Raw genomic sequence first — 106227 nt, 5'->3', positions numbered from 1 at the left:
CACACAGTAAGTTTGATTAGTTGATTAATTGAAGAGGATTACAGACAAAAGGGGGAAGACAGACATTAAAGTAAATTATAGATAGATATGTACATATATGCTGTGGGGCTGGGGTGACAATTGAAGAGTTTAAGGGTTACAGACTCAAATGCATAGGTGAAAGGAAAGGGAGGGTGAACAGGGGAAATGAGGGTTTACTTAGGGAAGGATTCCTGGAGGAAATGTGACTTAAGTAGGGCTTTGAAGGTGGGGAGAGTGGTGATCTGTTGGATATGAAATAGGAGGGGGCTATAGGCAAGAAGGAGGTCAAAGACAAGGGGTCAATGAGGAGGAAGATGAAAATGAGGTACGGTGAGCAGGTTGGCTTTAGAGGAGTCAAGTAACTTACTCTCTATCACCCCAGTAGGCTGTACATTCCCTGAGGTTAGGGATCAATTCTACTATCTCTATTGTATGTTCCCAAGTAGTCAGTATAATGTTGTACCCAGAGAAAGGACTCAGAAATACAATGATGGGGTGATTTATTACAAATCCCCTGGGGAGAGCTTTTCCCAGACTGCTGTTTGATGGGCTGCTTCAGAGTGGGCCCTTGGACAGAGAACAGGGCAAAGTGCTGACCTGTTGTTCTCCATTGAGAAAAATGGGTGGAGAGGGGCCTCTCACTTTCCCACAGTCACACTGGGGCCTGGGAACCCGGGGATCACTTTTTATTAGCACCCAGGGGCAGAGGGCCGGGTAACAGGCTCCAAGAATGGTCATAGCATCAGTCATCCTGAAGTCTTTATTTTCCACCAGTGTTGACGTCAGGCTAATGATGCAGTTTATGAAGTAAAAGGTAACAAAGCAGGTGACCAGGAGCAGGATGGTGTGGGTGGCTCTGGTCTCTGGAGAGGCTGTGGAGACGGTGCTGGTGCTGCGGATGTGCTGCACTTGTTTATGGTGTCGGTAGAGCATGATCACCATGTAGCCACTTGCCCAGCTCATGAGGATGACGAAGAAAACATCCATGAAAGTTATCACACCTACAAATGCTACACTTGTCAAAAATTTCTTCGAGAACATATCAGAGCAGTATTTCATATTCATCCTATTAACTGGAATAGTGACATTTTGGAAGACAACTGCTGTAGTTAGTATATTCAGGTACAGTGAGAGGTGGAGGATCCATAAGAAAACTATGATAGGGACAATGTAGCCAGAAATCTTGGATTTGAGCTGGGCCCAGTGGGAGGTGCTGGGACTGATGGTGATGGCCTGGAACACGCTCAGCAGACAAGTTGTACAGATGGATAGGCCACGTGTCACCCTCTTTATATAGCCTGTAATATGACAACCAACGTCTTCCAATCTATTCTCCATCCCGGTGGCAAATATCACTACGGTGACCCCCTGAGTGAACAGTGTCACTGTGTTGGCCATGGACAGGTTGGTGAGGATCACATCTCTGGGTTTCTTGTGATGGGTTTGAGAAATGAAGATTCTGACATATACCGTGAGCAATGCTGAGTTCCCCAGGAGCCCCATCCCAGTTTGTATGAAAATAACTATTACCAAGACCAACTCTTCCAGGGTCATATTCTTGTTTTCTGCAGCATCAAAGAAGTCAGAGCACCTTAAAGAGAGACAGACAGGGCTGGTCACTCACTAGGACTCTGTTCCACTAGTTGAAGCTTTGAGACCTCTTGGGAATGACTCACACCCATTTCCTCTGAGAATCCAAGCATTGTGCTTAACCACCCTACCAACTACCTGAATAATGTCTGTGTTTCCTCTGAAATCATTCTTCTGCCCTTTTTGGCAACTACTCCTTTTGATTTCCTTGCTTCTTCTTCTCTATACTCATATCGGTAGTAGGGGTAGTCATAAGATAGTCCAAAACACAAATCAGGAGAATATTCTTCCAAAAGTTGAGGAGGACTTAACAAGCCACTGGGCATATTTAACTCTGATGGAAAGGAATTTATAACTCTAGGAGAAAGGGCAAATTATGCAAATAATTTACTATAACACAAAGAAAACAAACATAAAACAAGGCAGTGGTATGGCAAGGAATGCTGTCCACAATAATATGGTGGATTGAAATGATTGGTCAGAAGCAGATCAACAATAAAGTATATTAATGCCAATAGAGAACCCAAAATGTCATCAGAGGTTACAAACCAGTATAGTTTCATTCGTCAGGCCAAAATATGATTGAGAGTGGTGGTCTATAGTAACTACAACTAGGGCTGTGGGGTAGATAGACATTAACCGCAAATATAGATGGAAACTTTAACATTTTTCTCTCTATATCTAAAAACAATCATTTGCATATAGAACGTCATTCTTCGCAGAAGCCAATCATAAACAAGTAGCGAGGAGCAGCATGGTCTAGTGGAAAGAGCCCTAGTCTAGAAGTCAGAGAATCTAGGTTCTAATCCCAGATCTACCAGGTACCACATGTGTGAGACCTTGGGTAAGTCACTTAAGTTATCTGTGCCTCAGTTTCCTCATCTGCAAAATGGGGATTCAATATCTGTTCTCCCTCTTATTTAGACTGTGAGTCCCATGTGAGATCTTTGAATCATGTATTAAAATTATTTATTTATATCAATGTCGAGACTGCATTAATACTAATGTCTAGACTGTAAGCTCATTGTGGGCAGAGAATGTGACTGATAATTCTGTTGTACTGTACTCTCTTTCCTCCTCTAGAAACTCTAATAGCTGTCCATTTCCCTCTACATCACATAAAGAACTAATTATTTTTGGCTTTCTACAAGTTTTCCCATCATACATATTGACTTTCTTTACCTGCTATTTTTCTACTCCAATCTTTGCTTCTCCCCAACACACCTTCTAACTCTATCATGCTGTCAAATATCCTGATTCCATTCCTTCAGATCACAAAATTCTCACTGCTTAGTCTATTAAGTACTCAAAAATGCCACTGATAAAAAATAGGAACCATTTCACAAGCACTGGGGTGGATACAGGGTAATCAGATTGTCCCATATGGGGCTCACATTTTTTAATCCCCATTTTTACAGATGAGGTAACTGAGGCACAGAGTAGTTAAATAACTTGCCCAAGGTCACACAGCACACAAGTGGTAGAGCCAGGATTTGAACCCATGACCTCTGAATCCCAAGCCCGTGCTCTTTCCACTAAGCCACGCTGGTAGTGAGCAGAACAAATGGAATTACTTCTGACTTTGCAAAATGTAAATGGGTTAAGATGATTGGCAATGGTCTATGATTTCCTACATTAAATTTCCATTTTAGAAAAGAGACATGAAAAACAGAATCAACCCAAGTGAAAGATTAGGAAGAGAGGGAATGTATAACCCATTATTGTTTCTTACTCTGGAGGAACCGGGGTTCAGGTCTTAAGGAAAAACTTTAGGCTTCCATGAACACAGCTTTGTGTTTTAGTGTTTTGTACCAACTGCTTGATTATTCAGCCATTTTGGGATGGGCAAAATGGAGGGCAACAAGTGTGTGGAACTCCTTTTTGCCAAATCCAATGGCCTCTATTCCATCCTAATCCTCCTCAACTGCTCAGCTGCCTTCAACACTGTTGACCACCCCCTTCTCCCGGAAATGTTATTCAATCTCAGCTTCACTTACACTGTCCTCTCCTGGCACCCCTCCTATCTCTTCCAGCTGCTCATTCTTAATTTCTTTTATAGACTTCTCCTCTGCTTACCACCCCCTAACTGTGGGATCCCCTCAAGGTTCAGTTCTGGGGCCCCTTCTATTCTCCATCTACAACAACTCACTTGCAGAACTCATTCACTTTCATGGATTCAACTACCACCTCTATGTGGATGATCCCAAATCTACATCTCCAGCCCTGATCTCTTTCCCTCTCTGTAGTCTCACATTTCCTCCTGCCTTCAGGACATTTCTACTTGGATGTCCTACCCACACCTCAAAATTAACATGTCCAAAACAGAACTCCTTATCTTCCCACCCAAATCCTGTCCTCCCCTTGATTTTCCCACCCCTGTAGACAGCACCACCATCCTGCCTGGCTCACAAGCCCATAACCTTGGCATTATCCTTGACTCATCTCTCTCATTCAATCCACGTATTCAGTCTATCCCTACATCTTGTTGGTTCAACCTTCACAACATCACTAAAATCTGCTCTTTCTTCTCCGTCCAAACTGTTACCACATTAACCCAAGCATTTATCCTATCCCGCCTTGATTATTATATCATCTTTAATGAGAAGCAGCGTGGCTCAGTGGAAAGAACCCAGGCTTGGGAGTCGGAGGTCATGGGTTCGAATCCTGGCTCTGCCACTTGCCAGCTGTGTGACTGTGGGCAAGTCACTTAACTTCTCTGTGCCTCAGTTACCTCATCTGTAAAATGGGGATTAACTGTGAGCCTCATGTGGGACAACCTGATTACCCTGTATCTACCCCAGCGCTTAGAACAGTGCTCTGCACATAGTAAGCGCTTAACAAATACCAACATTATTATTATTATTATCTTCTTTGCTGACCTCCCAGCCTCCTAAATCTCCCCACTCCAGTTCATACTTTATTCCTTTGCCCAGATCACTTTTCTACAACTACATTCAGTCCATGTTTCTCCTTTCCTCAAGAACCTCCAGTGGTTGCCCATCCACATCTGCATCAAACAGAAACTCCTTACCATCGACATTAAAGTCCTCAATCACCTTTCCCTCTCCTACCTCACCTCACTGCTCTCCTCCTACAACCCAGCATGCATACTTTGCTCTTCTAATGCCAAACTTCTCACTGTACCTCGGTCTTGTCTATCTCACCTCTGACCTCTCACCTGCATCCTGCTTCTGGCCTGGAAGGTCCTTCCTCTTCATAATGGAAAGACAATTAATCTCCCCACCTTTAAAGGCTTACTGAAGGCACATCTCCTCCAAGAGGTCTTTCCTAAATCCTCTTTTCTTCTTCTCCCGCTCCCTTCTGCATCTCCCTGATTTGCTCCCTTTATTCACCCCTCCCTCAGCCCCACAGTATGCTGTTCTTACTAGAATGCTGAAGGGTGAGAGGGGATTGGAAGCCTGTTGCTATTGCTGGCCACAAACGAGAATGTTTCTGCTCTAGGAAGTGATGCACAAAGCAACTGAGGGAGGTGGAAACATTAATGGAGGAAGACTCGTACACTAAAGTTAATGTATATTAATGAAGTGTACTATTTATCTCTCCTGGAATAATAATAATAACAAAAATAAAAAAAGGAGTTTGCTATGGCTCCAAGCCCCTCTCAGTGTCACCCCTGGAGAATTTCCAATATTCTACCAGTCTCAACTACAGGAGGGAGAGTCAAACAGAGGCACACCCATTCCATTCCTAGTTTGGGCAGTGGCTAGCAAGTGTAAGGTAATCTATTAAAGTCAAAACTCACCTGTGCTGAGCAGCAGCGGCACGGGAGAGAGTCGCAGGCCGAGGCTCAAGTTTACTGCGCAGAAGGAGGAAATGGTATTTTTAACCAAGAATACTCTATGGATACACTACCAAAACGATTGAAGATGGAGGTGGGGCATTCTGGGAGAGATGTGTTCATGGCATTGCTACGGGTCGGAGACAACTTGACAGCATAAGACAATGGGTCAAAGACTGTTCTAAGCACAGGTTGGATACAAGTTAATCAGGTTATACACAAACCTTCTACCTTATTGGGCTCTCTAAGTAGGAAGGAGAAAGGTTATTTACTCCCCATTTTACAGTTGAGGAAACTGAAGCACAGAGAAACCAAGTGATTTACTCAAGATCACAAATGAAACAATTCACAGAGCCAAAACTAGAACCCAGGTCCTTAGACTCCCAGGTGTTCTTTCCACTAGGCCATGCTGCATCTCTGGAATCTCTGATTTTAATAGCGTCAGCCAGTACATTCCATCTGGAGAAGACGAGAAGGAGATACAGGCTACAGAGTGGGATGAATTTGGAGTCCGTGATATTTACCATGATCTTAATCATTTTGGAGGGGATTGATTTGGCAAGAGTCAGTGAAGGAAGCTGCTAGAAAGATGGGTGCCAGGGCTGAAACTCTTGGAAATGGCATGAAATTGGGAATAGACCTGGAAAAACTTGAAGACTTCCAGTTTGGAGAACACCGTATCCCTCACTTCCCCACATTATTTACTTTCTTCAGTTAATCGTTAGTATTTATTGATCACGCATTGTGTGCAGTGCAATTCAATTTGTGTGCAGAGAATACAATATAATATATAATGTAGAGAGTGTTGGTAGACATGCTCACTGCCCTCAGCAAGCTCAGAATCTCAAGAGGAAGACAGACATTAAAATAAATTACGGATACTTACAGAAGTGCTGTGAGGCAAAGGGTAACATAAATATCAAGAGCTTAAAGAGTACAGATTCATGTACATAGGCAATGCAGAGAAGAGAGAGAGGAGAGGAAATGAGGGCTTAATCAGGGAAGGCCTCTTGGAGGAGATATGGTTTTAATAAGACTCCGAAGATGGGGAGAGTGCTAGTCTGTTGTATATGAAAGGGGAGGGAGTTCTGGGAAGGAGGGAGGACATGGGCAAGGGGTCAGTTGTGGGATAGAAAAATTCATTGTACAGTGGATATGTTAGCACTAGAGGAGAAAATTTTTTGGGCTGGTTGGAGTAGTAAATTAGTAAAATAAGGTAATAATAATTATTATTATTATACTTGTTAAGCACTTACTATGTGCTAAAGTTAATGGTAAGGAGTTTCTATTTGAAGCAGAAGTGGATGGGGAACCACTGAAGGTTCTTGAGGAGTGGTGAGATGTAAACTGAACTTTTTTTAGAAAAATGATCTGGGCAGCAAAGGCAAGTAAGGATTGAAATGGGGAAAGACAGGATTCAGGGAGGCCAGTGAGGAGGTTGATGGAGTTGTCAAGGCAGGGCATGATAAGTGCTTGTATCAGCATGGTAGCTATTTGAGTGGAGAGGAAAGGAAGGATTTCATTGATGTTGTGAAGATAGAACCATAGAATCTAGAGCCAAATTGAATATGTGGGTTGAATGAGAGAGATGAATTCAGGATAATGCCAAGCTTGTGAGAGGATATTGGTGCTGTTTATAGTGATGAGAAAGACCAGGGGAGGACAGGGTTTGGGTGGAAATGAGGATTTCTGTTTTGGACATGTGAAGTTTGAGGTGCTGGTAGACATCCAAGAAAAAGATGTCGTGAAGGCAAGGGGAAATGCACGAATGCAGAGAAGGAGAGTGGTCAGGGATGGCGAGGTACATTTGGGAATCCTATGTGGAAAGATGGTATTGGAAGCATGGAAGCAAATGAGTTTCTGAGGAAGTGGGTCTAGATGGAGAATAGCGAGGGACCCAGAACTGAGCTTTGAGGAATGTCCACTGCTAGAAACAGGGAGGCAGAAGAAAAGCCCACAAAAAGGATTAAGATGGCGTAGCCAGAAAAATAGGAAGATAACCAGGAGAGGACATTTTCAGTGAATTAATGTTAAATAACATATCAAGTAGAAGGGAGAGTCCACAGTAACGAAGGCAGTTGAGAGATTGAGGAGAAAAAGGATGAGGTAGAGGCCATCAAGAAGGAGGTCATTGACAACATTAGAGAGGGAAGTATCCATGAAGAAAAGGGGGTGGAAGCCAGATTGGAGTGGGTCAAGGAGATATTTGGAGGAGAGGAAATAGAGGCAGGAGGTGTAGACAGCTTGGTCAAGGTGTTCCAATGATAGGAGGGAGGTGGGATGATAACCGGAGGGAGTCAATGGGTCAAGAGAGGGCTTTTATGTCTGTTTGCTTTTTTAAGGATAAGGGATACATGAGTGAGTTTGAAAGCAGTGGGGAAGAAGACATTGGAAAGTAAATAGTTGAAGATGTTGGTCAAGGAGGGAAGAAAGCCATTACAACACCACACACCCAGTCTACCAAGTTTCTTGTCCTTTCCTCCACTCCTCCATTTCTACCTCCCCATCCAGCATCAGAACGGTACACATAAGAAGACTCTCACCTGGTCTTGTCAGTACTCCTGACACGCACAGTGCTTTTCAGATGAAGGACTCAGCTGACCTGTGTGTAGAGGTGGCCCAGACCAGCACCGTAGTTATGGGACCAGGTGTTCTATGATCATCCTCCCCCAGGGCAGCAATTATTGCATCACTTGCTGTTGCTGTGACTGTCTGCAAAGAGAGTATGAGGCAGTTGCAGAGAAGGCACAAATTTGTTTTCCCATTACAAACCCTTCTCCAAAGCACATTCGTGATGCAATAAATAAATTGATGAGGTAAGCAAGTGATTAATTGAATGCAACATGTCTCTTGTGTGACACGTATAAAAAAATGGAAATTGTAATTGCCATGGTTCCTTGAAGGTAGAAATTAATTGATATTTCTTCATCCAGGGAAATTTTCCACTTCTGCGGTCTTAGCACTGGGGTTTACAGATCATGCATTCCATATCCAGCCACAAATCTAATTATGGAGTGATACCACTCCGTTGTAATATGTCTACTCTTTTCATTGTAAAGTGAGTCAATAATGCTTAGCTTCTCAGGGACATGAGCACAAATTTGTAGACCAGTTTCCTTGGGTCCCTGTCTTTTCAAGATATTCTAGCAGCAAGACTGATGAGGGAGCAGGCAGGTGGAGAGACAGAGAGGAAGGGATTCGAGCAGCAGATGCTCAATGGCTTCCAGCTGTTTATCACCTCACTGTGCTACAGCGCGTTGACCATGTCTGAATCCAAACTTTACTAGCCCCTTGGATTCAGACCTGGCTAATGTGGCCAAAGCAGCCCATCCCATCCCCTATCCTTGACCCTCCAGAATTTCCAAAAAGAATCCTGGGGAGGCAAATGCCTAATTTCCTTTTAAGGTGCATTCTCGTTGGCATGTCGATCAGTTTTCTGCTTTTACCTAGCCTTCGAATCTACCTTTTAATCTAAGGAATATGCTTTTATATAATCATTTTCCTAGGGAATTCAATACATGAGATTTGTATAACCTGTACAATTAGGGCCAAGCTATCAAAGTCCTTCGGAAAGACAGTTGTTTTCCAGACACAAAAATGGGCAAGATAAGGGAACAATAACTGTTATTTATTGAGCATTTACTGTGTGCAATAGAACTGTACTAAGCACTTGGTAGAGTACAGTGGCAAGAGCACAGGCTTGGGAGTCAGAGGTCATGGGTTCTAAGCCCGGCTCCACCACTTGTCTGCTGTGTGACCTTGGGCAGGTCACTTAACTTCTCTATGCCTCAGCTACCTCATCTGTAAAATGGGCGTTGAGACTGTGAGCCCCACGTGGGACAACCTGATTACCTTGTATTTACCCCAGGTCTGAGAACAGTGCTTGGCATATAGTAAGCACTTTAGAAATATCATAATAATTATTATTATTACAATGCAACAGAGATGTTAAGCTCCTGCCCATGAAGCATTTAAGGTCTAGAGGAATGACACTAAATCACAATCATTGTCTCAATCTGCCCTCGTGTTGTCCTTGTGAGGTCAGAAGGGGAAGCAATTATTACTGTGATTTTTCATAGTGAAAAATTGGAGTCATAAGTGTTTCCTCAAATGTAGAAGGATAGTCAGGACTAGAACTCGGATCTCCTGACAGCATGACCTTTGCCTGCGACATTTCTCACAAGTCACCACCTTAGCTTGAGATTAGACTCTATCAGATAATAATGATAATAGTAACATAATCATAGTATTTGGTAAGTACTTATTTCATGCCAAGAACTATTCTAAGTACTGGGGTGTACACAAGGTAATCGGGTCGAACACAGTCCTTGTCCAATGTGGGGTTCACAGTATAAAGGGGAAGGAGAACAGGCAATGAATCCCCATTTTACAGATGAGGAAACTGAGGCCTAGAGAAGCCAAATTGCTTGCCAAAGGTCACATAGTAAGCAGATAGCACAGCCAGTATTAGAACCTAAGGAACCTGTCTCGCAGTCCCGTGCCCTTTCCACAATGCCACTCTGCTTCTCAGTTGCTGTGATCCTTCTCAGGCTCCATCTCTGTGGTATAGAGGAGAGTCCCCTGGTGCTTCCACCATGGAGTCCTGCGCATGGAATCTCTGTTGCCACAGAGCATCCTTGGGCAGCCTCAATGTTTTATTTCTCCTGCCCTGCTCTTTCTCTTCCCCCACTCCAAAATGTGGTCTGTGTTGAGCTCCAGTGTGGGAAGGGGGATCCTATCCACACTGTTATTCCCTTGGTCTAGATTGGGCCTCGCTGTGCTGAGAGGGGGCTCAATGCTGTCACCACCCTAGAGTAGATACCGCCCCTCCCCTCCCCCAGCTCCTCTTTCCTAAGTGCACCCCAGTGGTCTGAGGGTTACAGAAGGGGGTTACAGGTGCGTGATCTGGAGTGAGCTGTCATCTCTGTATTCTCCCTGGAAGTGATCATAGGGATCGGAATTCAATATCCAAGGATAGTATTGCAGCTTTGCCCCAGAGAACAGTTTATTGGCTTGCAGGCTAACAGAACTTGGTTGTATGAATTTGCACATCATTTTGATTTTTTTTCCATTAGCATTTTCTGGAGGCCTCAGCTTACCTCACTGGGCCCCAGCTTTTACTTATGACCTTTATAGTCTTTTGATGAGATTATGTTAAAGGATTGGGACACATTTTAATAATAATAATAATAATGATGGCATTTAAGCACTTATTATGTGCAAAGCACTGTTCTAAGTGCTGGAGAGGATACAAGGTGATTGGGTTGTCCCAAGTGGGGCTCACACTCTTCATCCCCATTTTACAGATGAGGTAACTGAGGCACAGAGAAGTTAAGTGACTTGCCCAAAGTCACACAGCTGACAAGTGGCTGAGTTGGCATTTGAACCCATGACCTCTGACTCCCAAGCCCAAGCTCTTTCCACTTAGCCACACTGCTTGTTATTTTGATGCTGCTGTTGCTTTGCTGCTGTTGTGAATGATTCACTTTCAAATCTGCTCCTGAGAATAGGTAGAGGGTATCCAGAGAATGCATGGCCATTCCACTGCCACTTCCCTTGCGTTCAGAATATGCTCATCTTCAATGAGTCAATGGAGTCGGGAAAACACAGGGCGTAGGGTAGGAATCAGTTGAGATGTTCCATTCCAGATGTGGGATGGATGTGAAATTAGAGAGAAGGAGGGTGATGTATCCCACTAGGTTCTCTAATCAAGTTTTTATAACCCATTGTTCTCTTGTTGCAGTGCTCTGCAGGCAGGAAATGTTTAATATACACTATTACTACTATTGCTGTGGCAATATAGAGTGTGGTTCTTCTGGGTTACATCTCCACGATGGGATACTTCTAAGTGGGGCCTGGGGCAAAAAGTAGGGCGGAGAGCTGACCTGACGTTTCCCACTGGGATCCAGGGGTGGAGAGGGACTTCTCACCTTCCCAAGGACACGCCGAGGTCTGGGGACCCTGGGATCACTTTGGATTAGCACCCAGGGAGAGAGGGCTGGGTAACAGGCTCCAAGAATGTTTATTGCACCTGTCATCCTGAAGTTTTTATCCTCTACTACTGTTGATGCCAGGCTAATGATGCAGCTCATACAGTAAATGCTAAAGAAGCAGGTGACTAGTAGAAGGATTGTGTGGGTGGCTCTGCTTTCTGGAGAGGATTGGGTGGAGAGACTCGCACTGTGAATGTGCTGGACTTGTTTGTGGTGTCGGTAGAGCACGACCACCATGTAGCCACTAGCCCAGCTCATGAGGAGCACAAAGAAACCATCCCTGAAAGTTATCACACCCACAAATGCTACATTGGTCAAGTATTTCTTTGAGAACATATCAGAACAATATTTCATATTCAGTCTGTTCACTGGAATAGTGACATTTTGGAAGGCAATTGTTGTGGTGAGGATGTTCATGTACATTGAGAGGTGGAGGACCCAGAAGAAAACTAAGGAAGGGACGATGTAACCAGAAGCCTTGGGTTTGAGCCGGGCCCAGCGAGAAGTACTGGGACTGATGGTGACAGCCTGGAACACACTCAGGAGACATGTGGTGCAGATGGACAGGCCTTGTGTCACTCTCCTTATGTAGGCTATAATATTACACCCAAAGTCTTCCAATCTATTCTCTATCCTAGTAGCAAATATCAATGTTGTGGCACTATGCGTTAGCAGTGTAACTATATTGACTGCAGTCAGGTGTGTGAGGATCAGGTCGGTGGGCTTCTTGAGATGGGGCTGAAATATGAGGATTCTGACATAACCCATGACCAATGCTGAGTTCCCCAGTAGGCCCATCCCAGTCTGCGTGAAAGCAACAAATACCATAACCAACTCTTCAATGAACATGTTCTCGTTTTCTTCAGCATTGAAGAGGAGGGAGCACCCTAAGGAGAAACAAGAAAGGGCCTGTTGCTCACATGGAGGTATCCCTACTGAAAGCTCACCTCCTCCAGGAGGCCTTCCCAGACTGAGCCCCCCTTTTCCTTTGCTCCTCCTCCCCTCTCCATCACCCCGACTCCCTTCCTCTGCTCTACCCGCCCCCCCCCCCACCCCACAAGACTTGTGTAACTATGTACATATCTATTATTTTATTTTATTAATGATGTGTATATATCTATAATTCTATTTATTTATATTGATGATATTGATGCTTATCTACTTGTTTTGGTTTGTTGTCTGTCTCCCCACTTCTAGACTGTGAGCCTATTGTTGGGTAGGGATTGTCTCTATTTGTTGCCGAATTGTACTTTCTAAGCACTTAGTACTGTACCCTGCACATAGTAAGTGCTCAATAAATACTATGGAAGGAAGGAAGGAAGGAAGGAAGGAAGGAAGGAAGGAAGGAAGGAAGGAAGGAAGGAAGGAAGGAAGGAAGGAAGGAAGGAAGGAAGGAAGGAAGGAAGGAAGGAAGGAAGGAAGGAAGGAAGGAAGGAAGGAAGGAAGGAAGGAAGGAATTTGGGGAACCGTGAAACTAGGCTCAGACATTCTCTGCTCACCCTTCCAGAACATTTCTTAGATGTCACTCCACTTGGTCGTAGGACAAACTAGAATGACGTCTGTCAGTTATTATTGTTGTAGGTTTTGTTTTAGTGGGTTGGTTCACAGACACCCAGTCATTCTTTCCCAGACAACAAGTGGTCCCCAGTTAACTATCTTGCACATGCCCTTCTATATCTGAAGAAACTCATCTATTCAAGAGGAAGACAAGAACTTTCAGGACTGTTGAGAATGACTGAAGACCTAGTATTTATTTAGATCTCTATAGGATCTTGAGAGCTCCAAGGAATGACCCCATTGGTGTCACTGGAAGAGTATTTGCCTGCTTCTCCTACCTCACTGTCTGCTCTTTCTCAGCTTCATTCATAGCTTCCAATTCTATCTGTGGGCATCCCGCAGGGCTCCATTCTTGGTCCTCTACTCTTCTTTATCTACTCTCATTCTCCCAGAGAGATCATCTACTCCTACTCAAACAGTCTCCACCTCTATGTGGCTGATTCCCTAATCTACCTCTCCCTTGCTATTGATCTTATAGTTCCCCTTGCATCCAGAAAACTTCCAGGAAACAGAAAGTTCCTCCTAACCTTCCCGTCTTTGTAGATAATACTGTTAACCAGGCAGATTGTCTCTGTCTAAGTGACACCCTGCCTGATACTGAGGAAAGTGGAGGTCATATACCTGAGCCACTGCTGGGCAGAGGCTGGATAGATAGATAAATATTTATATAAATGCATATAAAGAAGCATTAGTAGCAGTCATCTTAGAAATAGCAGGTGCAGTAACTGCAGTTAATGAGAACAGAGCACTGTCCTAAATCCTTGAGAAAGTACAAGAAAAGTCTACTCGAAACCTCATGGGGAATTAGACAAGAATGTTTATAAATAATTAGAGCAGTAGATAGACCAAGAATCAGGTAAGAAGACATTAGTGCATATACCCATCTGAGGAGCCAATGGGATGAAGCTGTGGGATGAAGATATAATGTTCCTAAATCTCCTCTGAGCATAAACATCAGTAGAACTTCAGAGCCTCATTTAGCTGGGCCTTTGCTTTTTCCCTTCCCTAGCCCCATCCCACCATAGTGGGAAGTAAAAATGCCTTGAGGGTCAATGGAAATGCAAGACTGAGTAGCAGAAGAATGTTTGTGGTTAAGGAAGTAGATCTGTGGAAGCTCCCTGTGAGGATGAGTGTAAAGTTAGAAAACCAGGGAACACGGAAGGGAAGCCCTGAGAACATCCATGATCTGAGGTTGAGAAACAAATGCAAATATAGAGAAAAAATCCGGGGAACCAAAGGTCAGAAAGGCAGGAAGAGAACCAGGGGAGCATCACTTCAGTAAAAAAGCAGTGCGGCTTAGTGGATAGAGCACAGGCCTGGGAGTCAGAAGGACCTGACTTGTTAAGCGCTTAACAAGTACAGTCATTATCATTATTAAAATCAAGATCTGATTATGATCCAAGGAAAAGTGGGTGGCTCACACTGTCAAAAGCAACAGAGAAATCAAAGAGAAGTTGTGTAGAGTGCAAAGGAGCAGCATGGCCTAGTGGATAGAGCATGGGTCTAAGAGTCAAAAGGGCCTGTGTTCTAATCGCTGTTCTTCCACAGGTCTGCTGTGTGACCTTAGGCAAGTCACTTCACTTTTGGGGGCTTCAGTTACCTCACTTGTAAAATGAGGATTAAGAGTGTGAGCCCCACGTGGGACAGGGACAGTGTCCAACCTGATTAACTTGAATTTACTCCAGTGCTTAGAAAAGGTGCTTGACACAGTAAGAGCTTAACAAGTACCATTATCATCGAGAAGCAGCATGATGCAGTGGATAGAGCATGGGCCTGGGAGTCAGAAGGTCATGGGTTCTAATCCCAGCTCTGCCACTTGTCTGCTGTGTGGCCTTGGGCAAGTCACTTCACTTCTCTGGGCCTCAGATACCTCATCTGAAAAATGGGGATTAAGACTGTGAGCCCCATGTGGGACAGGGACTCTGTCCAACCCACTTTGCTCGCAATCACCCCAGCGCTTAGAACAATGTCTGGAATATAGTAAGGACTTAATGAATACCATGATTATTCTTAATATTATTTTGAGGTTGCTTTAGAGAGTGTGTCACAGTGGGATGAAGTGGGGGGGAAACGTAACTGTAGTAGGTCAAAGAGCAAGATGGTCGAGAGAAAGTGAGGAGTTTAGATTGGAATGAGAGCAGGGAGATGAGGTATTAGCTAGAAGGAGCTGTAGGATTCAATAATAACAGCAATAATAATAATGGCATTTGTTAAGCACTTGCAATGTGCCAGAAACTGTTGTAAGCACTGGGATGGATACAAGGTTGGACACAGTCCCTGTCTCTCATAGGGCTCACAGTCTCAATCCTCATTTTACAAATGAGTTAATTGAGGCACATAGAACTCAAGTGACTTATCCAAGGTCACACAGCAGACAAGTAACAGAGCTATGATTAGAACCCAGGTTCTCTGACTACCAGGCCCATGCACCATCCACTAGGTGGCACTGATTCTCTGATTCAGAGAAGACTTTCCATCAGAGGAGAGGCTCGAAGGAAGAGGTGAAGAATAAATCGTCGAGGATAGCAGTACAGTGGAGTGAGGTCGAGGAGGAGAGTGGGTGTAATTGCTTTTAGGGGATAAGATGGGATGGGGAAAGCAGAGGGGAAAGCAGTCCAGAGAGAAACCATACTAGGCATTGTGGAATTACTGAACTACTCATTTGGCAGTGGGATGACTACAGAGTGATGATTCAAGAAGAAAGTCAGAATGGGAAATGTGACAGGTTTGGAAATGAATTCAAGGACAGAGAAGATATGAGAGAATGATTTGTGAGAATAACTAGAAATCCCAAGAAAAGTGTGGGAAGGTGAATGTTCTCATAATTTGTTAGATTAAAGGAAGGTAAAGTTGGTCATTTAAATAGGAAATAATGGGAGAATTAAAATACTGTTTTGTGGAAGTGGCACAGATATCATACTAGGTTAAAATTGGAAAGGCACAGTTTTACAGAAAGAATGGGAAATGTTTACAATTAATGTTGTTTATTGAGCACTTGCACTGTGCAGAGGACTTCATGAAACATTTGGAAAAGTATAATTGGGTTGTTAGACACGATTCCTGCTCTCGAGGACCTTATAGCCTTGTGAGATAGATGGACACTAAAATAAATTACTTAAAGGAGAAAGCAACACCGTTTAGATATGTATACATATCTGCTATAGGGATTGGAAATTTACAATTATCAGCAGTTTAGAAGAATAGAACAGCTGATTCAGATCATTAGTTCTGGAATAAACAGAATTCAAAGAAGATGAATATGGATGTTCAACCCTTGAGTATGGATAAAAATATAAGAAGCATAGCAATTTTGAAGAAGAAAATAGGGGAGGGCAAGCTAAAAAATTCAGACAACTGGAATGACAAGGCAGTCTGAAAGATTAACTGAAAATGTCAAAAGCATTGATGGTGTATCTGTACTAAATCATAGAATGGAATAGCAGTAATCACAGTTATTGTGCACCTACTTTGTTTTAGGGAAATGTACTAAGCACTCAGTGAGTACAGACTAAAGAAGTGACATATTTCCTGCCCACAAGAAGCATAAATACTAATGGGGGTGATAAACCTAAGAATATTTACAACTAGAGTGCTCAAAATAAAGATTAATTTCTTAATTGCAGACATACACACATACTTGGGTGTTGAGGAGAGTAGAACCAAGTAGGGTGCACTTTCAAGGGTGAGGAAAGTTTCAAAGAGCAATTGGGAATTTCTGAAACCAGAAGTATAGAAGAGGCTTCACATAGAAAAATAGGTGACAGGGAGAGGGTCACATGCAAAGGAACTAGAAGGAAGCTTCAGGTGATTTACAAATTCACTAGCTCTGAACAAATGCCTGATTTATTGGAAGCTACTCACTGGAACAAGAGGGCAGTGGCTAATAATAATTGATGTGGAAGAGGGGAAAGAAGTCCAGAAGCAAACCTGGGCCGGGTGAATCCGCTTTAGAAAGTTAGGGCTGTGGACTCTTCTGGTGGAGGTTCTGAGAAGAGACTGTCTCTGCTAATACTCTTGAACCCCGCCTCCTCCACTACATTCCTCACCCCTCTACAAAATGGTCCCCAGTGAAAGTGATCAAATGATTGACTGAAAGTGATATCACTGATTGATTGACCCAGAATTTTCACTTGCCTCATGGTGGCCGGTGTACCCCGCTGGTCTGAAGGGTCATGACAGAGTTTAGCAAGGTAATCTCTTCCAAGATAGGTGGGAAGAACTATAAAACACAGGAATAGATAAACTATGTCAAATTCAGATTAGGAAAATGCCGACTGGGGAAGGTGGAGGTTTGGCTTGGTGCAGGTCCACGTGAAATGTTTAAGAGAGGTGTAGCCTTGAGAACAGTGACACAGATTAACCTGAGAATCCTCAGTCAGTGCTAACGTCCGTGGGTGAGTCGTGCTCAGGGAGCATGACTGGAGTGGATTAGGACCTAGGTGCTACCTCAGACTCCATTAAAAAACTTCCCCATTACACCAGCCTTACTTCTGTCCTCCTCTGTTTCTACCTCCCCTCCCCACACCAGACACACAAGAAGACACTCACCTGGCTTGTCTAGGCTCCTGCCTCTCTGGGAATCAATGGATTCAGCCGTTCTGGGTGTGTGGAGGGTCCTGGCTGGGGCAAGACACTCACCTGGCTTGTCTAGGCTCCCATCTCTCTGGGAATCAATGGATTCAGCCTTTCTGGGTGTGTGGAGGGTCCTGGCTGGGGCAGCAGTTATAGGGACAAGGAGGAGTGAGCTCATTTCCCTCCAGCACAGCAATTACCCTGTCACTCACAGTGCTGTGACACTGTCTGCAGAAGGAGTCTCCAACATCTACACAGAAAGACCAAACTTCTCTCCCAACTGCCAAACCTCCAATTCTCATTAGTGATGCAATAAATAAATGGAGCATTTAATCAAGTAGCTAAATGAATAATACCAATCAATAGATCAGTCGTATTCTTTGTGCATTTACTGTGTGCAGAGCACTGTACTAAGCACTTGGGAGAGTACAATACAACATTCTCTGCCCACAGTAAGCTTAAAGTCTAGAGGGTTTTTCTGGGTGTCAAGAATTGAAATTTGTCATTGCCTGTTTATCCCAGTTCCAGAACATAGAGAAAATATCCCCTCACGCTCTGTCTCCAAGATGATGGTCATGTTTGTAATAGTGTTTAAGTGACTCCTGTGTGCAAAGACATCTAGGGGCCACTGGGAAGTCACCTTGGGCAGATCACTTCACTTCTCTGTGCTTCAGTTTCCTCATCTATAAAATAGGGATTAAGACTGTGAGCCCCATGTGGGATATGGATTGTGTCCAAATGGATTCGTTTGCATCTACTTCAATTCTTAATACAGTGCCTGGAACATAGTAAGCACTTAACAAATACTATTAAAAAACAATCATATTTTTTGAGTCTTTTTTGTGTGCAGAGCACTGTACTAAGCACTTGAGAGAGTACAATATGAACAGAGTTGATAGACAAAGTCTGAAAAGCCAGGGGGAGGAGAGGGTTTGGGTGGGAAGATGAGGAGTTCTGTTTTGGGTGTGTTAAGTTTTAGATGTGGTTGGGACATCAAAGTACAGAAGGCATGAGGAAATCAGAGGCTGAAAAGAAAGAGATCAGGGCAGGAGATGTAGGGCTGGACTTGGGGAAAGTCATATGACTTTTCTGAGCCTCAGTGTCTTTATCTGGAAACCACAGATGTGTGTGTGTCCCCTTTACCCCACTCAACCCCTCCTGCTCCTCTCTCTCTTCTCTCTGAACAAGTGTTCTTACCCCTTCACCCACACAGTGCCTCCACCTCCTCTCTGTTCCCTGGTTTGGGGTTAGAAACTGCTCAGTCCTGTCCCCCTTCACCCACACATTCTTCAGTTTTAAAGGAAACTACTTGTGTGTCAGCAGTCCACTCCCTGCAACTAAGTCCCTTCCTTTTACTTAAAACCGTGGAACCAAGACTGAATGGATTCCACATTTCTTACTGAGAAATCCCAGTAAAAATTAAGTGGAAGGAAGGGGAGGAAGAGAAGAGGGGATGTGATGAGCAGAAGCTCCATAGTAATCAGAATAACTGCCACACTTTTCGAACCAATTCCAAACAAAGAACTGTTCTATAAAAGATTATTGTCATTTCCAACTACCATGAGGTTATCTGATGAAGTTCTGTAAAATAAACAGATAAACTGCTACAATCTCTCACTGACTCATCCATTGTCTCCATTGCTTAAACTAGGCTGGTTAGTCACCAGCCCAGTGACAGTGGGGAGGAGGTCAAGTTGGGGAAAAGGGAGGTGGGACATTCCAATGAGTCTGGCTTCCACCCCTCTTGCAGTGGCCTCTCGTTCCCCCTCTATGACACCATCCCTCTCAAAGTTCCTACCCCCTCCTCTCTGTCCCGCTGAGAGGTGGAGCCTCAGTAGCAGGGAGTTATGCAAGGTGGACCCAGGAGGAGATGATAGTGGTGGGACAATGGGGCTGGGGATGGGGAAGGATTCTGAGTTTGATTTTTCAGAAGCAATCTCTCTGCCTCTCTCGGCCCAGTTCATGTGTATTGTGTACTTCATATACACACATAAAAACACACACATTTATCATCTTCAATTCCTTCTTCTCCATTTAGAACCACAAACAATCCATCAATCAACGGTATTTTGAGCACTTTGTGGCTTCAGAAGCTTGTACCAACTGCCTGGGAAAGTACAATATAATAGTTGTTAGAGACAATCTCTGCCCACAAGGAGTTTACAGACTACAAAGGGAGAAAGACAATAAAAAAAGATAAGGGAGATAGAGTATCAGGATATTTACATAAGTGCTCTGGGGGTGGGGTGAATGGCAATTTACTTAAGAAAGCCTCTCTTTATGTGGTCACCTCATTGTAAATCCGCCAGACTGTTAGAAGGAAGTAAGAAACTGCAGGAGTACGCAGACCTAGGAGGATCGAGTCGCTGATTCCCATGATAACCCAATAGTGGATCCATCTGAGAGCTGTATGGTTTTTTTTTTTTCCCACTGAGGCAGTGGAGAAAAGAAGGAAATGTACAGTGTTGAGGAGAGACTGGAGAAAGTGTTTATTACGGATGGGGTGTAAGAGAATCAGTGAAGCTTTCCATTTTGTTCTTTCACCAGAGGGACCAAGAGTCATTTTTTTCTGCCCACATGGATCACGAAGCTCTCCTGCGAAGAGCCTTTTCTCAGAATCCATTTCTTCTCTTTAGCTGGATTCTTCATAGAGAGATCTTGGGGAAAAATTAGGCGAAGAGCTGATGTGTTGTTTATCATCAAGGTCAAGGAGAGGAGAGGGGCCTTTCACCTTCTCCAGGACATACGGAAGCTTGGGGACACGTGGGTCACTGTTGATTAGCACCAACGGGCAGAGAGAAGGATAACAGGCCCCCAGAAATGTTACAATGTCATTCAGCTTGAAGTCTTTATCCTCTACAAAATTGGAGGCTAGGTTAAAACTGCAGTTGATCCAGTAAAAGCAAATGAAGGAGGTGACGAGGAGCAGGATGGTCTGGGTGGCTCTGGACCCGGGGGAGGATCTGGGGGAGAGACTGGAGCTGTGGATGTGCTGGACTTGCTTGCGGTGTCGGTGAAGCACCATCACCATGTAGCCACTGGACCAGCCCATGAGGAACACAAAGACGACATCTCGGAGAGTTATGATACTGAGAAACATCATATCATTCAAATATTTCATCCAGAATATATTAGAGCAGTATTTTATATTTAAACTACTAACTGTGATGGTGACATTTTTGATTACTATTGTGGTGGTTAGTAAATTCATGTATATTGAGAGGTTGAGGATCCAGAAGAAGAGGAAAGAAGGGAGGATGTACTTGGGGGCTCTGGATTTGAACTGTGCACAGCGGGAGGTGCTGGGACTGATGGTGATGGCCTGGAACACGCTCAGGAGACATGTGGTGCAGATGGAAAGGCCACGAGTCACTCTCCGGATGTAGGTCAAAAGCTGGCATCCAGCTTCTTCCCATATATTCTCTATCCCAGTGGCAAATATCAGTGAGGGAACACCTTGGGTGAGCAGCGTCACCACGTTGACTGCAGTCAGGTGGGTGAGGATCAGGTCTGTGGGCTTCTTGCGATGGGGCTGGGAAATGAAGACCCTGACATACACCACCAGCAATGCCGAGTTCCCCAGGAGCCCCATCCCAGTCTGAGCCAGGAAGACAATTGTCAAGACCAGCTCACCCCATGGCATGTTTCTGTTTTCCTCAGAACTGCAGAGGTCAGAGCAAGTTGGAGTAAAACCCAGAAAATGGATCACTGGTCAATCATTAAATAATCAAGTTTGAGAAATATAAGACAAGGGTCATACTTTCTTCAACCACCCTGCTACAAAGTCTTAGGCTAGGACTACACTGGTTGAAACTGGCACTGACACTCTCCTCTCCTGGTTCTCCTCCTATCACTTTGACTGCTCCTTCTCACTGTTTTTCTCTGGTTCCTCAGCTGCCTCCCACTCCACAAGTGTCTCTTCTCTGAGTCCCCTTCTATTTTCCATCTACGCCCACACCCTCAAAAAACATATTTGATCCATGTAAAGATGGTTCCCAAATCAACCTTTCTGGCCCTGACTTCTCTCTTTTTTTTTAATGGTATTTGTTAAGCACTTACTATGTGCCAGGCACTGTACTAAGCCCTGGGGTAAATAAAAGCTAATCAGTTCAGGCACAGTCCATGTCCAACATGGGACTCACAGTCTTAGTCACCATTTTACAGGTGAGGAAACCCTTACCCTTGATATTATCCCTAACTCACTACTTCCATTTAACCCATTTAATCAAACTATAACCAAACCCCATTGATGCTTCACAGCATCTTTAGATCTCCCCCCCCCCCCTTCCTCTCCATCCAAACTGCTACCTCTCTGATGCAAGCATTTATCATAACCATCCTTGACTACTGAATGAGCCTCCTCACTGATCTCCTTACACCTCAAAAACCTCCAGTGGTTGCTCATTCATCTTCACATCAAATAGAAACTCTTAACCAGTGGCTTAAAGCACTCAATCAGTTCTCCCCTTCCTATCTTGACTCACCCAACTCCTACTATAACCCAGTTGGCCCACACATTTTGCTTCTCTAGTGCCAAACTTCTCCCTGTACTGTGATCTCATCTTTCTCACTGTTAATCACTTACCATCTCCTTCCAGCCTGGAAATCCTTCCCCTTCATATCTGACAGACCACCACTTTCTCCATCTTCAAAAGCCTAATAAAATCATGTCTTCCATATATCTTCTGACTAAGCAGAAGACGCAGAGGAAGCAGTGTGGGTCAGTGGAAAGAGCGTGGGCTTCGGAGACAGAGGTCATGGGTTCGACTCCTGGTTCTGCCACTTGTCAGCTGTGTGACTGTGGGCAAATCACTAAACTTCTCTGTGCCTCAGTTACCTCATCTGTAAAATGGGGATTAACTGTGAGCCTCACGTGGGACAACCTGATTACCCTGTATCTACCCCAGCACTTAGAACAGCGCTCTGCACACAGTAAGCACTTAACAAATACCAACATCATTATTATTATTAGGCCCTCACTTCCCCTATTTGCCCTCTCTTCTGCATTTCCACTGCCCTTAGCACTGTACCCATTAATCACTTCTATACCCACCCCATCCTCAGACCCCAGCACTTTTGTAAATATCCTCCTATTTTGCCAAGCCGCCCCAATCTGTAATAGATTTCTATCTCCCCCTCCAGACTGTAAGCTCCTTGAGGGGAGGGATCACATCTACCAAGTCACTTCACTTCCAAGTCACTTCACTTCCAAGTCACTTCACTTCTCTGTGCCTCAGTTACCTCATCTGTAAAATGGGGATTAACTGTGAGCCTCACGTGGGACAACCTGATTACCCTGTATCTACCCCAGTGCTTAGAACAGTGCTCTGCACATAGTAAGTGCTTAACAAATACCAACATTATCTACCAATTCTGTTGTATTCTCTCTGCACACAAAAAGCCATGATTGATTGTTTGAATGAATGAAGGCATGGGGAGTTGTAATAATCCTCCACTACATGACCAGATTGTATCTGGTTAGAACACCATCATTTTAGTGAAGCAGAATGCTTTCCCCATCCTACATCCTGGCATCTTAGTCCACCAAAAGGTATAAATTGTGACTAACCCTTTTTTAACTGGGTTTTTTTCCTAAATGCTTATAGCCTGTCATTACCGATCTCTTACTTTATGGATGAGAAATTATTAGGTTAATGCTATATTCAGATATATTCAATCAAACAAACATGGTAATTATTGAGCAATGACTTTGTGCAGAGCACTATATTAATTGCTTGGGGGAGTACAATACAATAGATGCAGAGAGTTGGGGGCAGAGGAGGAGCACAAGAAAGACACTGAGGAGCCATCAGAGAGATAGAAGGAGAACCAGGAGAGGAGGGGGGCAGTGAAGCAAAGGTCAAATAATGTTTTGAGAAGGGCATGCTCTGCAGGGTCAAACACCGTTGAGCATTTGAGGAGGATGAAGATGAACTAGAGGCCGTTGGATTTGGCAAGAGCGTGGTCACTGATGATCCTAGAGAGGGCAGGGTCCATGGAGTGAAGGTGGTGGAAGCCAGATTGGAGGGGATCAAGGAGAAAATTGGAGAAGAGGAATTGGAGGCAGCAGGTATAGACAACTCACTCAAGGAGTTTAGAGAGTAGGAGGGAGATGAGGTGAAAACTGGAGGGAGCTGTGAGGTCAAGGTCAAGGGAGGGATTTTCCTTTCTTTTTTTTTAGGACAGGGGTTACATGAGCATGTTTCAAGGCAGTGGGAAGAAGCCAATTGAAAGAATGGTTGAAGATAGCTGTTAGGGAGGGAAGAAGGGAAGAGGCAGGTATTTAGAGGCACAGATGGAGTGGGTAGATTTTAGAGATGAAGTGTATAGAGACATAGCAGAAGATCCAGGAAAAAATAGAATCAGTGAGTCCAAAGCTGAGTAACATTTCCAGGAGAAGGGAATGATCGACAAAATCAGAGATGGTCGAGAGGAGAAGAAAGATGAGGATAGTGTACAGGTCTTTAGATTTTGCTCAGAGGAGGTCACTGGAGATTGTGAAGAATTTGGTCTCAGTGCAAAATTCAGATTGAGGGCCTTCAAAGAGGGAGCTGGAGTAAAGCTGGGCAAGGTAGGAGGTGTATGCAATCTGTTCAAGTTGTTTTTCAAAGAATGGGAGCAGATTGATGGGGTCATAGCTGGATGATGCAGTGGAACTGGAAGAGCTGTTCTTAGAATCCCCACTCAGCTCATGCTGACCACCTACTCAAATAGCAGAGCAGAGGGCAGGCGAGGGAGAGAGACAGAGACTCCTACAGAGTCTTCATTTAGGATATTTCCCCATTACAAGCAACAAACCCCCACTGCCCACTTTTCCTTAACCTTTCCTTCACTCCTCTGTTTCTATCTTTACCTCCTAGATCAGAGCCCGACACATAAGGAAATTCTTACCTGGACTTATAAATGGGTTGATGCCACACTGTGCCAAGAAGGACTTGTTGCTTCTGAGGGTACTCACCGAGTCAGCAGTTATAGGGATGAGGTGGAGTGAGCTCATCTCCCTTCAGGGCAGCAATTACTGTGTCACTTGCCACTGATATGATGCTATCTGCAAGGGGAATCTGAGATCTCTCCAAAGAAGGGACAAGTTTCTCTCCCTACTGAAGATCCTCACCCAAAGTGCACAGGTGGCTCAACTGATCGGTTTTCAAAAGCATTGACTAACTGAATACAAAATGTCAATCTGGATATATATAAAAAAAAAGAATGGCTTCTGTGATTGTCACTTGAAAAACAGCCTGGCCTAGTGGACAGAGGAAGGGCCTGGAGTCATAAGGACCTGGGTTGTAATCCCACCTTCACCCATAGTGTCCTGTGAAAAAACAGGGATCAGGGCTGATTGCTGCTGCTGCTGCTGATAATGTTGGTAATGATGAGACAGGTAGTTCTAAGAGTAATAGCATGTATTCAGCACTTACCATGTGCAGAGCACTGAACTAAGTACTGGGAGAATATACAGGTGGAAATTAGACATGGTCTAATTAGACATGGCTGAGAAGCAATAGTAGATAGTAGATAGACCTAGTAGATAGAGCATGGGCCTGGGAGTCAGGAGGATCTGGGTTCTAATACCGGCTCTGCCGCTTGTCGGCTGTGTGACCTAGGTCAAGTCACTTAACTTCTCTGTGCCTTAGTAACCTCACCTGTAAAATGGGGATTAGGACTGAGAGCCCCATGTGGACAGGGATTGTGTCCAAACTGCTTACCTAGTATCTATCCCAGCACTTAGTTGCTTGACACATAGTAAGTGCTTAACAAATACCATCATCATTATTATTGTTATTATTACATGGTCCTTGTCCCTCAAGGGTTTCACAATCTAAGGGTAAAAGTGGGCAGAAGGAACTGGAGATAGATATGTCAGGAATGATGAACCACTGAAACACAACTCAGAGAAATACACAAAATAAAAACAAAATCAACAGGTTGCTGTGACTAGAGGTGCAGAATTTCAGGCTCCTCGGGGCTCAGAGTTCAGGACCCACAAGCAGCCCCCAGTCTTCAAGGGGTTTTATGGTGGCCTCATTCTGTGGTAGTTTTCTCTGTTCTTGCTGTGATCGGGGAAGGCTGGATGAGATGGAGTCTTCTTAGTGGCAAGGAGGAGAGCCGGTGCTTGTTACTGGGGAAGCAATATGGCTGGCTGTCCAGGGTAAGGGGTGCTTAAAGCACACTGCGGTGACTTTTTCCCTGAAGCAGAAACCTGCAGTGGCAAGTGGGAAGGCAGCAGTTACCACAGATGCTCAGTTTTCTCTTCCAAACTGAGGAATGATTGTCTGCCCTGGTCCCTAGTTGGGCAAAGGAGCATGTGGTTGCCAAGTGAGTTGACTGTCTCCTTATGGAAGAAGCTCATAGTGGGCAGGGAATGTGTCTGTTACATGTATTCTTCCAAGTGCTTAGTAGAGTGCTCTGCACACAGTAAGTGCTTAATAAATATGAATGATGGACTAATCAAAAAGGACCCAGGCCCCAAAAGCACGGAGGTAAGACTGGGAGAGGAAAACCCATTCCATACAGAAGTGAAAATGAGAGAAAATTAAATCTCAACTCTCCTCCTGGTTGCTCCCTCTCTGAGATCAGAGATTCTAGGGCCCTAGGGGAGAATAGGATACTTCCCTTTGCTAATATCATTACAGAGGAGCCATAGGCAGAGAATAGATCAAGGAGCTGACCTGTTGATCAGCACCGAATCCCAAGGAAGGGGAAGGGTCCTTCACCTTCCTGAGTAGACAGTGGGGCATGGGGACCCGTGGGTCACTGTTGATCAATACCAAGGGGCAAATGGAGGGGTACCATGTAGCCAGAAATGTTTTAGTGTAATTCAACCTGAAATATTTCTCCTCTTCCTCCACATAATAGGATGCCAGGTTAATGATGCAGTTGATACAATATAAGGACACAGAGCTTGTGTCGGCTCCGCCACTTGTCAGCTGTGTGACTTCGGGCAAGTCACCTAACTTCTCTGTGCCTCAGTTACCTCATCTGTGAAATGGGGATTAAGACTGTGAGCCCCACATGGGACAACATGATCACCTTGTATCCCCCCCCCAGAGCTTAGAACAGTGCTTTGCACATAGTAAGCGCTTAACAGATACCATTATTATTATTATTATTATTATTAAGTGGTCATGATCCTTCTATCAAGGAGTTTACAGTCTCATGAAAGTGCCTTAAAAATAAACAAAGAATTCTAGGCACACCCATTATTGATTTTCTTTCAAAAAACAACAACTTGGACTTTCTCTTCAGGGAGCTTAGGTCTCTGTGGTTGAGTAGACGTTTTTAAAGATATTTTCTAGTGACCTGTTCTTTGGCATTTTCTTCCTCTCTCAGACAGTCACTGGTGTCATAGGCAACTCGATCACACTCATGATGTATGTCAGAATCTTCCTATGTCAACCCCATCAGAAGAAGCCCACAGACCTGATCCTTGTCCTATAGGCTTTATGTGACATTACTTTTATTATTGTTCCATCTCTGACCTAACCCAAGGCACTTGAGTCTCTTATTTGTCCTCCTCAATTAGCAGGATATGTCCCCAAACCAAACAGACCAATGATCCTTCCAGTTTTGCAGTGAGAGACTTAAAGTCACCTCAAGTTTTGGCTTCAAGTCTCTCTGCTAATTTTTTCTATTTTACCTATCCATTCTGAAACACCTCAGCTCATACTCTTGCTTTTACCAAGTTCACCTTCTAAATATGTAGGGAAAGCAGGGATTATATAGCAGAGAACGTTTGAGTGCATGAGAGATTTGCTTGCCTGTGGATCTGATTTTCTCACCACATCCCCTTTCCTAGATTGCAGTGTCTCCCTTGCCTCATGAGTTCAAGCCAAATGTCGGGGGGCAAATTCAGACTAAGGTGCGATAGAAAATAGTCTGGGTGATGTGGGTTGCCAGATCTGTATCTGCTTCAAGAATGTGACCCAGCATCTTACCATCTGCACCACGTCTCCTCAGCGTGTTCCAGGCCATCACCATCAGCCCCAGGACCCCCGTTGGGCCCAGCTCAAATGTCAGGCTGCCAGTGACTCTTTCCCTCCTTCCTCTTCTTCTGGACTCTCCACCTCTTCATGTACACTAAACTGCGGGCTGTGAGGTAGGCTCTGTCCTGTTTCATCTCTGTGTAGCCTACAGGACACACCAGGAAACATGGAAATCAGTGACAGAATTTTCTTCTGATTTACCGGGAAACTATTCAAACTCAATAATAGAAGTAGTGGTCGTAGCATTTATTAAGTGGCCTAATGCCTGCAACTACTCTCTTGGAGGTACATATGATGTTGGGCACATTTGATGGCATTCATTTGCACCTCTTGGGTTTGCAACACTATATGAAACATTTGGGAGTGTTCAATCGACTTAGTTGACATGTAGATACTAGACGTAAGGTGAGCGGAAGTTGGACCTGCAATCTCTTTGGCTCAGAGTTCCTTCTCAATCTGAGTCTGGGGTCCGAGCAGTGACACCCTTCCTTCCCCAACACACTTGGCTGGAGAGGGTCAGGATAAACCCTACCTTCCCATGTTTCATTCCATTGAGAAAGCTGTGACAGTTGAACTGGCGAAGGCCTTGACTGGAATGGTGAGAAGCTTGCCCCTGGTTGGGAGACATGACATGAATGGAGGATGGTGGGAGACCTTAGCAACTCCTGAGGGGTAAACTGAAAAGAGGCACAGGAAAACAGGAATTGTGGAACAAGCATTTTAAATAAATTTTAAAGATCTCAATTTTCTGGATAATTTTGCTGAGATATTTTGCTTTCTTTAATTTTCAAGCAATTGGAAAATGTAGACATAATAAAAGGATAAAGGATAGCCCTGCAGGTTAATGTTCCTACAATATGTCAAATGAAAGATCTGAACTTTCCTCCTAAACTATCCTGAAAACCTTAGAGGCCTAGCCAATCCACAGGCAAGAGTTGGCAGAATGGCAGAGAGAAGGCTAACTGCACAATCACAGCTTCCAGGGTATTGAGCAGCTGACAAATAGAATCAAACTGGACACATGGGAATAATACTGATGTCAATTTATCAAATTCAATGTTCTGTTTGCAACTTTAATCGATAGTAGAACCACTAAAGAAGCAGCATGGCCTAGTGGAAAGAGGACAGACGTGAGAGTCAAAGGACTTGGGTTGTAATCCCAGCTCTGCCACTTGTCTGCTGTGTGACTTTGGGCAACTTACTTAACTTCTCTATGCCTCAATGATCCCATCTGTAAAATGGGAACTAAGCCTGAGAGTCCGATTCGGGACGTGGACTGTATCCAACCTGATTAGCTTGTATCTACCCAAATGTTAGTAAAGTGCCTGGCTCATAGTAGAAACTAAACAGATATCATAAACAATTTTTTAAAACCTTTCTATTTGACATCTAATTTATTCCTTGGTTATTTTCAATGTTCAAAGTCTTCAGAGGATGATTGGCCACAGGGAAAGACATCTGTTCTCTTTGGAGATTTCTGAGACTCCCAGTCCAGGCATTGTCACCATGACAGCAAGTGACACAGTAATGACAGATCTGTGGGGAGGTGAGCTCACTCCATCCTGTCCCTATAACTGCTGCCCTTTCTGGGCCCTTTCAGCGTTAAAGAAAAGCAGGGTCATCACTGGACATCACAGTGGAAGCAGGGACTGGCCCAAGTGAGTATGTCCTTCCTTGTCAATCTGTATATGGGTAGGGGATTGTGAAAGAGAGAGAGTATGTTGTTCAGGCTCACAGAGTCTGAATCTAGATGTACTGGTATATTGGGAAAGGAAATCAAATGGAGGTTGGGTTTCTGTGTTTCCCGATCTCTCCGGCTCTTTTAAGGCTCAGACAGATTAGATTTGAATGAGGAAGGGATTTATCATTTTACAACCCAGTAGCACTGCCATTTTCACCCCTTAATGCCTTGGCTATGAAATTTTCGGTAATGATCAAATTGCTATTTATTGTGCAAATATGTGTATTACCTTATGTACATTTCCTCTTTTCCATTAAACTGTGAACTACATGGCAAGGAATGTGTATCCTGCTCCTGTTGTAGTCTCCCAATTCCTTAACATAATGCCTAGAATTTGGGAGGTGCTCAATAAATCTATTTGATGGATTAATTTTTAAATTTATACCTCACGATTCCTCCCCTTATAACAAAGAAACTGATGTAGATGGAGATTCACGATACATTATGTAACAATACAGGGTTTTATGTTACTTTTTTAAAATCTGGTTTTTTTTTTAATGACCTCCCTTCCACTTTGTTCTCTTTCACTCACTATTTTTAAAAATGTCTTCTGTCACATGTGTATGACTGCCCCACTCTTGGGTTGAGCTCACTTTTGAGACACTATGGACAGAGAGGAAATCCTGTAGCGTTGTTTATTTAGCTCTGTTGTGTTCATATATTTTGGAAGGGAGCAATTCATTTATCTTGTTGGAAAAAAAGTATTCATCCATTTACAGGAAGCAATGGGAAAAACAGGTGTGGGCATCTTGTATAGTTAATACAGATCTGTCGCATTTTAATTTTGTTTTTTTCCTGAAAGATTGCCACCCTTCTCTCGATTTTGCAGCTATGCACTGAGATTTATTGGGCATCTCTCCTACAACTCAGGGCACTTGTTCCTAACAATCCCCTCTTTCCTCATGGCTCCTTTTAACCACCCTATATTCACTAGACCCATTAGTTGAACTCCATTTCATCCCCTAGAATTCAGCACTTCTCTCTCCATCATCAACGTCCACGGCACATATATTGCACACACATCAATCACACCTAGTGTTTCAACATACCCTATAGCCATTGAAACAGGAACAAACCTATAATAGATTTGAATGAACCCCTTTGAAATTCATTGCAAAGGTGATGATGAGCAGACTGATTATCAAAATGAGTCAGGTTAATGGATTAGTGTAGTTGTAGAACTATTTATTGAGTGCTCACTATGTGCAGAGCACTGTACTAAGTCCTGGGAATACACAGATGGGAATTAGGTATAGTCCCTGACACTGAAGAGGCTCCCAAATGAAGATCTAAAGAGGGGAGGGAAGACTGGTGACACACCCATACAGAACAATGAAACCATGAAAATCTAAAGCAACATAAAAGACCAGAACAGAGGCACAAACGAAAATCAAAATAAGTAGGGTGCTGTAGGCTCAGAGTCCAAGGCACACCTATAGACACCCCAGTGGCTACGGCAGCCATCAGTCTTCCTGGGGTTTGGTGGAGCCCTCAGGTTCTGGCTGATTCACCCTTTCCCTCTAGGGTGGTGGAAGATAGGAAGGGATGGAGGCTCCTCGATGGTGTAAAGGACAGCTGGTGCCGGTTCCCAGGGAGGCAGCATGGCGGGCTGTCTGATGTAGAGAAGCCCGAGAGCACGTGGCAACAGGTTTTATCCCTGAAATTGAATTCACTGAAGTGGGATATGATGCAAAGTGCTGAGGATAATGAGAAATGTAAAAATAAATCTCCCCCCCAACCCACAACCTCCTCTCTGTTCCCCTCGTGGCTCTGCTGCTTGAGAGGCCGAGGTGGCTACATGTGCAGAGAAGCAGTGCCCTGGCTCCAAACCCCTCATGTAGCTGGGACAGTATGGCTGAGGATGGGGAAGGATACTGATTTTGATTTTTCAGAGACATTCTCTCTGACTTTCATTCTCTATGTCCCACTATGATCTCACTATTACCTGGGACTTGGGGAATTTTAATAAAGTTTCAGCTGAGATGCCAAGGCTCCAGCTCCAAATTCCTCCCATAGCAGGGACAAATGAGCTGGGACTAGGAAGGGACACATTCTCTCTGTCTCTAATAAAGTTTTAATTAAGTTTCAGATATTGTCAGCAGGAAAGGCCCTGGCTCCAAACCCTTCTTAGACACTAATTTGATTTTTCAGAAACATTCTCTCCATTTCTACTAAAGTTTTAATAAAATCTTAAATCCTGTCAACAAGGACCAATCAAATAACGTGGCTCATGTCAGGGGTACCCAATGAGAAGTGAAGTCTTATAACCTTGACGTGCATTAACCCCGTCAACTGAGTGAAGGAAGATCAGATAAGGGTGTCAAAGACAGTTGTAATCCAATCGGATGTAGTTTAGGCAATCTTCGCCCCTGTTGTTTACTGTCCCCAAGGGTGATTCTGAGAAACCAATGAAGGAGAATTTTAAAAAGTGGAAATGTCTATATATCTGGGATGGCCTAATATGTTATCCATTAAAACTCCAGGTTCTTCCCAGTCTTGTGAAAAGTTGGACTACCCCAGCTGGCATCAGGGAAAGTGCAAACTGCTTTACCAAAGAACACTCACTTTTCAGGAAACAGTGACTGATGGACTGACCCAGCTCCACCAAATTATCACCCATAGCATCAGTTACCCAAAGAACCTCTTCTCCATTTGATTGGTATTCTGCAATAACTGCCTGGCATGGTGGGTAGAAATGTCTAGCTACTGTCTTATGCTTCACTCAGTCCAGCATTTGAAGATATAACGGTATGCCACTTTGGGAGTTACCCTTAAAGGTGCTCTGATCTTAGCAGTTCTGAAGAAAGCGAGAAAATGCAGTTGAGTGATGCTGTCTTGGTCACTTTCTCCCTCTCTCAGACTGGAATTGGACTCCTGGGGAACATAACACTTTTCACAGTGTACATCCGCATCTTCATTTGTTGCCCTCAGCAGAGGAAGTCCACGGACCTGATCCTAACACAGCTGACAGTCATCAACTCAGTGACACTTCTCACCCAGGGGGTCCCAGTGTTGATGTTCCTCTTTGACGTGGAGAATAGTCTTGGTAACATTGGGTGTCAGATCCTGGTCTACACCAGGAGAGTGTTCCGGGGTCTTACTATCTGTACCATGTGTCTTCTGAGCGTGTTCCAGGCCGTCACTATCAGTCCCAGCACTTCCCACTGGGCCCGACTCAAATACCGGGCCCCCAAGTGCATCCTCCCTTCCCTGCTCTTCTTCTGGATCCTCCACCTCTTCATGTATGCTAATGTGTGGAAAACCACTGTAGCCAGCAAAAATGTCACTCTCCCAGTTAACAAGTATAATCTAAAATACTGTACCAATGTATTCTGGTTAAGTTATTTAACTGATGTTGTATTTCTAAGTGTTATTACCTTCCGAGATATCTTCTTTGTGCTCTTCATGACCTGGGCTAGTGGCTACATGGTGATCGTGTTGCATCAACACCACAAGCAAGTCCAGCACATCCACAGCACCAGCCTCTCCCCCAGATCTTCCGCAGAGAGCAGAGCCACCCAGACCATCCTGCTCCTGGTCACTTGCTTTGTGTCCATCTACTGGATCACCAGCAGCATCACACTCTCTTTCATCTTTGTGGAGGAAAACTTCAAGCTGAATGATACTGTAGCTTACCTGAGTGCTGGTTACCCCTCCCTCTGTCCATGGGTGCTGATTGGCAGTGATCCCCGGGTCCCCAAACCTCACTGTTTCCTCAGGAAGGTTCAAGGTCCATCCCCACCTCCGGCTCTCAATTATGGACAACAGAACAGCTCCTCGCCCTGTTCTCTGGTCACAGCCACAGGATAAAACCAAAGAAATAATGCAAATTCTGGGACCGGACTCTCCCCAGGGAGTCCACTGTGCTTGACTCCAAAGAGCAAAGACCTCTAGAAATTCCCATGAGAAAACTGCATGGAAAGCTATGTTCTCTCCCGCTCACTCCCACATGAGTTGAATTGATTTTCTAAAATGTCTCCACACCATGTTTAACTCCATTCCCTGGAAGGAGACAGGTGGTACTTCAGAGGTTGATCCACACAGTGGGTAACTGATGCAGGGAGCCATTTTTAAGTTCAGAAAGCCACATTTACCACATCCTGCCTCCATTTTCCCACCCAGCTACCTTTTCCCTCCTGCACTTCTTCCTTTTCCACACGCTCTATCCAATTTTCCTGGGGAATGAGTTGGGAACCCAATTTTGTTGGCATCATTTCCTGATTATCCTCAGCACTTTCATTTCCGGAGAAAGGAAAGAATGAGACATTGTTCCTGTTGATCTCTGGGAAATAGTGGTGATCAGCTGGAAAAGTAGAAAATGGTAGTCAGTATCACTAAATAAAGTTCAGTTGTATCACATGTCAATGGCCTACTTTGTTCTCTGGGATGATGCTCGAATACAAGCAGGTAAAGACTTCCATTTTACCTCGGAGCTCCCTCCCTATTTCGTTTATGATTAAAATCATTACGGTATTGAAACCGTCTGGCATCATCTCCTTACAATCTCCTCTGCTCCTCTCCAGTACCTTACTTCTCTCGCCCCCATTTTGACTTTCTCAACTTTTCCAACAGTATCTCAAGAGGAGATCTCTTACTTCTTCTCAAAATCTACCCCCTCCACCTTGCCTCTGAGCCCATCCCTTCACGCCCTTTCAAAACACTTGCCACATCCCCTCAGATCACCATCTTCAACTCTTCATTTTCCAGTGGCCTCTTCCCCACTACTTTCAAACACGGTCATGCATCCCATATCCTTAAAACATCCTCCTCTGACCCACAACTTCCTCCACTTATTGCCCTATCTCCCTCCTACCATTCCTCTCCTACCTCTTGAGTGGGTTGTCTATGCCTGATGTCTCCACAATGACATCCTAAAATTAGCTCTTTGATGTTCTCAAATCTGGTTTTGGCCTCCTTCAATCCACAGAAATTTAGGTCATGCCATCCACTTGCCAAAACCAATGGCCGCTACTCCATCTTAATCTTGTTCAACCTTTCGGTTGCCTTCAACACAGTGGTCCAGTCCCTACTCCTTGAAAGATTACTGAATTGGGCTTCACTGACATTGTCCTCTCCTGGTTCTCCTCCCATCTCTCTGACCACTCCTTCTCAGTCTCTTTTGCAGTCTCCTCCTCTGTCTCCCACTCTCTAATGAGTGGGAGTCCCCTGAAACTCCATTCCGGCTCCCCTTTTATTCTCCATCTACACAAACTCACTTGTAGAATTCATTTATTCCCAGGGATTCTATTACCATCTCTGTGTGGAAGATTCTCAAGTCTAAATCTCTAGCCCAGACCTCTCTCCTTCTCTACAATCTTGCAGATTTGGCCTAAAACATACTGCCCCAGTAATGTTACTATGAACATCCCCTATGAAGTAAATAGAGATTATTAAATCAGTACACGAGGTGTCTGTGTACTCTCTGAGTTACTCCAAATGAGCACAATCAAAGGGGGAGTGGATGATTTGCATTTGGGTCTCCATCAATTAATTCTATTTTCCCATTCTATTCTCTTCATCCACGACTCCCCAACTTGTTCTCTGTCCCTCCCAGGACATCCCTCTAAATGTACCACACTTTCAGTTCCCTCACATCCGTCAATCAAGCACTGTACTAACCTCTTGGGAACTGTACAACTGTACAATACAATCAACAACAGTGCAATGAAACAGTGCAATATAGTGCAACGTCCCCTTACTCCCACTGTTTTTCAGCCTTGTCACTCCCACTTTCCAATATCAGAAAAACCGCAGTTCTCCTGACATTCAAAGCCCTTCTAAAATCCATCCTCTTCCAACTAGGCGATCCTGATAAATCCCCATCACTCAAGTCATAAATGCCATCTCTCACACTTAACAAACATATTTATGCCCAACTTCAACACTTTCACATATAAGTTTATTCAATTGTTTATTCAACTACGTATCTTGGCTATCCTATCTGCAACCATGGAAAGATAAAGACAGATGAAGGGTGGGTCAGGACTGGATACTAAGATGCTGGGGTACTTTCGGGCATCCAATCTCAGGCCTACAAAAGTCAGTGGGCACTGGACTGCTACAGACTGTTACACACCTTAGGTGGCTGTTTGAGATGTAATGATGGGGTGAAGGCTCCAGAGGTGTCATCGCTGCTGTGCCAAGGATCGTGGCCACTAGACGTTTCCTCAATCCAGAATACCAGAGTTTAGAGTAATCTTGATGGGCCAACATTCTGAATGCCTCCAACTCACCTCAGACTAGGGATGAGCTCTGAGCTCCGTCCAGTTCTGACCCACCCTTCATCTGTCTTTATTTTTTCATTTCTTCTTTAATATACAGAGACAAGAGCATTGCACACAAGGTGGAGTGAAGAATGAATTGTTAGTTTCTTGCAAGAAGAAGAACATAGAAAGGTGAGGAGGGAAGCTTATGGAAGAGATTTCAAGTCAATGGGTGATCGGGAGAGGACCCTGAGGGGGGAAGGGAGATGACTCAAGCATCTGCCCCTCTAATGAGGGAGGCAGGTGGTCATAACTGAATTACTATACCCAATTTGAAAGAGCCAAATCTTCAATGCACATAATAAACACAACAAAGAATAATTAAATAAATGAATAATGATATGTACTAATATAAACTTGATTGTTAAAGAAGGTGATGGGGTGTGGGGACCACATAGGTGAGGTTAGAATTCTAGGGCCAGGGAACATTTCTTCTTTCCATTCTACCTTCCCAGATGCTTAGTAGAGTACACTTCATGCAAAGGGTGCTCCACAAAGTTAATCCTAGCTAATTCCTCAAGGGGGATGTGTTTTTATAAGAGGGTTTTGAGGTTGGGGTCAGGGGCCATGCCTTAGAGGACTCGGTGGGGACAAAATCTTTGAACAATAGGGTTAGGGCAAGGGTTTGCACAAGGGATCAGAGAAGTGAGAGTTAAGAAGAAAATACAGTTAGAAGATTAGGTAGGGAGGAATACAGGTTGCCAGCTGGTTTATGGTGGAATAAAAAAGTGACTAAGGAAACAGGGTGGAGAGGGTTAAAGGCAAGGAACAAACTGGGTGGCCATTAGAGGTCTTTGAGGATGGTTTAGGGGGTTCCCTGCTTGGGTGCAGAGGCTGGGACCAAATGACCTCTTTCATCAATTTCTAGCAGGAGTGTCAATATCAATTCTGTGGAATTTCTAATCATCTCATTAATTTTTTCTCTCAAACTCATATCGGATATTTAATTCATTCCCCGGATAGATCAATGTTTAAAATATGTGGAGGATGATTTGCCAAAGGAAAAGAAGTTTGTTCTTTGGAGATTTCTGAGATTCCCAGTCCAGACAGTGTCACAACCACAGCGAGTGATGCAGTAATGAAAGCCCTGGTGGGAGGTAAGCTCACACCATCCTGTCCCTATAACTGCTGCCCCCGGGCAGGCTATGGAGCCATAGACAAGAGCAGCCCATCACTGAGTGGCAAAGAAGGAGTTCAGATCAGTCCAGGTGAGTGTGGCCTTACTCGGTAGCCAGCAAAACTAGAAGAGGCTAGGGAATGAAAGAGAGAGAGAGAAAGAGAGAGTGTGGTTTCCATGCTCCAAGAGTCTGGGTCCTGAGGCTATGGCTATAGAAAGAGGTACTGAAAGGAGTCTATGTGTATGGATGGGTTCCCAGTGTTTATGCACAAGAAGAAGGCTGGGAAGGGATGAGGAGATAGCTGAAGGAGTGGCAATTATACTATTTCACTATCACTGAAATCAGTATCTCCTAAGGCATATGGATTTTATTTTATCTATTTTATTTTATTTGACATATTTATTGGATTTTATAGGTCAGGTTACTATTTCTGACATTCAAATTCACAGGTTTATTTTTCTCCTCCTTTGTATATTGTCAAATGTGCTACTCTTCATTTGACTTGATTGTATATGTAACTCTTTCAGTTTCTGTATTTCTCTCACCACCACAACTTAATGTATGAAGAATATATCGATTACCTTCAGAGTTAGTGACTCCTATAACATTTTTAACGATTCAATGACTTTTCCGTTCTCATTCTATTTTTATATTCTTATTTGATGAACCTCAAGCAAATGCTGATTATCATCTGACCTATAAGCTTTGGTATTCTTATTTTCCTGTAATAGAATATACAATTGGTGAACTCTGATATATATATTAAGCTTCAAATCCAATACATTTAACTCCAGAGTTCTGGAGAACTGGCATTAGAACCCAGGTCCTTTTGACTCCCAGGCCTGTTCTCTATCCACTAGGCTCTGCTGTACACGTTTTTCCAATACTTTCTTTAGCTAATTTGCTATTCTGAACTCCACTCAACCTTTTCTGTTTTTCACTCATTGCAAAAAATAAAAATGTTTTTTGTCACACATATGCAGACTGCGTCACTCTTGAGGTGAGCTCACTTCCGGGTCACTTTTGCCAAGAAAAAATCCTGCCAGGTTGTGTATTTATTTCCAGTGTATTCATATGTTTTGGGAACCATTAATTTATTCTGTCAGAAATATCTCTTGACCCTAAAAATTGCCAGCCACAAGGAGCAATAGAAGAAAAAAATATGCGTTAACATGATATTATTGACAGAAAATCTTCTCTTTTTTTCTTCTGAAAAACTGTTATCCCACCCTCAGTTCTGTAGCTATATGCTGGGTCTTGTAGTGTCTGTCAGCAGAGCTGCCACTGATTAGATCCATTAATTCTGAAACTTTGTTACATTATGTTTTGGGATATTACCATCTTCCAAAGTTCCTCCTTTTGATTACAGTTACTCAAGGGGAGAATTCCCTTCATTTTTAAATCTTCTATGTTGAGTTTCCAGTCATCTGTGTTCAATCTGACAGTCCAGCCTTCAGGTAATCTGACTCCTGCTCAGTACCTGTACGAAGTTGGTCACTATAGGTGCTACTCCACCAACCAGTGGTATTTATTGTGTGTATATTGTATGCAGATCACTGTACTAAATGCTTAGGATAGTACAATACAGGAGAGTTGATAGAAATGATCCCTGCCTTTGAGGAGCTTGCAATTGAATGGGAGAGAGAGAAATAAAACCTTCAAACGGCAGGGACTGTCTCTATCTGTTGCCAACTTGTTCATCCCAAGCGCTTAGTACAGTGCTCTGCACATAGTAAGCGCTCAATAAATACTATTGAATGAATGAAATAAAAATTAATTTCAGAGAGGAGAGGCAGCAGAGTATAAGGATAGCCACATTTTTATTCTCAGACCCGAGGTTACCTCCATCACACCTCCAGTTGCCAGATATGGTGGTCTGGACTTGGCGTCAGAGTACATTAGGACCTGAGGGGGGAATGTAAAGACTGTAGAACAGGTGGGGTCCCATGGGATCCTCCCAGAATCACATAAAAATCAGTGTAATTTAGTCAAACTATAAGCCATCATCCAGGTGCTTCACCTGGGCATTACTTCTTGTCTTTTTTATTGGTCACTACAGTGTGCAGCGGCCACTGTGCTGAAGACGATGTCAGAATGGCTTGAGATGTTCTACAGTAAAGGTCCAGATCATTTCCAGTCGTTTGAAGGGTTGGATGATCCCAGCTGGCATAAAAGTAAATGCAAGCTGGCTTACCAAGCAGCACTGCTTTTCCTGGAAACAGTGTCTGGTGATCTAACCTCACTCCACCAAGCTAATATACATGACATCGACAGTCCCCAGAACCCCTTCTACAGTGGCCTGGCATCTTGTTATGCTGCCTGGCATGGTTGGTGGAAAATATCTAATCACAGTCTTATCTTTCTCACATTCCAGCATTTGCAAACAGAGCAGTGGTAAACCATTCGGAGGTTTCCTTCAGTGGTGCTCTGACCTCTGCAGTTCTGAGGAAAACCAGAAAATGCTTGGGAGAGATATGGCCCTAATAACCTGCTCTATCACTCAGACTGGGATTGGGCTCCTGGGGAACTTGACATTGCTCACAGTCTACATCCGAATCTTCATTTCTCGGCCTCAGCAGAAGAAGTCCACGGATGTAATCCTCACACAGCTGACAGTCATCAACTCAGTGACACTCCTCAGCCAGGGGGTCCCAATTATGATGTTCCTCTTTGACGTGGAGAATAGTCTCGGTAACTTTGGGTGTCAGATCATGGTCTACACCAGGAGAGTGACTCGGGCTCTTACCATCTGCACCACGTGTCTCCTGAGTGTGTTCCAGGCTATCACTATCAGTCCCAGCACCTCCCGCTGGGCCCAACTCAAATACCAGGCCCCCAAGTGCATCCTCCCTTCCTTTCTCTTCTTCTGGATCCTCCACCTCTTCTTGTATGCTAATCTGTGGAGAACCACTGTAGCCAACAAAAACATCAATCTCACAATTAGTAAGTATAATCTAAAATACTGTTCCAGTGTATTCTGGATGAGTTATTTAGCTGATGTTGCATTTCTAAGTGCTATTACCCTCCGAGATATCTTCTTTGTGTTCTTCATGACCTGGGCCAGTGTCTACATGGTGATTGTGTTGCACCAACACCAGAAAAAAGTCCAGCATATCCACAGCACCAGTCTCTCCCCCAAATCCTCTGCAGAGACCAGAGCCACTCAGACCATCCTGCTGCTGGTCATTTTTTTTGTTTCCATATACTGGATCAACACCAGCATCACACTGTCTTTAAATTTTGTAGAGGAAGATATAAAGTTGACTGACACTGTATCTTACCTAATTATATGTTACCCTTCCCTCTGCCCATGGATGCTGATTGGAAGTGATCCCCGGGTGCCCAAGCCCCAGTGTTTCCTCAGGAAGGTGAGGGACCTCTCTCCTCCCTCACCTCTCAGTGAAGGACAACAGACCAGCTCCTCGCCTTGTCCTCTGCCCACAGCTGTATGGTAAAAGGGGCCGAAAAATAATTTCAGGGAATTCGGAGAATCAGAGGTCCCCTCTCTTCTCACTCACTCCATACCCACTTGCTCAGGGAGATCTGCTTGCATCCATCCACTTGCATGACTCTATCTACCAACTCTATGTGGACAACTCCCACATCTACCTCTCATCTAGCCTGGAATATGACCCTCTCCCACTGACTCCAGAACCTCCTTTCTTGGATGTCCCACCTGCACCCCAAACTTCACATCGAAAAACCAGACCACTCATCTTCCCTTCTAGATCTTTTCCTCTTAACCTAACTCACTTAATAATGACACTTTAATCCTTATTCCAGAAATCCTCAATTCATCATTTAACTCTAGATCATAAGCTCGCTATAGGCAGGAAATGTGTGTGCTCATTCTGTTGTAATGTACTCTTTCAATCACTTGAGTGCTCTGCACATAGTAAGTGTTCAATAAATACCACTTACTGACTCCTTGTTCTGCTTCAACTTTCATGTTCCATATACAGCATGTCTCACTGATTCTTCCTTCTGGATCCTCTCCACCTGCAGAGCTACCATTCTGGTAAAAGCCCCAGTCATATTGCATCTAGACTATTGTATCGGCCTCACCACTAGAAAACCTGCCTCTTGCCTCTCCTTTCTCCAATCTATGTATCACTTAACTGGACTGATCGACCTCCAGAAGTTCTTCTAACTGTGCCTCGATCTCGCCTGTCCCCCTGTCAAACCCTGGCCCACGCCCTACCTCTGGCCTGGAATGCCCACCCTCCTCACATCTGCCAAACAATCACTCTTCCCCCCTTCAAAGCCCGACTGAAGGCTCGCCTCCTCCAAGAGACCTCCCCAGACTAAGCCCCCCTTTCCCTCAGCTCCCCCTCCTTTCCGCATCACCTCGACTCACTCCTTTGCTCTTCCCCCCTCTACCCGCCTCACAACACTTATGTATAAAGGTATATATCTGTAATTCTATTTCTTTCTATTGATGCCTGTTTACTTGCTTTGACATGTATATAACTATAATTCTATTTGTACTGATGCCTGCTTACTTATTTTGATGTTTGTCTCTCCTCGCCTCCCCCCCCTCCCCTTCTAGACTGTAAGCTTGGTGTGGGTAGGAATTTTCTCTCTTTATTGTTGAATTGTTCTTTCCAGGCACTTAGTACAGTGCTCTGCACACAGTAAGTGCTCAATAAATATGATTGAATTAATGAATGAATTCAGCCCATGTCTTTCCTCTCTCCAGAGCCCTCCACTGGCTCCCTTCCATCTGTACCTACTCACTTCACCCACTATTCTCCAGATCACCCTCTTTGTTCCAAAAAAGGCAATCTTCTAACTGTATCTGGATTTCAATTCTCTCACCTCTGTCTCCTCCCATCCCCAAATCTAAATCTCCAACCCTCATCTCTCTCCCTTTCTGCAGTCTCACATTTCCTCCTGCCTTCAAGACATCTCTACTTGGATGTCCCTAGCATCAGTGTAATATAAGATCTGAACTTTGCTCCTAAACAGTCCTGAAAACCTCAAGGACTAGCCAATCCTCAGGCCAGAGCTGGCAGAATGGCAGAGAGAAGGCTAAGCTGAAAAGCCTGGTGGAAAAAAACACGGGCCTGGGAGTCAGTGGAACTGGATTCTAATCCCCAAGTCTGCCAGTTGCCTGCTGGGTGAACTTGGGGAAGTCATTTTAATTCTCTGTGCCTCAGTTTTCTCATATGTGAAATGGGTATTAAATACCTGTTCCCCCTCCCCTTTATTCCATGAGCCCCTATGTGGGACAGGAACTTAGAATACCATTGCTATATATAATTATATATAATTATAGTATATTATAATTATGACTGGTTTTTGACATTGGTAGAACACTTGATATCTCTTCTTTTATACTGAGAGATGAGACCTTTAATTAAGCCCTCTTTAATCTTTACTTGGAAACACATACTTGACATCTAATTCATTCCTTGGTTCACTCAGTGTTCAAAATACTTAGTGGATGATTTGTCACAGGGAAAAACATGTATTCGTCTTTGGAGATTTCTGAGACTCCCAGTCCAGGCAGTGTCACAGTCCCAGCAAGTGACACAATAATGACAGATCTGTGGGGAGGTGAGCTCGTCCCATCCTGTCCCTATAACTGCTGCCCTTTCTGGGCCCTTTCAGCCTTAGAGAAACACAAGGTCATCATGGCGCAACACAGTGGAAGCAGGGCAGGGACCGGCCCAAGTGAGTATGTCCTTCTTTGTCAGTCTGTGTCAGTAGGGGATTCTGAAAGAGAGAGAGAGAGCGTGTTGTTCAGGCTCCCAGACTCTGAATCTAGATGTGCTTATATGTTGGGAAAGGAAATCCAATGGAGTTTGTGTTTGTGTTTGTGTTTTCAGCTGAATCCTCAGTGTTTCTGCACTGGAAGGATGTTGAAAAGGGATGAGGAGAAATCATCATTGTAATAGTCACAATAATAATGATAGTTAAGTGCTTGCTAGGTACCAAGCAATGTACTAAGCACTGGGATAGATGTAGGATTAATTCAGGTCAGACATTGTCCCTTTCCTGCCTTGTGCTCACAGTCTAAGAGGGTGGGAGAACAAATATTTAAACCCCATTTTATAGTTGAGGAAACTGAGTTAAGGGACTTCCCCAAATCACACAGCAGGCTAGAGACAGCTCCAAGATTAGAAGCCAGGTCTTCCAATTCCCAGGCCCATGGTTGTTCCACTAAGCCACATTATTTCAATATCTCTGAGATCAGTACCAGACAAGGGTGGATTCAGGAGTACGGCAGCTCTGATCAGGAAATGAGATGCCAGTCCCGCCATAGCTGGGCCATCCTTATGCTCATCATGCTGTGTTTTACCCTGGTCATGCAGTGTGACAATGATGTCATTCAGAAGTCCATCTGAGTCCCCCCCAAGCCCAAGAACCTGGAGTGTTTTTTCTCAGGGGAACTCTGTTGCCCTTCCTCCTTTCTCCAGTAATTATAATGGTATTTCTTAAGCCCTTACTATGTGGAAAGCACTGATCTAAGCTCTGAGATAGATACAAGTTAATCAGGTGAGACACAATCCCTGCCCCACGTGGGGCTCACACTTTTCATCCCCATTTTACAGATCAGGCAACTGAGGCCCAGAGAGGTGAAGTGACTTGCCCATGATCACAGAGCAGACAAGTGGCAGAGCCAGGATGAGAACTCAAATCCCCAATTTCCCAGGCCTGGGCTAATCCCACGAGGTCGGGCTGCCTCCCATTCTTGTTGCTGAGGTGGCTCCCTCACTCAGCTTAATGTTTGATGACAGCCCTCATACCACAATAACTATGGTATTTGAAAGCAGCTACTGTGTGTCAAACACTATACTTAGTCCTGGGGCAATTACAATCCAATTAGACACATTCCACACTCCACATATGGCTAAGAATCTAAGGGAGAAGAAGAAACAGGTATTTAATTCCCATTTTACAGGTGCTGCACAGAGAAGTTAAGTGACTTGTCCAAAGTCACCTGGCAGGCAAGTGGCAGAGCTGGGATTAGAAAAACCAGGTCTACTGAGTACCAGTCCTGGGCTCTTTCCACTAGGCCATATGGCCTTCCTAAACATACCACAGTCTCTCTAGGGAGTGAGCTATACTCATTCCGTCTTGCTTAGATCCCAAAATGCTTCTTAGCCCCAGAAATTTTCAGTTTATCACTGGATTTCAAAAGATGCTGAAAAATATTTTTCAGTCCCAGGCTCTTTCCAGAGCAAAAACAAAAACCACAGTGGCAGCAGGGGAAGGAGGGGAGTAGAGACAATATGGGTGTGAATAGAAGGGCGTCAGAATCTAGAAACACTCACAAACTGGAGTTTGGGGTGGCAGAGAGAGAAGGGTTTTTTTCCCCGCTTGGGGAGCCGGGATGGCAATGGGTATGGAGAAACAGCAACCCCGGCTCCCAACCCATCACATAGCAAGGACAACGTGGTTGGGACGGGAAGGATATTGATCTTCATTTTTTCAGAAACATTATCTCCATCTCTTGATCTCCATGTCTCACTGTGACCAAACTATCATCTAGAAATGGGGATTTTAATAAAGTGTCTGCTGAGATGCAACTGCATCAACTCCAAACCCCTCCCACAGCATAGACAGTAGGGATGGAGATGGGGAAGGGTGAATTTCCTCTCCATTTGTAATAAAGTTTTGAGAAAGTTTCAGATCCTGTAGACGGGGACCAATGAGGCAATGTGGCTCACGTCAGTCACGTCACATCAATGAGAAACCACATCTTATAACCACAATAAAAATTCACCCCTTCAACTGAGTGAAGGGAAGATCAGAGAGGGGTGCCAGAGAAGTTGTAATCCAGTCATATATAGTTAGGCGTCTGCATCTCTGTCGTACTCCCATCGAGGTGATTCAGGGAAACCAATGAATAGGGTTCAAAATATGAAAATGTCTATATATATGGGATGGTTTAAGATATTCTCCATTGAACTCCAGGCCCTTTCCAGGTGTGTGAAATAACAATAATGATAATAATAATAATGTTGGTATTTGTTAAGCATTTACTATGTGCAAAGCACTGTTCTAAGCGCTGGGGTAGTACAAGGTAATTAGGGTGTCCCACGTAGGGCTCCCAGACTTCATCCACATTTTACAGATGAGGAAACTGAGGCACAGAGCTGTTAAGTGACTTGCCAAAAGTCACACAGCTGACAAGAAGTGGATCCGGATTAGAACCCACAACCTCTGACTCCTGAGCCCGAGCTCATTCCACTCAGCAATGCTGCTTCTCTTAAGGTTGCACTACCCTGGTTGATTTAAGGGCACATGCAAACTGGATTACCAGAGAATACCCTTTTATCAGGAAACTGTGACTGATGGACCTAATCCATCAGGCTATCATGCACACCATCAATGATCCCCAAAACGTCTTCTCCAGTGGATCGGTATCCTGCAGTACCACCTGGAACGATGGGGAGAAATGTCTAACAATCATTTTCTGTTTCCCACTTCCTGCGTTTAAGGATGTAGCAGCAACTGACACTTTGGGAGTTATCCTGAAAGGTGCTCTGACCTTTGCAGTTCTGAAGAAACCAAGAAAATGCAGCTGAGTGATGCTGTCTTGGCCACTTTCTCCCTCTCTCAGACTGGAATTGGACTCCTGGGGAACGTAACACTTTTCACAGTGTACATCCGCATCCTCATTTATTGGCCTCAGCAGAGGAAGTCCACAGACCTGATCTTAACGCAGCTGACAGTCATCAACTCAGTGACACTCCTCAGCCAGGGGGTCCCAGCGTTGATGTTCCTCTTTGACATGGACAATAGTCTCGGTAACTTTGGGTGTCAGATCATGGTCTACATCAGGAGAGTGACACGGGCTCTTACCATCTGCACCACGTGTCTCCTGAGCGTGTTTCAGGCTATCACTATCAGTCCCAGCACCTCCCGCTGGGCCCAACTCAAATACCGGGCCCCCAAGTGCATCCTCCCTTCCTTCCTCTTCTTCTGGATCCTCCACCTCTTCTTGTATGCTAATCTGTGGAGAACCACTGTAGCCAACAAAAACATCAATCTCACAATTAGTAAGTATAATCTAAAATACTGTTCCAGTGTATTCTGGATGAGTTATTTAACTGATGTTGCATTTCTAAGTGCTATTACCCTCCGAGATATCTTCTTTGTGTTCTTCATGACCTGGGCCAGTGTCTACATGGTGATTGTGTTGCACCAACACCACAAAAAAGTCCAGCATATCCACAGCACCAGTCTCTCCCCCAAATCCTCTGCAGAGACCAGAGCCACTCAGACCATCCTGCTCCTGGTCATTTTTTTTGTTTCCATATACTGGATCAACACCAGCATCACACTGTCTTTAAATTTTGTAGAGGAAGTTGAAAATCTGACTGACACTGTAGCTTATCTGATTATATGTTACCCTTCCCTCTGCCCATGGATGCTGATTGGCAGTGATCCCCGGGTGCCCAAGCCCCAGTGTCTCCTCAGAAGTATCTTCTAACTGTGCGTCGATTTCGCCTGTCCCCCTGTTGACCCCTGGCCCATGCCCTACCTATGGCCTGGAATGCCCTCCCTCCTCACATCTGCCAAACTATCACTCTTCCCTGTTCAAAGCCCTACTAAAGACTCACCTCCACCAAGAGGCCTTTCCAGACTAAGCCCCCCTTTTCCTTAGCTCCCCCTCCCTTCCGCATCACCTCGACTCACTCCTTTGGGTCGTCCCCCCTCTCGCCGCCCCACAACACTTATGTATACATGTTTATATGCATAATTCTATTTCTACTGATGGCTGTTTTCTTGTTTTGCTGTGTATATGTTTATAATTTTATTTATTTTTATCGACGCCTGCTTACTTATTTTGGTGTCTGTCTCCCCGTCTTCTAGACCGTAAGCCCGGTGTGGGTAGGGATTTTCTCTATTTATGAATTGTACTTTCCAAGCGCCTAGTACAGTGCTCTGCACACAGTATGTGCTCAATAAATATGATTGAATGAATGAATAAATTCAGCCCATATCTTTCCTCTCTCCAGAGCCCTCCACTGGCTCTCTTCCATCTGTAGCTACTCACTTCAGATCACTCTTTTTGTTCCTACGAAGCCAATCTTCTCAATGTTGCTGGATTTCAATTCTCTCACCTGTCTCCTCCCATCCCCAATTCTAAATCTCCAGCCCTCATCTCTCTCCCTTTTTGCAGTCTCACATTTCCTCCTGCCTTCAGAACATCTCTACTTGGATGTCCCTAGCATCAGTGCAATGTAAGATCTGAACTTTGTTCCTAAACAGTCCTGAAAACCTCAAAGACTAGCCAAGTGCTCTGCACATAGTAAGCACTTAACAAATACCAACATTATTATTATTATTATTATTATTAATCCTCAGCCAGAGATGGCAGAATGGCAGAGAGAAGGCTAAGCTGCATAGCCTGGTGGAAAATAACACGGGCCTGGGAGTCAGAGGAACTGGATTCTAATCCCCAATTCTGCCAGTTGCCTGCTGGGTGACCTTGGGGAAGTCGTTTTAATTCTCTGTGCCTCAGTTTTCTCATATGTGAAATGGGGATTAAATACCTGTTCTCTCTGCCCTTTATTCTATGAGCCCCCTCTATGGGACAAGGACTGTGTCCAACCTTGTAGCTACCCCAGTGCTTGGCACATGGTAAGCACTTAGTAAATACCATCATTATAATTATGACTGGTTTTGTCATTGGTAGAACACTTGATATCTCTTCTGTAATACTGAGAGATGAGACCATTAATTAAGCCCTCTTTAATCTTTCCTCAGAAATGCATACTTGACATCTAATTAATTCCTTGGTTCACTCAGTGTTCAAAATACTTAGTGGATGATTTGCCACAGGGAAAAACATGTATTCCTCTTTGGAGATTTCTGAGACTCCCGGTCCAGGCAGTGTCACAGCCCCAGCAAGTGACACAATAATGACAGATCTGTGGGGAGGTGAGCTCATCCCATCCTGTCCCTATAACTGCTGCCCTTTCTGGGCCCTTTCAGCCTTAGAGAAACACAAGGTCATCATGGCACAACACAGTGGAAGCAGGGACTGGCCCAAGTGAGTATGTCCTTCTTTGTCAGTCTGTGTCAGTAGGGGATTCTGAAAGAGAGAGAGAGCGTGTTGTTCAGGCTCCCAAACTCTGAATCTAGATGTGCTTATATGTTGGGAAAGGAAATCCAATGGAGTTCATGTTTGTGTTTGTGTTTTCAGCTGAATCCTCAGTGTTTCTGCACTGGAAGGATGTTGACAAGGGATGAGGAGATATCATCATTATAATAGTCACAATAATAATGATAGCACTTGCTGGGTGCCAAGCAATGCACTAAACACTGGGATAGATGTAGGATTAATTCAAGTCAGACATTGTCCCACTCCTGCCTTGTGCTCACAGTCTCAAGGGGTGGGAGAACAAATATTCAAACCCCATTTTATCAATGAGGAAACTGAGGCACAGAGTAGTTAAGGGACTTCCCCAAATCACACAGCAAAAAGCTAGAGACAGCTCCAAGATTAGAAGCCAGGTCTTCCAATTCCCAGGCCCATGGTTGTTCCACCAAGCCATGCTATTTCAACATCTCTGAGATCAGTACCGGACAAGGCTGGATAAGTGGTGGAGGAGGGATTAGAACACATGACCTTTTGACTCCCAGGCCTGTGCTCTATTCACTAAGCCACAACTCTCTCAGTTCTTGGTTAACACAGGAGTCCCCTCCAACTTGAAAGGGCTATGCTTCCCTGAAGCCCCTTAAATAATAGCAATGATAACTGTAGTATTTGTTAGTGCCTATTATGTGCCGAATACTCTGCAAAGTGCTGGGGGTAGACCGAAAGCAGAGTTCTCATTCCACGTAGGGCGCATAGTCTAAGAAATAGAACAGGTTCTTAGAGAACAGGAAACTGAGTCACAGGTATAGTTAATTACTTGCCCAAAGTCATATAGCAGACAAGTGGCAGAGCTAGGATTAGAACTCAAATTCCCAATTTCCCAGGCCTGGGCTATACCCTGTAGTTCAGGCTGCCTCCCATCCTTGTTGCTGAGGTGGCTCCCTCACTCACCTTAATACCACAATAACTGTGGTATTTGAAAGCACCTACTATGTGTCAAACACTGTACTTAGTCCTGGGGCTATTACAATCCAATTTAACATCATCCATGTCCCACATAGGGATAAGTAAGTGTCTAATGGAGAAAAAGAAATAGGTATTTAATTCCTATTTTACAGGTGCGGCACAGAGAAGTTAAGTGACTTGTCCAAAGTTACCCAGCAGAGCTGGGATTAGAAAATCCAGGTCCACTGAGTACCAGTCCTGTGCTCCTTCCACTAGGCCACATGGCTTCCCTAAACATACCACAGTCTCTCTCAGGGAGAGAGCTATACTCATTCTGTCTTGCTTAGATGTCACAATGTTTCTTGGCCCTAGAAATTTGCAGTTTATCACTGGATTTCAAAAGATGCTGAAAAATATTTTTCCCAGGTCTCCTGACTACCAGTCCCGGCCTCTTTCCAAAGCAAAAACAAAAACCGCAGGGCCAGCAGAGGAAGGAGGGGAGTAGAGACAATCGGGATGTGAATACAAGGCCATCGGAGTCTAGAAACATTCACACACTGGACTTTGGGGTAGCAGGAAGAGATGGGCTTTTCTCTCCGCTTGGGGAGCCGGGGTGGCAATGGGCATGGAGAAACAGCATCCCCGGCTCCCAACCCATCACATAGCAAGGACAGCGTGGCTGGGAGGGGAAGGATACTGATCTTCATTTTTTCATAAACATAATCTCCATCTCTTGGTCTCCATGTCTCACTGTGACCAAACTATCATCTAGGAATGGGGATTTTAATAAAGCTTCTTCTGAGATGCAACTGCATCAACTCCAACCCCCTCCCAGAGCAAAGACAGTAGGGATGGGGATGGGGAAGGGTGAATTTTCTCTCAATATGTAATAACGTTTTAAGAAAGTTTCAGATCCTGTAGGCAAGGACCAATCAGGTAATGCGTCTCACGTCAGGGTAATCAATGAGAAAGCACATCTTATGACCGCAACAAAAATTAACCCCTTCAACTGGGTGGAGGAAGATCAGAGAGGGGTGCCAGGGAGGTTGAAATCCAATCATATGTAGTTAGGCTGTCTGCATTTCTGTCCTATACTCCCATTGAGGGTGATTCTGGGAAACCAATGAATAGGGTTAAAGAAATGGAAATGTCCATATATATGGGATGGTTGAAGATATTCTCCATTAAACTCCAGGCCCTTTCCAGGCATGTGAAATAACAAGGGTCCATATGAGGGTCCATATGTATGGTATGGTTTAAGATAATCTCCATTAAACTCCAGGTCCTTTCCCGGCTTGTGAATTAATAATAATAATAATGATGGTAGTCGTTAAGCACTTACTATGTGCCAAGCAGTGTTCATAGCACTGGGGTAGATACAGGGTAATCAGGTTGTCCCACGTGGGGTGCACAGCTTTAAACCCCATTTTACAGATGAGATCACTGAGGCACAGAGCCGTTAAGCAATTTGCCATAAGTCACACAGCTGACAAAAGGTGGAGCCGGAACTAGAACCCACAACCTCTGACTCCCGAGCCTGAGGTCGTTCCACTCAGCCATGCTGCTTCTCTTAAGGTTGCACTACCCCAGTTGGTATAACGGTACATGCAAACTGGATTACCAGAGAATACCCTTTTATCAGGAAACGGTGACTGGTGGCCTGGCCCTAATCCATTAGGCTATCATGCACACCATCAATGATCCCCAGAATGTCTTCTCCAGTGGATCAGTATTCCGCAGTACCACCTGGAACGATGGGGAGAAATGTCTAACAATCGTTTTCTGTTTCCCACCTGCCAGCGTTTGAGGATGTAGCAGCAACTGACACTTTGGGAGTTACCCTGAAAGGTGCTCTGACCTTTGCAGTTCTGAAGAAACCTAGAAAATGCTGCTGAGTGATGCTGTCTTGGCCACTTTCTCCCTCTCTCAGACTGGAATTGGACTCCTGGGGAACGTAACACTTTTCACAGTGTACATTCACATGTTCATTTATTGCCCTCAGCAGAGGAAGTCCACAGACCTGATCCTAACACAGCTGACAGTCATCAACTCAGTGACACTTCTCACCCAGGGGGTCCCAGTGTTGATGTTCCTCTTTGACATGGACAATAGTCTCGGTAATTTGGGGTGTCAGATCCTGGGCTACACCAGGAGAGTGTTCCGGGGTCTTACCATCTGCACCATGTGTCTTCTGAGCGTGTTCCAGGCCATCACCATCAGTCCCAGCACCTCCCGCTGGGCTCGACTCAAATACCGGGCCCCTAAGTGTATCCTCCCTTCCTTCCTCTTCTTCTGGATCCTCCACCTCCTCTTGTATGCTAATCTATGGAAAACCACTGTAGCCAACAAAAATATCAATCTCACAGTTAGTAGGTATAATGTAAAATACTGTACCAGTGTATTCTGGTTAAGTTATTTAACTGATGTTGTATTTCTAAGTGTTATTACCTTCCGAGATATCTTCTTTGTGCTCCTCATGACCTGGGCTAGTGGCTACATGGTGATCGTGTTGCATCAACACCACAAGCAAGTCCAGCACATCCATAGCACCAGCCTCTCCCCCAGATCTTCCGCAGAGAGCACAGCCACCCAGACCATCCTGCTTCTGGTAACCTGCTTTGTGTCCATCTACTGGATCACCAGCAGCATCACACTCTCTTTCAGTTTTGTGGAGGAAAACTTCAAGCTGAATGATACTCTTGCCTACCTGGGTGCCTGTTACCCCTCCCTCTGCCCATGGGTGCTGATTGGCAGTGATTCCCGGGCCCCCAAACCCCGGTGTTTCCTCAGGAAGGTTAGGGTTTTATCCCCACCTCCGGCTCTCACTTCTAGACAAGGGAGCAGCTCCTAACCCCATCACCTCTCCGTTTGGGGAACAGGAGTACCTACCTAACTCCTCCACCCCTCAGCAAAGCCAGTATTTGATGACTTCTAGCAAATTGGCATTTTATGCCTTTGTAAGGGGGAAAAATCTTCTATCCATAATTTCAATGGTTTGAGCTGTGCTTTGGAACTCCCTCTCTGCTCCTCTTATAATTATAATAATTTTGGTATGCGTTAAGTGCTTACCATGTGCAAAATTCTGTACGAAGCATTGGGATAGACATAGGATAGGCTCCACCTCGCCCACTCACCGACTTAGATTCACACTTGAACTCCTGATCTCTAATCATTGTAGTAACTCAACCTTAACAATCCCTGAAATTTCTCTATCCAACCTGCTTTCTCTCTCACACACCTACTCCCCACAGATATGTCCTGTCCCCCCATAAAGACCCCTGATCTTTGCAGCCTCTCTATTTTTTGAAAGTCATCATGCCCCATTTGGTCTCTACACCTAAACTCTCGATGCACAGATCGACTCCCTCAACACTGCTTTTGCCACTGAACTCAACTCCTTTGTTCCCCTGTCCCTCCACCAATCTCTACCACTAACCAACAACACTATAACACCTCCTAAATCTGCTTCCTCTACTCTTGTGCAATACCTGTGGAGAAGTGCTGGTGGAAATCCAGACACCAGGCCAACCTTTTCCATCTTACCTCACCAACATTAATTCTGTCATCTACTCCATCCAGGAACATGATTATTCCATCCTTATCGACTCCCATGCCCATTGCCTGCCCCAACTGTTTCAGACATTGAACTCCCTCCTCAAACCCCTCATCACTCCATCCCCCCATCTTTTGCCCTTAATGATATGGTCACCTACTCTATTAGTAAAATTGAAACCATTTGGCATGTTCTCCCTAAAATCTCCCCTGTTCCTTTTGACTCCCATCTTCCTTCTTTCCCCATTTGGATGCTACCATCTCTTCAATCAATATCTAAAGAGGAGATTTTCCACCTCCTCCAAAATCTACCCCCTCCATCTGTGCCTATGACCCCATCCCTTTACACCTTATCGAAACACTTGCCACTTTCCTTCTTCCCTCTCTGACCACCAGGCTTCAACTGTTCATTTTCCAGTGACTTTTTCTCCACTGCTTTCAAACATGGTCATGCATGTCCTAAAAACATCCTCCCCTGACCCATGACTCCCTTCAGTTAGTGCTCCATCTCTCTCCTATCATTCCTCTCCAACCTCCTGGGTGAGTTGTCTATGCCTGTTGCCTCCATGAAACATCCTAAAATTAGCTATTTAATGTCCTCAAATCTCGTTTCAGCCTCCTTCAGTCCTTGGAAACTGCCATTTCTAAGGTCATCAGTGCCATCCTTCTTGCCAAATCCAATGGCCTCTACTGAATCCTAATCCTGCTAAACCTCTCAGCTGCCTTCAATACGGTGGCCCACTCCCTTCTCCTTGAAACATTAATTGGGTTTCACTGTCATTGTCCTCTCCTGGTTCTCCTCCTATCTCTCTGACCACTCTTTCTCTGTCTCTGGCCCTCTAATTGTGGGAGTTCCTTAATATTCTATACTGGCTTCCCTTCAATTCTCCATCTACACCTACTTACTCACTTAGAAAACTCATTTGTTCCCATGGCTTCAACTGTCATCTCTTTGCAGATGATTCTCAAATTTACCTCTGCAGCCCTGAACTCTCTCCTTCTCTGCAATCTTGCATTTTCTCTTGCCTTCAATGCATCTCTACTTGTATGTTCCACTGACACCTCAAACCAACATGTTCTAAAAAAACTCCTCATCTTCCCACCCAAATCCTAGTTAGCCACCTACCCCTCACCCAAGTCCTCCCACTGGCCTGTAACTCCCTCGATCTTCATTTTCAACAAAGTTCCACTCTTCCCACCTTCCTATCTTCAAGAGGCCTTTCCCAGCTAAATTCTTATTTCCCTTACTCCCTTTTTATTCTGTATCACCTGTGCATTTTGATCTATATTCATATATTGTATTATGACAAGCAGCATGGCTTAGTGGGTAGAGCATGGGCCTGGGAGTCAGAAAGTCATGGGTTCTAATCCAGGCACTACCATGTGCCTGCTGTGTGACCTCGGGCAAGTCACTTCAGTTCTCCGTTACCTCATCTGTAAAATGGGGATTAAGAGTGTGAGCCCTATGAGAGACAGGGACTGGGTCCCACCTGACTAACTTGTATCTATCCTAGCACTTAGAACAGTGCGTGGTACATAGTAAGCACTTAACAAGTACCACAATTATTATCATCATTCTTTACATATTCAATATTCTCTCCCCACAAAGTCCCCTAGCACTTCTATACATGTCTACAATTTATTTTATTCTTTTGCACAGGGAATGTGTCTGCTGACTCGGTTGTCTTGAACTTTTCCTTGTGCTTTACAGTGCTCTGCACACAACACTCAGTAAATGCTATTGATTGATTGATTGATTGATTGACTGATTGATAGGACACAGATAGACTATCCCATGTGGGGTTCACTACCTGTTACTTCAATCATTCGCCTCATATACATTTGTATTACAGTTGTTATTCCCTCACTCATTAGAGAAGCAGGATGGCTCAGTGGAAAGAGCACGGGCTTGGGAGTCAGAGGTCACGGGTTCAAATCCCAGCTCTGCCACTTGCCAGCTGTGTGACTGTGGACAAGCCACTTAACTTCTCTGTGCCTCAGTTCCCTCATCTGTAAAATGGGGATGAAGACTGTGAGCCTCACGTGGGACAACCTGATTACCCTGTATCTCCCCCAGTGCTTAGAACAGTGCTCTGCACATAGTAAGCACTTAACAAATACCAACATTGGTGGTGATAGAGGAGTACAAGAGTGTGTGGGAACACATGTCAAGTGGCCATGGAGCATGCTGGGAGCTGGATCCCTCAGTGGTGAGAAGGAAGGCAGAGATTGCCACAGTGATTTTCTCCGCAGCGATGGGGTCCCAATGATAGTATTTGCTGGACTGATGCTAGGTACACATGCAGAGTCTCAAAAATGGTCAGTCATCCAGATCCTCTGTGTGTGAATGAGACAATGATTCAGAGAGAAAGATTTTTAGTTTCAGTAAGGATAGGGATCTTTTGGGACAGGTGAAAATTAGGAGAGGCAGCTTCCCCCATATCTACCAGGCCTCTGGCATTAAACGTTAGAACTTGGTTGAGCAGCTTTTAAACTGAAAGCAGGAGTAAAACCTGTGAGGGTGGACAGAGAAAAAGACATGGATTGACTCAACCCTGGAGAAGTGAGGCAATGTAAATTGGAAGGAGTTCTAACTGCAGAGAGTGAAGGGAAGGGATTCAAAGGAAAAGCAAAGGGACACCGAGGAACCTGATGAGAGGGGATTATTTTATCCAACAGGCGAGGAAACTAGTCCATGGAAATCTGGCAGAAATAGAAGAAAAAATTGGTGACTGCTTCTGCAGCCATACTAAAAATATAAAATGAATATGGAAGGATTGGCATTTTTTGTGATGGGTGGGGGCTAAGTGTGTTGTCTGGGTGGTAGTTGGAAATCAGCACTTAGATCAGTATCGTAGTATTTTGGATTGAGGAGAAAGGGCAGACTTTAGAGATGTTATGTAGGTTGAACTGACAGGATTTGGTGACATTGAGTATGTGGGTTGAAATGAAATGGATGAATTGAGGTTAATGCCGAGGTTAGGGACTTGTGAGACAGTGATGATAGAGGTGTTTTCTAGAGTGATGGGAAAGACACGGGGAGGACAGGGTTTGGGTGGAAAGATAAGGAGTTCTGCTATGGACATGCTAAATTTGGGGATTAAGATGGTGAGCATCTCCTCCAAGTCCGCTGCAGAGACCAGAGCCACCGAGACCATCCTGCTCCTCGTCACCTGCTTTGTTTCCATTTATTGCATCAACAGCAGCCTTACTTTGGCTTTGAATTTTATCAAGGAGGATGACTTGAGGTTTTATGATCCTGTATTATTTCTGGGTTCCTGTTACTCTTTCTTTGGACCACTTATGCTCATCAGTAATGATCCCCGGGTATCCAAACTCCAGGATAGGGGGAGATCCTGCTCCACATAGGGATCCCAGAGTTGAGAAGCAATTTGCCTCTCCTCTAGATACATTGCCCACAGGCCTTCTGTAAAGTCACTGGTTAGAAAGACGAGCAGGCTCTGGGGGCCCACCATCTTGTTTGTGCAACTGTCCCTGAACCAGACAGCAAGGATCCCTGAAATCCCCACTATCTGTAATATCTTCCTATCTCTCCCCACCTGGAAAGACCATGGACTGATTGATCAGATTCATGGGGGCACAGCAACAGAGAGTGCATTCTTTGATGGAAAGGGAATGCTTAGCTATATCTTTCTGTCTTCTCACCTAGACTCCCCTTCCAATGACCATTCCTTTCCCTCATTCCACATACTCCATCCAGCTTTATTTCTGTGAAGGTGATAGAAAGGGATCATGATAGTTTTCATCTTATTCATCATAAGCATCACAGTTTTCTTCACATACGTCAACCTCTTCTCTTCCTTCTTTTCTCCTTAATTCTTACCTTTCGACAGAAAAGTAATCCTGAATGGAGGTTCCTGGTTGTTTTAAAGTGACTTGAATTCAGAAGGAGATGTTAATGATCAAATAAGAACATGGAAAAAGAATATGTCCAGTTGAAATCCAAGATGGTGTCCTGTAAAACTAAACTTGAAATGCATCATAAGATGACATCTTTTTTAAATGTTCATTTTCAATATTAAGAATATGGGTTTGGAATAAGAAACTTGCCCATACACTGCTGGTATAAAAACCAGGATGCAGTAATCAAGGCAGGATAGGATGAGTCTGTGCCCTGTATCAGCAGAATAGCAATTTGAATGGAGAGAAAAGGGTGGATTTAAGCAATGCTGTGAAGGTAAAACTGACAGGATTTGGGGACAGATTGAATATCTGTGCTGAATGATAGAGATGAATCGAGAATAATGAGGTGATCCTCAGTTCTGAAATTGAATCCAACCTCCCAGTAGCCTCCTCTAAACTTGGTTTTCTCCTCCATTCCAATTAAATTGGATTCAATTCCATTATGATGATCTCAGCATGTCAGACTCCCTCACCTTAGAGACCCTTTAGTCATTTCCCACCTCACATACCTCTCCCTGACCTAGCTAATCTGAATGAAAGTATGAACAACCATTTGTCTTTGATGATTTAGTGGTGTACCTGTTTAGACGCAGGGAGCTGGAATAAATGACCTTCTGTAAGACTTCCAGGTCCAGGATTCCATGACAGTTCCATCTCCCAGTATGCATCTCCAATCAAGTCTCAAAAGGTTTTACTCCCAGATTGAACTTCCAAGTAAATAATTTACTTGATTAATAGTTCAATCGATTACAGTGTTCATCAGGTTAATTTAGGGGAGGGTTTCCAACTGAGAAGGAAGACTGTATGTTCCTCCTTTGGGGACATCTAAGACTCCCATTCCCAGTGCCATAGCAGCCGTAAGTGACAAAGTAATGGAAACCCTGGAGGAAAATGAGATCACACAATCTTTCCTCTCTAACTGCTGCCTCAGGAGGGTCCCACCATAAAGAGCAAAGACAAGCTCCCCTTAGCCCATCGCAGAGGAAGAGTTGACCCAACCAGGTGAGTGACTCTTGGGTGATGTAGGATGTGAGGGAGCAACCGAGAAGGAAAAGTTTCCTGGTTCAGCAACATTGGGTGATGAGGATGTGATAAGGTTGTGGGACTGGGCCCTAACTGGAGTCTCTGTGTGAGCAGCTGAGATTTCAGTGTCTGAACTGTCCTTTAGATAAAGATCCTTCAGTTGAGATGTGGTGTCTAAGTCCCAAACAACAGTCCCTTCATTCTGAGATATCCCCACACATGCCCAGCTCCCCCTGAACCATCCCAGGAACTTTTGTAGGAAGGAGTTAAAGCTAGGCAATAGGGGAACGAGGAGAGGGTGTAGAGAAAGAGTAGAGGATGATAATATTAAGTAAGCAAACCAATATAACTAAAGCCAAATAAAGAGATTTAACCCAATTTCTCTGGTGTTTGATGAAGAGACATGAGTAGAAAAGTGATTGAAGGAGAGGCATGATCAGGAAACTTGAGCTGAATCAGGGAATCTCTCACAATCCATTCAGAAGAGCTCTGGAGGTGAGAAAGGAGGCTGTTGAGATTATGGAAGGGGGCTGGGAGTTCCAGATGCAGAGGAAGGCAAGATCTCTGGCTCAGAATTGGGAACTAAAGTGAGATGAGTTAAAAGTGCAGTTTCCAGGGAGTGATGAGTGGGAGATGCAGTTTACCGGGAATAGTGTACTGATCGTTCTGTATCATGGCTCCTATTTGTCCCAACCCAGCAATGAAATGTATTGGACTTAAACATTAAAGGTAGTAACTCCACTCAGTGATAAAATGAACTAAGGACATGTAACTTTATTCGATAAATATTCCTACACCAATATTTCCCCGTCTTTTTCCCGTGGAAACCTTTCCCAGAAACCACCACATCTCCAAAATATCAAGAATCATCACTGAGTCATCCAATCCTCTGCAACTCTACAAGAGGCTAGTAAGAGGCACACAATAAGCCTTTAGCGAATACCATAATTATTATCAGTATTAAAGCAGTTGAGTAAAATAATTTTTGAATTGGAGAATATCTCCAGCAGGATTTGCAAAATTGGTGCAGCTGGGTTGGTTGCCAAGGTGATCTCTCTCCATTCAGGGATGCTGCCCAAGACGGTCCACACATTTCAGACTTTTCATCTCCCATGCCTTAATGGATCACAAAATTGGCCAACTGGGTAGATGTAAAGTTAGTTTCACAGCTCTCCTTTTGGAATCAGAATTCTAGCTCCTCTCTAGACTGTAGACTGCTGGGGGCAGGAAATGTGTCACTTTCTCTGTTTTACTGTATTCTCCTAAACACTTAGTTCAGTGCTCTGTACGCAGTAAGCACTCAATAAATGCCATTGATTAATTGATTTGTTTGCTGCCCTGAGTCCTTACAGATAAGGGAAGGTCCCTCACTGGAGGGAGAGAAGAATGGATGGTCTAATTCTTTTCTCTCCTTCTCTTTGTCATCCAAATTTCCTCTCTTTTTTGGCAAGGTCTATTCTGCTTTAACATTTTTTAAATGTTTCTGTTTTTTCACTTTTATTACATAGAGTATTTAAGGTGTTGTTCTTATTTATCTCCTGGTTAGATTGGGAGCTCCATGTGGGATAGGGACTCTGTCCAATCTGATTATTTTGTATCCACCCCGGTGCTTAGCGCAGTGCTTGGAACATAGTAAGTGCTTAACAAATACCATAATCCTAATTCATAATTCCCTTCCCTTTTTTTCTCAACTTTTTTTCTTCTCAGTCTGCAACTATTTTGTTGATGTGTCTGTTTCTTCAGCATCTTCACTGAAAATCAGTACAATTCTTAACACTCATATCTACATCTCCAAGCATCTGCTCATTCATTAATCTTAATTCCCCAGTAACTATTTTTTTCACAGCAATGATAATAACAGTTGTGGTATTTATTAAGTGCTCACTATGTGCCAAGCAGTGGGGTAGATGCAATTGGATCAGGCTCAGTCTGTCCCACACAGGGCTCACAGTCTCAGAGGTAAGAAGAATAGGTATTTTAATCCCCATTTTAGAGGTGAGGACACTGAGGCAGAATTTAATAAGCGAAATAAATAGTATTTGTTAGGAATTGGCCCAAAGCCTCACAGGAGGCAAATAGGACTGTGCTCTATCCACTAGAGGATGCTGTTTTCAGAGTACTGTTAAAAATCTTGGAAAACTAAGTGAAATTCCCTGGAAAGGCTGACACTACTGGAGGAGACAGACACATTGTGTTAGAAATAATGATATGGTATTTAATAAGTCCTTACACTGTACTAAGCACTGGGGTAGATTAATACAGAGCAAGCAGGAGAAAAAGATGGGTACAACAGGTAACAGGAAAAATATGGGGAAAATGAATATACAAAAAACCCCTAATGATATGTATGGGATAATACTACTACTACTAATAATAATATTTGTTAAGCGCTTACTATGTGCAAAGGTGAGGATACAAGGTGATCAGATTATCTCACGTGGGGCTCACAGTCTTCATCCCCATTTTACAGGTGAGGTAACTGAAACACAGAGAAGTTAAGTGACTTACCCAAAGTCACACTGCTGACAAGCGGCTGAGATGGGATTTGAACCCATGACCTCTGACTCCCAAGCCAATGCTCTTTCCACTGAGCCAAGACTCATTGTGCATTATGCTGGCCACATTATACTGGCATAATTCCTGGGGTGAGATGATGTGGACAGTTGATTGAATGATTGGTGGCCAGTAGTCAAGGAATAACCCCCTGAATGAATTGGCTTTCAGGAGCACTGATAATGTCCTTTCCCTTGAGGCTTTGTTTCTGGAATCCTTATCTGGGGAAGCTTTAACTTGTGGATACATGCTGTCCAATTAAATAATTCATTAAATAAATATATTAAGGAATAATTGGGCATTTTTTCAGCATCTACTATGTATTAAGCATTATTTTAAGAACTGGGGGAGATATAAGATAATCAGATCAGATACAGTCCCTGTCCCACATGGGGCTAACAGCCTAAAATTTCCCCAGTCTTAACCCAAATACCTTTTGAGCTGCCTAATGCCACTATTTTCTTTTAAAAGCCTGGAAATCAAGGGAAAAGGCCTTTTTCTCTTTGTAGAAGATTTCCTCGATAGCCCCGTGTCATGGCTGACCCTAGTCCATATGCAGTGATGCCAAAAAAGTTTATCAGTTAGGAGTATTTGCTGAGCACTTAACTTGTGCATGGAACAGTGCTAAGTGCTTTGGAAAGTTCTGGAAAATAGAACGATCCCACGATCCCGGCCTTCAAGGAGCTTACTTACAGTCTAGCGTTGGGCTTCGAAATACTGCCCTTTCACCAGAATCATATCTCTCCTGCTCTATTCTTAAATCTTATACAGCATATCGTAATAATAATTACTATTGTGGTATTCATCAAGTACATACTATATGCCAAGTGCTTTACTAAGGGCTGCGTAGGTACAAGATAATTGGGTTAAACACGGGCAAAGGCAGTAAATCGGATGTGTTTGTTTCTCTTGTGACATATCCTGATGAATAAAGCCTGATGACTGGCGATGGATCCCATTCATTCATTCATTCAATAGTATTTATTGAGCACTTACTATGTGCAGAGCACTGTACTAAGCGCTTGGAATGTACAATTCGGCAACAGATAGAGACAATCCCTGCCCAATGACAGGCTCACAGTCTAAACGGGGGAGATCGACAGCAAAGCAAAACAGAAATAGCTGTAGCCATTACAAAACAGTTATAGCCGAGTACTCGCCCAGGGTGTCACCCTTTCAGCTAAAGATGGACAAATGGAGCAACAGTAGATGGATTTTCGTTACCCAGTGGATGATGCTGAGAGGAGCAGATTTCTATAGTTCACAGAATGGGAGAGAACAGCCCCTTCACAGTGCCCTGCAAACCCCTTATAGGTGACACTGAGAGTCTTTGCCCACCACACCTGGAGTGCTGACCCATGCTGTGAATATCAAAGAAACAATTTAATCTCGCTGAAAGACTGGTTTGACTGGCCCATCTTAGGTTGATACTGGTGATTCTGGTCTCAGTGACCGACTTCAGATTTTTAGTATTGTTTCTTGTATTTTCTGGTGTACCCTGAATTTGAATTGTTTCCTAATCAAGCAATCAGTGAAATTCACTGAAAGACAGCTTAGCCACCATTTCCTAATTAATGATGCTTACTGAATTCCTACTGTAGGCAGAGCACTGTTCTAAACTCTAGGAAGACTCTAATAGAGTTCGCAGACATTCCCGACCTTAAGGAGCTTACGATCTAGGGGAAACTTAGAATCTAGCTTCCTAGTGCTGGGTGTGTTACAATCATGTTGTAGTTGATGCTCACCTAGTCAGGCATCAGTATAAAAGAAATTTCCACATACTCCCTTTCCTAGAGGTTGGAATTCAGAGACTAGCTGGTCAGGCCACTGAACTTCTCTTCAGGCCTTTATTGTTCTACTAAATAGCCACCACATAGAGACAACTTTTCAGAGCATCTACATTGCTACGTCACTAGACTCTAAGTTCTCTGAAGGCAGGGATCATGACAACCAACTCTATTGTACTGCACTCTCTCTAGCATATAGTTAGTACAGGGCTCTTCACCCAGTAAGTGCTCAATAAATACCAATGATGGACTGATTGATCTACTGCAAAATCCTGACATTGGGCCAAATATGGAGAGGTGTAAAATGCATAATGGGGATTAATCCAGAAGCAGTGTGTTCTCAGACTAAATGGGAATGATTCAGAGTAGTTGGGAGGAATTCAAAGCTTGATTCCCAAGGACGGGGTGGTTTAGAGTGAGCCCATCTTGAGACTGATGCAGTGGAGAGACCTGATCAAGAGTGTCCACTGTTACCAAGCTGATAGACAAGTTGAGAGAGGGATGACCTTCTGGACCTTTAATTTTTTTTTTTTTAAACCAATGCAGGTCCTTTGACTTCTCACTGTGCAATAGTGGATACTAAACTCATTGTGAGGTGGATAGAAAACTGGTGTATTAAAACATGGACTCCCTTAAAGGTTGACTGTAAGCTTTTTCTATGCCCCAGCAAGTGGTGGGACCAATTATTAGATTCATTCAATAGCATTTATTTAGCGCTTACTATGTGCAGAGCACTGTACTAAACGCTTGGAATGAACAAGTCGGCAACAGATAGAGACAGTCCCTGCCGTTTGAAGGGCTTACAGTCTAATCGGGGGAGATTGTAACCTCTTTGTGGGCAGGGATCTTGTCTACTAACTCTATTGTATTACACTACTCCCAGCACTTAATAGGCTGCTCTGCAGACAGTTAACACTCAATGAATACCATTAATGGGTTGATTAATGAAAACCTGCTCGCAAGGAAACTTCACCAAGTGGGACTGTCTTTCAACACTGCTAATTTCCTAACTTGAGGATTTAAGGATTAAAATCCTATTGGGTTTGTCTTTTTAAGGTCCTCCAAACTCTTCAGTTGTGAAGAAACCAAGAAAATGGTTTTGAGTGACCTGGTCTTCTCTATTTTCTTCCTCATTCAGATTGGGATTGGGCTCCTGGGGAACTCAATACTGTTGGTGTTGTATGTCAGCATCTTCATTCACTCACCCCATTGGATGAAGCCCACGGACCTAATCCTCACCCACCTGACGGTCGCCAACACTGTGACACTCCTCACCCAGGCTGCCCCGGGGATGGTGATGGCTTTTGGATGGGAGAATATTATGGATATCTTGGGTTGCCAGATTGTCATGTACATGAGGAGAGTAGCCCGGAGCCTTTCCATCTGTACCACCTGTCTGCTGAGCGTGTTCCAGGCCATCACCATCAGTCCCAGCAACTCCTGGTGGGCCCAGCTCAAACCAGTGGCTCCCAAGTTTGTTTTCCCTTCCTTCCCCTTCTTTTGGATCCTCTGCTTGTTGCTAGACATAAATACTCTAATGGCGGCTCAAGCCACCAAGAATACTACGGCCATAAATATTGGTGACAATAGGAAATCTTGTCCCAGCTCATTCTCAGCAAGAAGTTCAAATGCTCTGGTATTTATCAGTATTCTGACTTTCAGAGATATCATCTTCGTGAGTCTCATGTGCTGGTCCAGCAGTTATATGGTGATGGTGCTATACCAACATCGCAAGCGAGTCCAGCACATCCACAACATCGGTCTCTCCCCCAAATCCTCCCCTGAGTCCAGAGCCACTCGGACCATCCTGCTCCTTGTCAGCTGCTTTGTGTCCTTTTATTGCATAAATAGCTGCTTAGTGTTCTTGACTTATGTGATGAAGGACACCTTGAAACTGCATGATCCTAGCATATTTCTGAGCTCAGGTTTCACCTTTCTCTGCCCCCTGGTTCTCATCAACAATGATCCCCGGCTCCGCAGATTCCTGTGTGTCCTTGAAAAGGTGGGAAATCTCTCCTTTGCCTGAGATGTTGTGAATGAACCACATGTCTGTCATTCTCTTATCCTCTGTTCATTAACCACCTGTGAAGATGTTATTGGAGAGTTAAAGGAGTCTCTAGGAGGAGACTTTGCTAGCATGTACATTCTCTGTTCCCTGAGAGTGAGGGAGACTCATTTCCATGTGTCTTATCCTCTGCCATCCCTAGCCTATAGCCCCTGCCCTTCTTCCTGTGTCTAATTCCTTCCCTCTTCAAATAATAATAATAGCATTTGTTAAGCACTTATGATGTGCCAGGCACTCTTCTAAGCATTGGATCCAATTAGTAACAGCTCCACCCACTTCCAAATCCCTCATCTCTTATCGGAGACCTTCCACAGGAAGCAGCAGATTCTCCTCCTATCTCTCTGACCGCTATTTTCAGTGTCTTTTGCTGGCTCCTATTCTGCCTCCCACCCTCTAATTGTGGGAGTTTCACAAGGCTCAGTCCCCTTCAGTTCTCCATTTACAACCACTCCCTTGGAGTAGTCATTAGCTTCCATAGTTTCAACTACCATCTCAACAAGAATGATTCCCAAATCTACCTTGACTCTGTTTACTGCCATTGTTCTTGTCTGTCCGTCTCCCCCGATTAGACTGTAAGCCCGTCAAACGGCAGGGACTGTCTCTATCTGTTGCCGACTTGTTCATTCCAAGCGCCTAGTACAGTGCTCTGCACATAGTAAGCGCTCAATAAATACTATTGAATGAACCTCCTCATCCCTGACTTCTCTGTTCTCTGAAGTCTCACATTTCCTCCTGCTCTCAGGACATCTCTACTTGAACATCCTGCAGACACCTCAAACCTAGATCCTAAACAGAACGCCTGAATGTCCCTCCCAAACCCTTTACTCCCTCAGACTTTCGCATGACTGTTGACAACACCACTATACTTCCTCTATCACAGGCTTGTAACATTGGCATTATCCTTGATTCATCTCTCCCTCATCCAACCCCCATATTCAATATGTCACCAAATCCTGACAATTCTTTCTTCTCAGCACCTCCATAAACTGCTCCTTCCTCTCTATCCAAACTGCTACTATGCTGATCCTAGCACTAATCATTTTTGGCCTTGGCTACTGCATTAGCTTCCTTCCCTGACCTCCCTGCCTCCTGTCTCTTCCCTCTCCAATCAGTACTCTGTTGCCTAGATCATTTTTCTACAAAACAGCTCAGTTCGCATCTCCTCATTCCTCAAAAACCTCCAAAGGTTGCAGCAAACAGGAATCACTTTTACTATCAGCTTTCAAGCAGTCAGACTGCCCTTCCCCTCTTAATCTTACCTCAGTGATCTGTTCCTACAGTGCAACCTTCACGTTTTGCCTTTCTAATACCAATATACTCGCTGTATCTCAATCTCACCTGTTTTCCTGCTGACCACTTTTCCACATCCTCTTTTGGAAGGCAGGGCACCTACTCAAGGCTCCCTCTCCCTTCATATTTGACATACTGTCCCCATTTCCAAAGCCCTGCTAAAATCATATGTCCTCCAAGAGGCCTTCCCTGACTAACCCCTCACTCTGTCACCTTTCTATGTGGCCTATGCACTTGGGTCTGTTCTGCTTAAGAAATTTACTATTCACCCTTCCACCAACACCAGAGCACTTATGTATGAATCCATTTGTAATTTACTTTTATATGTCTACCCCTCTATTCTGTGAGTTCCTTGTGGGCAGGGAACATGTCTACCAACTCTTTTGTATTATACTCTCCCAAGTGCTTAGTACTGTGTCTGCACAGAATAAGTGCTTATTAAATATCACTGAATGACTGATTGACAGACCACCATTCTCCCTATCTTCAAAGCCCGGCTAAGATGATCGTATGTCCTCCAAGAGGCCTTACCTGACTAGCTCCTCATTTCCCCACCCTATTTCCCCTCCCTTCTGTGTCGCCTATACACTTTAGTCTGTACCTTTTGTATCCCTAAGCACTTGGCCATTCACCCCACTCCCAACCCCACAGTTTATATACATATCCTTATTCTCTGCCTTTTCCCTTCCTGCAACAGATTTTAATGTCTATCTCCCCACTAGACTGTAAGCTTCTTGAGGGTAGGGATTATGTCTACCTACTCCATTGTACTGTACTCTCCCAATCACTTAGTACATTGTTATTCACCCAGCAGGAGCTCAATAAATGCCACCAATTGATTGATTTATGTTGGTCATCACCTATATACTTTGAATCTTTGTTCATCTGTCCTTCTCAACCCCTGCACTGCCCTCGGCATCCACCTCATCCTTAAATTATGAGCCCTTTGATGCCAGGGACCATGTCTATACCTCATTTATGTATTTCTTTCACAGTGCTTAGTACAATACTTTGCACATAATAATGATGATAGCATTTGTTAAGCACTCATTCTGTAACAAGTACTGTTCTAAGCCCTAGAGCTGATACAAGTTAATCAATCACCAAACACAGTCCCTGTCCCATTTGGGACTCACAGTCTAAGTAGGAGGGAGAATCCCCATTTAATAATAAGAAATAAATAAATACCCTTAAACTACAGAACATAGAATGAAGAGATAGGTGCAGCTCCATGTATTTTATATCATCCATTTCCCCATCATCTGAGTGCTTTAAGACAAAAAGTATTAGCTAAGGCAAAAGATGTTTTTCCATTTTGAGTGAAATGGATAGCTATTCTAGAAACCAAAAGGTTTGCATCACAAACTTTTATCGTGACTGAGCATTTGGTCCCACCTTCAAAACAGGTAAATGGCACTAGAACCTATGATCATCAATTCTGAGACTTTGTCCAATCACCAAACGGGATACAGGTAGCCAGACTCCAAACAATCTACTCTCTCCACCACTCTTTAGCTCAGTCCAATTTAACTATGATATAAATACAAGCTTAACATAACCCATCCTCCATTATTTTAGTTTCTCAGGCATCTCTCTCCCCTCCCCCCGCCTGGAAACAATACGGAAAATTGGACAAGCATCTGTCCAGGATGGTGTGGTGATATGCCTGTCCTGAGACACAGGACTGGACCAAATGACCTCCAGATGGTGTTTTTACCACCAGCAGCAAGGCCCAGTGTAAGGAGCATGGCCCTGCATTTGAGAGGATATGGGTTCTGTTACTGGCTCTGTCATTTGCTAAATGTGTGACCTTGGGCAAGTCACAAACTTCTGTGTGCATCTGTTTCTTCATCTGTAAAAGGACAATTCCGGTTGCTTCTCTTGGAAGCAGCGTGGCTCAGTGGAAAGAGCACGGGCTTTGGAGTCAGGGCTCATGAGTTCGAATCCCAGCTCTGCCACTTGTCGGCTGTGTGACTCTGGGCAAGTCACTTAACTTCTCGGTGCCTCAGTTACCTCAACTGTAAAATGGGGATGAAGACTGTGAGCCCCACGTGGGACAACCTGATTCCCCTATGTCTACCCCAGCGCTTAGAACAGTGTTCGGCACATAGTAAGCGCTTAACAAATACCAACATTATTATTATTATTACTGTGAACCCCATGTGGGACAATGATTGTGCCTGACCTAAATATCCTGTACCTACTCCAGCGCTAAGTACAGTGCTCTGCACACAGTAAGCACTCAATAAATGCAATTGAATGAATACTTCAGCACTTATTACGGTGCTTAACAAACACCACTTTTAGCTCTTGGATTCCATGACCATCACAACTCTTAGTGTACATCTCTGATCAAGTCTCAGAAAGTTTTACTTCCGATTGATTTCCTTTCAGTAATTTGCTTAACTTTGTGTACAATTACTTAATTTACACATTAGTGGTATTTGGAGGATGATTTTCCTTAGAGAGGGAAGTTTGTCCCTGCTCTGGGAACATCTCAGTTCTCCCACTACAGATGGTGTCAAAGCAGCAGCAATGACATGGTAATCACAACCCTGGATGGTGAGCTCACACCATCTCATCCCTTTAATTGCTGCTCAGGCCGGGCCCTACCAGGAAGAGACAAGACAAGATCCCTGTTACCCAAGGCTGAGGGAGAGCAGACTGAACCAGGTGAGTGACTAGTGGCTGTTGGGCTCTCAGCAGGGATGCGAGAGAGAAGCCAAGTGGGCAACCTTAAATGTGATGAATTATTATCATTATCATCATCATCATCATTGTTATTATTATTATTGCTAAGAGCTTACTCTGTGTTAAGCATTGTTCTAAGTGCTGGGAGAGGTACAAGTTAATCAGACCAGACACAGTCCTGATCCCATATGAGGTGTACAGTCTAACTGTGAGGGAGAGCAATCTTTGAATCCCCAGTTTACAGATGAGGAAACTGAGGCACAGAGAAGTAAAGTGACTTACCCAAGGTCAAACATCAGGCACTGTGTGAATCATTTCACAGTGGGTCTCCTATAGAAAAGACATCACCTAAAGGGTCATAGACAAGACCAACAGAGATGGTCAACAGAGATGAGAGAGAAAGGAATTTCTGAGAAAAAAAATACATATGTACATATATGCACATATATGTATATGTGTATATATAGACATTGGTTTAATGAAATAATTATAAATAGAAGTCACTATTATAATTTATAATTATGGTAATTCTCATATAATTATATTATGCACTATAATTAAATTTGTAATTTTGAATACAATTATTTCAAATTAATTTTGTATATACACATAACATATATATACATATACACATCATCATAATAATAATTACGGTATTTAAGCGCTTACTATGTGCCAAGCACTGTGGTATATACAAGGTAATCAGGTTGTCCTACATGGGGCTCCCAGACTTAATCTCCATTTTATAGATGAGGTAGCTGAGGCACAGAGAAGTGAAGTGGTTTGCCCAAGGTCACGCAACAGACAAGTGGAGGAGCTGGGATTAGAACCCATGTCCTCTGACTCCAAGCCCGTGCTCTTTCCACTAATCCAAGCTGCTTCTCACTAAATAATGGTAGTTGTTGAGCACTTACTATGTGCCAAATATTGTTCTAGCGCTGGGGTATATACAAGGTAATCAGGTTGTCCCACGTAGGGCTCACAGTCTTCACCCTCATTTTCCAGATGAGGGAACTGAGGCACAGAGAAGTGAAGTGGCTTGCCCCAGGTCACACAACAGACAAGTGGAGGAGCCGGGATTAGAACGCACGTCCTCTGAGTCCAAAACCTGGGCTCTTTCCGCTAAGCCACGCTTTCTCTACATATGTGCTGCTTCTCACATAACTATATATATAATATATAAATGCTATAAATATGCAGTGTGTATGCTTATGTGCATATGTACACAAAAACACGTACACATAGCATATTCACACCATGTACACACACGCTAATTTAAAGGCAGAGTAGAGTTGTGGGGGTTCCTTCAAGCTAGACCCTAGTCCGGCTAGTCCTCCCTGTTGGTGGTGGAGGGCTCATCTCTCAGTGGCCACCCCTTGCTTTCCCCACTTCCCCAACCCCCCACCAGATCTGCTTCCCCCTCAGCTAACACAGTTTTGCAGGGGGCAGGGAGTAGGTGTGTAGGGGACAGAGGTTAAAGATGGAAGTAGGAAGAAATGAAACCTCAAGTTATCAGGGGTCATTCCCTCCCTTCCTCTATTTCCAGATGGACTGGAAAGATATTTCTCCCTCCTTTGCCCAGCTCTCATCCTCAACCTCCAGCACTGCCTCCCCACCCCGCCTCCTGACCACCCCATTCCTTTCCCAGGGCACTGTCAGGAAACTCCCAGTTGTAACAGCCTAATCAGGAGTTGTGTGAAACTCTGAGAACAGTATAACATAATGGGTCCCCAGACCACTGCTTTGTCAAGTGGAGATGAGATAATTCTCTTTACAGAGTCCCTGTTCTCCTTTCCCACTCCTTCTGTTGACAAGATAATCACAGTCATGGAGGGTGGTGAGAACTCATTCCATCCCTTCCCTATAAATTCTGCCCCAACCTCCCTCCCAAATATTTGGAGCACCAGATCTGCACCAGCAGCTCCAGCGCTTAGAACAGTGCTCGGCACATAGTAAGCGCTTAACAAATACCACCACCACCTTGGTGAGTGGCTCTTCCTGTCTCAGATTACTAGGAGGGGTTTGGAAGAAATTGCCTGAAACTAGAGGGGAAGTTGAAAACCTGGTTGCTAAGACTCTGTGTTGGGCCACTGTAGTTATTATACGATAATAGCATAATAGCTTTTTATCACTTGCCATGTGTCAAATACTGGGATAGACTCCCTGTTTGATAGAGTGTTTTATGCCTGCCACCCTGGAGGCATTGGTTGTGGATTTGTTGGGAGTGATACTCAGGAGATACCCTTGCCTTCAGCGTCTGAATGAAGTACTACGATGACTGAGAAAAAGGGCTGGTTTGGGGTCACGGCGGGCAGGGGAAAGGATATTATTATACTATTATAATTATGGTATTTCAAGTGCTTACTATGGGTCAGGTACTAAGTGCCAGAGTGGATACAAGTTAATCAGGTTGGACACATTTCCTGTCCCATGTGGGACTCACAGACTAAGTAGAAAAGAGAAAAGGTATTTAATCCCTATTTTACAATTGAGGAAACTGAGACCCAGAGTTGATCGAGTTAAGTTACTTGTCCAAGATCACACAAAAAGCAATTGGCAGAGTGAGGATTAGAACCCAGGTCCTCTGACTCCCAGGTCCTATCCACTAGGTCATGCTGCTTCTCAAAGGTATTCATTAATTCATTCATTCAATCATGAATGCTTACTGTGTGCAGAGCATTGTACTGAGCACTTGGGAGAGAACAGTATCACAATATACCAACACATTAGAAGTCACTGAGGGGGAAAATGCTGGGATTCAGGGTGGTGACTGAGGCCTTAATAATAATAATAATAATAATAATGTTGGTATTTGTTAAGCGCTTACTATGTGCCGAGCACTGTTCTAAGTGCTGGGGTAGATACAGGGTAATCAGGTTGTCCCACACGAGGCTCACAGTTAATCCCCATTTTACAGATGAGGTAACTGAGGCACAGAGAAGTGAAGTGACTTGCCCCCAGTCTCAGAGCTGACAAGTGGCAGAGCCGGGATTCGAATCCATGACCTCTGACTTCCAAGCCCGGGCTCTTTCCACTGAGCCACACTGCTATAACACAACACATTGATGAGACCCAGCATATTTTGTAAACACCAACCTGTTAGACTATAAACTCCTTGAAGATGGAAAGTGTATCTTCCAACTCTTGTACTGTACTCTCCCAATTTTTTTTTTTAGGGTACTTGTTAAGTGCTTACTAAGTGCCAGGCACTATTCTAAGTGCTGGAGTAGATTCATCCATTCTTTCAATCGTACTTACTGAGCACTTTCTGTGTGCAGAGCACTGTTCTAAGCACTTGGAAAGTACAATTCGGCAACAGAGACAATCCCTACCCAACAACGGGATCACAGTCTAGAAAGTAGATACAAAGTAATGAGGTGGGACACAGTCTGCATGTCACATTGGGCTCACAGTCTTAATTGCCATTTTTTTAAAAAAAACAGATGAGGGAACTGAAGCTCAGAGAAGTTAAGTGAGTTGTCCAAGGTCACACAGCAGACAAGTGGCGGAGCTGGGACTAGAACTCAGGTCCTTCTGATTGCTTAGTACAATGCTATCCCCTGTTCCTGCTGACCATTAGGCCATCCCCAATTCTCCCTTCCCTAAACCTGCTGCCTGGAACCCACATGCGAGCAGTGCATCCTGACTTTTCTGTCTCCAGTCTGGGGACCCAGGCAAAGAGCCAGGGCTTGCAGGTCCAAGTCCTCTCTGGCCAGAGGGTGGTTTCACTGTTCCTATCTTCAGCATTCCCAGCTGAAAGCCTGTCCTCCAACCCAACCTATGTGAAGGAGACACGCGGAGACGTGCTCCCACCCATCTTCCCCCTTTGACCTCAAAGGACTGACCTGCAGCCCCCCTTTAGTTGGATGCCTGATACACTGCCCATCCCAGTGAGGCCTTGGATTTACTGGGCCCTATTAACCCGACACAGCGAGACCCCCCTCCCCACCACCCTCCAGAACTCACCCTGTCTAGGATCTAAACACCAGAGAGAGCTTCCTTCAGTCAGCTCAGAGAGCTTGGCTTCTAGAAAGCAGACGCTTAGTGTCAGATCTCCCAGCCTGTTCCTGACTCTTCCCCACTATAGACATTCCCACTGGCCCAGAGCATGGACAGGCTGATCCTTACCCCTGGGGAGACAGGGCAGAGACCAGTTCAGACCCTGGAGTGGAGGTTCTCCTGAATGGACCTCCCTAAATTAGAATCCACTGAGGCCAGAGTTAGAGATGGGCACAGCCAAGAACCAAAGCTATTGGAGTGAGATTCCAGCGGTAACATTTGCTGAGCTTGTGGGAGAAGCAGATTTTCCACAGGTGAGGAAAATCCTCCCTCTGCCACTGCCCCCTCCTCACTCTTAGAGTTTCCCTGGTAAAACATACAAGTGGTTTACCATCGCCTTCTTCCAACCAGTAAACTTGAGTCTCTGCCCTCGATTCTCTCCCACACCTCTGCTACGCAGGACCATTGAGTTTTGACTTGCCGCAGATTGCCTTCCATTCACTAGCTATTGCCCAAGCTAGGAATGGAATGGGTATGCCTCTGCTTGACTCTCCTTCCCATAGTCGAGACTGGTAGAGTACTGGAATCTCTCCAGGTGCGATCCTGAGAGGAGATGAAGCCCTCTAACAGAAGTTAATTCACTACCTTGCTCCATCTCTCTCACTCCCTCTCATGCTCTCTTTCCTTCCAGGGCATCCTGGCAATGATGATCTTAAGAGACATAGCCCAGGCTGTCTGCTTCCTCTCCCAGACCGGAGTTGGGTTGATGGGAAATTCCCTCCTGATCACACTCCACATTACCATGTTTCTTCTGAACCACAAGCTGAAGCCCACGGACCTGATCATTGTTCACCTGGCCCTGGTCCACGCTATGATGCTCTTTACCGGGGGGTGACCGTGGGGGCATCTCTGCTGGGGGTCCAGCTCATCCAGGGTGACATCGGATGTAAGACTTTTGCATATGTGTACCGCGTTTCCCGCGGCCTCTCCATCTGCACCTCCAGCCTCCTGAGTGTAGTCCAGGCCATCACTGTCAGTCCCAGGAGCCGTCCCTGGAACCACTTCAAAGTCGGGACCCCAAAATGCTTCTTGTTGATTTGTGTCTTCTTCTGGGTGGTCAACCCGCTGATTAGTAGCAACCTTCTACTCCAAGTCATCTCTTCCCCCAACATGACGAGGTGGGGGCCAAGATTTCACGATAATGATTGTTCTGTCACCTCCATCGGTGCCGCCTTCCAGGGTTTTTGTCTTGCCCTGATGATTCTGCGGGACGGCTCCTCTCTGGGGCTCATGAGCCATGCCAGTGCCCACATGGTCCTTTTCCTCTACCGACATGACCAGCGTGTCCAGTATCTTCACACCTCTAACCTCTCTGGTAAAGCCTCTCCAGAGAGAAGAGCCACCCAGAGCATCCTGCTGCTGGTGAGCTGCTTTGTGACTTTCTACTGTGTGGACTTACTACTTTCCTGCTTCCTAGGCATATCCTTAAAGAATAATTTCATACTTAACAGTGCTAACATGTTTGTGGTCAGTGGCTATGCCACCATCAGCCCCTTTGTGCTGCTCCAAAGCAACCCAGGAATCATTAAGTTCTTGTCTCATCTTTTGTCAAACAAAAGTCCTCAAGGCCCCCAGGACTGAACTGAGGACTTCTTTTCCTCCCCAGCAGCACCTGTGAAGTTTCAGTGGGAGGGAAGAAACCCCTGGATGTTACAGGTGTGAACAGCATCTGAGTGGAAGGACTCCTAGACTCTAATCACTAAATTGTAAGTTCCGAAGGCAGGGATTGTGCCTAACAACTCTGTTATCTCCCAAATGCTTAGTACAATGCTCTGCATACAGAAACGATGTCATTTAGGGTCATGTGGGTGGGGCTTACTGGTAATACTGGGAGGTAACAGACTTCTTAGCCAACCAGTTTATGAAACTCACTAAGATGTGTGGTGTGGCTGAGTGGAACAATATCACAAGATTGGGATTCAGATGACCCTAGACTTCACGCTCTACCCCATGTCCCTGTCTTGCCTCAAATTGATAATCTTTATGCTATTTGTTGAGCACTTATTTTGGCCAAGCTTTGTGCTAAAGGCTGGGATAAATACAGTGAAAGGAAATTGGACACAATCCCTGTCCCACATGAGACTCAGAGTTTAAAGAGATCTTATCCCCATTTAAAGGAAAACTGAGATACAGAGAAGTTAACATCTCTGAATTCACGCTTTCCTTTCCATCCAAACTGCTGCTACATTGATTTAATCATTCATTTCCCACCTTGACTACTGCATCAGCCTCTTCACTGACCACACTTCCTCCCGTCTCTCTTCTCTCCAGTCCATAATTCAATCTGCTGCCCAAATCATTCTTCTAAAAGCATTCATTTCATATTTACCACTCCTCAAAAACCTTTAACAGTTTACCAGCGTGGGTCAGTGGAAAGAGCACGGGCTTTGGAGTCAGAGGTCATGGGTTCGAATCCCCACTCGGCCACTTGTCAGCTGTGTGACTTTGGGCAAGTCACTTAACTTCTCGGTGCCTCAGTTACCTCATCTGTAAAATGGGGATTAAGATTGTGAGCCCCAAGTGGGACAACCTGATTCCCCTGTGTCTACCCCAGCGCTTAGAACAGTGCTCGGCACATAGTAAGCGCTTAACAAATACCAACATTATTATTATTATTACCATCCACCTCTGCCCCAAACCGAAACTCTTTACCATCATCTTTAAGGCACACAATAAGCTCTCTTTCCCTCCTTTTCTCACTGATCTACTACAGATCAACCCTCACACTCAACTCCTCTAATACCAATCTGCTCTCTGTACCTTGATCTCAACTATCTCATCACTGACCCCCATACCAATGTCTTCCCTCAGAGGCCTGGACTACTCTCCCTCTTCATAGGTGACAATCCACCACTCTTCCCACCTTCAAAACTCTCCTAAAATCCTGAAATCACATCTCCTCTAAGAGGCCTTCCCTGATTAAGCCCTCATTTTCCCTATCAGCTAAGCGCTTTGATATTCACTCTTGGTCCACACCACTTATGCAACTATCCTTATATTCTACTATTTATCCTATCTATAATCTCTTTTTCTCTCTGCCCACCCCTGTAGACCGTAAGCTTCTTATGGTTAGGGATTGCACCTACCAACTCTGTTGAACTTTATTTTCCCAAGTACTTAGTATTTTGCTCTGTTAACAGTAAGCACTCAATAAATACCACTGATTAATAAAATTATGTGAGTTGCCCAAGATCATGTAGCTGGCCAGCGGCATAGCTGGGTTTAAAATCCAGGTCTTCGGACTCTTGGGCCCATGCTCTTTCCACTAGACTATGATTCTCTTGTCACTAGGGCATGCTGCTTCTCACTAATGAAGCCAGCTAAGGACACTGAGTCCCTGGGCCAAGCTTCAGAAAATACTGCTGAGTATTTGTATGTCTGATCTTCTCCCTTTACAGTGCAAGCTCAATGTGGGCAGGGATACTAAGCACCTTGGGAAAAAACAATTTAGTAATTAGTAGATTGTATAATGTAATTAGTACTACTTCTCATTAACAGTAGCAGAATAACTCAGATGCTGGGAATAAGGCTGGAATAAAATTGGTAGATCCCAGTTAAGGAATAGAGCCCAAAATTGAAGCCAAAAGGAAGGCAGCTATTAAAAAAAAGCCATATAAAACTCCAGGGGAGCCTTAAACCTTTTAAATAAATTGCCTGTGGCATACTGTGGGTAAGTCACAGTAACTCTGTCCAAACTGGAAACCAGATACAAGCCAGAAGACAACTGCAGATATTTTTAGATGGGTATGAAACAAGGAAATATTAAGTGGATGAGCTTGTATTAGAGTTCTCGAGAATTTGATAGTCCCACATAAATGTTATACCCTAACAGATGAAAAATAAACATTAAATTAATTCAGTACAGGAATTATTGAAATACACCTCAAAATTGGGGATTTTCTTCATAGAGAAAATACACAAGTGAGAATTAGCCATGGTGACCCGTGTCTCTCAGCAGATGTACATTATAAGAGTTGGTAGACGAGTTTCCTGCCCACAAGGAGCTCCCAATCTGGAGCAGATGAGGGAGTATTTACATAATTATAGTAAATTATGGCTTTGTACCTAAGTGCTTTGGGGTTGAGGGTAGAGTGAATACCAGTTGCATAAAGGTTACAGATCCAAGTGCTTAGGCAACACAAAGGGGAAAGGGAGAAGGGGGAATCAGGGCTTAGTCAGGGTAGGCCTCTTGGAGATAATGTGATTTTAATAAGGTTTTGAAGGTTGGGAGAGTTGTGATCCTGCATATATGAAGAGGGAGGGAGTTTCTGGCAAGGGAGAGGATGTGGGCAAAGTGATGGAGGTGAGAGAGATGAAACTGAGGTACCGTGAGTAGGTTGGCATAAGAACAGTGAAGTGTGCAGGCTGGGTTGGAGTGGGAAATCAGCCAGGAAACAAAGGAGGGGTCAAGCTGATTGAGTGCTTCAAGCAATCCCTCTCCCCCTCTCTCTTCAGTTCCCCTTCCTACTCTTCATTTGCCAATAATAAAGCCTAGAGATTGAAGAACAACATCTACCAAGAAAGAAAAGAGATGTTTCCATACTGGCCCACTGACTAGTATGCTTTCCATCACTGCTCTGAGGACAGTCTTCACTGTCCCTGTGACATAGAGCTTAATGAACTCTCCTATTCTCTTCAATCTTGGCCATTCCCTATTCAGCACCCACTAATTGTGGTGCTGAAGCATCCACAGATTTTATTCCCAAACTCTATATGAAGATTTAGTTTAATACTGCCTGCTAAATTCATTCAGAAGTCAGTATGACGGGATGATGAGAGGATTTGCATTAGTGAGGGGAACTTACTTCTCCTTGGAAGACGCCTGAAAAACACACCACGGACAGTGTCACCGCAGCAGCGAGTGACACAGTAATTGCTGTGTTGGAAGGAGATGAGCTCACCTTGTCTCATCCCTATAGCTGCTGTCTCACCAGGAGCCCCAGGACACAAATATGCCAAGATCTTCTTCCTGCAGGCCACTGACAGCGCACCCCAGCCCAGAATAAGAGCTCCCTCATTTCCTCATCTCCCACTTTCTTCTGCACCACCCTTGCGCTTGGATGTGTCCCATTTATTCCCCACCCTCGGCCCTCAGCACTTAATTAATTTATTTATACTAATGTCTCCAACCACCCTCTAGACTGTAAACTTACTGTGGGCAGGGGGACGTTTCTACTAACTCTTTTATATCAACTTTCCCAAACACTTAGTACAGTGCTCTGCACACAGTAAATATATTTAAATATAATTATTTGGTTGATTGATTTCTATCTTTACAACACCTGCATAATTGTCTCTTCCTCTCCATCTCAATTACTACTATGGTTTTCCATGGATTTTATTATTTTCCACCTTTACTACTCCACCAGTCTCCTTGCAGAACTCCCTGCCTCTTCCCACTGTAATCCGTACTTCCCTCTGCTGCCCGAATCATTTTTTCTGAAAAAACTGCTCAGTTCATGCTTCTCCACTCCTCAGAAGCCTCCAGTGGTAGCATGTAGCCATTCAATGTCTAACCTCCCTCCTACTTAGTTGGTGAGCCCCATGTGGATCAGAGGACTGTATTCAACGTGATGATTTCAGATCTGTCCCAGCACTTAGTATAGGGCTTGGTACAAAGTAAGCACTTAACAAATACCAAAATTCTCATCAAATTATTATCATCAGAGACTCCATTACCATCAGCTTTAAAGCTGTCAATCAGCTCTTCCCCTCTTACCTTACCTCACTGATCTGTTCCTACAACTCAGCCACCAAACATCGACTATCAAGGCCAACATACTCACCTTGCCTCAGTCTCACCGGCTTCCCCCCAACCCCTCACTCATATCCTCCTTCGGGCCTGGATCACCTTCCCCCTCTTATCCACTGCCACTCTCCCTGCCTTCAAAGCCCTACTAAAATCACATCTCCACCAAGATGCTTTCCCTAACACCTCACTTGCCCTGTTCTCCCTTCCTTCTGTGTGTCCAGTGGGTTTCCATCATAAACCTTTATCATTACTCAACCCTGGATCACACTGTCCAAACCAGAAATCAGCAAGGAGGCTGATGGAGTAGCAAAGGTAACAGATGATAAAGTCCTTGGGAAAGTGTAGCGGTAACTGGGATGGAGAGGGAGAAGTGGATTAAGCAGATTTTGTAAGGATAAAGGTCATCAGTTCTAGGACTGTGTCCCATCACCAAATGGGATGTAGCTGACCAGCCTCTCAACAACCTGCTCTACTCTTCACTATTACTATTCAGCTGGATCCAATTCTACTATGAGAAAAAAAGAAACAAGCTAAACATCCTCTACTTCTTTTGTGTGCCTAGAATCTTTTTCTATTCCCTGACCTAGATAACAGTAATGAAAGGTTGAACAAGGATCTCATTCATTTGTTCAATCATATTTATTGAGTGCTTAATGTGTGCAGAGCACTGTCCTAAGCAATTGGAATGTACAACTCAGCAACAGATAGAGAAAATCCCTGCCCAACAACGAGCTCATAGTCTAAAAGGGGGAGACAGACAACATAAAACAAGTAGCCAGGCATCAGTGCCATTAAGATAAATAGAATCATAGATATATACTCATCATTAATAAAATAAAGTAATAAATAATATATACAAATATGCACAAGTGCTGTGGAGTGTGGAAGGAGGTAGAGCAGAGGGAGGTAGTAGGGGGAATGGGGAGGGAAGGAAGGGCAGAGGGAAAGGGAGGGCTCAGTCTGGGAAGGCCTCCTGGAGGAGGTGAGCTCTCAGTAGGGCTTTGAAGAGGGGAAGAGAGTTAGTTTGGTGGATGTGAGGAGGGAGGGCATTCTAGGTCAGTGGTAGGATGTGGGCCAGGGGTTGATGGCGGGACAGGCGAGAACGAGGCACTGTGAGGAGGTTAGTGGCAGAGGAGCACAGTATATGGGCTGGGCAGTAGAAGGAGAGAAGAGAGGTGAGGTAGGAGGGGGCAAGGTGATGGACAGCTTAGAAGCCGAGTGAGGAGTTTTTGTTTCATGCGAAGGTCGATAGGCAACCACTGGAGGTTTTTGAGGAGGGGAGTGACATGCCCAGAGCATTTCTGTAGAAAGATAATCCGGGCAGTGGAATGAAGTATAGACTGGAGCGGCGAGAGACAGGAGGATGGGAGATCAGAGAGGAGGCTGATGCAATAATCCAGTCGAGAAATTATGAGAGCTTGAACCAGCAAGGTAGCAGTTTGGATGGAGAGGAAAGGGCGGATCTTGTCGATGTTGTGAAGGTGAGACGGGCAGGTTTTGGTGACGGATTGTGTGTGGGGGATGAATGAGAGAGCAGAGTCAAGGGCTCAGGGGATTAGGGGGGCCGCATAATTGACCTGGAAGAGTTCATTTGACTTTTGATTAGTTATTTTAGTAAATGCTCAACTAATCAACTGCTTCATCCCTGTGATTTGCAGAAAATTTTCATCATCAGTTCCTGTCTTGGAGAAATTCCAGTCTCTCATGATGGAAGTTGTCACAGTAACAGCAAGTGACAGGGTGGTCACGGACTTGGGGGAAGATGAACTCATACCCTTCCAGCCCTATAATTGCCTTCGCTATGCCCCTCCAGGTACAAACAAGACAGCCTCTTCCTTGTCCAGTGTGGTAGGAGAGCAGATCAGCTCAGGTGAATCTCTTTTTTCCTATCTGGTCCTGATGTAGAAGGGGAGGGAGGAACAGAGTGAGTGGGTGAGGCATCCAGGCTCATTTAGGCTGGGTGGGTATAATGAGATGAATTATGTGAAAAGACTCATGGATTCATCTGCCCTATAGCCAAGTTGAAATCCTGTATCAAAGGGAGGGAGTGCTTCATGATCCATTTCCTTCCTTTGCATCTTATAAGACTCTCAATTTCTTTCAACGTTTTTTCCTCTTCTTTCAAAGGGTTTTCATTCATCTCTGATTTTCACTTTTCCTATATAGATCAATTGGCTCTCACCGTCTTTTTCCTCTTCACAGTAAGATAATAATCGTGTTTATTAAGCATATACTATAGACCAGCCATGGAAACAGCACGCCTTAGTGGAAAGAACCCAAGGCGGAGAGACAGACGGCCTCGGTTTTAATCATTGCTCCACCACTTGTCTACTGTGTGAACTTGGACAATTTACTTCACTTCTCTGGGCCTCAGTTTCCTCATCTGTTAAATGAGAACCCAATACCTGTCTTCTCTACCCCTTAGACTGTGTCTGATCTGCATATATTCTATCTACTCCTGCTCTTCTACAGTTCTTGGCACAAAGTAAGTGCTTAACAAATACCACAATTATTATAATTATCATGGTGTGCGCCTTTCTCTTTGATTTTCATTCTTGCTTGCCCTCTGCTCCCTCTATTTCATTTCTCATTTTCTGGATCTTCACTAAAATCAAGTTCTCACTGTGTGTTAACCTTTATATATACAATAATAATATATAAAAACGGTTGCTTAACAATAATAATGAGGGTATTTGTTAAGCACTTACTATGTGCGAAGCACTGTTCTAAGTGCTGGGGGGTTACAAGGTGATCAGGTTGTCCCATGTGGGGCTCACAGTCTTAATCCCCATTTTCCGGATGAGGGAACTGAGGCACAGAGACGTGAAGTGGCTTGCCCAAAGTCACGCAGCTGACAAATCGCGGAGCCGGGATTAGAAACCCATGACTTCTGACTCCCAAGCCTGTGCTCTTTCCACTGAGCCATGCTGCTTCTCTTTATATAAGGGTATTTATAACCACATACTTACTGTACTAAGCAATGGGGTGGATATGTTAATCAGGTGGGACTGTGCCCATGTCTCATATGGGGCTCCAGTCATTACCCCATTTACAGATGTGGTAGCCGAGGTACAGAGAAGTGAAGTGACTTGCCCAAGATTACACAGCAGACAAGTAGCAGAGTGGGGATTAAAACCTCAGTCCTTCCGATTTATAGGCTCATGGTCTATCCACTGAGATACACTGCTTCTCAACCTTCTTTCATTCTTTTTTTATTGTGTCTCTGTTAATATCACAATTCCTACTGTTTCCACCAATAGCCCAGCTCTGCATTGGAAACCTCTGCTCCTTGTCTTTGAATTCAGTACCTAGGTTCTGCACACAGTAAGTGTTCAGTAAATATGATTGAATGAATGAATGACCGTCCCTCCAGCCCAAAAATAAATAAATAAATCCTAAATTCAGTTGTTTACCTGGCTTGCTTTAATTTTAAAATCCAAATCCCTTTGGATATCTAATTTCAATGTTTGTATTAACTGCCTCCAGTAAATGCAGTGTTTTCTGGAATCCAAGTCATGTTTGTAATCACAAAACTGCTATACTTCTCCTCCTAACCCCCTTAAATGGTAGATTTCCATCTCATCCTTAATTGTCTTGATAAATGTATATTTAAGTCTATATCTAATATATCTAAATCTAAATATATTTATCTTTAGACATAATAACAACCTTTTTTAAACTTTTTACCAGGTACCATTCTCTTGAGGATAACATTTACCTGAGACGTGGCTCAGAGAAGCAGTGTGGCTCAGTGGAAAGAGCACGGGCTTTCGAGTCAGAGGTCATGGGTTCGAATCCTGGCTCGGCCACTTGTCAGCTGTGTGACTTTGGGCAAGTCACTTAACGTCTCTGGGCCTCAGTTACCTCATCTGTAAAATGGGGATTAAGACTGTGAGCCCCACGTGAGACAACCTGATTCCCCTGTGTCTACCCCAGCGCTTAGAACAGTGCTCGGCACATAGTAAGCGCTTAACAAATACCAACATTATTATTATTATTATTTCTTTATTCTCATCCTCAGCACTTGGGTATATACTTACATTAGAATGAACATTCAGTTAGTTACACTGTTTGTCAATAACCATTTTTCTATCTCTCCCTTTAGAAGGTAAGTTGTTTGTGGGCAGGACATGCATCTTTTGCTTCTGCTGTATTTTCCCAAACTTTTAATACTGTACATTCAGTAAACTCTTAAGAAATAGTGTTATTTCTACTATAGCTATCAAGCATAAAGTATGCAGTGTTAGCTTTGTTAATCCAGGTTTCCTGATTCCATGGGATTTTGTTTCCTTTCATCATGTCTCTTTTAGGAAAATTAAAAGTGGTTTGTTCTCTATTATTAGTTGCTCAGGCATGTTGTGTGTAATTTCTAACCTATTTTATATCCTGATTCTTTTTGGACTGTCTGTTTTGATATAGGAAACAGTTCCTTGTATCCTTTTCAGTGCTTAGAACAGTGCTTGGCACATAGTAAGCTCTTAAGCAGCATGGCTTAGTGGAAAGAGCCCGGGTTTGGGAGTCAGAGGTTATGGGTTATCCCAGCTCTGCCACTTGTCAACTGTGTGACTTTGGGCAAGTCACTTCACTTCTCTGGGCCTCAGTTGCCTCATCTCTAAAATGGAGATTAAGAATGTGAACCCCAGGTGGGACAACCTGATGACCTTGTATCTCCCCAGTGCTTAGAACAGTGCTTGGCACATAGTAAGGGCTTAACAAATACCAACATTATTATTATAAGATATTGTGTACAGAGAGCAGAAACATCTGTTTCCTGATATTGGGCATCCTGATTGTTTAACATTACTATAGTATTGTATGACACAATGTATCTTAGAACACAGGATCACAATTCAGTCAATCTGAATTGTTTTTATATATTCCCAGATTATTTTTATAATCTGCCATTTGCCTGCTGCATGACCTTGGGCAAGTCAATTTCTCCTTGCCTTAATTTCCTCATCTGCAAAATGGCAATTCAATAACTGTTCTCCCTTCCCCTTTGACTGTGAGCCCAGGGTGGTTCACAGACTGTGTGCAATCTGATTATGTTGTATCTACCCTTGTGTTTAACACTGTGCTGGTCTCATAGTAAGCTTAACAAATATCATGTTTTTATCATTATCATTAAAGTTATCATTGCTATTATTACTCACACTTTATTTTCATAATGAGTCACTTCAATCCTCTTCTGACTGCTGTTTCCCACCAACAGTAGACTAATGAATTCACAAAAGCCTGACCAATCAATCAATTAATGAATCAATCAATTGCATTTATTGAGGGTTTCCTGTGTGCAGAACATCACACTAAGCACTTGGGAGAACACAGTGGAATAGTAGGCATGTTACAGGCCCATAAGGAGTTTACATTGTAGCTGGGGTGACAGACTTTAAAATAAATTACAAAGAAGGGAAGCAACAGACGATAAGGCAGAAATACATAAAGTGCTATGGGGCTTGGGGTGGGGTGAATACTGAAGAATTTAGGAAGTACAGATTTGTGTGCCCAGGTGACACAGAAGGAAGAGAGACTAGGGTGGGGAGGAGAGAGATTACTTCATTTTTATAATTGATATATTGCAAAGATTTCATTGGCTGTTTAATCCACCTGCTGAATTTCTTCTTGCATAGACTCTTTCATTTGTTATAAAAGAATCTGCCAGCCCAGATAGATAACATAAAATCTGCTGGCTGATGTCTTATGTGAAACTTGAGTTTTAGTTGTTTCATATAGTAAAGGGTTGAAATGAAATGTCCAGTGCTTTGGACAGTTTTTGCACATTTCAGGCCATGGTAGAAAGATATTGAATAATGAGACGTTTCACAGAACACCGTAAATTTGCACAACTCTGGTCAAGGTGTTCATAGAGTGGTGTGAGTTTTATTTAAGGGTGGTTTTTCAAGGAAATATCCCTGTGATAAAGGAGAACTGAATGTATCATTAAATGTCATTCACCCTCTCTCAGGAACCAAAATGATAATGATGATGATGATGATGATAAAAAAAGAATAATGATAATAGTATTTATTAAACATTTACTAGGTACTAAGCACTATGCTAAGCACTGGGGAAGATATAAGATAACCAGAGCAGACACAGTCCACGTTTCACAGGGTACAGGGAGGGAGAACAGGTATTAAATTCTCATTTTACATTTAAGGAAAATGAGGTGCAAAGCAATGGCCCAGTGGAAAGAGTACCAGCCTGAGTTCTAATTATTATTCTATTTAATTAATTATAATTCTAATCAAACTAATTAGACCTGGGTTCTAATCCCATCTTCACCACTTGTCTGCTGCATGATCTTGGGCAAGGCACTTAACCTCTCCATTGCTCAGTTACCTCATCTGTACACTGAGAATTAAGACTGTGAGCCCCACATGGGACATGGATCGGGTCCAACCTGATTAGCTTGTTTCTTTCCCAGTGCTTAATACAGGGCCTGGCACATAGCAAGTGTTCAACAAATGCCATTTCAAATAAAGTGATTTACACAAGATCACACAGTGGGCAAGTGGCCGGACCTAGATTAGAACTCAGTTTCTCTGAGTCTCAGGCCTGTGCTTTTTCCACTAGGCCATGGTGCTGCTCCATCAACAAACTCCTGATGAAATCGTTGCCAATTATGAGCAGCATTTATAGTTCTAGATTCTTTATTTTCTAAATGGTATTTGTTAAGTGCTTAATATGTGTCTAGCACTGCTTGAAGCAATGGGATAGATATGAATTTATCAAGCTGAACAGAGTTCCTGTCCCACATGGCACTCACAGTCTAAATTGGAGAAAGGAGGATTTAATCCTCATTTTATAGACGAGGTAACTAAGGTCCAGAGAAGTTAAATCAATTGCCCAAGGTCACAGAGCTAGCAATTGGCAGAGCTGGGTTAGACCCACAGGACCATGGTCTATCCACTATTATTCCAACTGAACCTAGAAAGCTTCCCTGAAGCATCAATCCAGTCTCATTTCAGTTTATTCCTGAGACTGTGTTGTGCACTTTCACTTAATCAGTCAGCCAATCAATGGTATTTATTGAGCATTTTTTGTGTGCATAGCACTGTAGTAAGCTCTTGGGAACATAGAATCGATAAGCACCATCCAAAGAAGGAACTCAGTCATTTATTTCCTAAGGCCAACAGACTACCGATTTGTGTATATTATTTTACTATTTAATAATTAGTCCCATTTTCTACTCTTCCTGCTCTGCGTGTCCTTTGCCAGAAATTCTGGTGTCTTGAAAGACAATTATTTTTCTGAAAATATTATTACCCCAACAGATCTTGGCTGTAAACCTTATGTTCCTCCAGTAGATCCTAAGTGTTTTTGTGGGCATGGATTGTGTTGACCAATTCTATTGCATTATTCCCAAGTGCTTAAAACAGTGCTCTCTACACTATTCACTCAAAAATGACATTGATTGGCTGACTGATTCATTGAATGACCCAGATACAAGCAGTAAGTCTGCTTGTTTTTCTTTCCTTTGACTTGTGTGAGCCTGAGGGTCAGAGAATCTAGGTTCACAATGCCATCGCTGTCCCTTGCCTGCAAGCTAATCATATTGTATACAGGCTTTTTCTCACATGGAGCTCACTGCCCAAGCGGGAGGGAGAATGGGTATTTAACCCCACTTTTAAAGATGAGGAAACTGAGCCAAAGAGAAGTAAAGAGACTTGCCCCAGGTCACACAGTAGTCAAGTGGCAGAGTTGTGATTAGAACTCAGTTTGTCTGTCTTTAAGCCCTGTACCTTTTCCACTAATCAAGCTACTGACTAAGATGTGAAAGTTTAGGGGCATGTAGGGTACCTTGAGTTTGAAGTGCCAGTGAAGCAGCCAAGATCCCAGAGGCAAAAGGAGATGTAGAAGTTTGGAGAGGTAGATTCGGCAGTCATCATCTGAGTCAAGGTGCTAGTTGAAAGCACCGAAGTGTGAGTGTAGAGTGAGGAGGTGAGGTGATCAAGCGAAGAGTCTTGCTTTACCCTTCCTGAAATAAGATGAGGCAGAAAAGTGAAAATGAGAAGGACTAGGCAGAGAGGTAGGAGATCCAGGTTAATTCTATCTCAGAAAATCCAAAGTCTGCCAATATTTCAAGGAGGAGGGGAGTGGTCCACAGCATCAAAGGCAGATGAGAAGTCGAGGAGGATCAGGGGAGACTATAGCCCTCTAGCCATGGCATTAAGAAGGTTGGGGCTATATGGAGATCATAGCTCAGATTCAGTGAAGGAAAAGTGTCCCAAGTGAATCAAAAAGAGTGTTGGTGGAGAGAAAAATGAGTGGACAAAGAAAATAGAACCATGATCCTAGGTTTCTCAAATTCTATTAAATAAGGGTTTAGCACTGAGGCATTCTAATGGGTTTGTCATTTTTAAGGTCCTCTAGGCTTAACAGAAATCAAGAAAAAAGTGGTGAATGACCTGGTTTGGATGATTTTCTTCCTGGCTCAGACCGGCTTTGGGCTCCTGGGAAATTCAACGCTGCTCATATTGTATATCAACATCTTCATATCTCATCCCCATCAGAAGAAGTCCACACACCTGATCCTCACCCACCTGACCATGGCCAATACAGTAATGCTTCTCACCCAATGTGCCCCCGGAGTAGTGATGGCCTTTGGACTGAAGACTCTCATAGGCACCATATGGTGCCAGATCATCTTGTACATCAGGAGGGTGGCCAGGGGCCTTTCCATCTGCACAATGTGTCTTAGCGTGTTCCAGGCCATTTTCATCAGTCCCAACACTTCCCACTGGGCCTGGCTCAAACCCAGAGCTTCCAGATGCATCCTGCCTTCCTTCCTCTTCTTCTGGATTCTCAATCTGCTAGTTGATATGAATTTAGTTCTAAAGATCGTAATAGGCATTAAGAATTTCAGCACCACTGTCAGTGTTTACAGAAGTCAGTCCTGTTCCACTGCCATGCGGGGAAGTGACTTGAATAACGGTGCTTTTTTAAGTCTCATGACTATGAGAGATCACTTCTCTGTGTTTCTCATGAGCTCAACTAGTGGCTACATGGTGATGGTACTACAACAACACCAGAAGCAAGTCCAGCATATCCACAGCACCAGCCTCTCCCCCAAATCTTCTGCAGCGGCCAAAGCCACCCAGACCATCCTGCTCCTGGTCATTTCCTTTGTTTGCTTTTACTGCATCAACTCCAGCCTCAATCTGATAATGTATTCTTTGCTGGAGAATGATTTGAGGCTTTATGATATGGTATTAATTCTGGGTGCTTGTTACACCTTCATCTGCCCCTTCATACTGATCAGCAAAGATCCCCGGATCCTTAGCATTCTGGGCATCCTTAAAAAGATGAGAAATCACTTGTCCCCTGGATTCTAGTGACAAACAACAGGTCAGCTCTTTGTCTATTTCTCTGCTCACCCATTCTCTGTGAAGACACCAGTCATGGAGAGCAGAAGATGCTGAAGGAAAGGACTAGTGAAACCTACACTGAGAGAACTGATTTGAGAGATTTCACTGTCTACCTGGTCCTTTCAACATGGATACACTATCTTCCTGCTTTCCTGTATCCTTGTGTTTCCAATGGAGATGCTCTCAAGGAAGATGGCGGTCAAGTGACCAATAAGACATACTTACTGACCAATATAGACCATCACTTCTCAGGATAAAGACCCTCATCCACAACATCCCTGTTCTCTCACCAACTTTGCCCTTTTCTCTTTCATTCCTCTTTATCCATCCATTTGGTCTGTATCCACTGTTTCATTTTGCTAGCATTGAGGCAACAGATAACCATCATTCTCAGTCTCATTATCACTACTGTCATCATCATTTTCAGGAACACGATCATCACTGTACCATCAGCATCGCCATAATTATCACTTCATCAACTTCATCAACCTCATCCCCGACTTAAAACAATAGAAAAGATGCCAGGACATTTCTAGGTGGTTTAAGTTTGGTTTAGCTCACGCTGAGTTGCTGTTAATCAAGTGGAAATGTGGAAGAACCTAGAATATCCAATTAAAGACTACTGTGTCTCTAAATAGCATTCAATATGACTATGTGCCAAGGACATTTCAGTAGATTGTAAGCTCCTTGCTGAACTGTAAGGTGTTTGAGAACCAGGATCATGTCTACCAACTCTTTTGTATTGTATTTTCCCAAGCACTTAGTAGAATGTGCTGCACACGGTAGGTAAGGATGAGGCCAGGATAATCATTTTAGGTGTTGTTTTTGTTCAGTATGATGTCTCAGACAACTGGAAGAAAAAAGATTTGAACAGGAAGGGCAAGAGCAGGGTCTTGGAAGCCAAGAGACAGAAGCTGAAATCCAAACATCTGCACCTGTCACTGACCTCTTGGTTTTATCACTAAATTTGCCATGTTCCCCCGATATGCCTTGATTTCTTCACCTGTAATTTGACGGTAACTACTTTCAAGGTGTTTTGGAAAAGAAAATTGCCATTGCGATGACAGGAGGCAATATTATTGGAAAAATCAACAACGGAAGAAATAGCATGGTATGGTGGATAGAACACGGACCTGGGAATCAGAAGGTCACGGGTTCTAATCCCAGTTCCACCACTTGTCTGCTGAGTGACCTTGGGCAAGTCTCTTCACTTCTCTGGGCCTCATTTACCTCATCTATAAAATGAGGATTGAGACTGTGAACCCCACATGGGACAGGGACTCTGTCTAACCCGCTTTGCTCATATCCACCCCAGTACTTAGTACAGAACCTGGCACATAGTAAGTTCTTAACAATTACCGTAATTGTTACTATGCAAGATAATCAGGTTGAACACAGCCCCTCTCTTACATGGGGCTTCCAGGGTATGTAGGAGGGAGGAAGATTTAATTTCCATTTTACAGATGAGGGATGAGTGATCTACAGATAACTGGGACTTGCCAGGAGTATTCTGGGATGAGTTCTATTTGCTATCCTAACTTTGGAGGGTGCCTAACATAATAATTGTGGTATTTGGTAATAACTGTGGCATTTGTTAAGCACTTACAGTGTGCCAAGCACTCCACTAAGAGCTGGAGTAGATACAATTCGGGCAGTCCACATCCCTCCACTCCTTGAAAACCTCCAAAGGTTGCCAATACACCTCCTCATCAGACAGAAGCTCCTTATCATCTGCCTTAAGGCATTCAATTAGCTCTCTCCCTCCTACCTAACCTCGCTGATCCTAACCTCCTTACTACAACCCAACCTGCACACTCCACTCCTCTAATATCAACCTACTTTCTGTATCTTGATCTTGCCCATTCACACACTGACCCCTTGCCCACATTCTCCCCTGGGCTTGGAACTTCCTTGTTCATTCATTCATTGTCAATCATATTTATTGAACACTTACTGTGTGAAGAACCCTGTACTGAGAGCTTGGGAAAGTACAATACATCCAACGTTACGCCACTCTTCCCAACTTCAAAACCCTCCTAAAATCACATCTCCTCCAAGAGGCCTTCACAGACTACACTCTTTTTTCCCCTATGTCCCCTCCCTTCTGCATCAATGTGATTATGTAACAGCATCAGTGACGTGAGTGCTTACTGTGTGTTGAGCACTGTACTAAGCACTTGGGAGAGTACAGTACAGTAATGTTGGTAGACACGTTCTCTGCCCACAATGAGCTTGTGGCCTAGAAGAGAGAGCGGCATTGTAAGAAATAAATAATTTATAATATATATTATATGTTATTTATATAATATATAATTTATAGATAGTTTTTACATATGTACACAAGTACTGTGGGGCTAAGGGTGAGGCAAATATCAGAATATGTACCTCTTAAACACTATGATACTTATCCCAGTCCCACAGTACTTCTGTAATTATTCTCCTATTTTACTATTTCCCCCATCCCTAATCTACTGCAGTGTCTATTTCCCCCTGTAGATTGTAAGCTACCTGTGAGCAAGGGATCATATCTATCAACTCTGTTATATTGTACTTTCTAAGCACTTAATACAGGGCTCTGCACACAGTAAGTGCTTAATAAATGCCACTGATTAATTGATTGATCACTATTTCCATCACCTCATTTGGATCATCAAGTACTCCCAGTATTCAAAGAAGACCACCGATGGTAAAGTTTCACCTGTGAGTATGGCTGAAAAGGTCAATGCAGGACCCACAGTCCCAAACGCATTGTGCTCACAAAAAAGTTGTCCCCCATTCTGTTGTGTTTAACGTTTGCAGCGCCTGGTGCTGTTTGCTCTTGCAACTTTGAGATAGTCATTTGTGAACTGAAGAACAACTCTAGCGTATATGTATGTCTCTGTTTACCATATTTACTCACTTAACTGTCTCACCCCTATTTTTGAGGAGGAAATAAAATAATATTTCTGCACCACATTATTGTCTCTCCTTCACTTTATTCACAGTGGTTGTGATTGTTAACTGTACAGTCTCTAGGTTGTCTCTATACTCCCTCCCAGTCTGAACCAATCCAATCCTATGCAAGAAAATCACCTCATCTCCTAAAATGTTAAACGGTAGCTATTTGAGCTGCCAATATCATTTACTTAACTTTTCATTTTCTACTTTCAGTAACAAGTCCACTCTTCTCTGCCTGTCTCAATGAACGGATGAATAAATGTGATTCTGTTCTGAAACAACCTCTATCTTTGTGGTGAATCAGCCACCACGTTGTCAACTGATGTCTGGAGCAATGCATAAAAATGGAATAGGACAAGTAAAGAAATAGCATTGTTGTGCATGGGTGGAGTTTGCATTTAAAAAAAAAAGTATTTGTAGTGGGTGGAAGTGTGGCCAAAGTAAAATGATAATTGCCCAATTCTGGGCATTGTACATTTTGTTGAACAAACTGGAGTCAGAGCAAAGGCCTGAAAATTTTCCATTGATTACAGCAAGTGAGATATTGAGAAGCAGCATGGCCTAGTGGAAAGAGAATGGTCCTGGGAGTCATATGGCCTAAGTTCTAATACCAACTCTGCCTCTTACCTGTTGTGTGACCTTGGACAAGTAACTTAACTTCCCTGGGCCTCAGTTTCCTCATCTGTAAAATGGAAATTCAATACCTTTTTTCCCTTCTACTTAAGCTGTGAGGCCCATGTGGGTCAGGGACTGTGTCAAACATAATAATCTTGCCGCTACCCCAGCAGCCCATACAATACTTGACACACACTAAGCACTTAACAAATACCACCATTGTTATTATTATTAAATATTAGAGGAAACAAAATAAACAACTGATGAGCACTAAAAAAAAAATGTTCAATTTTCTGTGGTTCCAAGACTGGAAAGTATCCTGCAATACTGTTAGACTTCATGCTTATCTGACCCACATAATTTTTTAATGATATCTTTTAGTGGTATAAGTGCTTACTATATGTCAAGTACTGTTCTAAGGGCTGGGTCGATACAAGTTAATCAGGTTGGACACAGCCCCTACCCATAGGGACTCAGAGCCTAAGTAAGAGGCTGAAGAGGTATTGTCCCATCCATTTTTATGTTGTTATAATTTTGCCCCCAAAGTGGGACAATTGACTGAAGAAATTTGGTGTGATAGTATCTTCTCACTTGCCAAGTGTGACTCTTATGTGATGCTGATAATAATAATGGTATTTGTTCAGCACTTACTCTGTGCCAAGCACTGTTTTAAGCACTGGGGGGATAGGAGGTAATCAGGTTGTCCCACGTGGGGCTCACAGTCTTAGTCCCCATTTTACAGATAAGGTAACTGAGGAACAGAGAAGTTAAGTGATCTGCCCAAAGTCACACAGCTGACAAGTGGCAGAGCCGGAGTCAGAACCCATGACCTCTGACTCCTGAGCCCATGCTCTTTCCACTGAGCCATGCTGCTTCTGCTCGAGGAGTTGAGTGTGACATCTATGGGAGGAAAAACCAAGGGTCATGACCATAGAAAAGCTTGGCCAGCACTAAAGTTGTGCAGACCTTCAGTTTGGGCTGAAGCTTACTACTATGCTGCCCTGAAGCTCTGCTTCTCAATCCCCCAAAGGAATAACTCTAGATAGGTGTCTGTACGCTATAACAGTGAGTAAGGGTGAGTGAGCACCTTAATGGTGTCAGTGTGAATAATTCTGTAGATATTCGTGGCAAGCTCCGGACTTCCTGCCCCAAAAAGCTCCCCATGGATAGAGTGAAGATCCATTGGGCCAGAAATGAAAAGTGAAGTTGTGGCTCATCTTCTCCCCCGATTGCTATGCCATAACAACATAACAGCACTAGGGACTCCCCATCTCTGGCTACTCCCCGATGGTGTCAGGCTCCTGAGAGTGACATGATAATTGCAGCCCGGGAGAGAGATGAGCTCATGAAATCCTTCCCTATATCTGCTGGCCTGACTGTCACTGTCCAGACTCCGATGGATGAGACTGGCTCAGGTCCCAGGATCAAAGACTATTTCAGTGAGTATCTGCTTCTGTCTCAGACACTGAGGCCAGGCAGGGAGGGAGGACGTTTCCTTTAGGACCCAGAGGGGAGCTGGAGCCTTGCACCAGAAAAGAGTTGATCAACAAGACCAGAAGGGAACATGGGAAACTCTATACTATTTCCCCTATCCCTGATCTAAATGCTTGGGAATTATTCTGGGTGGATTCTGGGTGGTCTCTCCATCTGCCCCCACCATGGGGATCTGTGCTGGAGAAAGGAACCTGGGTTGTCCTCCAGGAGGGGCAGGGATCCAGCTCATAAAAGCCCAACACCGAGACCTCTTCCCATGTCCCTTCCTCCAGAGCTCACCTTCGCGGAGGGATAGGGGGCAGTGGTTGCCCAGGTCCTTCTTCCAGAGCTGAACCCAATGGTTGGGGTCAGGGGGAGAAACCCTGAGGTACAGGCTCAGGGGACAGAGTCTCTGGTATGCCATTTCCTCTGCTGGGGACCTGTGTGGATTGCGCAGATTGGGAGCTGAGTGTGGTGTGGATGACAGGCTGGCATCAGGTTGCTTAGAGAAGAAGCATAGCCTCATGGAAAGAACATGGGTTTGAATGTCAGGGGACCTGGGTTCTGATCCCATTTCAGTCACTTGATGACTCTGTGACCTTGGGCAAAACACGTTACTTCTCTGTGCTTCAGTTTCTTCATCTCTAAAATGAGGAGTAAGTTCCTGTTCTCCCTCCCCCTCAGACTGTGAGCCCTATATCTGGCAGGGGCTGTGTTGGTTATGATTATCTTATATCTATCCAAGCGCTTAGTACAATGTTTGGCACATATTAATCACTTACCAAAGCCCGTGCTCTTTTCACTAAGCCACGCTGCTTTGAGCGCTTCCTGTGTGCAGAGCACTGTTCTAGGCACTTGAGAGAATACAGTATAACAGAGTTCATAGACATGTTCCCTTCCCACAGTGAGCTTACAGTCCAAAGGGATGCTCCCTTTCTTGTCTCTGCCTCAGTCTCTCAGAGAACCCATCCCATTCTAATACTAATAAGCAAGGTTCCCTGATCCAGAGTCCATGAAATGATTCTGAGACTACAGACAGTGACCTATAAAGAATCATTTTCTTCAATAGATTACTCTGCATAGTACCATTCGTTTGGGCCAATGAATAGCATGACAGTATAGCAATCCTAGAGTCAGAGGAAGGGAGGAGGGCACTCACTCCTAAAGATCATCCCCTTCTCTCTGAGGGGTGGTGAGTAAAACTAAGAGCTATCCCTTGGCATACACACCAATCACGGGGGGAATGAGAAGGGAAAGGGGGGTGCTGGTAAGGAGGAGAAGGAACCCCACAACTGTATTGGGTCAGAAGGTGTCAAAGCTGTAATACTGGGAGGTCGGGGCCTGCAGAAAGGTTTAGGTCATGACCTTGGGAGAACACAGGGCTCAGGGAGGGATCAAAGACATGAGCCCATACATCCCTATAGGGATGTTGTGCTGACAGTTCAAACTTAACATGTCCAAAACCACTCCTCCTATTCCCACGCGCACCCTGTCATCTTCCAGACTTTTCCATAAATGTAGATGGCACCACTATCCTCCCTGTATCACAAGCTTGCAACCTTAGCATTAACTTTGATTCATTTCTCTCATTCAATTCATTTCTTTCATTCAACCTACATATTCAGTTTGTCACCAAATCCTGTCGGGCCTACCTTCACAGTGCTTTTAGAATCTGCTCCTTCTTCTCCATCCAAATTGCTACCTTGCTGATTCTAGCACTTATATACCACCTCGACAACTGCATCAGCCTTCTTGCTGACCTCCCTGCCTCCTTTCTCTCCCCTCTTCAGTCCATATTTCACTCTGCTGGCCAGAACATTTTTCTGAAAAATAATTCAGTCCACACATCTCCCCCCTTCCTCCAGTGGTTGCCCATTCAGCTCAAACAGAAATTCCCTACCATCAGCTTTAAGGCACTCAATCAACTCTCCCTCTCCTACCTTACTTCACTGATTTCCTACTATAACCCAGTCCTCACACTTCGCTCCTCTAACACCAACCTACTCACTGTACCTCTATCCCATCCTTCCTTCTCTGAACCCTTGTCTTTGTCCTCCCTCTGGCCTGGAACTCCCCATCTCCTCTTTTACATCCAGCAGACCAGAATTCTCCCCATCTTCAAAGTCCTACTAAAGTTACGTCTCCTCCAAGAGGCCTTCCCTGATTAAACCCTTACTTCCCTCATATGTCCTTCATTTTGCATTAACTATGCACTTGGGTCAGAACCCTTAACTACTTTGATTTTCATCCCAACCCCATGGCAGTTATGTACAGCTATCCATCTGTAATTTATTTTAATATTTGCCTCCCGCTCTATTCTGGAAGAACCTTATGAACGGAAACTATGTCTACCAAATCCATTATACTGTACTTTCCCAAGCATTTATAACAGTGCTCTGCAGCCACAAACAACTCAATAAATACCCCTGAGTGATCCCAATCAGCCTCTTCAGATCCTTACCCAATGTATCTTTCTGTTGTGAGAGCTAGAGGAGTTCTGGTTCCACGGAAACATATTTACCTGGGGGGCTGAGGGTTGGGGAGGGAGCCCTTCCTCCCCTGAGCTTCCCTGATGTTCAGAGATTGGGGGGTAAAGGTCAATCTTTATTTCAGATATACCACCAGGCATTTAGGGTTTTTCAAAGCAGAAGTGGAGGAAAAGAATGTTTTCTATCACAAAAAAATTCAGGAGAAAAAATACTTGACATGTGAATTTCAGCCATTTGTCTGAGATTTGAGTCCCTCCTGGGACAAGTCAAACTGCACTGGCTGAACATTTGCATATTTTAATTGTAAATCTCTTGGCGTGTCGTAGTTACAGTCATACCGGCCCTTTCACTCTCCCTCTGCCCCCGATTTGTGACTTTCATCCCCAGATCCTATCCGAAATGGCCCCTCATTTCACTTAGTGGACCCTGGATTTCTGATAGTCCCTGCTGGGTCCTCAAGTCAATCATTTGTTTATTCATTCAATCACATTTATAGAGCTCTCTCTGTGTACTAAGTGCTTGGGAGAGTACAATATAACAATGCACAGACACGTTCCCACCCACAGCGAGCTTACAGTCTAGAAGGGGAGACAGACTTTAACAAAAATAAATAAATGATAGATATGTAGATTAGTTCTGTGGAGCTGGGAGAGGGGATGAATAAAGGGAACAAGTCAGGGTGATGCAGAAGGCAGTGGAAGAAAAGGACAGGAAGACTTAGTCGGGGAAGGCTTCTTGGAGATGTGGCTTTGAAGGCCCTGAAGAGATAGGGGGTGGTAACAGTAAAATAAGGGGTTCCTTGTAACTGCAAGCTCTTTGTGGGTCAGGATTTTGGCTACCAACTCTATTGTGCTGTACTCTCCCAAGCTCTCAGAACAGTCCTCTGCAAACAGTAAGTGCTCAATAAATAAATACCATGATTGATTAATTGATTGATTCTGGGTTGGGGTTTTCTAGACAGGGAGCTTCTTGTCCTGTCCATTCTGGGAAGGTAAGAACAGGAGGCTTTGAGGGCATCTTTTTCTTCCACTTCTGTTCTGGGAAACCCGAATACTGACCCTAACACTTGCCTGGTCGTACATCTGAAATAAGGATTGACTTTTGCCCCGCCCCCATCCTCCCACCAAGCCTTCTTTACGAACGCAGAGATACCCAACCTAAAGTTCTCCAATCCTTCTCTGCAGAAATGGGTCCCAATTATGACGATTTTGAGGGCACCGGTAAAGGAACAGAACATCATATGAATTTATATTCTTTCTTTTTTAACCTATGCTCAGACCTGTGTCATACCCATAAGCGTTTCAATGAACAAACTCTCCCACTCACTCTCTCTTTCTCTCTGTTTCCCAGGTTGCTTTGCAGGAGGCCTCCTCTAGTTCTGACAATTCAGTAGAATGAATGCCACTGAGATCTCTTTCGGGATCATGTTTCTGTTACAGATCAGCATTGGTGTCTCAGTGAATGTCTTTCTCCTCCTGTTTTATTCCCGTATGGCCTCTATCAGGTCCAAGTTCAGTTCGACAGACTTGATACTTGGGCATTTAGTCTTGGCCAACTCCATCATCCTTATCACCAATGGAATTCCAGAGATCATGACAGCTTGGGGACTGAGAAATTTCCTGGGCAATGTTGGCTGTAAAATTCTCATTTACCTTTATCGAGTGGCCCGGGGCCTGGCCATCTGCACCACCTGCCTCCTGAGCATCTTCCAGGCCATCACCATCAGTCCCAGCACCTCCCGCTGGGCAGGAGTCAAAGCCAAATTACCCAACTGCATCATCCCCTCCTGTGTCCTCTTCTGGATCCTCAATCTGATCATCGATTTCGAAACACTGATGAACATCATGGGCCCCCAGAACAGCAACAGCAGTTTTCGAATCATGCTAGATCTCAAATATTGCTCAAAAGTCAGCACCAGTGCGGAAACCACCCTGATCATTTCAACAGTGCTCTCTCTGCGGGATCTGCTGTTCGTGGGGCTCATGGGTGCGGCCAGCGGCTACATGATGCTTGTCCTGCACAGACACCACCGGCAGGTCCAGCACCTTCACGGTCCCGGCCACTCTCCCAGGGCGATGCCCGAGGTCAGAGCGGCCAAGAAGGTCATTGCCTTGGTGACCCTCTACGTCCTCCTTTTTGGACGACAGTCAATCATGCTGAGCATTATTCTAAACATGAAAGAAAAATCGCCTCTGCTGGTGAATTGCCATATTGTGTTAGGATTCACCTTCTCAGCCTTTAGTCCTTTCCTGATGATTCATGGTGACAGGAGAATGAGAATCATCCAGAAAAGGGAATCTCTTGAGTCCAACTAGAATCCTTCCTAGGAGCCTAGGGAAGCCACCGACACTTCCACTGAGTCTTGTTTGATTACACTCATTGGATTTTGGGATTTCAATTGTGCATCTTGACTGATCTAAGACAGGACAGATTGAAGGTAATTTAGTGATGTCAGGAGCAGCTTTTGCTGGCAACTGGAAGATGAGGAGGGGTCTGCCCTCCATTTTTGCCTTATCCCCACCAGTTCTGCTAATGGGAAACTCTAGAGCAGCCAGGGAGACTTCATTCAGCCATGCCAAAAAATTCCCACCACTAGTCCAAAAAAGCCCAGGGGAAAATATAGCGATGGCCAGCACCCACATACTGGAGAGCCATGCATCTGCTCTTTGTGGTGTGGGATTAACTTTCAGGAAGGGCCCAGTCCTTTTTTCCACTAGGGGATGGTGCAGCTGAAGCTGAGTGGGGAGACGGCTCTCATTTCCAGCATCCACTGAACCACGGAAGAGGCCCAGCGAAATCATTGCTCAGCAAACATAAGTGCTCTGGGCACCATCTTCTAAACTGAGATCCAATTTCACCCCATTTCATCAATCAAAAGGTACGTGGGAATGAGAACTGACTCATCGTTGAGATGGGAAGGCATCATGGATCTGGGCTCATGAATGCACCAAAGATTTGAAGTCACCACTGAGTTCCCTCAGTGACCGAGGTCGGCAGCCATAAAATAAGGTTAGCCTCGTAGAAATAACACAGGACTGGGATTAAGGGGACCAGGGTTCTAATTCTGACTCCATCACTTGACTGTGTGACCTTGGGCAAATCACTTGACTTCTCTGTGCCTCTGTTTCCTCTTCCATAAAAGGGGAGATTAAAGATGTGTTCTCCCTCTTCCTTAAACTGTCAGCCCTGTGTGACAGAGAGACTATGTCCCATCAGATTATCTCTATCTACTCCAGTGCTAAGTACAGTATTTAGAACAAAGTGCTCAACAAACACCACAATTATTATTTTCTCTTTTATCAGCTAAATCATTTTTGGGAAGCAGCGTGGCTCATTGGAAAGAGCACGGGCTTTGGAGTCAGGGCTCATGAGTTCGAATCCCAGATCTGCCACTTGTCAGCTGTGTGACTTTGGGCAAGTCACTTAACTTCTCTGGGCCTCAGTTCCCTCATCTGTAAAATGGGGATTAAGACTGTGAGCCCCACTTGGGACAACCTGATTCCCCTGTGTCTACCCCAGCGCTTAGAACAGTGCTCGGCACATAGTAAGCGCTTAACACATACCAACATTATTAAATCATTTTTTTTTCACTCATCCCATCCTTTACCCCCAGGCCCTTATCCCTACTCACCCCACCCACCTATAAAAGTTTGTCCCCAAAGGTGCCCTGTGCTCACAGGCTGCAAGCCCTCGAAATCCCAACCTACATCATCTTCTTCATCAGCTAGACCTTGTGAGAGCTCCTTGTGAGAGGGGATGTCTACCGATTCCGTTGCATTACACTCTGCCAAAGTGCTCAGCCCAGTGCTCAGACCACAGTTAGTTCTCAGTAAATGCCACTGATTGATTGGTTGGTTGGTTGGTTATGCCCTGATCCTTCCAGGAGTGAAACCTCAAATCTGTTCCATGAATGTCTTTGTGAAACTTGTCCTGCCTTGCCTTCCTCTCTACCCCTATTTCCCCGCCCCTGGATCCATCCATGCTATGTGGCTCCTTTCCATCCTTCCCTGCCCCAGGCCCTGAAGCTATAAGATGGTGGGCAGTGTAGTGTACTAACTGTGCCAGACAGTGTACTAAGTGCTAGGGTGGAGACAAGCAAATTAGGTTGGACACAGTTCCTGTCCCACATGGGGCTTAATCCCATTTTACAGATAAGGGAACCGAGACACAGAGAAGTGAAATCACTTGCCCAGCATCACACGGCAAACAAGTGGTAGAGGCCACATTAGAACTCAGGACCTTCTAACTCCCAGGCCCTTGACCTATCCACCAGGCCACACTGCTTCTCTTTACTATGTAACCATCACCTTCACTCCTACCACCAGAGGACCCTACTCCTGCCTTATTCCAGCATATTCTCACACTCCATCTCTGCTGAGGCTTGGAGCCTAGTGTGTGTATTTGGTTATGTTGTGTTTTAAAGTTTCATCACTCCTGCTTAGATTGTGAGCCCCATGAGGGAGAGGGACCATAATTTCCCTTCTATTTTCTCCAAATGCTTAGTACAATCCTTTGCACACAGTAAGTGCTTAGTGAATGCTATTATTAATACTAACTCTTGGGGCTCTGGTTGAAGAGACAACCTTGTCCATGGAGATGTCGGATCCAGGTGGTTTTGGAAGGAACCCCAAATGGAAGGAAATGAAGGAAAATAGGGGTAGTGGGAGGATTAATAAGTCTGTGATGTGAGAGACACCCCTTAATAAACATGCGCGACCAATAAGCGGCACGGCTTAATGGGAAGAGCGTGGTCCTGGGAATCAGAACTGGGTCCTAATCCCAGCTCTGCCATTTGCCTGCTGTGGGACCTTGGGCAAATCACTTAACTTTCCTAAGCCTCAGTTTTCATATCTTTAAAAGGAGAATAATAATAATAATAATTTTGGTATTTGTTAAGCGCTTACTATGTGCCAAGCACTGTTCTAAGCGCTGGGGTAGATACGAGGTAATCAGGTTGTCCCACATGAGGCTCACAGTCTTAATCCCCATTTTACAGATATGAAAACTGAGGCAAGGAAAGGACTGTATCTGACCTGATCTGACATGACGAGGTTAGAGACACACTTCGTATCCGGCAGACCAGAACTATCCAGGTCTTCAAAGCTGTACTAAAGTCGCCTCTGCTCCAGGAAGTCTTCCATGACTAACCTCTCATCTCCCCACCCTATTTTCCCTCTCTAAACTTGAGTCCATACTCCCTAAGTACTAAAGGACTCATCCCACCCCCACAACACTTATGTACACATCTTTATAATCTGTTGCCTCCCTTACCTTTATTTATCTTAATGTCTGTCTGTCGAACTGCATGAGAGTGACCTCAGAGATGTCCTGGTCAGAGCAGCCGTGCATGGAGCAGTATGGTGGACAGACCATCGCATTATACAATTATCGTATTTGTTAAGCGCTTACTTGTGCCAGGCACTGTAATAAGCGCTGGGGTGGCTGAAAGCAGATCAGGTTGGACGCAGTCCCTGTCCCACGCTGGGCACACAGTCTCAATCCCCATTTTACAGATGAGGCAACTGAGGTGCAGAGAAGCGAAGAAGTGACTTGCCGAAGGTCACACAAAGTTCACACTGTCCTTAGAAGCACTGCACCAAACGTTGACCTCCAAATCACCAAAACACTTGAATTTTAAGCTCCCATCTCCTCCAAGAGACCTTCCCTGGGTAAGCCTCACTTCTACTCCCTCTGTGTCACCTACTTGCTTAGATCCCTACCCCTTTAAAACTCAATATTAGCCCACCTCCACAGCACTTATGGACATAACCCTATACTCCCTATATTTCCCCAGGTGCAGTTTATTTTAATGTTTGACAGATCTTGGAGGGCAGAGACTGTCTCTTCCAACTCTCTCGTACTCTCCAAAGTGCTCAGTACAGTGCTTTGCACACAGTAAGTGCTCAATAGATGCAACTGATTGAGAACAAATATTGAATCTCCATTTTACAGATGAAGCAACTAAGGCACAGAGAAGTTAACTGAATCATCCGAGGTCACACAACAGGCAAATGGTACAGGCAGGATTAGAACCCATGTCCCTGACTCCCAGGCCGATGCTTTTTCCACTAAGCCATGCTGGTTCCCTGAGGGGTTTTAACAATTAGGCCAACCTTCTTCGACAGGGTCAAGAGTAACACCTTGTCCTTAGCATCCATACATATACTACTCAGTCGCCTCTTATTTAAATGAAATCAAAGCATGTCTGTTTGTCTGACATTCACTGTTTGGGAACTCATTGGCTCACGTGGTTTCAGCTACCATCTCTATGAGGATGATACCCAAATCTCCCTTTCTAACCTTGCCCTCTCATCTGACCCCTTAACCCATACCGCCTCTGGCCTCCTAGACATCTCCATTTGGATGTGTTGTCAGCACTTCAAATAATAATAAAAATGGTATTTGTTAAGCGCTTACTATGTGCCAAGCGCTGGGTTGCAGCATGTCCAAAACTGAATTACTCCTCTTTCCTCCTAAACCCTCTTCTCCTTACTTTTCTGCCACCCCGTCCCAGAAGCCCACAACCTCAGCATCCAAGTTGACTACTCAAATAATAAATCAATCAATAGGATTTATTGAGCAATAACAGTACAGTACAACAGAGTGGTAGGCATGTTCCCTGCCCAGAACTTTTACAATCTACTGCCAAATCTCACCAGTTCTTCTTAACCAACATCTCCTGGATCCACCCCATTTTCTCCATCCAAGGGTAGGCCTATCACAGCTAGGTGATTACATCAGCCTTCTCGTTGATCTCCTTGGATCCAGCTTCTCCCCTTTCTAATCTATATTTTACGTTGCTGCAAAATCACCTTCCTGAAGACGTAGAACACATTTCTCAGATCCTGAAAGCCTCCCACCTGCTTCCTTCGCCTCAACTAAAAACACAAAATCACCATGCAATCTCTCTACCAACTCACCCCCGTGATACATATTTGCTCTCCTCATTCTCCCAAAATTGACTTCTCAATTGTTTATCACCAATGAGTCCTCCATCCCCTTGTTCCTGCTTTTCTCCTGGCTTGAGAATTCTTCCTTCTCCAAATCCAACAGACACTTCCATCACCTATATTCAAAGCCTTCCAGAAAGTCCACCTTTGGGGTTGAGACTGCTGGGGGCCGGTGAGGGGGCACCTCTGCCTCTTCAACTAAAACCATAAGTGACCTTGTCTTAGGGGCTATTTGAATTGGGACATCCGATAGCTTTATCCGATTGGTTTCCATGGGAGGACAGTTGCTTTCCCTGGGATCCTAAGAGGGATCTAAGCTGGAAGCAGATTTCCTATGGACAAAAATTCTCATCCGCCGGTCACTGTGAATCACCAGGAACGGACTGAGGGTGGAGAAGGTGAATGATAGCACCATGTGGGCATTCAACAACAGAGGGGGACTTTCTTTCATGTTCAATATAAAACTCAGTGTGATCGACTGTCTCCCATAGAGGAGGACATAGAGCATCACCAGGGCAACAACCCTCTTGGCCGCTGTGACCTCGGGCATTGCCCTGGGGGAGTGGCCAGGCCTGTGAAGGTGTTGAACCCGCCGGTGGTGTCTGCACAGGACATACACCATGTAGCCACTGGCCACACTCATGAGTGCCACAAACAGCAGATCTCTGGTGGAAAGCACAACTGCGACTACCTGGTTGATCGTTGCACTGAGGCTGACCCTTGAGCAGTATTTGAGGTCCAGGGGGTATCGAACACTGCTATTGTTCTGGGGACCAGTGAAGTTCATTGGCGTAATCATTTCTAGTAGCAGATTGAAGATCCAAGAGAAGAGGCAGCAGGGGATGATACACTTGGGTAATCTGGCTTTGACTCCTACCCAGCGGGAGGTGCCGGGACTGATGGTGATGGCCTGGAAGATGCTCAGGAGGCAGGTGGTGCAGATGGCCAGGCCCCGGGACACTCGATAAAGGTACAAGAGGATTTTACATCCGATATTGTTAAGGAAATTTCTCAGTCCCCAGGCTGACATGGTCTCTAGGAGTCCACTGGTGAGAAGGATGATAGTATTGGCCATGGCCAGGTGGGCAAAGATCAGGTCTGAGGAGCTAAACTTGTGGCTGGCAGAGACTGTGCTGGTGTAAAACAAAAGGAGGAAGGCATTCACTGAGATACCAGAGATGATCTGTATCAGCAGCACGACCCCAAGAGAGATCTCGATGACATCCATGCTCTTGAATTTTTCATTAGTAGCAGAGGATACCCCCTGCAAAGCCATTTGAGAGAGGAAAAGGAAAAAGAGAAAGTTACAGAAACATTTTATGGATACATCTTCATGTATACAGTAGTCTTTCATAGTCAAGTCACACGTCACTGATGATGATGATGATAATGGCATTTGTCAAGCACTTACTATGTGCTGTGCACTTTACTAAGTGCTGGGGTAGATACGAGATAATCAGGTCAGACAGTCCCTGACCCATGTAGGACCCTTAATTTAAGGGAGAGGGAGAATGGGTAATAAATCCCCATTTCATAGATGAGGAAAGTGAGGCATCAAGAAGTTAAGTGACTGTCCTAAGGTCCCTCAGGAGGCCAGTGGCAGAGGCGGGATTAAAACCCAGGCCCATGTTTTGTTCTGTTTTTTAACTAGGCCCTGCTGCTTCTGATGGTGATGTTCTCCTTTGTGTGCGGGGAGGTTGTCTGTGTAACCACAGGTTCATACACACGTATATACATACACACAGCCTTTCACATTTCTATATAATCTATTCCCCACAATTGTCTTTGACAGGTTAATAATAGTGATTTTGGTTGAACACTTGCTATGGGCCAAGCACTGTACTCAGAAATGTGGTAGCACTGGGTCAGGAAATGAATTTGCACAATTGGAGACTCCCCTCACCCAAGCTGAACATCAGTGTCTACACTGTGAGCTCTTCAAAGGTGAATCTCTGCATCCCTTAGGGAGAGTCAGGCCGGCTCTATCACCCTCACGCCTCTCCTATCAATCAGACAATGGTATTTATTGAGTACTTTCTATGTGCTGAGCACTGAACTAAATGCTTGGAACAGTAAAATATAGTAGATGTGGTAGTCACTATCTCTGCCCACTAGGAGTTTTCAGTTTAAAGTCTCCTCTCTGGCCTATCATCACCCTCACACCTCTCTGCCTGGACCCATCTGGCCATGCGTGGGTGTCACTGAGACCCGACATAAGTCATTGGGCCAAACCAATCTTGACCCCACTAAGCCATAAGTGCCTTAGGAGCAGAGATGTGTCCATACTGATTGAGGAATGGTCTGTTGAAGAAAAAGATTTTTCATCTATTGTTTGGTTTTTCCAGATCCAAAGTATGGTGGATCATTTCTGGGGCAGGAAACTTGGTCATTGCTATTCAGAGTGTGATGGATGCCAACATGGAGATGGGTAGGAACCAACAAAGTAGCAGGCAAAGATTTAACCTCCCTCACAACCCTCAGTTGAGAAACCCAGTTACCTCCCCTGGCCATGGGGGTAATTCCTCCCCTCTTGTGAGGGCAGGTATGACTGGTGATACTGGGATCTGCCCCAGGAAAGTCATTAGTGTCCCAGTTACTGGGGAAAGCCATGAGGGATGTCTATCATTTCTGGAAGGCTCAGGAGTGAAGGGTAGAAGGAGCTGGTTGAACGAGAGAGAGGACTGAGTGAGGAAGCGGGTAAGGATTAAATCCCCTTTGGCATCTTCTTTGGTCAACGCACTGTGGCGTTGGTGTTGGGAGAGTTAAAGACAAGTTGTGTAGATGAAGGTCCTGGGGCATGATGAGGGGCTTTTTTCTGAGACCAAGGACATGAGGATATCAACAAGTCCCTTAAGGGTCAGAAGAACGGACATTTCAAAGTACTTTCCTGTAAAGGTCCTCAAAGGAGGAACATTTGTAGGTCTAGACTATAAACTCATCTCTAAACTGTAAGCTTGTTATGGGCAGGGAATGTTTCTGCTAATTCTGTTGTAATGTATTTCTCCCAAGTGCTTAATATAGTGCTCTGCACATAGTAAGTGCTCAGTAAATACCGTTGATTGAACAATGGACTGATTTGCATAAGAGACATTTGGTTGGTTTGCAAATTTGGAAGGGCATCCTATCAGGTCTACTAATCCCAAACTGAAGGAGTTGAACTTCAACACAACATGGGCAAGTCACTTACCTTCTCTGTGCCACAGCTACCTCATCTGTAAACTGGAGATTGAGACTGTGAGCCCCACGTGGGACAGGGACTGTGTCCAACTTGCTTTGCTTGTGTCCACCCCAGTGCTTAGTACAGCGCCTGGCCCATAGTAAGGGCTTAACAAATACCACCATTGTTATTATGTCACTGCCTACACAATGACCGACAGGCAGTGTTGCCTAGTGGAAAGAGCACAAGCCTGGGACTCAGAGGACATAGATGGCTGCCCCTCCTCTGCCAGTTGTCTGCTTCGGGACCTTGGGTAAGTCACTTAACTTTTCTGTGTCTCAATCAATCAATCAATCACTAGAATTTATTGAGTGTTTACTGGATGCAGAGCACTGTATCAAGTGCCTGGGAGTGCACAACAGAGTTAGCAGACATGTTCCCTTCCCACAACAAGCTTACAGTCTAGAAGCAGGCATTATTAGAAATAAATGTTGTGACTCTCAATATTAATTACTAATAATTGGAATAATTAATTGGATTTAATAATGATTTAATAACTGAACTCACTTTCCTCAACTGCAGAATAGGGCTTTAAAGCCTGTTATCCCTCCTACTTAGACGGTGATACGGGGACTATGTCTGATCTGATTATCTTGTATCTGCCCCAGCACTTGCACCACAGTAAGCATTTAATAGCTGCCAGAATTATTATTAATAAATACTATAAAAAGATGCAACTGATGGAGTCCTGGGCTCACACCCATACTTGTAACTGGCAAATCATTTTGAGTGGCTGTGAAAGCCCCAGCTGCCCTCCCACAGTTCCGGGTGGGACAGAGGGGGTGTCAGTTCTCATTCCCCGGATCCCACCCATCCCACAGTCCTGGGTGAGGTGAGGGTGGTATCGGCTCTCCGCTCCCCAGATGGTGCAGTATTGGCAGCGGTAGCCTAGCGTAGACCTCAATCAATCAATCACATTTATTGAGCAATTACTGTGTGCAGAGCACTATACTAAGTGCTTGGGAGCACACAACAATGTAACAGACCCATTCCCTACCCACAGAGCGTTTACAATCTAAAGGGGGAGAAGGACACTAATATAAATAAATTACGAATATGGACATAAGTGCTATGGGACTGGTGGGGGTGGTGAATAAAGGGAGCAAGTCAGGGCAGAAGGGAATCGATACACACTCCATAAATGCTGCCCACAGCACATTTGCAGTCTAAAAGGGGAGACAGACACTAATATAAATTACGAATATGGACATAAGTGCTATGGGGCTGGGTGGGGGTGGTGAATAAAGGCAGCAAGTCAGGGCTGAAGGGAATCGATAGACACTCCATAAATGTTGGTGATGGTGATAGGGATGATGAGCACTGGCTCCCACCCCTCACGTTATTCAGGTGAAATCCTTCAGTATGATGTACCAGGCAGATTGTTTTCATGACAATCTGCCTCCCACCTAGAATTACTAGTCCTCCTAGTCAGGTGAGAAGTGAGAGGAGCCGGGACTTTCCTTGAGCCTTGGGAGGAAGGAACTCAGGCTTACCACAGGAGCAAGAGTGGTTTGCTTGAATTTGGAGGAACCTGGAGCTGATCCTCACAGCAGGGGGGACCCCAGCTGGGTTCTCCCGGCCCATCGTGGAAAGCGACTGCCGCTGCTGGCCCGGCCGCCACCACTACCACTCGACTGTGGTAGCAGTTTGGATGGAGAGGAAAGGGCGGATTTTAGTGATGTTGTGAAGTTGGAATAGATGGGACTTAGTGATGGATTGAATATGTGGATTGACAGAGAGGAGTCGAGGATAACGCCAAGGTTACGGGCTTGTGAGACAGGTGGTACTGTCTACGGTGATGGGAAAGTCATGGGGAGGACAGGGTTTGGGTGAGAAGA

The 106227-nt window shown here is 44.3% G+C and overlaps 4 protein-coding genes, 1 long non-coding RNA gene, 1 other non-coding gene and 10 pseudogenes across 6 annotated transcripts; 10 read left to right on the top strand and 6 right to left on the bottom strand.

Moving 5' to 3' along the window:
• Positions 1–914: 914 nt before the first annotated feature.
• On the bottom strand, positions 915–8113 carry LOC114808164. The gene is made up of 4 exons (XR_003756026.1): positions 7954–8113; positions 5375–5428; positions 1552–1612; positions 915–1022 (listed from the first exon to the last, which is right to left on the bottom strand). It is a non-coding gene; the product is annotated as an uncharacterized LOC114808164 (long non-coding RNA).
• Positions 1333–1671, bottom strand: ORNANAV1R-PS3969 (vomeronasal 1 receptor ornAnaV1R-ps3969 pseudogene; annotated as a pseudogene).
• A 3080-nt stretch (positions 8114–11193) lies between the features above and the next one.
• On the bottom strand, positions 11194–12252 carry LOC107547449 (vomeronasal type-1 receptor 4-like). The gene has a single exon (XM_029054636.2). The coding sequence runs from the start codon at positions 12250–12252 to the stop codon at positions 11194–11196; it is 1059 nt and encodes a 352-aa protein (XP_028910469.2).
• ORNANAV1R-PS3737 (vomeronasal 1 receptor ornAnaV1R-ps3737 pseudogene) lies at positions 20220–20613 on the bottom strand (annotated as a pseudogene).
• ORNANAV1R-PS3488 (vomeronasal 1 receptor ornAnaV1R-ps3488 pseudogene) lies at positions 27391–27617 on the top strand (annotated as a pseudogene).
• Positions 32071–33066, top strand: ORNANAV1R3161 (vomeronasal 1 receptor ornAnaV1R3161). The gene has a single exon (NM_001253553.2). The coding sequence runs from the start codon at positions 32071–32073 to the stop codon at positions 33064–33066; it is 996 nt and encodes a 331-aa protein (NP_001240482.2).
• On the top strand, positions 39097–40017 carry ORNANAV1R-PS3426 (vomeronasal 1 receptor ornAnaV1R-ps3426 pseudogene; annotated as a pseudogene).
• Positions 45165–46082, top strand: ORNANAV1R-PS3427 (vomeronasal 1 receptor ornAnaV1R-ps3427 pseudogene; annotated as a pseudogene).
• Positions 50527–51273, top strand: ORNANAV1R-PS3428 (vomeronasal 1 receptor ornAnaV1R-ps3428 pseudogene; annotated as a pseudogene).
• Positions 55299–55562, top strand: ORNANAV1R-PS3406 (vomeronasal 1 receptor ornAnaV1R-ps3406 pseudogene; annotated as a pseudogene).
• On the top strand, positions 62818–63614 carry ORNANAV1R-PS3764 (vomeronasal 1 receptor ornAnaV1R-ps3764 pseudogene; annotated as a pseudogene).
• On the bottom strand, positions 72001–72138 carry LOC114808279. The gene has a single exon (XR_003756126.1). It is a non-coding gene; the product is annotated as a small nucleolar RNA SNORA7 (small nucleolar RNA).
• On the top strand, positions 72232–73166 carry ORNANAV1R-PS4044 (vomeronasal 1 receptor ornAnaV1R-ps4044 pseudogene; annotated as a pseudogene).
• On the top strand, positions 85758–86675 carry ORNANAV1R3252 (vomeronasal 1 receptor ornAnaV1R3252). Its single transcript, NM_001253644.2, has one exon. The coding sequence runs from the start codon at positions 85758–85760 to the stop codon at positions 86673–86675; it is 918 nt and encodes a 305-aa protein (NP_001240573.2).
• ORNANAV1R-PS4045 (vomeronasal 1 receptor ornAnaV1R-ps4045 pseudogene) lies at positions 95912–96637 on the top strand (annotated as a pseudogene).
• Positions 96638–101473: 4836 nt separating this feature from the next.
• ORNANAV1R3253 (vomeronasal 1 receptor ornAnaV1R3253) lies at positions 101474–102400 on the bottom strand. Its single transcript, NM_001253645.1, has one exon. It carries the CDS (start codon positions 102398–102400, stop codon positions 101474–101476), a length of 927 nt encoding a protein of 308 aa, NP_001240574.1.
• Between the last annotated feature and the right edge of the window lie 3827 nt (positions 102401–106227).

This window comes from Ornithorhynchus anatinus, chromosome X5 (assembly GCF_004115215.2).
Source record: "Ornithorhynchus anatinus isolate Pmale09 chromosome X5, mOrnAna1.pri.v4, whole genome shotgun sequence".
Lineage (NCBI taxonomy): Eukaryota > Metazoa > Chordata > Mammalia > Monotremata > Ornithorhynchidae > Ornithorhynchus > Ornithorhynchus anatinus.
Note: the sequence above shows the minus strand (reverse complement) of the source record. Positions and strands in the feature narration are given on the sequence as shown.

What these genes read in the sequence shown, in the direction of transcription:
- ORNANAV1R3161 (NM_001253553.2), top strand. Translation starts at nt 32,071, where the DNA reads ATGCAGTTGAGTGATGCTGTCTTGGTCACTTTCTCCCTCTCTCAGACT.
- LOC107547449 (XM_029054636.2), bottom strand. Translation starts at nt 12,252, where the DNA reads ATGTTCATTGAAGAGTTGGTTATGGTATTTGTTGCTTTCACGCAGACT.
- ORNANAV1R3253 (NM_001253645.1), bottom strand. Translation starts at nt 102,400, where the DNA reads ATGGATGTCATCGAGATCTCTCTTGGGGTCGTGCTGCTGATACAGATC.
- ORNANAV1R3252 (NM_001253644.2), top strand. Translation starts at nt 85,758, where the DNA reads ATGATTTTCTTCCTGGCTCAGACCGGCTTTGGGCTCCTGGGAAATTCA.